The following is a 144,179-nucleotide window of genomic DNA, read 5'->3' as shown; positions in this document are numbered from 1 at the left end:
GTCTAGAGGAATTTGAAATCCCACAAGTAACGCCGGAAGAAGTAAAGAAAGCCTTGGGAGCTATACAAAGGGGGAAGGCAGCTGGGGAGGATCAGGTAACAGCAGATTTATTGAAGGATGGTGGGCAGATTGTTCTAGAATAACTGGCCACCCTGTATACGCAATGCCTCATATCTCGAGCGTACCTGAATCTTGGAAGAACGCTTACATAATCCTAATCCATAAGAAAGGGGACGCCAAAGATTTGAAAAATTATAGACCGATCAGCTTACTGTCCGTTGCCTACGAAGTATTTACTATGGTAATCACGAATAGAATCAGGAACACCTAAGACTTCCGTCAACCAAAGGACCAGGCAGGATTCCGTAAAGGCTACTCAACAATAGACCATATTCACACTATCAATCAGGTGATAGAAAAATGTGCGGAATATAACCAACCTTTATATATAGCTTTCAATGATTACGAGAAAGCGTTTGATTCAGTCGAGACCTCAGCAGTCATGGAGGCACTGCGGAATCAGGGTGTAGACGAGCCGTATGTAAAAATACTGAAAGATATCTATAGCGGCTGCACAGCCACCGTAGTCCTCCATAAAGAAAGCAACAAAATCCCTATAAAGAAAGGTGTCAGGCAGGGAGATATGATCTCTCCGATGCTATTCACAGCGTGTTTACAGGAGGTATTCAGAGACCTGGATTGGGAAGAATTGGGGATAAGAGTTAATGGAGAATACCTTAGTAACTTGCGATTCGCTGATGATATTGCCTTGCTTAGTAACTCCGGGGACCAACTGCAATGCATGCTCACTGACCTGGAGAGGCAAAGCCGAAGGGTGGGTCTAAAAATTAATCTGCAGAAAACTAAAGTAATGTTTAACAGTCTCGGAAGGGAACAGCAGTTTACAATAGGTAGTGAGGCACTGGAAGTGGTAAGGGAATACATCTACCTAGGATAGGTAGTGACTGCAGATCCGGATCATGAGACTGAAATAATCAGAAGAATAAGAATGGGCTGGGGTGCATTTGGCAGGCATTCTCAGATCATGAACAGCAGGTTGCCATTATCCCTCAAGAAAAAAGTGCATAACAGCTGTGTCTTACCAGTACTCACGTACGGGGCAGTAACCTAGAGGCTTACGAAGAGGGTTCTACTTAAATTGAGGACGATGCAACAAGCTATGGAAAGAAGAATGACAGGTATAACGTTAAGGGATAAGAAAAGAGCAGATGGGGCGAGGGAACAAACGCATCACATGTCCTGCCCATCCGCATGGGCAGGACATGTAATGAGGAGGGAAGATAATCGATGGTCATTAAGGGTTACAGACTGGATTCCAAGGGAAGGGAAGCGTAGCAGGGGGCGGATGAGATTAAGAAGTTTGCAGGGACAACATGGCCACAATTAGTACATGACCGGGGTAGTTGGAGAAGTATAGGAGAGGCCTTTGCCCTGCAGTGGGCGTAAGCAGGCTGATGATGATGATGATGATGATAATGATGACGTCTGCTGTTGACACATCAGCTGGTCTGCCGAAGATAATGCCTACCACATAACAGCGGTATCTGGTAAATAACATTTTGTGCACATTCCCAAAACTTGTTCCTGTTTTTTTTTGCACCGCACTAACGTTTAGTTGCTGACTCAAAGTCAGCCTTCCTGCACAGTCTGTCCAATTTGTTTGAGACCGACACAACAACTTTTACACTTGCAGCTTTCGCAACCTTCTCCTGATTATGTGAAATCTTATGCAAGTGCAGGATGACGGTTACGTTCCGTTTTTCCTGATGAGCCTTCAATTATGCTTCTGCAGAATCTTTTTAGCAACTTTTCAGCTACTCAAAATTGTCCTTACATTCGGTAGCCTGCTAAGGTCCGGTGCCCTCATTGCTGCCAGAAGCTATCCGTCATTTTGGGTTGTCAGGAATTCTTGAGTGCATCGTAGGATATATTCAAAATACATAGTCATCTGGCAACACCGGCCGCATCAGACATATCGCTGACGGCCTAGTTTCGAGGAGGCTGTATGTGGCATGGCTCGACCATCGTCGCCGCGCGGCCAATCGGGACTCTAAAATGCAGCAATCTTCTTAATCGCCCAATGATTAATGAACAACGAACTTTACTGTTGTAATGTTTGGAGTCGGGCATGAAATGGATGGTAGCTGGCCCATGCCGTCGTCCAACTTATACACGCTGAGGACGTTGTTGAAGGGAAGGACTGCTTCTCATCGAGAACGAGGAACATGGGTTTATTTACAGTATCTACGTAAGGACGTTGCAGTTCATCAGTCTAGCATGACTGCGAGAGAAAGCACCCTCAGCAGCCGCACAACAGCTGCTTATAAACACTCTGTCCTCCCTAGATCCCTAGGTGAGGGAAAAACGGCAGTTCATCGCCAATTCGTAGCGTCCAACGTCATCGTAGTCGACATGCCTTTTAGGGGGAGGGTTACACACACTTCCCCACAGGTTTTACTTACCACGCCGAGGTGAGTGGGTTCTTGAAGACATGGGGCTTGGCCCGGGCAGGTTTAGGTGACGTTAAAGAACCCCAGGTGGTCGAAATTTCCGGAGTCCTCCACTACGGCGTGCCTCATAATCAGAAAGTGGTTTTGGCACGTAAAACCCCATAATTTTTTTTGGCCCGGGCAGGCGCATCTTCATCCCAGTATTGACCCCGCAGACAATGGCCACCGCGTCCGTCCATGACTTCTAAGTCCTGTGAGACGGCCGCGCAAAATTATCTTCCAGGGGCTCCCCTGCTTCAAACAGCGGACAGAGCGAAACCACGAACAATGCTTGGTCCGCCGACCGCGTTTAGTCATAGCGGCGCCGAGGGGGTGTTGACGCGGCACATCGTCGTCCCTACGAAACGAGTCACCGCGGCAGCTGGTGAAGGCTTCCATGGTCGCTTCGGGGAAGCTCGCCATGCTCGCAGCTGCAGCTGGCTGAGAAAACATTGCATGTCGGCACCTCTGCAGGCCGTTCCTAACACTGTGTTGCCACGAATCAACGACGTCACGCCAGCGGGTTTTAATGCGATTAGCACTTTTTGCCTACTTCAGTCGCTTTAAGTACGTTTACCCGTCCGTCCATCTGTCCTTCCATCCATGCGTCCTTCCGCCCGTCCCTCCGTGCGTCCGTCCATCCATCCATCCATCCATCCATCCATCCGTCCATCCATCCATCCATCCATCCATCCATCCATCCATCCATCCATCCATCCATCCATCCGTCCGTCCGTCCGTCCGTCCGTCCATCCATCCATCCATCCATCCATCCATCCATCCATCCATCCATCCATCCATCCATTTCGGCGACGGCGGCCGCATTTCGATGGAGGCGAAATGCGAAAACACCCGTGTACTTAGATTTAGGTGCACGTTAAAGAACCCCAGGTCGTCGAAATTTCCGGAGTCCTCCACTACGGCGTGCCTCATAATCAGAAAGTGGTTTTGGCACGTAAAACCCCATAATTTAATTTTTTTAATCCATCCATCTTCTTACGCCGACCCTGTGGGCCAAGTTGTCTACCAGCTTGGACCACTAGGTATAAACTTGTCGTGAAGCCTTTGTGGTGGTTCCGTTGCCGTAATTTCAGCCTCGTAATCCGACTCTTGTCATGCCATCATGGTCATATGCTGCTGCAGCGACCCAGTGAACCAAGTAGTCTACCAGCATGGGACATTAGATATGTGTTCGTGGTCTTGATGCCATCGTGGTCGTTACATCACCGTCATTCTAGCTTCGACATCCGACTACCGTTATGACATTGCCGTCACACCACCGTCGTCATGCAGTCATTGTCACACCGCCTCCCTGATGCCGTCGTGGTCGGTCCATCATCGTCAACCTAGCTTCGTCATCCGACACTTGTCATGCTGTCGTCGTCACGCCGTTGTCGTCATACGCTCTTCGTCATCCCACTGTCCCCATATCGTTGTCAGGCCATCGTCGTCATTGTGCTGTAGTCACACAGTCACCATCATGCATACGTTGTCATAACGCGTCGTCGTGATGCTGTCGTGGACGTTCCATTGTCGTCATTTTAACTTGGTCATCCGATTCTCGTCACGCTGTCGCTGTCACACAGTCGTCGCCTTGTCTTCGTCGCCACGCTGTTGTTTTACGTTCGTCTTTAGTAATGTAATCACATTATCGTCGTGCTGGCGTCATCCTACCACCTTCGTCGATCCATCGACGTCATTCCTTCATCATTCTATCCTAATCATGCCGTCGTGATTGAATCGTGATTCCATCGTGATTGAATCTTGATCACCATCAGCTTCATTATCACCATAGGGCGAAGAAAAAGAACTTGGCCCTAACCAATACCACTGCAGCAATGTGCTTGTGGGAAACAAGGGTGCTATAACTGCGCTAGCGCGCAACTTTTCTTGTTTCATGATATTTGTTAAAACTAATAATACGCTCTATGTACAGGAACTATTTCCGGTAGTGTGAGCACCAGATGGTCATAACCAATGACAGGACAGCGGGCAGTACATACCAAGAAAATGGACGTCATACAAAGCAACTCCTTTCATCACACTAAACAGTGTAAAATAGAAGCTAAACACCTAATCAGAAGTGGATAACAATCTGGTTGACATTCATTTTGATTACAAATGTCCATCGATTGTATAATCTTTTGGTTGATATGTACTTTTAAGGAAACTATTATTTCTGCTTTTCGATCTTGCACACGGGTTTTCCATAACCTATACGGCTTTGTCAGTAAATGCATATAACATACTACGTCGACGCACGGTACAACATCTCGGATAATGTGAAAATTGCGTTGAAAGTCATTCTGCAAACTTCCGTGGAGAACGTCCCAGAACAAAATGGCATTATTACACTTAATAAAGCAGTGTTCAATAGCTTCAGAAACACTACAAAGCCGACAGTCAAAAGACAAAACGAAAATATCGTTTCTCCGTAACTATGTTCTAACTGGCAAGGATTGAGTTCGTAATATGTAAAATAAGGCTTTTGTGGAAGGGGAGAGTGACATTTTGCGAACTCTTCCAAGGTACATCATGTCCTCGTAATCCGGTGTATACTGACTGATAAAACGACGAAGGGAACGGCATCGATATTAACTCTTTGTAAAGATTTGCACGCGACGCTATGATTTTTCAAAAAAAAAAAACGAGCAGTGAGAAATGCGACCAATAAATAAACCTAACTCATGAACCCCATCACCAATGCCTAAAAAGAAATTTGCAAGACACCACCAAACCTGGCAAGGCATGGACTAAGTTAACCTGCAAGCAGGGTTGCTGGGTAAGCTACAAGGTTCGCAATATTAGATTAGAGCTATCCCGTAAAAAGAATGACGAAATTAACTGTCACACACACAAATGCACCAAACCTAGCGCTCCAGAAAAATCTGGTCGGAAAATGTTATCGTGTCGCATAGGTTCGTAAATAAAAGACGAAATATATGTTGAAGAGGTTCAGTGAAAACGTTGAATGTAAAGGTTTGGGCATAGAAATATGATCGAAATAGATATTTTAGTTACCAAAGAAGTCGAAGTTTCGCCCGAAGGGCGAGGCATCAAGTGCGATAGCAAATTATGAGACAGCCATACGAAGTAACTATACTAGTTTCATCTGCTGTATAAACTTTTAAACATTCGCTAACAAAATTAACAAGCATGGTGTCGCGCACACACAGGAAAACATAAACACATCGCACTCGATGACCACAGACACTCGCTGTCAAAACGCTGGCGTGAAGTAGAGTGGCAGAAGCAGCGAGCGAACGGGACTTCGTGCTGCCTCTCGATTCAACACGAACTAAGCGGCGAGAACACAGCGCACACGAAGGCTATGAGCCTTCGGTGCACATAGACTCGGCACTCATCGCAGATCACTTTCAAGATAGGGCCCGCGCGGCCGCGCCATACACAGCCGCCGCCGGATTAAAACCAGCCATGAAACCAGCCCTTCCCTCTCCCTCCTCCACCCCCGGGGGGCTGTGCGCGCGACGGCAGACGGCGCGCTTCAGCTCCGCCTTCCTGCCTTGCACCGACGAGATCGATCCACCACCCTCGGTTCACCGTCGTACGCATGCATTTACTCGCACCCACAGCATACGGCGTCTGGCTTGGACTTTATACGGAACACCACGGCAGCGCCGACGCTGGCGGAAATGCGGCTGAAGTGTCCATATGATTGCTATCACAATAAAACACGTGTAAGGCTTCTGCGCTGCAGGAAAAAGGTACGTGTGTAGCGCTCAAAGGCTGGAATGCGCTCTCCGCAGTATAGTGCGTACTTAACTTGTAGGCATGCAGTAGAACACCCAGATATTTAGGTGGTACACAAGGTCATTCAGTGCAACCATATTGTGATGCTGTAATAGCCCGCGATTCAAACCATATGCCCGAGATCTTAAAGTTATTTATTTGCACACGACAGACAACACAACACTCCTTTATGATAGAGTTTTATCGGTGCTCGGGTTGTCCGGCAGGTGAAGGCCAGATCAATGGTATTTCTCTAACAGTTTTACTTCTTTATTCAGAATATTGAAACTATGAACGTTGCTGCAAGAAGACAGACTGGTTCTAAGTATAGAGCGAAGAGGACGATATCCTTGCTTCAGGGAGAAGCGGGTGTAGATAGAAAACGCAGTATGTACACCTCGCAACAAAGAACGCTACACGCATTTTTTCCACCTAAAAGAGTGGCAACGACAGGCAACTGATTAAGACATTGTACTTGTCAGGTTGAAACGTTGTTAGTTCATACCTGTCCTTTAAGTGTAAAATGATTCGACTGTGTTTTTTGACTTTGAATGTGCGAATGATGTGCCTCAGGATCAGGTCATTATTTTGGCACGTGAAACCCCCAATTATTATTTGACTAAATTGAAATTTTGAAGAAACAATGGACTCGCATTGCAGCCCATGAAAAATGCGCATGCACTATCGCGCAACAACATCGCTGGGTTTGCAAGGTTTTGTGCTCTACACCGACTCTGAGACCGGTGGTGTCTGAACATTTATTTCGGACGCCAGAACGAGCAATACTGTTGAGATACGAGGATGACATTATGTGCATAGCATATAATTGTTCTTGGCAAGATGGCGGTGTGCTGACGTGAGATTTTTCGTCGCCATGCTCGTGAAAACAGCGTCGACGATACAAAGAAAGGTCAAATAAGCGCGATACAAATAAGCGCTCACAATGGAGGATCTGCCGAGTATCAAGTGGTTGATGGAAAATAATGTTGAGAGTATCGACGGCGTCAATGCCAACAACGACGTCACACCATTAACGCTGCATAAATTGTTTTGCATATCAGCTCGCAGGATTCTCAGCCGCCACGTGCCCGATATAGCAACATTGCAAATGTACTTGAAAAAAAAAAAAAAAAAAAACGTTCGCTCAGATAACGTATAGATGGCACTGCGTCATTCCGCTCTCGACATCAATTGTAGCAAAAGCTTTGACCTTGATTAATCCCCAGCCAGTACCTTCATAACGACTCACGGAGACTGAAAAGGAAAGAAATTCTTTAACGCTTTCTGGTCCAAATTTTTTAAATGAAGGGAAAATTTTATGTTGCATGAATCTGAACGACAAAGTCAATAATGAATAAAGAAAAAATCCACTGGAGTCCTTGGCAATGAGTCGAAGAATTTTCTCATAAAATACCAAAAATTTAATATGTTGTAAGCAGGATCTGGTTCTTTAAACTTTTTAATTCACAATTATAATGGTGTGACATGCGGCCACAGATTATCTGAAGACCACTTTTATACCACCCAAAGCAGGTTACATGCATCAGGCAGCAGGCTCCAGAATTGGAGCGCAGAGGCCTATCCTCAGGGTGATGCGATGCCTGAACATTTGTAAAATTACAAGGAGAGTCATATTGCTACGGTGAGAAGACAGGCTTAAAATATGTTTACAGGGTATTTACAACGTGTCTACTGGCATGCAAGGCATACAAGATGGAAGGCAGTCCGCGCGACATCAGCGAGCGTCCTCGTCTTCTGTACTGCCCAAAGCTTCGTCTCTGGCAGCGCTTGGTAACATGACCCCCGGCGGCGAAGGCGCCGTCCCGGTGCTTGCTAAGTCGTTCGAGAGGGATCGCTTGGGGCGGGTGACGCGGCCGACATCAGTGGACGGTAAAGACATGGTGGAATCGAGAGGTGTGATGTCATATGTGACATCGGTCACTCGACGCAAGACACGGTAAGGGCCAAAGCAAGGCGATATCAACTTTTCGCAAAGGCCAACTCACCGTGACGCTGTCCAACGAAGGACCTTATCACCAGGGTTGAAGCGACGGGCATCATAGAAGCGTCGTTGCTTTTCCTGCGAAGTGGTAAGGCGCCGGCCTGTCATCTGGCGCGCCTCTACAGCTCTGAAGATGGCGTCACGGGCGTATTCTGACGACGTGTCAAGAACGGTGGGAAAAAGTGTGCCAAATATCAGCATGGGATTTCTTCCGTAGACGAGATAAAACGAAGAAAAACACGCAGATCTTGTCGAGAGAAATTATAGGCAAACGTTACGAAGGACAAAGCAGTGTCCCAGTCGTAATGGTCGGCAGCAACATACATAGCAAGCATGTTTTTGATAGTTCTAATAAGACGCTTTGTGAGGCCGTTGGTCTGTGTGTGGTACGCCATTGTCAACTTTTGTTTTGTAGCGCAGAAGTGCAAGAGGTCTTGAACAACCTTCGATATGAAATAGCGGCCCTGGTCTGTGAGGAGCTGTCGAGGAGCGACGTGGTGAAGCATAACGTCTTCGAGGCGGAAGTGGGCGACGTCGGCTGCACAGCTTGTTGGGAGAGCCCGAGTGATCGCGTACCGAGTCGTGCAGTGAGTAGCGATCGCTGTCCACTTACTTCCGCAGGAAATTAGCAGGAAATGCCCAAGTACGTCAAGAAAACCCCTGAAGAATAGCTCCGATAGTACGCCAAGGGGTTGAAGGCGGGCAGCTGGGAGTACTGCTTTTTTTCTTGTGGCGCTAGCATTGCTCACAAGAAGCGAAGTAACGGCAGATGAAACGGTAAATACCGGGCCAAAAGAAGCGTCGCCGAACACGGTCATAGGTCCTGGAGACTCCAAAGTGATCCACGGTAGGAACATCGTGCAGCTGTGCGAGGACAGTTTGACGCATATGTGTGGCAATAACCAAGAGCAGTTCAGGACTGTCAGTGTGCACGTTGTAGCGGTAAAAGACGCCATCGTGCAGCACAAACATACGCAGAGAAAGGGAAGGTCTTTCAGAGGTTAGTCGGAGAAAGAGGTCTCGCAAGTAGGGGTCACGGCGTTGCTCATTTCCGATGTTCTGAAACGCAGTAAGCGACCGCACGCCGGTTGACTCGCAGCTATCGGGAAGCTCCAGTTGGTCTACTGGATGGCGCGACAAGCAATCAGCATCTGCAAGCGATCGGCCACTCTTATGCACAACTGTGTATGAGTACTTTTGCCGTCGTAGAGCCCACCGACCGCGACGTCCAGCAGAATTCTTTAGGGATGAAGGCCAGCAAAAGGCATGATCGTCGGTGATAAATGTGAATTGCCTGCCGTACAAGTAGGGGCGAAATTTGCCCACTGGCTGAACGATGGCAGGGCACTCGCGTTCAGTAATGGAGTAATTGCGCTTCGCTGGTGACAGAAGACGGCTAGCGTACGCACTAACTCGATCACAACCATGTTTGCGCTGAGCCAAAACAGCGCCGATTCCATGACCGCTGGCATCGGCGCGAACTTCCGTTGGAGCGGTCACGTCAAAATGAGCGAGAACTGGTGGTGAAGTGAGCCGCACAGTAAGCTCAGCGAACGCAATAGCTTGTTCCGGACCCCAGACAAAAATCCCGTCTTTCTTGAGAAGGTCTGTGAGAGGACGTGCAATGTTGGCGAAATTGCGTACGAACCGGCGGAAGTATGAGCAGAGGTCCACAAAGCTTCGAACAACGTTGGTACAAGTCGGCACGGGAAAATTCTTGACGGTGCGAACTTTCTCAGGATCGGGGTGGACGCCGGAAGAATCGACGCGGTGTCCGAGCACAGTAAGTTGCCGGCGGTCGAAGTGACATTTGGATGAATTGAGGTGAAGCCCAGCCTTGCAGAAAACAGAAATAATTGTCGAAAGGCGCTCGAGGTGCGTGGCAATAGTTGGGGAAAGGACAATAACCTCATCGAGGTAGCAAAGTCAGATAGACCACTTAAAGCCGTGAAGGAGAGCGCCCATCATACGTTCCAATGTAGCAGGGGCATTACATAACCAGAACGGCATCAATTTAAACTGATAGAGGCCATGAAGTGTAACAAAAGTGGTATTTTCATGATACGTGTCGTCAACTGCAATCTGCCAGTACCCGGAGCGAAGGTCTATCGAAGAAAAAATTGCTGGCTCTCATGTAATCGAAAGTAGATGTAAACATAAAATATCAACCGGGAAAGGAGACTGGTCGGAGATGATACTAGCCACAATCTTAAAACGGGTGTAGTGTAGGTTCGCAGTACACCCATTTTATACATATACGCTGCCCAGCTAGAAGAGCAAAAGCGGTTGAAGGCCGCACGACAGGCCGCGAAAGACGCCAGGGAGACAAAGCGCACTGCCCAACAAGAAGAATGAATTGAATCATGTGGTTTTACGTGCCGAAACCACGGTTTGATTTTGAGGCAGGGTGTAGTGGGGGACTCCGTATTAATTTTGATCACGAGGGGATCTTTAACATCCCTCCAATGCACGGGACACGGGTGTTTTTGCATTTCGCCTCCGCCGAAATGCAGCCGGCGCGGCCGGGATTTGATCCCGCGACATCTTGCTTGCAGCGCAACACCTGAACCGAAAGCCACCATGGCGGGTACAAGCGCCTGACGGAGGCGGCACGCAACGTGGCGTCATTTCTCGAGATGACGTCAAACCCGCGCAGCGAAACTCGCGGGCCGCTGGCGTTCAGCGCTCAGCGCCAAAAGATGACGACTAAGTGTATAGTGCCCTGTATCTGCCTTTTGAACGTCGCTATTGGAAATGACAAATAAACCTTTAGCGAACTAGAAATTACAGCTCGAGTGATATTGTGAACAAACATTATGAGGAACTCGGAAGTAATATTTTTTGTAACTTGTTTGGGCAGTAACTAGCCTATATAATGCGGTCCTGTACAAAGGGTTGGGGGCCAGAGACCGCATTATTTTATGTTTTGACCGGTTGCCCGGATGATCTCATTTTGTTCTCGCAGACTTGCCCGAATGTTCTCGTTGGAGTGGTCAGATAACGGCTCTGGCTTATGGCTCAAGGTCTCTTGAAGGTCGCCGACAATGGAGGCTAAAAGCATTTGATGCTTAAAAATATTTTGCACAATGTAAACAATCGAGGGCGCCATCCATCCGCTGTAGCGGATACACGCCTCTTTGGTTATTTTGTTGAGATGGCGATAGCCGACACAAAAGCGCGAGCTGTCACCCTTCTTTCTCACGAGCATGACCGGGGAAGCCCAAGGGCTACAAGATGGTTCAGTGATATCTCGGGGAAGCATCTTGTCGACTTCCTTCTCTATGACTTGGCACTCAGTAGGTGAGACACGGTAGGGCCGTCGGTGAATCGGACTGGCGTCGCCGGTATGGTATGAAGAACTTTATTTAGGTCCTGAGGGATTAGTCTGAGACTGATGCGGGCCGCTCCCACGTCGGTACAGAGAGGCCGAGCCCCTCTGCCATCACACGGGCCCTCTGGGCAGCCCTGAGTTGGTCCGCTAGCATTTCACTGTGCAGCATCCGCTACCACCACTGTTCACCTCGAGAACCATCACCGGCCAACGCCAAGCAGTGCCAAAGCATGTGTTCTAAATCGAGCAAACCCCCACGCTTACTACAATAAACTGAACCCCCGCAGTCCGGATTAATTTTATTCATGATGACCGGGTTAGGGTACGTTCGTGTCTGCAGAAGCCTTAATGTAACCGCCTGTGGCCTATTTAATTTAGAATGTGGCAGGGGGAATGCCCTGCGCCCTAAGTAATAATGCTTGGTGATTTCGTTGTAGGTTAACAGTTGGCCCCTGTACTCAGGAGCGGGAGATCCAGCCCCTTCAGGGAGTACACGGCACACTAATCCTCGTGCCTCCCTGTGCGCCACCTCGTTGAGGTTACGCGGGGCTCCCTCCACTGTCCCCATGTGCGCCGGGAACCAAGTACCTGTATGCGAAGTGATATCCCTACCCTGCAGCAGTCTGTCAGCCGGTTCCGCAACAAGTCCTCTCGAGAAGGCTTTAATCGCAGATCGCCAGTCACTAAGCGCCAAAACTCTTCTTGAATCAATTAGTGCTAGAGCAATAGCCACCTGTTCGGCAACCCCCGGATCTTTGGTATAAATGGAAGCGGCATTTCTAACGCTCCCTTTGCCATCTACCACCACCACCACCGAATAAGCATTTTTAGCATTAATCCATGCGGCGTCAACAAACGCAGAATCCTCTTCCTGATCTTTTACCTCTCGCAACAAAGCCCTAGCTCTCGCGACCCGCCTCCCTACATTGTGCACGGGGTGCACATTCCGCGGAAACGGACGAACCATGATATTTGCCCTAAGGTTCACGTTCAACTCGCGTAGGGGTGCCTTATCGTGCGACACAGCCACCGATTCTTCAATTGACTCTAAAATATACCTACCCGCTGGTGTACCTAGCAACCGCTCCCTCTGTGCAGTACGCTGAGCCTCGGCAATTTCATCTAAAGTATTATGCAAACCCAGTCGTAACAACATATCGTTTGACGTAGTCATAGGCAGACCAAGCGCAGCCTTGACGGCTTTTCTGATTAATGCTTCCAATTTATTTTTCTCCCCCTATTCCAATTTAGCATAGCTGCCACGTACAAGAAATGACACATAATAAATGCGTGAACTAAGCGCATCGCACCTTCTTCTCCTAAACCCCTATGCCTATTAGAGATCCTTCTTATAAGTCTTATGGCCTCCTCCGTCTTCTTGGTAATACGCTGAATGGTTCTAATGTTCGATCCGTTCGCTTCAAGTACAAAACCCAGGACCCTGATTGCTTCAGCTTTGGGTATCACCGACCCTTCCCTAGTTATGAATTCTAATGCAAGGCTCAACTTCCGGTACCCAACCCTTCGGCCTACGACCTAGCTTCTTAGATTTGAAGATCAACAACTTTGACTTTTTAGTGGAGCACTTGAGCCCCATGAGACCCAGATACTCCTCCGTAAGCGTTACCACTTTCTGCAGCCTAGCCTCAAGGTCTCCATCACTACCACCGACACTCCATATAGTAATGTCATCCGCGTAGATAGTATAGCCAATATCCTGGACAGTGTCCAGTGTATTAGCCAACTTCGACATCGCCAGATTGAATAACATAGGCGAGAGTACGGATCCCTGCGGTGTACCACAGCAACCCAATTTAAAGACTTCCGACTTTATCTCCCCAAACCTGAGACATGTCCTTCTATCCATAAGGAAAGCCTTGACAAAATGGAAAAGCCGCTGTCCCATATTCAAGTCCGATAGCACCCGTAGAATGAAAGAATGTCGGATTTTATCGAAAGCTTCTTCCCCATCAAGTCCAATTAGTGCCTTAGTATCCCTTGTCCATCGGTCAAGGAGCTGATGCTTAATCCTGATCCTAGCATCCTGAGTCGAGAGGCCGGGCCGAAATCCTATCATCGAGTGCGGAAAGACCCCATTGCCCTCGACATAACGCGTTAGCCTATTTAAAATGACACGTTCAGCGACTTTCCTCAAACACGATGTCAGGGAAATGGGTCTGAGATTTTCAAGCCCTATGGCCTTCCCCGGTTTGGGTATCAGAACAGTAGTTGCAAGTTTCCACTCTTCCGGGAAAGAGCCTTCCTTCCATCGGCAATTGATCTCCCGCGTAAGGAACTCAATTCACCCGTCGTCTAAATTCTGTAACATTTTATTCGCAATGCCATCCGGCCCTGATGCCGATCGACCATTAAGATTCTGCAGTGCCATCCTTATATCAATTTCAGTAAATTCCTCATCCATAGCTGTATTTTCGTCCCCACTATATTTCAAAATCACGTCAGGTGTATCGTGCCAGGTTTCCAACGGAAGGTATCTCTCAGCCAAATCCTTCAGCAACTACTACTCCGTGGAGTCCCGACACGCCTGATGGACCAGCTTACCTATCACAGTCCTCTGATTAGATTTAGTGTTTGTCTCATCTAGTAAATGTCTGAGCAAACTCCAGGCGCCTCCCCTCTTAATGCGACCATCAATAGAATTGGATACTTCATCCCATTGCTGCTTGCACAGTACCCGACAAAGGTCTTCAATTTCCTGATTAACCACTGCTATACGCTTTCTAAGCCTTCTATTCAATCTATGACCCTTCTATCTCACTAACATCGACTGCTTCGCTTCCAACAAATGCGCCAGGCGACTATCCATGTGTTCCGTGTCAATATCGGTCTGAGCCTCTTTAGTGGACGCCTCAACGTCACTTTTAAGCTAACTAGTCTACTGTTCCAAGGTCAACTCATTTCCCTCATCTTCGATTCTCTGCGCTCTTCGTTTCCTAAATGCATCCCAGTCAACCATCCTGAATGTGCGCTCCTTTTTATTAGCCACTACCAAAGTAATCATAAGTATGTAATGATCGCTACCAAAATCTATATTAGAATTGGACCAGGACGAATCCACCACCCCCCGAACAAAAGTGAGATCAGGTGTCGAATCTCTACATGTCGACGTGCCACATCTGGTGGGATACGAAGGGTCTGTAATCAGAGTTAAATTCAAGTCTAGTGCCTGCTGCCATAGTCTCTCCCCCTTAATAGTGCAATAAACATACTTCCACACATGATATGGTGCATTGAAGTCGCCTCCAATAAGCAACGGTGCATCCTTAGTCGGTTTGGTTGCCTTGGTCAAGAGAGATTTAAAACTCTCCTTCGTGTCCCAGGGGCTACTGTACAGGTTAAGCAGGTAAACACTCCTCTGACATGATCTTTGCCGACCTAAAATTACCTCCACCATAATATATTCAGTCTTGCAATCCGCCATGTGAAGATCATGTCTAATATACGCCAACCTCCTATTAATGAGAGTAGTGAGTCTTCTGCCCTGTTCATTATCCTTAACTTCCGATTTGAAATCCGTCCCCGATGTGTATCCTATGTTTCACAACGGACGTTTGAACCAACGGCTGGTCGCCGAGATCAAACATGTCCCTATACGAGGCGAGAAGACAATGAAGTGCGTCCGCATGGAGGGCTGGAAAGTTCAGGAGCGATCATTGTCGTGAAAGGTTCTAATACTCAGATTTTTGGGCGCGAACAAGCAGAGCTAGGCGATGCAGTATCACCAGTTAATGCGGAAATATGGTAGTCGGAAGCCGGGGCCATGGTTGCAAGAGATATGCCCTGAGGTAGCCCTTGAGGGCAGATGCCGAAATTCGCCACAGGAAGACAGGTGGCATTGTCTTTTACGCGAACGACCGTGTGGGGAAATGCGACATTCTGCGACAGGAGGACGGTGGCTTTGGTCGACACGACTTAATCATCATGCGCGACAGGTGGATCGGGTGAAACGGCAATATAGGTCATGGCTCGGTGAGGTAGGTGAACGCAATCGGTGGAACCTAGTCTACTCGGTATAGGGTCAGGAGGGTCAAAGGCATACGGCAGGAAGAGTTGAACAACACCCGCAGAGCAGTCAATAACGGCCGAATGTGCCGCCAGAAAACCAAGGCCCAAGATGATTTCGTGTGGTCACTGCTCCAAGACATAAAACAAAACAGAAGTATAATGTCCGGCTACAGTGACTCGGGCGGCATACATCCCAGTGACAGCTGGAGTTCCACCATCGGCAACACGGACGACAGCGAGCGGGGCAGGAGTTAGGACTTTCTTTAGGCGCTTGCGGAGGTTCCAGTTCATAACCTATATGTGTGCTCCTGTGTCAATCAGTGCTGTTACAGGTATACCGTCCACGTCCACGTTGACTACGTTGTGATGGCCAGGCAGTGTAAGCAGAGGAATTTCGGGTAGGGTCGTAATGGCAGGCTCACCTCTTGGAGCTGCGCCCGTTAGTTTTTCGACGAGTGGCGAGAGTAAGAAGGAGCCGGATAGTGACGAGGCAGAGGCGAGCGGGAAAAACGTGGGCGTGGCGAAGAGGCATGATTTGTTCGTGTGGACTGAGATATTGGAGTGGTGTCTTCTTCAATATGTGTCGGCGGGCGAGGACTACCAGGCAGACGCAGGGTATCTCGATAGCTCGGCCAAGGCTGCGAATTCCAAGAATTGTGACAAGGGCGAGAAATATATCCAACACGTCCGCAGCAGAAGCAGATAGGCCTGTCACCAGAAGTGCGCCATTCCTCCGGGTTTCGATGACGAGGACGAGCATACGAACTTCATGGTAGATCGAGTACACTGGGTGAGCGGTAGTCGGGTCTGTCGACTGGGCAAAGTGATTGGAGTCCGATGTTGGCTAATTCTTGGCGTGCAACAGTCTGGATGAGGGATATTGCTGCGTGGTAATAGTCTGGGGCACGAACGTGGGGAGGAACTGGAGAGAGAACTTCGATCTCCCGGCAGACGATGCGCAGGACACTGTCGGATGCAGCTGGCAAGGGTGGGAGACGGAGGTCCCCGCAGGTAGATGTGGCAGCCGTGTCATAAAGGCGAGAAAAGTGGTGGGCAAGGCGACGATGTTTGGTTTCTTCGACGCGGTGGCATTCATCAATGATGTCTTGCACTGTCGATGTGCTCTTAAGACGAGAAGCCAGGCACGTACCCAAGGGGGGGCCCAGCCCCCCCCCTCCGAAATTGAATGGCATATAGCCCCCCCCCCCCCCCCACTGCCCACCCCGTCACTCCACACACACATTCCTAAAGCACCGCCAAATCAAGCTTGAGACTTGACAGCTATTCGGCGGTCAACATTTTGTTGCCTCTTGCACTCCTTTTGGATAGCAGTAGTTATCGGCATCTCCTGGGGTGTGAAGGCCAGTTTTCTCACCGATTCAGTGCCCGCGCGATTAACTCGAGATGCGTTCAGTTGTCACCATCAATTGCAATGGTCACGCGCATCGCTGTTCCTTCGTTAGTTCAACCTTCTTTGTTTAGACCCATCCAGGGACCAGGAAAGGGATTCACTTCATAGTAAACTGGTCTGTATGCTCCTGAACGAGTTGCGGCCGGAGAAAACGCCAGCTGCGTTTAACTTTTACTTTTTCCTCATTACTTCCTTGAGTGACAGCTCGCCGCGACGCTGGCAGATGCTTGGAACCATATACCAATGATATGGATTAGAAAGGTGGAAAATAAGATCATGCGATGATGAATGTGTTGTTTAGTGGCGCAAGAGCCAGATATGGCCAAAGAGCGCCAAGACAGTGTTAGTGATTTCGCGGTGGAATGATGAGTTCTGTGAAGAAGATGTGACTTGGCTGTAAAGTGGCCTAAAAATAGTCGCTGTAAAGTGCGTAAAATCTACGTGCTATAATATTATGGCGATAACTAATGACGAATACTATGAACATTAAAATCCATCGTAGAAGAATGATGCAAAATAGAAAATATATAAATGTTAAAATTACTTGGAGCACTGCTGCCTCGCCAGAGCTCTTGAAACACAAGGGCCTAGAGGCGCGTGCTATACGAAAGAGCTATCACAGCGCCATCCTCTGAAGAGAGGACCCGCTACGAACATGTCTCTTTCAGAAAACTTAGGACTGCGTTGGTGTCAAATAAAGGTTCTGGGCCGAGTAGCATTACGGGATGTAGGGGGATGTGCTGCCGGTATGCTAGGGAAAAATGTTTCCTTCTTTCAGATTCGGCTGCCCGACACTCCAGGAGGACGTGGAGGACGGTCAGCCTCTCCCCGCATCTACCGCAGGTTGGAGGATCATTTTCAGTGAGTAGAAAGTTATGCGTGCCAAATGTGTGTCCTATTCTGAGGCGACAGAATAGGACATCTGTTCGCCGTGATTTTGTTACGGAGGGCCAAGAACCTAACTGTGGCTTTGTCACGTGCAGTTTGTTATTTACTTCTGCGTCCCACTTACGTTGCCAGTGGTTTCGCAGTTTCCTTCTTAAAAAAGGCTTCAGGTCTGTGACAGGGACCGAAGCAGTAGGATTAACTGTATGCAATGAAATTGATGTGGCCATCTGGTCTGCTAGAACGTTACCCTCGATGCCCCTATGTCCAGGCACCCAGCATATAATGACATGCTGGCTATACATATACGCTCTACAGAGAGTGGAATAGAGCTCAATAATTACGCGGTTTCTGTGTTTACAGTGTGACTTCAAGACTTTTACGACGCTTAAGGAGTCTGTAAATAAAATTGTTTTTTGAATATTTGATTTTCTGATATGTTTCACAGCCGACAATAGTGCATGGGCCTCAGCCGTAAATATACTTGTTTCAGGGTGCAGTACACCGGATTCCGAGAAGGATGGACCAATGGCTGCGTAGGACACCCCGGCATGCGACTTAGAAGCGTCTGTGTAAAACTCTGTGCACGAGTACTTGTACTGGAGCTCCAAGAAATGCATTTTGATATGTGTCTCTGGCGCATGTTTAGTGACCTCTACAAAGGATGTGTCACACTCTATCAGCTGCCACTCCCAGGGCGGTACTCGCTTAGCTGGAGGCATTAGGCGTTGTTCGAGAACTGGGACATCCATTTCCGTGCTAAGTTCTCTTGCACGCAGTGAGAAAGGAAGTCTCATAGAGGGTCTGTTATGAAAGAGTGTTTCACACGTCAAGTCGTTAGCGGTTGTGAAACACGGATGTTCCTTATTAGAGCGAACCTTGAGAAAATACGTTAAGCTGATGTTGGTTCTCTGAAGATGGAGTGGCCACTCATCCGACTCTACATATAGACTTTCAACAGGGCTTGTCCTAAATGCGCCAGTGGCCAGACGGATACCCAGATGGTGAACGGGGTCTAACATCTTAAGCGCGCTCGGTGCGGCAGAGTGATATACTACGGCACCATAATCTAACCGTGATCGAACTAGGCTCTTGTAAGTATTCAGTAAACACTGTCTGTCGCTACCCCACGTTGTGTGGGATAGGATTTTAAGTAAGTTCATTGTTCTGACTGAATAAACTTTATTGAAACCAGCAAGAGATGGTGGCTGGGCCTAGGCCTCCCACGTGGGGACGTCGAGGTGTTGCCTCTTCGCCGCCTCGCAGGCCTGCTGGGTCGCCCAGAGTTGGTCGTCAAGGTTGGGGCTACGCAGGGCAGCGTGCCATCTCGACGAGAGGGTCGTGGGGTTAGTGTCGGGGTATTGGTGTGTACAGTCCCAAAGCATGTGTGGAAGTGTGGCTGGCTGTGTCTTGCAGATATGGCACGTGGGATCGGGGTAAATGTCTGGGTAGATCTTGTTGTAAAGTTGTAACGAGGGGTAAGTATTGATTTGTAGCAGGCGGAAAGTTGTAGCCTGCGTTCGGGATAGTTTGTTGTGTGGGCCGGGGAAGGTTCTACGCTCTAAGTAGAAGGACTTCACAAGATCATTGTAGCGTGTCAGGCGATCCCTACCGGTGGGGCCAGCCTCCCCTTCTCCCGCGCGGTTAACTAGGCCTCGCGCTAGGGAGTGGGTAACCTCGTTGAGGTTGGGGAGGTGCGGGTGGACGGTGCCTACATGAGCCGGGAACCAGACGAGTGCAACCTGATGGTCGGTTGAGCGGGGCGCTTGTTGCAAGATGCGCAAGGCTTGGTGTGAAATACGACCGTTGATATAGTTGATAACGGCGGAGCGGGAGTCAGAGACGATGGTATGGCATGTTGGGTCTAGTGTGGCTAGCGCGATGGCCACTTCTTCAGCTTCCTCAGCGTGTGGGGTTACTAGGCTGATAGCATGGTGGAGAGAGCCTTCACGCGTGGTGACGGCTGCAAAGAGGGCACCGTGGGGATATTCGGCGGCGTCGACGAAACTCACACCGTCGTGGCGACTAAGGGATTTGGTGAGAACCGTGGCACGTGCTGTGCGACGTGCGTGGTTGTATTCGGGGTGCATGTTTCTGGGGATAGGATCGGCGTGAATCCAAGCTCGTATGGTGGAGGGGATCTGGTGCTTATGGCCGTGTTGATGGTGGTAGGTGATACCGTGCGAGGTGAGGATATGGCGACCCGTCGCTGTGAGAGTGAGTCTCTCCAGCTGAGAGCGACGTTGGGCCTCGATGAGTTCGTCCAGTGTGTTGTGGACGCCTAGTTGAAGGAGGAGGTCAGTGCTGGTGCAACCGGGGAGGCCGAGGGCTTGTTTATAGACACCGCGTATAAGTATGTTGATCTTGGTGTGTTCAGCCTTGTACCAGTTTAGATACGCAGCAACGTAGGTGATGTGGCAAATTACGAATGACTGGATTAATCAGAGCAGATTCTCCTCTTTCATACCCCCACGGCGGTTGGAGACCCGCTTCAAAAGTCTCATGGTGTTGGCTGTATTCATCTTGATTTTGGCGAGGGCCATGCCATTCGCTCCGTTCGCCTCTATGAGCAAGCCGAGCACACGGATATTGGTGACTAGGGGTATGGGGCTCCCATCCATGAGATGAAGCGCAATGTCTTCGTAATGGCGTTTAGCGGTGGAGTATTTTGGACGGCGGCCACGGAGAGTAGGCCTGTAGAGAAGGAGTTCGGACTTCGCAGGGGAACAGCGAAGCCCCGTGCCTTGGATATAGGTCTCGACTGTTTCAATGGCGGATTGTAGTGCCGTTTCTATTTCGCCGTCACTGCCTTTGTGGGCCCAGATGGTTATATCGTCAGCGTATATGGTGTGGGTGACACCGTCCACTTGCTGCAACTCCTTGGCAAGATCGATCATGACAAGATTAAAAAGCATTGGGGAGATAACGGAGCCCTGGGGAGTTCCCGCGCTGCCCAAAGTCTGGGCGTCGGAGCGGAGATCCCCCACCGAAAGGAAGGCCGTGCGATTAGACATAAAGTCTCTGACGTAATTATAAGCGCGCGCACCGAGATTAAGGCGTGAGATGCGGTCAAGAATGGTGGAATGGGCTATGCTGTCAAATGCTTTTTCGAGATCGAGGCCGAGTATAGCTTTAGTAGTACGTGTATCTTCTATCTTCTAGTATATGGTGCTTAAGTTGTAGCATGACGTCTTGGGTCGACAGGCGGGTCCGGAAGCCAATGACAGAGTGAGGATACGCTGCAGTGTCTTCCAGATGGGTGTTAATTCGCGTGAGGAAGGCATGCTCCATAACCTTTCCCACACATGAGGTTAGTGAGATGGGGCGAAGATGATCGAGGTTAGAAGGTTTGCCAGGTTTCGGAATAAGGATGACCTTTGCTGTTTTCCAGGCCGGCGGAATGGCACCATTACGCCAGCAGTCATTGATATAATCTGTCAGGTGGGTGACGGAGGCATCATCCAGATTACGGAGGGCTTTGTTAGTGACCCCATCGGGCCCAGGGGCAGAACGGCTGTTTAATTTATGCAGGGCTGCTTGGATCTCAGCGACACTAAAGTCTTCGTCCAGTGGGGGGTTGGGGGCCCCGGTGTAGGAGCCGTGAGATTGCACTGGGCCCACGGGGAGATACTTGTTGGTGAGGTAGTCTAATACTTGGGCGCGGCCCTGTTTCTTCCTTTCCGTATAGAGAAGTTTAGTGAGGCGATCTTGTTGGGAAGAGCGGGTGGCTTGACTATCGAGGAGGTGTTTGAGAAGCTTCCAAGAAGAGGGACAATGGATCTGTCCGTCAGCAGTATTGCACAGTTCAGTCCACTGCTGACGGCTCAGAGTGAGGCAATGGGCTTCGATTTCCTTATTAAGGAGGGCTATTTTAGCGCGGAGGCGCCTGTTGAGACGTTGCCCTTTCCAGCGGGATAGGATGGATGTTTTAGCCACGAGGAGGTGGGCCAGTCTACTGTCCATGCGCTCGACGGGGGCATCGGTGGTAATGGTGTGCGTGGCTGCATTGGTATCAGAGTGGAGATTTCGGGACCATGCATCAATGTCCGCTATGCGTTCCGCGTGCTGGTCAGCGGATCGATGCTTGCGAAATGCATCCCAGTCAACCCACGTGAACTCACGGGGTTTGGCAGTAACTGCAGCTATCCGAGGGAGAAGTATGGCAATGATGCAATGGTCACTACCGAGATCATGTTGTGTGTTGCTCCATTGGGCGTTGGTGACGTTCTTGGTAAATGTCAGGTCGGGGGTCGTGTCGCGGGAAGTGGAGCTACCGAGGCGTGTGGGGAACGTGGGGTCTGTAATGAAAGTGAGGCCGAGGTCTTGGGAGTCTTTCCAGAGGTTTTGAGCCGCCGTCGTCGAGTAGCCATATCCCCATACCGTGTGAGGGAGATTGAAGTCTCCACCGATAACGAGGGGGTTGGTGCCAGCTACGTTAAGGGCCTTCTTGAAGAGGGTGAGAAAACGGCTTCGAACTTTGGCAGAGGGATGGCTGTACACGTTAAGGAGAAAAATACTTTCCTTACGTCTCCTGGTGGGCATAAGTTCAACGAGAAGGTGTTCGATGTTTCGGTTGTGGAGATTGTGTTCGATGGCGGTGATTCTCTTGTGGACGAAAGTGCAGAGGCGGCGAGAAGCATGTGGCGGGATGAAAGGTTGGTAACCTGGGAGGGTGACCGAATCGATATGGGTTTCCTGAATCATGATGACGTCCGGTTGCCGGGTGACGGTACGAAGGTGTTGACGGATGACTGGCTGTTTGCGGAGATAGCCTCGGCAGTTCCACTGCCAGATAAGTGTATCTCCCTTATTGTGCGCCATGATGGGGATCGGGGAATGCCGTCAGGGGCAGTGCTGGGGTTTGGAGGGTTGGAGGAGCGGGCATGGGGAGAGCTTGTAGGTGGGTTTCAATGTTTGTGACGCGCTGTGCCAGTGCGAGAACGGCGTGTTGCATGGATTCGACTGCGTTCTGGAGTGTGGTCATCGTGCTTTGAAGTGAAAGTGAATGAAAGTGAGCCTGGAGTCAAGAATAACACCTAGGAATTTGTGTTCTTTATTGACAGGAATTTGTTGTCCGCCAAGTTCTACACAAGGATCTGGAACCAGGCCTCTCTTTCTTGTCAAGAGAACACAAGAACTTTTGTGGGGGTTGACCTTAAATCCGTTTTGGTCTGCCCATTTGGACACTTTGTTTAAGCCCTGCTGTACCTGTCTTTCGCATACTGTGAGGTTGCAGGATTTGAAGCCTATTTGCATATCGTCTACGTATACGGAATAGAAAATGGCAGGTGGTAGTGAAGCACGTAGTGTGTTCATCTTAACAATAAAGAGAGTGCAGCTGAGCACGCCTCCCTGAGGTACACCAGTTTCCTGCGTAAAGGGACGTGACAGTGCATTGCCGACTTTTACACGGAAGGTACGATTGGACAAATAGCTTTCAATTATTTTCAACATTTTTCCACACATGCCCATTCTCGACAAGTCTCGCAAGATCCCATAACGCCATGTTGTATCATATGCCTTCTCCATATCGAGGAATATCGAGAGGAAATACTGTTTGTGTACAAAGGCATCGCGAATATATCCTTCAATGCGCACAAGATGATCTGTTGTTGACCGCCCTTGTCTGAAGCCACACTGATAGGGATCGAGTATATTGTTGAATTCAAGGAAGTGTATGAGTCTGTGATCAATCATTTTTTCAAAGAGCTTACACAGACAATTCGGAAGAGATATCGGACGATAACTTGCTGCCAAGGAGGGGTCTTTTGCCAGCTTCAGGACAGGAACCACAATCACCTCTTTCCATGTAGATGGGAGGTATCCCGCAGCCCAAATAGTGTTGTAAAGTGTGAGTAGTGTAACTTGTGTGTCAGTATGTAAGTTTCTGATCATATTATACATGACTCTGTCAGGTCCCGGTGCAGTGCTTTTGCATGTGTTCATGGCAGCTCTCAATTCGGCAATACTGAAAGGCCGGTTATAGGGTTCATTCTGTCTGGATTTTCTAATTATTGGCTTACATTCTTCTATTTGTTTATATTTAAGAAAGGACTGAGAATAATAGGTTGAGCTCGACACGCTCTCAAAGTGCTCCCCAAGTGAGTCTGCCTGATCTTGCAGGGTATCGCCTTGTGTGTTTACCAGAGGGAGTGATTGTGCTGGTCGCCCTCTTATCCTAATAACCCTGTTCCAGACTTTGGCCTCATCTGTGTAGGAGTTGATGCCAGATAAAAACTTCTGCCAGCTTTCTCTTCTGGCCTGTCGGCGGGTTCGCCCGCCTTGGGACTTGATTTTTTCAAAGTTGATAAGATTCTCCTCAGTGGGACAAGCGCGTAGCAACCCCCACGCTCTGTTCTGTTTTTTACGAGCGATCCTACAATCGTCGTTCCACCACGGGACACGCCGTTTGCACGCCAAGCCATTTATTTCTGATATGCATTTAGATGCGACATCTATTATGAAGGCTGTAAAGAACTCAACAGCAGCATCAATTCCTAACGAAGACATGTCAGCCCATGAAATACTAGAAAGAGTTCGGAATTTCTCCCAGTCGGCTGTGTCAATCTTCCACCTAGGAGCCTGTGGTGGATATTCCTTTTCTTTAGGTGTTCTTAGCAGTATGGGGAAGTGGTCGCTTCCGTAAGGATTGTTGTTAACTTCCCATTCGAGTTCAGACAGTATTGACGGGGAAACTAGGCTAAGATCAACTGAAGAAAAGGTTCTGTTTGCGAGACAGTAATAAGTGGGTTCCTTCTTATTCAGCAGACACACACCGGACGAAAAAAGGAATTGTTCAACGAGACGACCTCGCGCATCGATACGAGAGTCTCCCCACAAGCTGCTGTGTGCATTGAAATCACCCAGAACAACATAAGGTTCTGGCAATTGATCTATAAAGGATTGGAAATCATGTTTAGTTAATTTGTAATGTGGGGGTATGTAAAGAGAGCTAATAGTGATGAGTTTGTTTAGGAGAGCAGCTCGAACCGCCACTGCTTCAAGAGGCGTTTGTAACTGTAAATGTTGACACGCAATGCTTTTATGGATGACAATGGCAACACCGCCCGATGATGCGACACCATCATCGCGATCTTTACGAAAGGTTATATACTGTCGGAGAAAGTTTGTGTGTTTTGATTTTAGGTGTGTTTCCTGTAAACACAGCACTTTTGGATTGTGTTGGTGGATGAGTTCTTGTACATCATCAAGGTTTCTCAGAAGACTTCTGACATTCCATTGTATGATTTGTGTATCCATATTTAATGTAAATTGGTGCTGTGTATACGGAAACAGAAATGATGAATTAGATTACAGAGCTCTTGCGAGGACCTGTAACCGGGGTTTTGCCTTTTTTGGAGCGTTCGAGGGAGCCTCGCCGCTCCTTAGGCGCTTGGTGCGCCGTGGGGATAGGTCTTGTGTCCATTGCCTCTTGTGAGGCGCCGGACACGCGCTCTTGAGAGCGAGAAGTTTTTCGAGAGAGTCTCACCTCGGAAGGCGAGACCCCTGTGCCCACCAGCCCGGAGGTGGATGGGGCTCCCTGAGGGATTTGGCTGCGCCGGCTGTTGCCAGCGCTGGAGGGGGCCGGGGAGGTTGAGGCAGCCTCGGCTGCGCCTACCTTCGTGGCCGCTATCAGTCCTGCGGGATCGCTGCGTGTAGCGCAGGATGCCGCAGATAACTCTTGTGGGGCCGGCAACCCAAGGGTAGCCTGGCCGCTTTGCTGGTTGAATGGAGTAGGCTTACCTACTTCCACCCTGGGGGCAGGAGGCAAAGGTACCTGCTCGCTGCACGCGGGCTCGGTACTTGGCATTGGCCGCTGCGACGCTGCCCCCCGACGCGCCGCATCAGCATAAGGTGTGCTGTGGAAAGGTGAGCACCTCTTACGGGCTTCCTTAAACGAAATGTTTTCTTTGACTTTGAGGGTAATTATTTCTTTTTCTTTCTTTCAGCTCGGACAGGAGCGTGAGTAGGCTGGATGGTCACCAGTGCAGTTCACACAGTGAGGTGTGCCACTGCAGTTGTCTGAGGGGTGGCCCTGGACTCCACACTTTGCACAAGTTATTTGACCACGGCAGGTCTACGAACCATGGCCGAACCTCTGACATTTGAAACATCGTCTAGGGTTGGGGATATATGGTCGAACATTTAACCTGATGTATCCTGTTTCGATGGTTTCTGGCAGTACGCTGGATGAAAATGTTAGGATAAGATGCTTAGTGGGGATTTCCTTGTTGTCTCGTCTAAGTATAATACGTTTTACGTCAGTGACATTTTCTTCTTTCCACCCTTCCAGGAGTTCAGCTTCTGTGAAGTCTAGGAGGTCTGCCTCTGACACGACTCCCCGTGAGCTATTCATTGTTCGGTGTTGTGTAACAGAAATTGGTATGTTACCAAATGTCACAAGACTGCCAAGCTTCTCGTACTGTTGTTTCTGAGGGATCTCAAAGAGAAGGTCCCCGCTAGCCATTTTCGTTACCTTATAACCTGACCCTAAGGCTTCGGTGCAAGATTTTGCTACTGTGAATGGCGAAATGAATCTGGCTTGCTTTTCAGGATTTTCACTATGTACAACATGGTATTTCGGGTAGTTCTCTTTTATGCGGGTCAAACATGTGCTGAAGTCTTCGGTGCGTCCCCTCTTCTGAGGGTGATGATCAAGTAGGCGGGGACATGCGGGTGTTCTCATGGCATTTCGGTTCGTTTTCGGCAGCAATGGCGGCCACCCACCACGGAGCCCAACATGGGGACGCTGCAGGCCTTAACGTGTAAGGCTGCAGGCGCCAACCGTACATTGCCACTATAACCTAATATATTATACCCAAGGGAGGGCAGATACACAAGGTTAACCCTTGCCGCCGGGGAGAAAGGAAGTAATAAGAAGTGAAGAGAAGACAGGAGAGATGTAAAAGTGGGAGAGAAAGACGAAGATCGGAGAGGAGGACAGGAAACGGCGACTGCCGATTTCCTCCAGGTAGGTCAGTCTGGAGGTTCCGTCTATGTGAAGCCGAGGCCGAAGAGGTGTGTTGACTCCGCCGGGGGGCCTTAAAGGTCCAAACACCCAGCTTCGGCTCAACCCCCAGGATCCCCTTTTCCCCAGACACGGCTAAGCCACGCACGGCTACACGCGGGAGGGTCCAACCCTCGTGTGCTCGGGTACGTGGTGTCGCAACACACCAAACGCCTGCTTGCGCAGACGCCCTGCGGGGGCTATTCACAGAGGTCAGCCTTAAAATATGCCCGAAGGCCTACATCCCACAAGAGCGGTACTATTTTTCGCGGCCGAAAACACGTTCGTAATTGGGGCAAGGCAAGTTTTAACTATGCGGTATGTAGAAACGATCCACATTTGCAGACATTTTTTGCACACATAAAGTAAGGAAAACGGTTTGTGGAGAAACCACGGATGCCGATTAGAATATTACAGGAGATTTATAAAGTTAGAAGACTCCGCTTTTAGCTCGTTTCAACACTGCCTCGCGAAACGGACAAGAAGTTATTAAAATTGCTGTTTTCATAGCACAGTGACAGAACCAAGAGAAAGAGGCCGAAGGCGAAGGAAATGTAGGAAAGTGAATTATACTTCATCCAGTCAGTTTGTGTACACATGGAGAAGGGGATGTGGGGTGAAAGAAACCGAGAAAGATGAGACAAGTGCTCACAGTAGTCACGTGTACTAGACAAGACACAGCCTGTCTATAGTTCAGCGTTCAAGTACGTTTCTTTCAGACACTGTAGATGCACTTGCGTGACTCTGGGCCAATGAAAAGTAAGACCGCCACACCTTCTCCTTGTACCTTTGCTTCGGTAAAAGGCCAATTGTTCATTCCGCCCAAGGCACACTGGATAATCTTCTTCGAAGCCATAACATTTTCAGGGGAGTTGCTCAATAGCCTTTTTAAAGGTGCAGATGGCACGTATGAAATGCCAGGCGTTTCATTGAGATGGCAGTATGATTTAGTGAAGGCTACTTTGATCAATTGCCCAGAGAACAGTGTTGGACCATAACATGCAATATTTTGCAGTAACTTCGTTCGTAAAGACGGATCGAGGCTGTGTAAGAGATGTTTGAAGCAAGTTCCCAGGAATATTTCAGCGATCCAACGTGCCCTTACGTATCAGATGGCGAAGCTCTCTTGCAGCGTCCACTTTTGACAACGTTGTAAAGTATGTTAGCGCTCCGGCATGAGCATATCGGACATCGAATAAGTCGTTACAAACGGCGCCGCAATGACGCCGCAGCCGTGCCATGTGTAATCTTTTATTTTGATCCGTCTTTGCCTGGAAACATCATAATGTACAACCAACTTGCTCAACAGTATATTCTTGATTAAATGGTTGCATATCTTCCCTGAAGTTATGCTGTCAATCGTGGTACCACCGCGAATTCTTTAGACAACAAGTTGAATGCATCACACTCAACATTTATTTCTGCTTAAACCTGACTCACATTTTGGTTTTAGGAATAACCTGTGAAATGTTTCATCCATTTACGTGAATGCATAGCATGATTTATTGTATGCAGGACACTGTCTTGGTGCGTGTACCCTGCCGCCTTGGCAACATCTTGGCCGTGCTGCTTCTTCATAATCTGATTTGCAGGTGTAGTCCACCTGCACGTCTGTGTTTGTCCAAGAGGCACTCTGTGGGTTGGAAATTTCTGTTTATCTGTAAATTGGTTCAGCTATCTTCAACGTGAGGCCGTTTTCTCTCAGTAGCGTGTGTGTGTGCATGCGTGTGTGTGTGTGTGTGTGTGTGTGTGTGTGTGTGTGTGTGTGTGTGTGTGTGTGTGTGTGTGTGTGTGTGTGTGTGTGTGTGCGTGTGCGTGTGTGTGCGTGTGTGTGTGTTGAGGCTTTACCCCTGGGGATCTTTAACGTACCCCTAATGCACAGGACACACGCCCCCATGGAAATGCGGCCGCCGACGCCGAAACTCGACCTGGCGCTTAGCAGTGCAATACCACAGCTGGTAAACCATGATGGCGGGTAATGTGTGCATGTGTGTATCTATTATCACTGATCAACTCCTCTTGGTCACCGAAAGTTCACTACTTGCTTCGTGAACTCCCGCAAAAAGCGATGAGATGTTCTGCTTCATATTTCGTCCCAAGGCAGAACCTGTGCCTTTAGTACTCACAATCTCCTTGGTCAATAAAAAATTTTCATATTTTCGCAGTACACTTTGCAAATCTTCAGTGTTTCCCCCATAGCAAAGAACAAGTTGTAAACGTGCAATGCCTCTTCATTTGTGATGCTGAGTAGGATCAGTGCTTCACTACTTCCGACCTGCGCTCTTTCAAATATGTGGTTGTAAGGAAAGGTTTAAACTTCTCCTTGAAGAGGCGGCTTTTTTTCGAATGCTGCCGTCCACTTTCAGGGGTCACGTGGTTTGACAGTGTCTATCATTGTGTCTGGGGACAACGTCTTCAGCGTAGTTTGGCAATTTGAAACATTCCTGAGATGTTTTACTCAGCTGTGTGGTTGCTCAAACTTTCTGGCGCTTGCTGAACTCCATATGTTTGGTATGGCATGAATAATCACAACAGGTCGCGAGATATGTTTGACTATTTACTCTTTTTTTGCATGCCTGTGAAGTGAAACCGTCAGAAGAGCTGGTTTCCTCCTACAATCGGAAATGTGATAGCAGGTTAGGTTTTACAAGGAGCACTTGAGTGTCTATTGACAGACAAAGCGAGACATTCGACCCCACAGTCGTGTTGTACACTGTTTGCTGCAGGACCACCACGTTCTTTCCTTGAAGAGACAAGTTGCGAGAGCTGCTACCTAGTAAGAGGTAAGAGGAAAGTCCTTCCTATGTCTTCGCCATCGAAAAACTTGCTACTTCTTGGTGACGCTGTCAAGGTATTTATTTTTATTTTTTATTTACTTATTTGTTAGTACCATCGATCCCACTGGGGATCATAACAGGAAGGGCATGTACATAAGTAATTATAACACATAACATGTAAATATGTAGAAATGTGATTACACAACATATATAGACAATAAGCATAGTTTAGGAGTACGGTAAGAAGAAATAACAGAAAATAATACATTGTAATAATGTTAAGGTCAAACAAAGTGGTAATAAACCATAGGGCCCACTTTAGGTATCGCTAGTACAAGTTAGGGTTATGTATACAATAAGTTGCGCAGGATAAATAATAACACTGGCAGGTCATAATTGTGAGACATGTAATTATTTTTCAGCAAATGATAAAATAATAGCAAATGTTTGGCTGTTTATAATGGAAGAATCCAGTTTCTTCTATCCACGAGCCATTGAGGGAAAATATGAACACTTAGGACTTTCTGTATGAAATGAGAGTTCGCTTAATGTTAAAGAATGTTTATGACGGGTAGGTCATGTCGGGGTTATAGATATTATTACGAGGAGTATTTCATCGGCAGTAGCTGGTTAGTTTTAAGCTACGCAGCACAAAAACAGGGTTCCGGCTAGCTCGAGCATTCAGTCATGCCTACATCGTTGTTGTCTTCATCGCCCAACCGTGACAACCCCCGGCGGACGAAGCATCGTCCCGGTGCTTGCTATGATGCTTGCAGTTGTAAAGCTTGTGGTTGTAAGCATGCATGATGTCGCTTGGTGGTGTGGCAGTCGATGATTTGGATGTCAGCGGAGATATTTCATAGGTGACCGACGTTAGTTGGCGCAGGACTCGATAGGGTGCTACATAGCGTGACAGCAGCTTCTCGCAAAGCTTAACACGACGAGGTGGGAGCCAGAGCAGGACGAGAGAACCTGGAGGGAAGTAGGCATCTATGTGTCGACGATCATAAAAGGCACTTTTGTGCGACCTGTGATAAAAAGAGTCGATAGCGAGCTACCGTGTGTGCGATAGCCTCACGGGCGATGGCGCCATGAGTATATGAAGTGGTTGACATCGAATCACACGGAAGCATAGTGTCGAAGTGCAAAAAGGGGTTACGGCCAGACAGAAAATGAAAGGGTGAGTAGCCGGCTGCTTCATGACGGGATGAATTGTAGGCGAAGGTGACAAGCGGCCCAGCAATGTACCAATCACTGTGATCGTCTGAAACATGCATGTAAAGCATGTCGGCCAGTGTACGGTTGAGACGTTCACCAAAGCCGTTAGTGTGGGTATAATACGAAGGGGCAAACTTATGATGAGTAGCACACGAGCAGAGAATGTCGTCAACCAAGCGAGACAAAACGCAGCGACCACGGCCTGTGAGTAGCTGACGAGTTGTGCCGTGCTGAAGGATGATGTCCTAGAGCAAGAAATCAGCGACATCAGTCGGCGCAGCTGGTCGGCACTGCTCGAGTGATTGCGTATCGCTTGGTACAATCTGTTGCAGCCGAAACCAATTTGTTCCCCGTGGTCGATGTGGGGAAGAGGCCTAGCAAGTCCAGCTCCACGTGATAAAAATTGGAGGACGCTTAAGCTTCGCCTTCAAGAGTGGAACGCGACAGCGTTCCCATCGACCCGCCAAGGGGTGTAAGAGAATGCGCTACGGCGCAGGGATCACTTACGAGGCGCCCCGCATCGGACTTTGCGCCCACCTATCACACGGAGAACGTCGAGCAACGCAGCGTTCGGCGCGGCAACGAAACGTGCGCCTGAGCAAACGGAACGAACCAAAGAACTCGGTGTCTCGGAGGGGGAAACGATCTACGCCAGCCAAACGTCGTGATCGGCACGGGCAGAGAGATAGATAGATAGTAATCTAAAGAAAGGAACGGCGCTTGATTCTGCAACCCGCGTGGGAGCACGGCGAAGCGTCGTCAGGGGAGAGGGAGTCGGGGCCGCCACGCGCCTGGCGCCGGTCCGCGCACAGCCCCAATACGCGCATGGCGCGCCACCTGTCGGGGCAGCGCCGTACATTGAGAGGAGGGGGTCTTCTGTGTTTGCCGCAAGATGGCTCTGCGTGTGCGGTAAGCGCAGAAGAAATGTAGCGGAAACGTACTTCGCTACTCGTGTAAATGCTACTTCTGTAAGTTACATGCTCATAATTACCGATATACACCGCAGTATAACTTTCTACGGCACGTTTTTAAGGCAACACCGCGTTCACTAGAAGCGCGTTTGTACCGCTTTCAAGCATCGAACTCGTGGCTCAGTGGTAGCGTCTCCGTCTCACACTCCGGAGACGCTGGTTCGATTCCCACCCAGCCCATCTTGGAAGTTCCTTTTTATTTATGAAGTGCCTGCCGTTATTTATCGCTCACGGCCAACGCCGCGGACGCCGACACCGAGACCGACGACACCGGCTTTTCTGCGACACGAGCTCCTTAACGCTATCGCGTTAAAACGGCTCGATAGGGATTTCAATTGTCTGAAGGCGACCAGCAGGGAGGGTCGTAAGTTGCCTCCGGCGCTGCCACCTGCCAAAACTTGTTACATATTGTCGAATGGAGCGATAAAGGCCGCGCCAGATGTTCTCGCCTAAATAAAGGCCTCGGCTAAATGTCCAGAGGTTGGAGCAATATGAAATTGCGTGAGGACATTCCTGCACAGATGATGTGAAACGACGAGGAGAACTTCCTCACCATCGTGCATGTTTGGCCGGTACAATACGTCTTGAAGCAAGAACATACTGACTGAAAGAACGGCATTGCCGGATCGAAGATGCTCAATGAGGGCGAGAAACAATGGATCATGGCGCTGTTCGTCAGCCTCATGAAGAAAGTCAGTGATGGCCAAGACGCAGGCGTCAGCTTGAGGTTTGGTGCATCTGGGTGGGCCAGTAGTCGGCATACTTGTGCAACTTTCAAGATTTGTAGACTACAGATAACGTTTACTCCTGTAGTCGTAATGCCCAACAGCCAAGCCTTGTCGTGAGATCTTTAAGGGTTGACAGCCAACAGAACGCATGATGATCTGTAATAACTGTGAAAGGGCGACTAGTATAGGCATGGGCACAATTTTGCGATAGCCCAAACGAGAGCTAGGCACTCCCGGTCAGTAATCGAGTAATTTTGTTTCGGTGGAGAAAGTGGACGGCTGGAGTACGCTTTGACACGACTTCGCCGCTCTGTATTTGAGCAAGGATAGCATTAATACCCTGGCCACTTGCGTCGGTGTGAAGCTCTGTTCTTGCGGCCGGGTCAAAATGAGCCAGCACTGGCGGTGATGTGAGGGCAGATATCAGCGCCACAAAGGCGTTCGCTCGTTTCGCACCCCAAGAAAAGGCAACATTCTTCCTGAAGAGGTCAGTGAGTGGTCGGGCAATGTCTGCGCAGTTATTGACAAATCTAGGGAAATAAAAGCAGAGCCCAAGAAAACTGCCGACCTCTTGAGAAGAAGGAGGAACCGGAATCTCGCGGACAGCATGAACTCTGGCAGGTTCTGGTTGGACACAAGTAGCGTCGACAAGGTGGCCAAGAAGAAACCAGCGCAGCGAAAAACCTCAAGAATGGCCGACAGACGAGGCAGGTGGCTTTCAAACATGGAGGACAAAACAATAACATCGTCCAGGTAGCAAAGCAAGTCGACCATTTAAAACCGCGTAAAAGCGAGCCCATTTGGCGCTCAAGAGTTGTGCAGGAGCAGTACACAACCCGAAAGGCATGACCCTAAATTGGTATAGGCCATCAGGGGTTATAAATGCGGTCTTCTCACGGTCGTGGCCATCGGCAGAAATTTGCCAATATCCAGACCATAGGTCGACTGATGAGAAATACTTGACACCATTAAGACAGTCGAGCGCATCATCAACTCGTAGTAGAGGATAAACGTCCTTCTTAGTGATTCGACTGTGATGGCGATAATCGATGCAAAATCACCAGCTATTGACCTTCATTTTAAGAAGCACGACAGGTGATGCCAAAAAGCCGGATGAAGGCTCTATAACGATTTTGGCAAGAATTTACTCTACCTCCATCTGCATGACTTGGCGTTCAGAATGAGACACACTGTAAGGACGTCGGTGAAGAAGAATGGTATCGCCAGTGTCAATACGGTGGGTTGCATCTATTCGGCCTAAAGGACGATCGTCGACGTCGAAGATATCGAGGCAGGACGTTAGAACAACGCGAGGTGCTTCTATTTGGGAAGTTCGAAGGCCCGGAGATATCATTTTGTCAGCAAATTCCTTAATTGGCGCGGTTGTGGAAGGTAGGGCTGCAGGATTAGTGTCAGGGGCGAAAGCAGAACTTGTGCAGTCGTCCAAGGGAGAAAGCTCCGCGAGTGAGAACCTTTGAGGAAGAACTTGGGTGGAAGTCGAGAAGTTGATGACAGAGAGGAATGTTCTCTCGTTGGCAACAGCTACAATAACGTGCGGAAGACTGAGGTTGCGGGCGAGGATTAGATCTGTAAGCGGAGCTACTGCATAATCGCCAACAGGGAGTGACGGGAACGGCGACATAAGTATGCAGGTGGCAGCTTGAGGTGGAAGCCGAAGAACATCTATGGAACGTAGTTGAGGGTGACCTACAAAGGCGACATCAGGGTACAAAGGCAATTCGAGCTGTAGAGCACCGGTAGAGCGATCAATGAGGGCTGAGTGAGCGGTCAAGTCGATGCCAAGAATTACATCGTTTGGACAATCACTGAGAACAGTGAAGATAAGTGTGGTGGCCGGAAACAGCAATACGAGCAGTGCACATACCAAGAAGGGCTGTTCGGATTCCTTCAGCTACCCGAACTTTAGGGGACACGGCTGGCGTAGGGACATTTTTTAGTCGGTAGCGGAGCGCAGCAATCATTGCAGAAATATGAGCCCCAGTGTCAATAAGAGCGGTAACGGTCAGCCCTTCAACAAAACACCAAGCAAGTTGCGGCTTGAATTAACCCTCGGCAGACGTACTTCGGTACGGCTCATCAATTCAGTTTCACCTCCGGAAGGTGCACTGTCTAGTTTCCCAACAGGTGTCCGGAGTAAGCAGTGGACGGAGAGCAGCACCTTTGTGGTGAGCGCGACTGACGACCCTGGTGTGACGGCAAGCGGCTTGGCCAGTCTCTTTGAACGGTGACTTCAGTGTACAGTGGGTCTGAGCGTGAAGACGAACGGCAAGGTCCAGAGTACTGACGGCGCTCATCATGAAAGCTGGGTTGGGAATACCGTCGGCTGCGACAATGGCAGGAAATATGGCCTACGCGAGAGCGAGAGAAGCAGATCGGTCTACCGTGGGGCGTGCACGATTCAGAAGGATTTCTGTGGTGTGGTGGGAAACGGGGAACCAAAGCAGCAGCAACGGCTGGGGCGTCGTGGTGCTGAGTATTATGACGAGTGGGACACATGGCGTGAGGGGTGTGACTGGCAGTACGTGGAAGTAGAACGCCCATATTGGCAACCTTTTGACGCAAGACGGCTTGAATAAGAGATATGGTTGCAAGATTATCGTGCACATGGGTCTGGTAAGTGGTGGTAGGCATAGCGGACAGTACTTCCGAGGTTGTCAGAAATCGAGAGCTCAAGTGTTGTCAGCGGATCGTCGCATGAGGAAGTTGCAGTGGTATTAGGGAGGCGGTCAAAGAGCTGAATAATCCGTCTGCTTTTAGCCTGTTTGAACCGCCGTCATTCAGTGACAATGGGCTCAACCGTGGAGCAGTTCTTACAGAGGAGCAAGTTGAAGGCATCGTCAGCTATGCATTTAAACACACGCCCGACCTTGTCTGCCTCCGGCATGTCTTTGTCAACTTTGCGGCGCAGGGTTAACACGTCTTCAATATACGTGACGTATAGGGTTCCGTGGACGACTGAGCTCTTGACGCGAGTTCTTGTCTCGCTGCAAGCTGTAGTCCAACTGATCAGCCAAACCAGTCGCGTATAGCTTTGCTTTCATACGTCCCAACTTGTCAGTTCTTCTTCGTGCGTGTTAAACCAGACGCTTGCTGTAGCCCATACATAAAAATATATGTTGGTATACACCATCGTTTCGTCCCACCTGCTGTGATCTCTGACGCGCTCGTATAACAGGAGCCTATCTTCCACGTCAGTTGTGTCCGTACCGCAGATTGTGCTGGGGTGGAGGAGATGCGAAAGAATGGTCATTGACGGAGCTGGCGTGTACTGCGTAGACTGCGCACTGTCTTCAGGCATCGTGACGGAACAAACGTGGCATCCGCTACGAAGATCCAGGACAGGGTTGCAATCGGGCGTACCCAGAACCTTACACCAAAAAATGTTACTAGGGGCGCTATAACATAAAGCTGTTCGAATCTGCTTTTATTCCAATCTCCTGACGTCATATTTGCGTAACCACGAACGCAAGCATCGGGCGGTAACCCACAGCATTGTTTGAAAAGTCCAGTCAAAGGCGCACCTCGTTTATAGGAGGTAACCTTTTTGCTTTCAAAGGGGATAGCATTGCCTACATTGAGCTGTTTTTCCTACCTAATTGGGTGACAAGAAGTGAGGAGCACGCTCAAGTGCAGATGGTTTCAGTGGGGCCGAGCTAGCACTGTGAAATTATATAACCGGCTTGGAAAGGTGGTGTCAACGTCTGCGATTGGTCCACTTCCCTGCACTTAGTTTGCGGTGGCTGGTCGAAAATCTCGGCGGTATGCCACGGAAGGTTCAAAATGCCACCAGAACGGACCATCAGCAGAGTTGGCAGAGGGATGTCGTATACGTGCCGAAAGGGCTCAATAACGTTATACTGCTACGAAAAATGTTGTTTCACGCAAACAAATCCAGGCAGCTACGAGTAGCCAGTGCCAGAGCGATCGGCGGGCAGCCATCTTCTATTCCTTCCGTAACGGGGCAGTCTCCGGCAATTCAGGAAAAATCAGTTTTGTTCGGCGTACACGTCACACTGACACGGCGAGTTGTCGCGGTTTTGTGACATCGCGTTACAGACAGGGGAAGTGGGTGCAGCCAGAAAACGTTTGACTAATAACCCAGGGCTAATGACGTAAAAAATAATTGAATCAGAAATAATAATTATTTTTTCGTTCGGTCTCATCATGCATGATCAGTGTGCACATATCATATCACATACAAATCAAATACATATCATATCATATGCACATATATCAGTTTTCGCGGTTTTCGTGACGTCGCGTGACAGACAGGAAAAGTGGGGGTGGCCCAAAGCAGTGGGAGATGGTGCTGATCAGCTCGGCATTAGAGGATTAGCGAAAGCTATCACCAGAGCCGAAAGAGCTGCCAGCGCCGCTGGGTCCTTGGACTGAAGGCTCCATCCACCACGGGGATCCAGCCCTCTCCGTATTCCATAAAATAAAGTTTTTTTCTCTCCCTCTTTCTCTCGTCAGTGTATTGTAATCATACTATTGTCATTCGATCGTGATTATGCCGCTCTTGTCATGCCTTCTTCGTCAGACAATCGCTATCATGCCACCATTGTCTGACCATCACCGTGCCATCATCATCACTTCAACTTCATCTTTCTACTCTCGTCATGCTGTCGTCGTCACCCATCGTCTTCATAAAGGTTTAGTATTATAGTCATCGTCACGCCATTGTCATCATGAAGTCGTCGTCATGCCATTGTCCTCACGCCGTTGTCATGCCATCGTCGTCTCTGCATCATCGTCATACAGTCTTCGTCATGCATTCGTCATCATACCCTCGTGATCATGTCATCGTCGTCATGCTGTCGTTTCACCATCCTCATCCCTTCAGTATCGTCGTCCCATTGTCGTCATGCCGTCATCGTTTACCACGTTCGTCGATATATCGACGTCCTTATTTGTTCGTCATTGTATCGTGATCATGCTGCCGTCATTTAATCGTGATTACGCCGCTGCAGTCATGCCACTGTCGTTATGGCGTTGTTGTCACAGGGACGGTATCATGCATCCGTTGTCATACTGTAATCTTCGATCATGCCGTCGTGGTTGTGCCAGCAAAGTCATTCCCGCATTCTCATATGGTTGTCATCATACTACCGTTGCCACGCCATTCTCTTCATACAGTTGTCGCCATCCCGTTGTCCTCGTGCCGGTGTCGTCGCCCTGTATTTCGCCCTTTGTCATACATTAAAGGCCGAATTATAGAAAAATGCCTACTTCATCCCGCGCGCGAGGGACCTCCCTTTTGATGCATAAACCCCATATATGGGTTAAGAAGTAGCTTGACAGAGACGTTATAATGCCTATAATTGCTTATTATTGCGTGTATGGACACTCACGGCGCATTTCTGCCGTCGACGTCGCCGTGCTCCGTATGCAGTATGCGCGAGTGAAAGCGTGTGAAGTTGAGCCGGTGATCGTAAGCGCGCCACCTTCCGTCACGCGCAAGGCTTCGGGGGGAGGGTATGTAGGGGGCACACGCTCTACTCCGGCCGGGCCGCTGTATCTTGAAAGCCCTCTGCGACGTGTACAGAGCCCGCGCTGCGCTGTGTTTTTGCGGTTTTGTTCGCGTTGATGCGAGCAGCAGCACGAAGGTTGATTCGCTCGCTGCTGCTGCCGCGTTTCCTCACTGCAGCGTTTTGACAGCGAGTTTCCGCGGTTATCGAGTGAGATGTATGTATGTATGTATGTATGTATGTATGTATGTATGTATGTATGTATGTATGTATGTATGTATGTATGTATGTATGTATGTATGTATGTATGTATGTATAGTGTGCTGAGGAAAGCATATGTCACCTTGAAATAGACAAATACACTTGTCGAAACGTTGGCCCCTGCTTTTATTTTGTTCTCGTTTTGCTCATCGTATTTTTGCTTTTACCACTTAAAATGCTTTTTGGTGCGCTTTTTATTGCAATAGTATTTATATAGATACTACAAGCGAACTTTCACCGTCAGCGACGATGTCGCCGTGAGGTTCCGCATAAAGTCCAGATGCCGTAAGATCGCGCCCCGGGAGCCATATGCTGCAGTTGCGAGAAAAAGCTTGCGAGGGTGAGCCGAGACGGATGTTGGCGTAATACACGCTGTCTACTCGCTCACGCAAGGGGGTTGGGAAGAGAGAGGAAGTGCGCCTTCGCCTCTTCTTCTGGCCCAGCCGTGATTAGACATGGGACGCATGAGAACACCATGTCTGGCTAGGCGAGCCGAGCTAGGACTAGGCGAGCCGAGATGGCTAGTAACTTCGTTTATGCTGTGTGCATGCGCACCTAGTCCGCGTTGAAATGAGGGGCAGGAAGCACGAAGGGGAATTTGTTCGTCGCTGCTGCCGCTCTTCATCACGCCAGCGTTATGAAAGTGAGCGTTTGGGGTCATCGAGACAGATCTGTTCACGTTTGCCTGGGCCTGCGTGACACCATACTTGGTAATTTAGTTAGTAAGCGAATGTTTTACACGGCCGATATGAAACTACGAAATTTACTTCAGATTGTATAATACTTCGCTTTTTGTATCAATGCTTCGTATTTCGTGCTAAACTGCAACTTTGTATTTTTATTGCCTCGAAAGCACATTTGCTCATTTATTTCCACAAGACCTGGCAACAACAACAGAGACTGCTGCTAATGGCAAACTCATCTGGCAATGTGACCTAGCAAATAAGCGCTTGCGCAGACAAAGCTTGCGAGGGCATTTTACCATCTGCCTAACACTGACTGGTTAGCATGGCCATGCAAAGAGAGCATCCAAAGTATCCATCTTCGGTAGTAGGCTCGCAACTCCATGTTATAGTGCAAGCGGGAATTTCAGCGAGAAAGGTGCAGCTTGGAGTAAGGTGTACTTCCGACTGCTGCTTGGAAAGACTATTGACTAGACTGCGCTGCACGTGCGTTCGGTCGAAGCGTGCAAGGTTCACTGGAAGCACTGTCGACTGTAGTGAAGTGGTCATCTTTCTCGGCTACTCAGCTTCTTTTGTGGTTGTGCAGATATATCCGCCAATGACGGCTCACCTGAGCTGTGCAGTAGACCAGCAACTAACTCAGCTCCCCTGCAATAATGTCTGCCTACACACACAGCCCTATCCTGCACTTCAGTCACTTTCCTGCCGTATTTTGTATTTTTCGCGTTTGTTGCACTTGATGCGCCAGTGTAAGCAATGAAGTTTGGCTATTGAATGTATACTATACCTGCTCATAGTGCCAAGATAAACGTATTAAGCGTATTTGGACGGGGTAAACAGCGCGTAAGACGAGGACAAGTGAAAGAACGACAACACCAGCACTGACTAACAACGTAGTCTTTATTGCAACAAGGCGATATATACATACCAGGTGCAGCTTCCCCGCATGCGCCTATAATATGGTCAAGGGTAAAAGGCATTGATTAAAGTTTTTGTGTAGGAAAGATGAATCATCTATTTATAAAGGTGACTGTTCCTCAGGAGCGGTCTAGGAATGTGATTTCTTTTTTGCTTAAAGCTATCGAAGCCATGCTCACACATACATTGCCTCCTTTGTGAACAGCGCGCACTTGGGCTATCGAACACGCGTAAGTCTGTCGGTATCTGCCGATAACCCTACACGCACAGAAGTTTGCTTTGCAGCCCCATTTGCCACAATGTAGCACCAAATTGCTCCCTTGCTTCTGGCGAAGGTTGTTTTTGTGTTCTCTGAGGCGATCATCGAGGTACAGCATGGGTCGCCCCATGTACGTTTTTTTTGCAGGACAGCGGAATCTCGTACACAACTCCAACGGTACATTTTACGGGCGTTTTTGTGTGCCCAGTATGCATATACTCTTTTTGGGTCCTTCGTGGTTAACACGTCTGTGTAGCCGGCCTAACCTGTTTTTGCGCTTGAAAAAACGACAGGACCTCCTACTTGCTGAGGGACTTTCTTGATGCCGTGAGAAACAATGTGTACGTAGGGGATTACGCTCGTTTTTGACCAGTCGCGGGAAATCCGCCCGTGTTGCGACCATTTTCAGATGGATTTCAGGATTGCCTACGCTAGGTCTTGTATTAGCGGGACAGGAAATTCCCCATCAGTCAGTCTTCCTATTTGAGTTCTGAAGCTTGAATCAATCATGCGGACGCACGACCTTGAAAGGCAGTTTTTTTAGTGCGGCGGTCCCTATTGCTTGTTTAACGAGTTTTGAATGGGCGCAGTTGAAAGGGAGCAGGCGTTTTGCTGAGCGTGGTGCGTAGTGCCAATAAATGTGGTCATCGAGAAAGGTTAGGTTAGTGTCTAGAAACCCCAACTCTAGATTCCTTGGGAGCTCACTGGTGAGGGGAAAATCGTACAGCACACGGGCAAAAACGCGAAGATAGTATTAATCTGGGAAGCAAGGTCAGACATCTGCCTTCTTCAGCACAATTAGAAAATCATCTACATACCGAAAAACAGAGTGCACGTTGGACCCGGATAGTTCAGCTTCAAGACACCTGTCCAAACTTGCCAAAAGGAGGTCACTAAGCACGGGCGCTGAACAAGAACCGATGCATATGCCCTTTTTCCGGACAAACGCTTCCTCGTTGAAAGTGACCACAGTGGACTGCACGTAGCACATCAACAATTCAATAAACTTATCGATGCTGATCCCGAACGAATTCTGGAAGTTCAGGCTTCCGGCCACGTCAATGGCTTCCCTTACAACAAGGCACAGCGGGGCGTGCGGCAGGGTGTAGTAAAGGTCTTTTATTTCGATGGAAATCGCCGAAAGGCTTCCTGCGTTTTTCTCCTTGAAGTGGTCAATCAACTCGGTCACCCTACGGGGCAAATAAGGGTCGTTGATGCAGAGCGTTCGGAGAGCCTTCATAAGGAAGGTTCCGAACACCAACTAGTCCAACGTCGATCCCTCATGTATTACTGAACAAATAACTTAGCGCAATAAAAACCACAGACACAACAGAGGTGGAAAAAACAAGCGTGTTGGCTCTAGTACGCGAATTGACAAAACAGCGGCCCTTCGTCTTCCCAGCAAATCCCTGTGAAGCGGTGGCTTGCACAGTAAGGCTGCAGCCTTTCAAATCTCACAAGTGAATGCTACGTCAGTATTCTTGCGTCGAAAATGGACTATACGCATTCAATACATGAAACAGGTCATTGTTTACGAGCAGGTTATATCCTAAAATGCGACTACAAGTGCTTGTTTTAGGCGCCTAAAACATAAATTTTTAGTGCCTAAAAATCTGGCCTCTAGTCATAACGTAGAAATCATCATCTCGCTGTTTTCACACCTTCCCCGTCATAGCACCTTTGCCGTTCCATCGACGTCATTTCGTTTTGATATTTCTATCGTCGTCACTGCGTCGTAGCCGTACAGTCGTAGTCACGCCGCCGTGCTCATTGCAACCTTGGCAAACGAGTGCCACTTCATAGTGGGCCGATACCGGTGTATGTGGCATAGAGCCGAAGCAACCAAAGTCAGAATTACCACTACACGTGTGAAATTAACGTGACTTCAGGAATATGATACATCGCTACACTGCTTTATTGCTATTACCGTCGCATTACCATCGCATTACCGTCGACAGTCATCGTGAGATGAGTTCTTCCAGAATTTTTTTCTTTTGTTTACATTCATGTTTTTTAGTTAGTATGTTTGTGTCTGTGGTGTGTGCGCGTTATATGGGGAAACGGGTTGCCTCAGTTGACTGTATTGAGATTGCTGGCTCTGTTATAGTCTACCTTCCCATTTATCTATAGTTAATAAATAACAACAGCAGAGCACCACTTCCAGAACTGCCGGGAACTTCTCGTTTCTTCTAAAAATTTCTTCTACCAACCTTCATTAACCCAAAGGTTATTCATAGACCGAAAGAGTTACACTGCCCCTGTGTCACGCCTATGCTGATTGACGCAATGCCCTTCGATGTACATTTTATTTGTTCGACGCCAAATGCCTATCTCTTGAGTGATGTGTGCCTTTTTATTCCCTTAAATATCTCTATTCTTTTGAAATTTGACGTTCAGCTGTTCAGTGTCGCATTAGCCAGCTATCGCCATTATCGCTTTGTTAGCGCTTCCAGTTGTCCTTGCGAAGTATTGTAGGTCACAGGGCTGTTCACTGTTTGTTGTTATATTCGCAGAAGCATTATCACGCCTAAAAGGTCGCAGGTGCGTTTTTTTATAATTTCAGCAACCATCCTCAACCTTTCCTTTTTATATTCAAGGTCTGTGAACATGTTCAGAGGTAAATATAGAAGATGTAAAGCATAGGAAATACAGCTCAGTCCAAGTGACAAATCCTCAGTGAAAGGGAAGGAAGGAAAATATTGCGGCGCAATTTCTTCGGGCATGCTCGCAAGATTCCGGGTGGCAGGTATGCATGTATTATGGAACCACCTTTAATAGCTGAAAATCATTTCAAATATATTCTGTAGCCACGGTGTGGCCGACAAATTCATGCTATATAACTTTTAGAAAATGCCTCTACAGCGGTAAGAGGTCACAACCCAGTTCTGTCATATAAGAAATAAGTGCTCCTTATATTTTTCTTAGATAATGGGGTGCAGGATGAGCTGCCGTGAATGCGTTCATGCGCGACAAAGCGCAGTGTAAAATGCGTCAACTCCCTAACACTGCTGCTTCGTTACAAAAATCTGCCCTTGCTCACCGTCCTGCAGCGCCTATCTTGCGCTCGTACGATCGCTTTGGCGTTCGCTGATTACGGGGCGCTCATGGTAAGTCATCACGTTTTGTTTGTACAAGGAAGGGCAGAAACCGACGCTGCCTTGATATTGTGCCAGTTAGGCATGTAACCTTATCGAGAACACGCCACGCTTCAACTCATGTAGTAGCGTGTCGTCTGACGCCCTGCAAGCACGTCAGGAAAGAAAAGATCGCATAGTTCCGTTCGCACGACTGATAATGAGCTAGCGAGAAACAGAGGAGTGCCCAGGTGAGATAAAGAAATCGTCCGTTATCAAGGGCTTTACATCTATTCCCAGAGAATTCCCCTCTCTCTTCATGGACGCAACCGGCTTTAAGGTCGGCCACGATACAAAAGCTGCCAGTAACGGACATCTGTTAGGCTCAGCCGACTCACAGTCCTGTCTCCGGGAAAGCCCGCAGCCGCTGGCAATGTTTCTAAAGCTCTGTCTCTGTGAGTAGATTGCGAACTATATATGCTACTTGTCATGCCAACTCTCTTGCACGCCTAGTACTGTTCGGTTCTGCCAATGTCAACTTGCACGATGTCCTGGCGCCCATTAGCACAATCGAACAGTACGGCGCATAAGGTCTCCTAACTTCCTCGACAAAGGCAAACTTATCTTTTTGAAACAAATGTTTTCATTGCTGTCTATTCTCTTGCTTATGCAAAGTTCTAAGGTGTACGCTTCAGCAGGATCAGGAGGATTCGTATCAAATATGAACTGACGTAATGTCTTCGGTGTACGGGGGCATGATTCGGTTTAAATAGCTGCTTTTTGTGTGGTTTTCTTCAGTGCACTTGCGTATAATTTTCGTAGTAGCACATTGACAGGTCAATGAGATTTCCTACAAAAAAAAAAAGAGAAACTAAGAGGCAAAAAAAACAAGATGTGGTAATGCTAAGCTAAAGTAGCCAATTTTAGTGCCTAATTTAACCGAATAGACAAGACGTCTCTTTTCATCAACGTTTTTTTATTCAGTGCGCCTAAAAAACTTGCGGCTCACTATTTATGAATTAATGAAAATATATCAGAGAAAAATCGACAACTATCTGCAGCAAACGTGAATTTAAGTTTACTTCCGAAATTTATAAATCCCTGAGCAAATTGGCACAAGTAGGAAGCTCTACGGTGACATCGGCGGCCACCAAAGAATGTATCAAAATTTCATAAACTGTTCTTTATTTAATGTAACTTCAAGTATTGGACAAGGTTAACAATTTCGTTGTCATGCTTTACATGCCTAATAATACTAGACTGCCAAAAACTCCATGCTAAGAAGCTTTACATATAGTATTCTGCAATATTTCAGCATTACCGTTTGTCTGTGTCATGCCAACTCGCATATAGAGATTTTGGTGCACATTGTAGAAGCGAGGCGGTCGAAACCATTCCGCAGGGCGTCATACCTGCCTATCTCACAGTCAAGCTTTGGCTTCTCAACGTTAAACTCTATCTAGATCAGTTTACGGAGCTTGTTTTGAGCAATATGTGCAAATACATTCCTCAGTACAAGCCGAACGCTATAAATATCCCCACTGGAGCTCGTCTGAACTTTTTGCTGCCCTGAAGCATAAATATGGTGCGCACTGAAAATCTAGGAGTCTTGTGCCTAATGAGTAGAGAGAAGAATTCTGCTTTTTTCGGGCTCTCTGCAAACGCCTCTATAAGCGGGACCTCGACTCCTATATTGTATTCTTGGAAAAGAGTGCCTCCGACCTGCTGGCGCAACGTTGGAAGTATATCCGCAAGCACTGTAGTAAACGTGTAGTGTTTTCGCCTGCTCGGCTCTAGTGGAGTAGAAGTCGAAGCAGTGTGGAATATTTTGCTGCCCATTTCTCACACTTACGTTTATTTATTTATTTTTTTATTTATCAATACTGTAGGCCTTCTGCAGACCCATACAGGGAGTGGGCTTACATCATCATAGGCATGTAATAAGATACAAGTTCCCAAAAAGACAACAGGAAAACATGAGGTAGATCAGAACACTTTTCAACAAGTGCATCAATATTATATTACCTACATGGTTAGCTTCGCGTACATGAGAAAAGAAAATCTAGCATTATATATCGATGCTATACATGAGAAAAATGTACGGACGAAAACAATACAACACTACAAGATACTTTCTGCCGTTTTACAACAGGAAAATTACTTATACAGGGTCCATTAGCTGCTCCACTAGAGAACAAAACTGATTTAAATTTGGATTATTTACAGCTTCGCTTGGTAGCTCATTCCAAGCGTTCACAGCGCGAGGGAAGTAGGAAAACTTAAACGTATTGCAATGCGTATTAAATGGCCGGATGCACTTATCGTGGTTTGTCCTACTAGACCGACGGCTAGGCTGATGAATATAGTCGTCTTTTCTGATTTTGATGTGTCCGTTAAAGAGGAGATAAAAAAACTTCATAGATGCAACATGACGCCGGCAGAAAAAAGTTGCCAAATGCGCTTGATTGCGCATGTCCAATACACTGTCGTGCCAAGAATACTTTGAATAGATAAACGTAAGAGCCCTATTCTGTAATCTTTCAAGTTTATCGCGAAGGTACTTCTGATGAGGGTCCCACACTATGCTTCCGTGTTCTAAAATAGGTCGGACCAGAGTTTTTTAGGCAGTTAATTTTACGGCCTGAGGTGCTTTACTCAGTCTTCTGCGTAGAAACCCTAATTGCTTGAATGCCTTGGCGCATGTATCGGTGATGTGCTTATCCCATTTTAAGTATTGCGAGAACGTGACACCCAAGTATTTTATTTTGTCGACTTGTGTAATATTCAAGCCTTTAAGATTGTACGTAAATGATAAAGGTCGTTTTTTCTTGGTTAGGCTGATGAACGCTGTTTTAGAGACATTTATTTCCATCCCCCACGTATTGCGCCATTGGGAAATGTTTTGTAAAGAAGAATTAAGCTTTATTTGGTCGTCAGTACTGCGAATTGCCGTATAAATGGCACAATCATCTGCGAAAAGTCGCAATGTTACACCTGGTTCTGCGTAAAGCAGCTTCAGGTTTCAACGATGGTGTCACTAGGTCGCACACGACGGTTCTTGCATCTAGTGCTGTGTTGCTTCAGGAAAAGCTCATCAACGTGTGCATTGAGCGCTTGAAACCTTCCTTATCATGCGGCCCTGATGGCAAACCCTTCGCAATTCTAAAAGCTTAGGGCATAAAATTTGCCCCAGTATTAACATCTATATTTAATAACTATTTGAATGCTTTCCCTTTCTCTCACATGTAGAAAACTGCTCGTCTTTTTCCTGCATTAAAGTCTGGCTGTAAAACCCACGTCTTTAATTATTGCCCGATTTCTCTTCTCTGTGCTACGTCTGAGATTTTTGAGCACGCTCTTCCCAATCTATTGTCCTTTAGTGTGAAAAATTCATTGATTCCGAATCAGCATTGACTTCTCAAAGGCCGCTCCACTATCTCAAATCTCGCCAGTTTATGACACAGATGCCCGCGCCGGTACTCCAAAGGGGGGCACGTTGGCACCATTTACTGTGACCTCAGCAAACTTTTGATGTAGTCAGCCACTCACTGTCTCTGATCATGCTTACACACTTTGGTATTGACTCGTCAGTTGTCAATCTCTTGTGCAGCTATGTTCTTTTTATTTCATGTTATGTTAACGTCAATGGCCATACGTCTTCATTTTGCATGGCGACTCGTGGCGTTCCTCAAGGATCAGCATTAGGGCGACTCATTTTTTCTAATGCGGAAGGATTATATACTCCATTACCTGAAAATTCGACGTTGTAGTCGGCGGCGTGACCAAATGGTACCAAAAATGGCCGACGGCAAAGAGTAACACCATATCAACAAGTACTCAAATTAACGTCAAATTTCTCAGGTAAATAAATTAAATCAATGCCCTTGAAAAAATTATGAGGTAACTTTAGATCTGGGTGGGAATCGAGCGCGGGCCTCCGAAGTGCGAGACGCTTCCCCGACATCATGGCGGCTCCACGGTTCTGGTTGACTAAACGAGCGTGCTTCGTTGGGCACATGACGGAGCAGCCAATGTTTAGGAGGTGGCGCCACGAGTGTATGAAAATAAAATCATGAATGTACAATTGACTGCCGCGGAGCGGTCCTTCGAATTATGAACTCCTCGTGGGCAAGCGAACGCGTCCAGAAGCTTGGCACGTTTTCACTTGGCCTTACTGGGCGCAGTTAGAATACAGGCGAGAGTTTGCGCGAACAAAGAACGCACAGAAAAAATAAAAAATTCGCGAAAGCATCTATAATGCTTTCGCATTCCCACACGTAAGTACCTCTGCAAAATTTTTAATATTTATTAATGAGGTTCTTTCCGCTATTTGGGATTCTTCATTCCTTTTTATATGCCGATGACATCAAATTTTTTAAAGCAAATTTACACTGTTGATGACTGTCGCATTCTGCAGCATGACCTGTTTCCTTTTTTTAAATGGTGCAATGATAATAACCTCACCTTGAATGCTGCTAAGACCAAAGTCATGACTTTCACATGCGAAACACCAAGCATTTCCTTTTCTTATTCTGTAGATTCTGTACAATTGTGTAAGGTTTGTGAGATCAACGATCTCGTTGTACTTTTTGATATCACGCTAAACTTTTCAGCTCACACAAAACGCGTTGCAATGCGGGGTATGGCGCTCTCTTGGCTCTGTTTGCAGACTATAGAGAGAATTAAATTCTCCTACATGGTTCCAATTCCGCTTTCGAGGACTGACGCTGCAAGGCAGCTTAGACACCTGGCAAGCAGTCTCACAGTGACCGAGTGGAACTCGCCAAACTTACGACTTACGCGACTGCATCGACTAAACCCCTCCCTGCAACTCCGACCTCCACTCGGACTTCCTCGAAGTGAAGCTGCGCTTCTCTGCCGCCTTTGGTTAGGAGTGGCCTTCACAAAGGCATACTCTACATTAATTGGAATGACTGACAGCGCAGCATGCGAGGTCTGTGGCACCGAAGAAAACATCGACCACCTGCTGTGCCACTGTCCAAGATATGCCCCAGAGAGACAAGAACTTGTTAAAGCTTTCCAAAAACTGGACAATCGGCCACTTTCTGTGCAAGTGCTGCTGGAACACCGCCCCCATCGCCCGTCGGCCCATAAAGCGGTGAAGGCGCTTTTGTGTTTCTTAAGGACGACGGGTTTGTGCGACCATCTGTGACTTTTAATGCAATTTCTGTAAGACCACACGCGTCAGCGAACTCGCCGCAATTTCCTTCTTTCCTTCCCTCCTCTCTCTCCCTGTGATCTTTGTTTTCCTCTTTCCCATTTCCCCAGTGTAGGGTAGCCAACCGGACGTTATTCTGGTTAACCTCCCTGCCTTCTACTTTTCTCTTCCCTCCTCCCCCTCCTACATGGTTCTGCTAGTTGTACGCAACCGTCTTCCTCAACTCGAATATGCGTAGGTCGTCTGGAGCGGCATTTCTAGATCCAACAGTGACATTGTAAATCGGGTCCAGAAAAAAGCTTATAAACATTCAACATCACCGCTTTGCTAACACGAATATTGAACCTTGTTCTAGCACTGCTGGATTGTTGTCATTGCCCTTACTTCGCTGCCGACATAATCGCGCTGACAGTTTGTTTCTTTTCAAACTCCTTCATGATATATTCACTTGCCCCGAACCTATTAGTTGCATCATGTTTCGTAGTCCGCGCAAGATCATTAGAGAACACAGACTTTCCACGTTCCTTCCTGTCATCAGCAACGTTCAACTGTGCCCAGAATGCCGAGTCTTTATAACGCCTATTTTCATTACCTCGATATTTTGCATAATAATAATAATAATAATAATAATAATAATAATAATAATAATAATAATAATAATAATAATAATAATAATAATAATAATAATAATAATAATAATAATAATAATAATAATTATTATTATTATTATTATTTGTATACCACATCGGCCCTCGAGACAGATATTTTCGGTTTCGACTAAATTTCGAAAAAGTTTTCAGCTGATTTGATGCTCTTGGACTTAAATACGAAGAGAGAAAAAAACAAAACAGAACCGCATGCATAGCTTAGCAACAACCCTTTCGGAAAAGCGAGCCAAATATTCAAAACTGAGTGGTACCACCCCATTAAGGATGGCACCGCAATAGCGTGCCGTGATGCATGGAAGTGGCGTGCCGTGTTGCAGTCAACGGCTTCGAATAATGCACTTGGGTGCGCAGGCATTCACTTCCTCGTTTAAGAAGCTTGAGCGTCGTGAGTATTATTTTACGCATACATATGTTGGAGAACGCAATCGTTGCGACCACGAGTGTCTCGAGAAAAAGGAGTGCCTTGACATGTAGACGCACTCCCTCTGAAGGAGCCGTGGAGTGCGGTTTGTATCGTTTGTAAGAAGGAATGAATACGTATCACAAGAGTAAACAGGCTGACAGAAAGTGAATCGATTAATCCATGCACCTTGCAACATGATATACCACTACAGAGCATAAAGCAATAAAGAGACACAGGGAGATAGTGACCTGCAGTCTTCTCAAAGTATGCATTGCTGCTTGAGTGCCTGGACAATCAGTTTAGTTTTTTTATTGCACGCAGAGGGAGGTAAAGTAGATTTACAGCAATGCCTAGTCAAAAACACGAAAAAAGAAGAAAAAAAAACTCTCGCGTACTGATATGATTACAAAGGATAGTTTACGTGTGACAGGTGGCGAGCAATAATGCACTTTCTTCAGAAGATCAGTAACCAGCGGCGCCAGCTACACATCTTATGACTCAGTTTATGACTTTAAGTCGTTCTCATGCATTCTTTACACATATGAGTTTACAGTGCCTAATACAGGGACCAGCAGTTGTGGAACTATTCTGGTGGCAGCAAAAAATAGCAACGAATGAATGAATTAAATTTCAGAAACGATGGCTGCGTGGCTTATGCTGGGTTGCGAGCAAAGTATTAAACGGTAGTAATGAATGTAACTTCCAATCGAATTTATTTTTAGTGCGAAGAATCGATTATCTGGCTCCTAAGGGACTCGAATTTTTCGAAACTTTTCTGAAGTTTATGCTACAAAAAGAAGATCGAGAGGGTCGAACACAACAAAGCGGAGCATTGTGTTAAAAGGACCAAGCAATAGACCATTGATGTCTTTTTTTTATCTTTCTTATTGCCCATAGCAACTATTGTCACTACTCCTGTCGCCATTTTCGTTGCATAGGGCGAGAACTTAAGAAGTGAAAAGCAGTAATTCATATTCTTTCGGCTTTTTTGTTTTGTTTCATTAGTTGCACTGCTAGCTACTTCGCTTGCTGCCACTCAAGAAGCCAGCAAGAAATTTCATCGCGAACAACAGAAGTCCGATGCGAAAGAGAAGAGAGAAGGTTGCTGCTCGGATATGGAAATGATTTCCACCGAAGAGCTGAAGTGGGGGAAAAGGATGCTTCGAAGCATTCACCTCGCCAACGAAGCAGTCAAGGTAAGAACGAAAGATGCCGTTTCGTTATGTTGCTTGAGCAAAGTAAAGTTGATCACAATGGCAGACTCACCCCTGCTGCAAATTAGTTCTAATCATGTCATGTTCAGCGGCCGTAGAGCGCGTCCAGAGAATAAATTCTAATAAATTTGCTACAAGGTGAAAAACTGCGCCTTTAAGTTAGCGAAACGAACTTTATTGTAAACGAGAGGGTCAGAGAATTCTTCTGCTTTGACGATGATAGCAAAGAACGGCTGACAGAGGGGTCATTATAGACAAACGATATATAATGCGGAAATGGCATGGTACCTTACCGTGCGTGACCGATCTCTGCGGGGTCACAGCATCACAGCCTTGGTCCGACACCATACGACTACTTTCGGGGGCTTTGGGAGGACTAGGGTTATCGGAGAACACCATAAATGAGCGGAAACTGTGAGCCCAAGATGTTATTATTAAGCATATTCCGTTGTAGTTTGTCGGAAAAATTTTCCGCAAAAAATTTTGAGAAATAAGATTGCAAAACAAATATAAGGTCATTCCATTTTCGAAGACGGTGTAAAAATCGCGAATGCTGTTGCGCAAAATAAACGTATACGACGTATACGTATTCGTATTAAATAGACGTATACGTATTAAATAGACGTATTCTTGTCCTTTTGCAAAGGACAAGAATACGTCCCAGAAATTCAGCGGACACGTACTTTGACAACGCGGAAGGAAAATGACACATTGCTGGAATGTGTCGTTTTCTCACCGTGTCGACAAAATAAGTTCCTGGTGAATTACTGGGACGTATGCGTCAACTAGATAAGCTGGGAAGCATCATACGAATATGGTCCTTTCTTTACAATAGAACTTTCCGGACGCTTCTAACGGGAGGAAAGAATGAGAGCTGGCCACCTTGTCATGCGATCACGTTGGGGAACTGCGGCAAAGGCGAGACACACAGTACAAGAGAAAAAGTTAGATGAGCCAGTTTGTGCGATACCTTTTCACGTCCTTTTTCAGCGGCGAATGCGAAAGCACGTATTTATTGCTATTTTTGTGCGCCAAATTACGCTACTCAATGTGACTGCAGTGGAAGCTGCTCGTGTACCTACCACGATGCATCTGACTACACAACGAGTGCCCTAAAGAAATGGCGTTCTTGTGTGCTGAGCGTGCCGAATTATGATGAGCTTATTGCCGTGACGAGGAGGGCCTGACAGTTTGGTTCTCAGCGCTATGTATCTCGAACGTTACTGCGTTTCGGTGAACTCGGTGCAGAAAGAACTACAAGAGCGCAAAACTCCTTTGTTTCTTTATACGCTGGAGATCATACGCGGGAGCTGACACTGGGTCGCAATAATCTACACCATCAAGTCTTTTAGGAGTCAATGCCACTTAAGGTCGCTTGCAATACTCATGTCACCTGATACGCATGAAAAAGAAAACGCTCCATAAATACAACAAGCACACTGCAGTTTCTGATAAAACGCAATAAGATATGGTGGATAAGAGGGCGATGCCTCGTGTCTTGCTTAAACTATATTATTATTTTTTTTTATTTACAAGTACTGCTGTATCCATACGAGAAATAGCAAGGGGCTGGGTCAGTACAAAACTTAGAAGATACAAGGACACGCTTGCACAATATAACAGGTTAAACGGTCGCATAAAAGAGGCAAAACAGGTTTACAGAATGTACATCAGAGGTAAGAATGCTAACAAATACTAACACGATATATATTTTATAACTTCTGCAGAAAATTGTTCCGTGGGTAGTCGTCTAACGGATCCATGAAGCTTGTTCCACAGTTCAATTGTTGGCAGAAGGAAAGCAAATTTAAAGCAGTTCAGTTGCGCACTAAGCGGGACAAATGTTCATCGAATCAGTGCGCCTGGTTCTACGCACAGAGCTGGTGACATAAGATGTAGGCATGCAGACGTGAACAGAACTGACAATTTTGTGAAGCATGATAAGACGATCACACGTGCGTATACGAGCCAGCGACTGTAAGGATAATAGCTGAGCATGCGAGGAGGGGGAGAAGTGGCGATCGAACCTGCCGTATATAAATCGTATCGCTTTTTTTGTACAGCTTCAAATTATAGAGGCGTATTCAAGGATGGGTTGAACTAGCGTTTTGTAGGCCGTGAGTTTGCACTCTTTAGTGGAATTGTTCAGCGTGCGTTTGACTTAACCAAGCCTCCGAAGCGCTTTTGAACAAATGAGGTCAACGTGCTTGTGCCAATTTAAGTTAGCCGTGAAAGTGACGCCAAGATACTTGTAGGTAGTTCGTGAACAAAAATGACTGAGTAAGACCGGACATCGAACAGCACAGCGTTAAATAGTGTGTGACACGGTAGTTGAACGTACTACATTGTTGAATGCTGTGATAGTTAAACAAAATGCGTCATAAAAAATGAAGGCTGCACAACTTCTGATTGCGTTTGGCATCGAGTAATCGAATTTTACGAACAATGCATGTGCAAATTATCCGCCTATGTGCTAACGCGCTCTATTTACGCCTTGCTTTAATAGATCATCGTAATAGATCTTTAATAGATCATCGTAACATTATTTTCACGTTGCGATTTTTGGAATGACACATTTATGCCTTATTTATATACTGCACTTACCTTTTGCCTTAGTAGAGTATTAATCTGCCTTATCAACTATTTCGGATATGTCTCTCGAATTTGTATTCTTGTATTCTTTATAGTTCATTTTACCTGCTTATTTTCAGCTACAGAGACTTCTTGTGCCATTAGAGTGCGTATATTAAAATGATCAATTTATTTATCGTATGTTAACATCTGGTGTGCTTCATATTCTAAATCTGTTACCTTAGTGAGCACCAACATTGATTGTACTTGCAACATGTTTCTTTTCATTTTCCCGGCTGTATAATTGTAGAATGAACGTCGCACACTGTAATGGTCTTTAGGGACCCAGTCAAGTTGCCTAGAGTGGCTTTTATCCATGAAGATCATCCAGATTTTCTGGATAAATAAAGATTGATTGATTGATTAAAGAACAAGTGCCGTTAAGACTGACATGTTACGTGTGGCTTATGCCGGCACCAGTGGGTGTACATACCATAAGTCATTGCAGCTCCAACTAAACTGTGTTATTAGTGTGAGAGCAGAGGGCATGGACGCAGTGAAGTCAATAGAAATTTTGGCAGCAACAGATTTTTCCTACTCTAGTGCACGTATAATTTACGGAAATTAAACTTACGATTAAATATAACAGCGCGTAGGAGAAACAAGGCCACCGGAGAAAAATCCAGCAATCAGTGGTTCTTTATCAGCAGAAAAATCACAGTTTACTTGAAAACAACTGCGCATAATTATGGGGCATAATGTGACGTCGTTGTCTGTATAGGGGTATATCCAGTAGGATATATCAAAGCTCTCAAAATGTTTTTACGTCGTCAATCTAGCAGTTACTCTACTTCTTGAAACTTGTTTATAGCAGCCTGAAAATTAGCGTTGATCATGCCTAGTAAGGAGCAACGGTACCGCGCCCACTACCGGCAGCATGAGTGTTTTCTGTTGTTTATGATTTCTTTCTCTCCGATAAGTTACCTTTGAAGTCCTGTAGCCGTGACGCAAAATACAAGTGTGATCATCCAAAAAAGAAACAAAAAAATATAAGTGTGATCATCCAGAACCTGGCTAAGAATATACTGAAAAAAAAATACTGTTAAAGGTATCATGGGAGGACTGACTGTTGGGCTAGTTGGTCTAGCATAATAATTATGGTAAATTAGCGCAAATTAATAAGGGACACAAAGAACAAAGTATACAAGGCCGGAAGCGCCCGTTCTTGTCCACTTTGTTCGTTGTGCCCGTTAATAATTTGCGCTAATTTACCATAATTATTAAAGAATCATAGGTTGTCGCTGCTCAGGCATCCAGTTGCAACTTGCATTACCGTGCATCGCGAATCCCTCTCTGTTCTTTGCTTCTTTTTTCTCCTTCACTTTTACTTTGTTTTTTTGTTTTATAATACGCCTTGTGCAATGTGGCGAACTGGGAGTGTTGGTACATATTTTAAAGGCGGTAGCGCAAGAAAGACACGGATTGAGACGAGACGACAAGGACGAGCGGTGAACTTCCAACAACATGACTGTGAGTGGTTCACCAATATATACGTGCTGTCCGAGCCAGGGGTTTTCATCTGCGCATGCGTAAATATGCCAGCTCTTCGTCTGCAAGCGTGATGGAGGCCATGCTGACACATCCCTCTGCAAGTCTAGAAATCCGTTCAGATTCTGCGATTTCACGTGTCACAGATGCTTTACTCTCCTTTATGCCTTGCACCCCACTTCTGAATGCCGCACGAGAACCCCCCTCCCCCCCCCCCCCCTGCACCCCCGTCCGTTTATATGGCAATGCATCAATAAATATTGAACATATTGTTGCTGATGACTACGTATGTGGGCGTGTCCGAAATCTGCTTTTTGACCTTGTACGTCAGGGATGCTAACGTAGGGTAGTTCCCTGGTCATGCTACCTAGTTTATTTGCCCGGTAAGGTCAGCCAGCCGCCAAAGTAACTACACATGTTGCATATTTTCAAATGTTGAATGCGCGAGATTACAACCCATTTCCTCTTTTATTGTTTCAATGCCCAGATAATCACTTGCAGAACTTCCCATAGAAATTGACAAAACGAAAAACAGACAACTCAGCACCGCATTTTTATTGCATACGAAAGGAAAATGTTCTTTGATAACTTTTCTACTCGATTCCTTGGGTATAGGCACTCTGCAGTCATATTACAATCATGTATCCGCCTCATCAAAACAAAGCTTTTCCGACAGCTTTTAAGCTGAAAGATATTTCACGCGAAACAAAAATGCTTTCAAACAATTCGACATCTTGTCGGTGGGAACAATGCAACAGTTACAAACGCTCTGCCTTTAATTTCCGCAGAAACTTCCAAAGAATGCCTTCTACAGCGATCACACGGTGTGCTTCGACAAGGTCGGCTGCTTCGATCGCCTAGGCGGAAAATATTCTCATTTTGTCTCTAGTCCGAAATCGCCGGAAGTCATTGGGACGAAATTCCTGCTCCACTCTCGACTTAACAAGGATATTCCGGTGCTGTTAGACTACACTGACAACGCCACGCTCGACGTCGCTCACTTCAACGAAACCAAGAAACTGGTCTTTGTGATCCACGGCTTCGGCGCCTCAGCGAAAAAGAATTGGGTGATCAACCTGAAGGAAGCCTTCTTGAATCTGGTGAGCTGCTCAAAACAACCACGCGATGCGACCGATCGTTCAACGTGCCCTAACTGTAGTGTTGACGCTTTTTCTTGGTTGAGTTAGTCTAAGATAAGGGTGTTCAATACTGAAGAGGCACCGCCGTTTTGCTTAGTGGCTATGGTGTTGGGCTGCTAAGCACGAGGTCGCGGGATCGAATCCCGGCCACGGCAGCCGCATTTCGACGGGGACGAAATGCGAAAACACCCCTGTACTTCGATTTAGGTGCCTGTTGAAGAACCCCAGGTGGTCCAAATTTCCGGAGTCCCCCACTACAGCGTGCCTCATAATCAGAAAGTGGTTTCGGCTCGTAAACCCGGTAAATGAATTATTTCTAATACTGAAGAGGCCTGCATAATTGCAGTACATGATTAATACAAACCGACGCATGTGGATAAAACCAAACCACTGGCTAAAAATGTAGGCGCACTTAAGTCTCTCAAAGCCTCTCTGTTGCTTTGGGAGGTTGAGTTCCATCTATAAGCGAAAGAAATATACTTATTGCTTTTAGTAGCACCATGACTGAACGCTTACGTAAAAATAAGTATCCCCGAGAAGGAGATTTCTATATTTAGCCTCACTCATGCCATACTGTTTGCTAATACTTGCAGGATGATGTGAACCTGGTACTGGTCGACTGGAGGAACGGCAGTAAGTCGCCAGACTACGTCTCCGCGGCAGCAAACTCTGCTTTGGTAGGCCGCCAGATGTCCTTGCTGATCCAAGAACTCATACGTTCTCATCCGGACACCATGAACGCCACACAAGTATATCTGGTCGGCTTCAGTCTTGGCGCACAGGTTGCCGGATTCTGCGGACGCCATTTCTTCAACGCGACGGGAACCAAAATTGGGCGCATCACCGGTATGCATACAATTCTCGTCCGTCCTCGATGTTTGAGCGCTCCAAGGAGCTACAAAATATGGAGGCTTCCTAAATCGTCATCTAGGAACTCTAAGAAATTTGCAGGTTTTAACAAGCGCACACATTAAGACAAGGACGAAAGCAAGAAAGATACAGGACAGGCGAGAACTCGTAACTATAGTTCATTCGGAGCAGACAACAAACATAAACAGAAGTATCTGAAAGTACACAGACCACAGTACGAAAAGCGGAAAAGAACTCCACAGTCATGTTGCAATCCAGAAATTATTTAGCATTTTTATAGGAAATATTGCGTTAATTCAACCTATGCGAAGTTCTCCTAAAGTAAAGCACCTACTTTTACAGTTTAAAAAAAGTAAGTTGGCACCCATAATTTCTCGCGCACGATGATTCAAATACGTTGCTAACAATTAAGCATATTATGTAGGACCACTTGCGTTCGCACTTGTAAAGGGACACATACGGCCAACACGAAATGAGGCTATGTTGGCAGCCTTCATAGTATGTCGGGATGAGTGTTCTTTTGTTGGATATGAAAATTGTAAGCGAAAGCCATAATTCAGTTTCGTAATTCCCTTCGTGACCAAATAATTACTATGCTTAATTATTTTGCTGGTGGTTACCACAGTATGTGACGACACAGTAAGCCGTTAATTCTGCGAGTGGTACGTCGTTTGCGAGCACATCAAAGGTCTGTTCTCAGTCTAAGTTATCTTTCTTTAATCTATGAAAGCACCACAAAAAATGACGAACTCGGCTGAGAGAAGTGGTTGTCAATAAAAAGGTGACTAGTTCCCTAATAGACTCTGTGCCACCTTACCAATGCCGGTATGTAGGCGTGCGAGCCTTGTCTCCAACGGGGCTTGGCTTAAAGCTTCATAATTTTCTCGCATATATTGCTTTCTTAGAACTAAATCATCATAAATCACCTATTTACTTTATAGCACACTTCGTTACTCTTTATGCTCATTAAATATAAAAAGCGAACGAACAAAAAAAAAAAAATTTAAACTGACGCATTGTGAGCGCTGACCTTGCAGTTTTTCTTCCAACCTTAGCGGTCGCCGGTATACAGCTCATGTTTGATAAATTGCACGACCAAGCAAGAATGGTCACGGTTGATAAAATTTTTTTTACATAATAGTATAGAGAAATTGTCATTCTACACGCGGTTTTAGTAAGAAACGAAGCGTTGTGACAGACGGAACGTTGCTAGCCAGACATGTCCTCACGGTGTCTCAGCTCTACGAGAAAATGCCAATCCAATGTCACCATGTCCCTCCATTCCTATGCATACAGAACTGTACGGCAGCGCTAGTTTTTATTATAGTGAATTAAAAAGAACTCTATAGGTTAACTGGTCCCAAACCAGCCAAAATATGAAAGAAATTAGCAGCAGCTCACTGAATATGTATAATGGGAAGCTGCTTAAACTCGAACATATATTCTCGAAATTGTCTAAGTCATGCAGAATATAACATTGTAAGGCGATTTTCCGCAGGAACGTGCCAAAATACAGGGATTTTTCTAACTGACGTCGGTCTCTTCCAGCGTTAGACGCAGCCGGACCACTTTTCGAGTCCTATGATTTCCAAGTGTGCAAGGAGGACGCATCATACGTAGACGCCATCCACACGACAGCCGGGAGCAACGTTCTTGCAGGACTGCTGGGCATAGAGAGCCCCTTCGGCCATGTTAACTTCTACCCAAACGGTGGAAAGTCGCAGCCCGGTTGCTGGTTTTTCGGTAAGCATACCTGTGCTTACATTAGCGATTTCGTGTTTTCACAGGGCCACCGTCATTTCAGAGTTGCGCAGGCATTAGGTCTCTTTGATTTGTCATCCCGGACTGTCCAGGACTGCCCGAGATGCTGCATACGCCAACGCTCGTGCGATCAAAGCCGCGTCTCGGTCAGTCCAGGGCAGTCCGGGAGGTATCCACAGCGACGCCGGCATTGTAACAGAGACGAAACAGGGGCCGGTCTCACAATGCTCTTACTCCGTAATACTGTAGCGCCATTTGTCGACGCCTGATTTGATTCATTGTCGGGTTTGGATTGCACTGGTACTTACTAAACCACAATTCGATGCGAAGCGCTTCGCGCATCCGGGGAAAAATCGTAAGCTACGTTCCACCTATAATCGAATAAATAAGAAAGAAAAACTATTTAGGAAATGTTTATTGCGTCGTTTCGGCAAGTAAATATGATTCAAGGAATTACTATACCAATAAAACTTACATAACAACAGCAATTTTATATGATTTCATAGAAAGTACGTGAGGTCGCGTATTTTTTGTATGAAATACGGCAGATCCCGTGGAAGACGACGTTCAGCCTGCGAGAGCTGTCCTATCTTATTTTATTATAGAAGAAAGCACGCAAGCCGAATATTTCAGCAGCTGTGCCTTACAATTTGGGGATGATGTAAAGCTAAAGGCACGATGAGTAAGTCTGAGGTGAGGCCGCCATTGCACATCAACCTCACGTGACCAGCAGCTTAACGTCATCAAACTCAGCGACGTGCAGAGGATACACTTAAAGTGATGTCATTGTGGGAGGCAGTTTTCACACATGTATGACAGAGTGTCTTATATTACTACCAAGTCTCGGTAGGAAAAGGCTCAAAATTACTATACAGGCAAATCAAAAGAAAGAAAGAAAAGAAGAAAACACGGACGATGGCGCACAGTAGGCACAGCAGGCTTGGGAGAAAAACTTGCTCAGAGAAAAACAGTGCATATTACAAGCAGCACAAGTCCGCTCGTACCCGCTGTGGTGGCGCAGTGGCTATGGCGTTGCAGTGCTATAAGCCCGAAGGCCCGGGATCAAATCTCGGCCGCGGCGGCGGCATTTCGATGGGAACGAAATGCAAAAAAAAAAAGCCCGTATACCGTGGATTGGGTGCACGTCAAATAGCCCCAGGTGGCCAAAATTATTCCGAAGTCCCCCATTAAGGCGTGCCTCATAATAAAATTGTGGTTTTGGCATACAAAAACCCACAACATCTTTTTTTTAAAGTCTGCTCCAATGCCAGCAACTACTGACGAAGCGCACTGTAAACTTTCTTTTTCAGATCTGTTCTGCCATCACCGCCGCTCAGTACAGTACTTCATGGAGTCCATGCATGAGAACCGACATTGCCTATTCAAGTCGAACCCTTGTGACAGCATTGACAGCTTTCTGGATTCGAAGTGCAATTCTACGGGACCTCATGGCGAAATGGGTTACTTCAGCGACAATGCCGAAGGCCGTGGAGCCCAGTTCCTGTGGACCAACGGAAACAACCCCTTCTGTAAGGCGTGAATCAACATTGCATGTTCTAAAGCAGCACGGTCTCATGCAGGGCGAAGCTATATATAGCCACTAAAGTGATACCACTAACCACCCCAGTGGCATAGTGCGGCAGAGATTGCAGATGCATGCACGCACCGCAGAAGCTGCGCATTGCATTTCTTCACCTTGTAATCATCTGTGAAATAAACATCGTCAACAACTGCAGTCGAGTCTATATATGAATATGCGCGGTAAAGTCTGCTGCTCGGGAAGCGTTGCGCTTATTCACTTAAAAAGGTGCTTTTGTTTTTTAATAACTCCTTTTCATGGCAGAATGTCTTTTACGTGCTGATCATTATATATATATATATATATATATATATACACACGCAGCTGTGGGCAGCTTGTGTGGGCAGATGCTGCACCAGCACAAATTGAACGCCGCACTGTTGGCCATTCCTATCAGGAATAAATAAAAATTTGTAAAAGGGAGACCCCATAAAATATTGCGTGCATAAGGGATTCCTAACTGTATGGCGGACTTGGGATGCTACAAGTGACATCGCCACACCAGAAGCCGCATCTCAACTTCCTTTGAGATTCATTGCGCTGTTCGGATAGCGAAGGCGCAGTCTCCTCTCTCAAACAGTTCACGCCTGAAAATGCCAGGATACGGGACGGTAAATGCTTCTGTCCATTTTTGCCGATGGAATGACTGCAGCGGAATCAAATGAACCCACAGACACCGATAGCTGAGGCAGACATTCAACCAAGCGCCCGTGACAACATCTAAGACGAGGTAGCCTAGTGGCCCTTTCAATGAAGATATTGGTATGCACAGCAAATACACAGAGCCCTTACAACCGTGATGAGGCGTCGCTTGCTGGGAAAGTTCGTGATACTTTGAAAGATAGCCAGTGCAAGAAATTAGGCATACACAAAGAGTAATAAAGTTCGCAGGAAAAACGCAATGCAAATTCAATGCAATGCAATGCAATAACACACTGACGCGCAGAATAAAAAAAATAGCTCGGGCGTGGGAGCGTGCGCTTTCTCTATGAGGCTTTTTCAATCAACAAACTTCAGTTCTCTCTTCTCCTTTCCCTCTTCTTTCGTGTGCGGGTTGTTTTTCACGTTGACTTATTTTTTAAGGCGTGAGGGTATAAAATTTGCATGTGCGTCTGAAGGGGTTGAATTCCTTGCATATCAAAGTTTTATCAGTTAAGTGGTGCTGTCCGCGCACGTGCGCGATTTCACCACGTGTTCCCCTCCCCCCTTTCTCATCTTCCTATTTCCCCATTTACTCAGCGTAGAGCACCCAACCAGGTGAGTTTTTGGTTAACATTCCTGTCTTCTCTCTTTCTTTTCTCCTTCCCCTGCTCCTCACTTGTCGATGAACTTGCTCAAATAAAGGTGACTCAGTAGTCAGCTCCAATAAAAAGTTGCACTGGGAAATATAAAAATTCACCCGACAGAACAAATCCCTTCAATATTGCAAGGCGGCGCCTGCAAAATATTAAACGAAGAACGACCACCTACATGCTCGTAAAAAAACTCAATAAGCGTTTGCTTCTTCCCCGCTTCAACTTTGCAATTACAGTACCAGGATATTAGAATAATGTATGCTAATGACTGCCGGAGTCTTAATTCCAATGGATCATGCCCGTTTCCCTGGAGGCAGTCTCCAAGAGCAACACATGCCACAAATTTTTCACAGTAGGCAGCCATTAAGGAAACAAGCATTAATTTTGACTTTGAACAACCTATAGGACGCTATTAGCGTTCACCGGGCAAGCTTTAATTGTATCAAGTGTAGACGCATGAAGAACCACACTAGACAAGAATTAATAGGCAACTTCATTTTGTTTTTACTTGTTACTTTCTTCGTTTACAGTACCTGTCTTTTGTTTCAGCTTTCCTTTTATTAGAAGAGACTGAAAAAGTTGTACGCATTACTACACAGGACTTTACGAAGCCTTTGCGGCAGCACGTTTCAAATAAATTGCATAGCTCAGCTTATTGTTCGAGTATGCTTTGTCACCAAGGGCTTCTTTTGATGACAGTCTAAACATGTCAGTGAATCAAGTCACAATATCAGCAGCTGCTCTGAGCAAAGTGAACAGGTCCGAAAAACAAGACATATGCGGGCAAAGCAACGCTGTAGTTATCTAGGTCACGGATAATAATAAAAAAAAAGAAACAAAGCTTGAACCTTGATGCAGAAGAGAGGTGTGCGTAGAGATCGAAGGCTGCGTTACGAAAAGTTCTCCGTGTTCACAGACACATGAGCACCAAGGCAAACAATACGTCTGCGTGAAGTACAGCCAGAGCACAAAACACGATGTGCCCTGTTCGGCGTGACCTCCGGGACATTGTAGCGCGCACTGATTGATTCTCTTATGCATGCAGCTCTAATCTCGATGTGGAAGATGCGGCAGAACATTGACATACACACGTGGTCGCCCGCATGGATTCATGTCAAGAGCAACATACGTTGGGCAGGAGAGATGCAGGCAGGCGGAGACGTGTATATATGAGCTTTCAGCGCTCGGGGATTCGGAACTCTTTTATCCTTGTCATGTCCAGTAAACACGAGCCATAAATCCGAACGGCAGAGTACGGGTCACCATCTGGTTTTAGCATTTGACAATCTCCTGTTCTTGCTCTCAGAGAAAAGCAGGCCTGCTTCTGCAAGAAGCGTGACACGCGCTCCACTTTTTTTTTTTACCACGGGATTCGCTCTTTGATACAGCAAGGAATTCACTGCAGTCATCGCTCAGAAGGCTGTGCTTGTCGCACGGAGAATTATACCAGGTAAGAGACTGCGTATATTCTATTTCCCGTCCTGAAACTTGATGAAATGACCGTGGAAACAAGGTCGTTTCTTTACTGAAGCTGTACGTAAAAAAAAAAATATCCCTGTTTTAGAAAATTATATCACGCAATAGTATAATTCAGCTGCCCTTAAAGAAATCTGTTATGTACAGTGAGTTGAAGCAAGTAAATGCTTTTGAACTGAAAAGAAAATAATTGGGCCTGATTGTTTTTTTTTTTGGGAAAGACATCAGTGCTGATGTTAGGTAGTCAGAGCGGATGCATTACTTTCTAGCATCAAGAGTTCTTGGATAGTGTGATATCATGGTATATCACACCATCAAACAGAACATAACGTAAGCATGACAACGAGTAACTGTGTAGAACCACTCATTGTTACAACCAGAAAGGTAAGCCTTCTAACTCCTTTGATTGAAGCTCTTGTACAATGCAACTCCTTACAAAAAAGTAATGAAAGTTGGAAGCTAGTATTTGAAAGCCCGGTGTTTTTCCGCTCTTGAAGTGGTACACGCACGTGATAAAGTATTGCAGCAATAAATGCGTTCCGCTTGCGCCGAAACTTTTTTTCTTTAGAATGCCGCACCTGTAATAAAGGTACAATTAACCTTAGTTTAATTGAAAAGCAAGCTGCCATGAAAGATATCTGGATTAATTTTGACCACCCGGCGTTGTTTACCGTGCACTGAAATATGACTAGAAAGTGAAAATGCGTTTCGCCCTTATCTGAATGCGGGTTTCCACAACTAGAAATCAGAACTCGCGACCTCTAGGTTGATGAGAGGATGACAGAAGAAACGAGCAGGGAGATTAACCAGAATTGCTCCTCTGCTGTAGAAAAGTGAAATAATTTAGCTAGAAATCAGGAAAACGAACATCTAAAATGCCAATGCGTGAAAACACACATGTGTGTTGACCAAGCAGTAAAAAGCAATCGAACAGCTCCAGATACATTTAGCGAACGTACCAGCGCATTTGTCATTTTGTGCGCACCTAATGACTGAAACTATCGTTCACTAACTTTTACTCCGTGACAACCCGACTGTCGAACCGACTTGTGCTAGCAGGCAGGTAATATATTTGGGAATGGAACGCAGGGCACTTGCTCCCAGAGCATATTTGCCAAACACACAGGGAATACGAGGCCTCAGGCGTTATCTTCCGCGCGTCAAGCGACGAAAGTGCCGCTACGCTTGCTAGAGGTGAGCAGACATTGCAGCCGCTTTTCGCGGCGTGGTAAACAATCACGTGTGCGCTTTTGTGCCGTCGCACATTGTCGGCGCAAGTGCAAATGCTGCACGCGGCGCTGTCAGTAGTTATGATTACAATTAGATAAGCACAAGGGATAGCGGCGCTAGAAACACGGAACCCAGCAATGTGGCGTCAGAGTGCGAGAGCGCCGGGCGGCCAGCCGAGATCAATGCCATTACTGTAATATTTACATATTTCTTTACTATTTCCGTCATTACCATAGAAAAATACTACCTTGTTTGTAGGCAGTGTCTAACATTGTGGCATGCCACAAATTAAAAAAGAGACATCAGAAGAAAAAAAAATGCAGCGGCTAGTGAGCAACTATATTCCAGCCAAATATCAAGCCTGGTGGTATACTTTTGGGTCGGCAACTACGAACATATCTAAGCAGTCTGTTCTATCTGGAACTGATACGAAGAAAAACGAGTTATTAAAGAAAGCAGTACCGGAACCGCACTTGTGCAATAACCAATAAACTTAACTTAATATCCAACTAGCTAGTAGTGCCACTGAGAGAGGTACTGTTTCATAAATAACCTCCGTGAAACCAGTGAGGCTGTTATAGAGCGTAATTTTGGAATCGAATTCCAGCGTTTAAAGAAAAGAATTTCCAATAATAAATCGACCTCTACGCGGTTCACTCGACGTGATACATTTAATGTATGTCGTGTGTCTCTCTGATGGCTGTCCCTGTTTATTAAAATCAGAGGATTCGAGAAAAAACGCCAATTTTTCCTTCACAAACATCACAGCAGTGGCGGGCATGTTTTCTTTGTAGCGCTTGGCATTAACAAAAAAAGTATTACCTATCTATGTCTAGGAACATGGCATTGTGTAAAAGTATTTTTTTGTATATCAGGTGTTTCAAGTAGCTTGAACAAACATTTAACATTAGGGTAGTACACCTTGACGTATGACACCAACAGATTATTGTTCGTAGCAATCTTCAGTTCCTCAGACCATTCTTTGAAGTGCGTTTAATTAGCTAATTAGTTACATTCAATTAGAAATATATATGTCTTAGGGCATAAGTGCTATTTTAAAAGTGGTAGAGCGCCCTAGAAATGCCTCTTAAATTTGTTTCCATGACGTTATAACGCGGCTCGTTTCCGTGGTTCTGAGGAAAGCCAATGGAATATGAAAAACAAACAATGTCGTCACTGCGCCCTTGCACGTATGAACTGTATTGCGCTGAATCACATCCCCCCTCACACTCCCCAAAAAAAGAAAGCGAAAGGATTTGTTCTGTCATATAGAAACGCGAAGAAGGGTAATAGGTACGTCAAAGGGCAACGTGTTTAATTAATCACAGAAACAATTTGTAGGATGGCAAGTGGACATTGAATATCAGACACCTCTTTGAGTGGCACATTCCGGGTCGAGAAGACTGTTCGTAATATTCAGAGCATGGCTGTTATTCTAAGTAATTACAAAGCACACTTATTTTCCCCATCACAAATTCATAGAAAGAGCTGATTAATTTAATTGTATATCGCATTGCTAAAAGGTGACGGTCCTTGTGTGATGAAGCTTGTGGTTCATTCTCAGAAAAGGAAATGGCTTACACTGAAGCTGAATCGGTCAGCAATAACCACGCGCCTGTTCTGCTTTATAGGTTGATTAAAAAAATTCGTAGCTTGTTTTGTAACCTTTCTGCTGAAGTCTGTCCGAATTATCAAGCTTATGTTTTAAGCTACAACAGTGTCGCTTCTTCGTATCTATGACGCCGTACTGCCTTTTCTGCACGTGAATTGACCCTATGTGTAATATAGCCATTTCGTTGTAATAAAATTTTCATTTAATAGAAAGCGCCGTTCTGTTCTAACCTCTTCCGTCCTATTCCTAATTTCGCGGTGTACCCTCGGATATAAAATACTATTTCTTATCATGAGTTTACACCTCTGCAGGACCGGCTTTTGAGTCACTAAGCTTTGACTCGAAGTACATGATTAAGGTTGCTTTGTCATCGAAAGTGAAATCTTCTACTGATGACAAAAGCTGGTACAATTTTGGCTGCAATAGAGGGGAATTTATGGAGCCATTTCTAGAACTGCACAGTGTTGCCACATTCTTTTGATATATGCCCTAGGGTAAGTGACACCTGATTTGAGGATGACTAATATTTTGTAAATAACCAGAATAAAAATTGTTACAAGTGGTTTCGATCACAAAGAAAGGGGGGGGGGGTTATCTGGAAACGATTGGGGAGGGGGCGCAAGAGAATGCGGAAATAATAATTCACGAGATCTGACGGCTATTGAAAAGCTGTTGTCTAGGCCTTCAAGAGGACGCGACTACATAGCATTGCGATGATGTCGAGTCAAAAGTTGAAAAACACGAAGCGATTTGTGGGGGAATGCATTTAGGTATTGAATTTATGCAGCCCTTTTAGCACTGCGATATATAAGCCAAGATGTGCTCAAGCATATGGGCCGCAACCGCACTTGTGATTTCCGATGTGCAGGAACGGCTCATGTTCGATAGCGCTGGCTCGCTATACCTTATATTACCCATAGAGAAAGCCTAGTAAAGTTGGAGCAGCGAATCACAGAACGTGGGAAAGGACACTGGTGGAAAGTAGCATTTACTGTGCGCTACTGCAATCGCGATTTGCGTAGTTTAGTAGTATGGTTGACAAAAATATAAATTTTAAAAAAGAAAAAAATTATGGGGTTTTAAGTGCCAAAACCACTTTCTGATTATGAGGCACGCCGTAGCGGAGGACTCCGGAAATTTCGACCACCTGGGGTTCTTTAACCTGCACCTAAATCTAAATACACGGGTGTTTTCGCATTTCGCCCCCATCGAAATGCGACCGCCGTGGCCGGGATTCGATCCCGCGACCTCGTGCTCAGCCGCCTAACACCATAGCCACTGAGCAACCACGGCGGGTAAATATAAATTTTGGTTCTCTACAAACAATCTAAACCACGCACTAAACATATTAGGAGACGCGGAAAGTAAGGACAATATCATACCTTACCACAAATATAAGACGCAATATTGAGTTCTCCAGAACAAAATATTGTTGCAAGTCTACGGGAATATCAAGTAGACAGATCGTCTTTTAAAACTAAATATTCATGCAAAACATACTAGATGCAATTTCAGAAGCTTGAGACTGAAGAATGATGTAAAAAAAACTATTCATAAAAATAAAAAATTACAAATTAAAAAGTCAAGTACACCGTCTCTCATATCATTACACCATCGTATAGATTAGTAGAAATTTCCACAGGACATGAAAAGAACTCCTACCTTGTAGAGATTTTATGCGAATTATTGCTACAAGCCTAGTACGTTCTTGTCAAATATTGTCAAATGCTCTGTATACTGCGTTAAAATGATGTTTTTGTGATTGGTACAGATGCTGTTTAAAGTGCTTTTGCCTGCTTCATCCCACAATGACAGCTGTAAGGGTACTCGACCTAATCAGATGATTGCAAGTGCCTAGCCTTGTACACTCAGGCAAATTTTCTAAGTCCGTCTTGAAGAAATGAGTAAAAAAGAAAGTAGTACAACAAAAGTAGTATGTGCCACCTGTGTTTCATAGGAGCTTTCCTATCAATAGAAGCGACTACACAAAATATTTTGGGAGTGTTTATTGATGAGCACTTCAAGTTTTCCCGGCCAGTTCATTTAGTAAGTGATAAAAAGCCTCATATATATGATTCACATGTTCTTTCGCGATGGTGTGGACTCAGTTCCAAAGCAAACATCTTTAGGAATTAAAAACAGGCATTTGCTGACTCATACAAATTACTGTACTACAGTTTGCGACTGCACGCATAAAACAATTCCGGCTTCCAGTTCTGAGTCACCAAAGGAAAGAACACTTCGTGGACTTGTACTCTTTTCACAAATATTGCAAAACTATTTAAGAGACAAAATGAGCCTATGGTCTTTGATTTGATAACACACAATGTCCTGCGAATAATGCTGCTAATCATCAATTGAAGAGCAGAGCTGGTAACATGCAGTGAGTCTTCCTCACTTCGCCAGTGTATGCAAACGTAATTACCTACCTTCTAACGCAAATACCTACAAATTAGAAACGGCACAGCCTGGAACATGTGCTAGAACAAACCAATTCGTCGATGTTAAATTTTCACGCCCTCGCGTTTGTTTAAGTATCGTTTAAAAATGTACTTAAATAATCCAGCAACATACTAGAAGTGCCAGCGGCATCGGCATCTGATGCTCCAGTTCATGCTTTTTACACTGGTTTGTTACATAAACCATTTTAATTTGGTTTAAAATAATTAAACAAGCTATCTGGACTCTGTGAAATCTGGTATGTATAAGGGCACTGCCCTCAGGTAGAAATTATCTTGAAACTTGAGACTCGTAGCCTTCACAGCACTCCTTCCGAGTTGTTGATAAGCTGCAACATCAAGCCACATGGTCGATAATGCATCTTTCCGTGGCTAAGTATAAGTTAATACTGAGAAAGTACTGGGGATCTGTTTGCTAATTCACAGCCTCCATCGAATGCAGCCGATGTTGCTGCTGCGTTCGAGTACGCACTCTCTAAAAAGTTAACACCCTTAATGGTGTAAATGACTTGTTCCATGGGTGACACCCTTTTTGGGTGTATTGCTATGTATTTTTGGGCTAAGTAACACACCGCAAAGCAAAAGGTGTTAAAATGACGACACCTTGCCTATGGGTGTTAAATAAGAAGCACCCTTTAAGACATGGGTGTAAAACAAACGACACCCTTCCTACATGGGTATAACACAGACACCACCCTTTCAATATGGGCGTAGCATGGATACCACCCTTCTAAAAAGGCGCTATCAATGCAAGTAAAAATTAAAAATTAAATCATGGGGTTTTACGTGCCAAAACCACTTTATGATTATGAGGCACGCCGTAGTGGGGACTCCAGAAATTTGGACAACCTGGGGCTCCTTAACGTGCACCTAAATCTAAGTATACGGGTGTTTTCGCCCCCTTCGAAATGTGGCCGCCGTGGCCGGGATTCGATCACGCGACCTCGTGCTTAGTAGCCCAACACCATAGCCACTAAGCAACCATGGCGGGTTCTTGCAAGTATTTGAGCGTTCACTACAAGCGTGTAGTCAATGGAGCGCCTAGGTACTGTAAATGCTGCCTAGCCTTAGCTATGTAACTATCTTGTTCAGTACATGAGCCAGAATGTGAAAGGTGTGGCGACATTACTCCCCTGGTTGAGCATGTGGTATTATATTTAATGTGAGGTCCTTTCAGGCAAAAAAAAATTAAGGTTTCGCCATAGCAGCAAGGCACACACCCCATGCTTTTCGTCCTCTTCCTCTGCAGTGATGGTTCACTGCCACCAGGCAGCACAGCGTAATAGCAAATCATGCTGCACTAAGGACACAGGATGTCCTACTGGTTGGCGCACCAGTATAATATAAATGCGTAACCTGCCCACATTCATTTATCATTCTATAGCCTTGCTAATTTACCCCCGTATAATTAGGATTAAATGAGAAGGACTGGGGTGTTCCAATAAAGTTTTCTTGTGGCACACTCTTTTTCAAAAAAAAAGGGCGTTTCAAGGATGTTTACAAGGGTGAAAAAAACCGAAACACCCCTATTACATCCATAAGGGTGTGCAAATTTTAAGAGGGCAATCTTGGCTGCCTGTTCTTGGTGACGGCTCCCACGTAGGCGGCGTTGCAGCACCACGACGTCCGCTTCCACCATCGCAGGCAACGTTTAACAAATATTGCGGGTTATTGGCTACAGAAATCCGCGCGTATGAGTTGTCTGTTTGAATGAGATGTACGGAAGGTACCTTTAATTTTATAATCATTGATGATTAAATTTCAAACCAATTTCGGGCCTCCGACACACGTTGCGTTGCATTTGCACTTGATATCGACCACACCGTCACACACCGCCTCACGAGAACCGTTGCGGAACTTGCCTTAGCAGCTTCGTTTTACAAGAGAACAGCAGACTCTATGCTAGCGTATGCTATTTGCAGGACAAGGTTACAGATACGAACGCGCCGACAGGCCGAATCGCTGCCTTATCGTTCTCTTGTCATGCCAACTCCACACGTGCAGATGTAAAGGTCATTATGATTGATATACACCTTCTATGTCTCTTTGCATCATAGGTCGAAATTCAAGGCTCGACAAAGAACATGCTTGTCCCTTCCTGGCAGTTCAAAATAATGAAAATACGCTGGATAATATGTAAGTTTTCAAGAGCCACTGGCAAGTAATGTGCCAGGAAGCGTCATTATAATCTGCTTTTGCTACTTGAGCGCTTACTCTAGGGTGATGATGGCGAACAAAAGAACGAAAAAAAAAACTCTAACGGGTAATTGTACGGAAGGCATGCAGTTAAAGTGAATTTCTCTCTATATATCATTTAATCTTTCAGCATCTTCCCTCATTTCTGCATAAAAGGAAATAAAATTTACAAGTTAGCTGTTAAGAAATGTGTTGTGAAGGGTAGTTAGAAAACTCGTGCTGCTAAGTTAAAAAACAGAAATCTTCTAAATTTTTGTTCATCTGGATTGAATAAACTGCAGATTATAATACCCAAACTAGAAATACGATATTGTTTTGATTTCCGCATTTTTCGAATTGAGTAAAAAAATGGTAACGTTTGCGCCGTCACATGAGTACTCACCCAATTACCCCCCAAAGCGAGAAACATATAGAATAAAAAAAGTGCAAATTTGTTAACTCCCTGTTTAGTAACCCGAGTGCTATAATGTTCGGTTTGTTAGAATAAACTGCACCTGACGCCCATTAAAGAAGTAAAGGCCACTCATGTGAACATATCTTTTAACCCAACCATCGCCATACAAGCGGGACCGAGTTTTTTGGTGACTGTGCTAGCAACCGCTGCGGTCTGCGCTTCTCACGAAGACTACATTGAATTTGGAGAAAGCAAGTCTGGGGATGTTGAAATAATCAAAGCCATCGACTACGACACTGAAATTGCAAAGGTGAGTTCACAACCAATGCTCACTACAAACAAGACACTTCCAGGCTACCGCCTCTGAAGAAAAAAAAAAATAGGCGAATGTGGGCCCCCGTATCCACAAAGTAGTGTGGACGCAAGGGAATTTAGTAAGAGCAGGCACTGACCAACCATGTGAGAGAACATTATGTTAGTGAAGGCAACCGACCAATCGCAAACCGTTCTTATACGGGACACAAGGCATAAAACAACGTGACTTCTTGGTTGAATTCCAATGGGGTCCAGGGGGGAGGGGGATACACTTGCATTATTTATTCAACTATGCGTCATATCGAGTCTTCTAACGCAGACGAGGTACTCTCCACTTTTTATTGCAAATATAAAACATTCCTTTGAAAGTGAGAACGTCACAATTTCTGCGGACCTCAATGTGCCATCCCACTTTGTTAAATGGCTGTCCAGGATTATATACGTATGTCCACTACTCGGGAAATGATTATGTTTACTAGATAAATTTATTAGACGTTGGTGCTTATGTATGTGGGGCCGAATTCACTAAGCATTTATTTCGTAAGTGCAGTTTGCCGTTGACCGCCCAGCGGCTGTAATAAGATGTCCTAATGAATATTGGCTTACGCCTGCTTTTTCGAGAGATTCTAGCGCAAAAACCTTTTTGTGAATATGGGTCCTGATCAGCAAACATTTGTAAAACGTTGTGAAAAGATATAACTATATTTTTATCCCTTTCTTTTTGATGGCATTATCTGTAGCGCTTCCTGGATATCTAAGGTACCATGGAAGGGCAGTACACCCAGTTCCTTCTACGGCCAACAACGTCAATCTAAATGTCTCTAATAATGATATTAATAATATAATAAAAGAACGTTTTCTACGAAAGTTTCCATTGGCACGAGCAATTTCCTAGTGATGAAGTCAGTGAAATAAACGACAACAAATTAAGCCATTTGAGAAATAAAAATAATTGTTATAATTTTGATGTCCCAAGCATATTGCAGAAAGTAAATTGAGGATATATATTTGTGCTTGTACTGTATTTATGACACTTTGCGCGGAAGCCTTCCACACTGACAGCAGCATCAGAACATGTCAGCCGTTGAAGCAAAATGGGAGGGACACGCTGCACATTTACGACACGACGCGCTATCGCTTATCAAGAGACAATTGTTTCTGTGTTCTAATAATGTACAGTATTGTTCGTTCACTCCTAGGGCAAACATGGAGTTAGCGCTCAAGCGCTTTAGAAGCTTAAATTTAGACTTATGTCCTTAAGAGTAACCTTGATTATATCTGCGTAGGGGGTCAGGCACGTACCCAAGGGGGAGGCCCGGGGGGCCCGCCCCCCCCCCCGAAATTAAGACGCATACCCCCCTCCCCTCCTCCCACGCCACCACTTCTCACACACATTCCTAAAGCGCCGCGAAATCAATTTTGAGACTTGACAGCTATTCGGCGATCAACATTTTGCTGCCTTTTTCACTCCTTTTTGGATGGCGGTAGTTATCGGCGTCTCCTGGGATGTGAAGGCCGCTTTCCACATCAATTCGGTGCCCGCGCGATGAACTCGAGATGCATTCAGTTGTCGCCGTCCATTCAACGGTCACGCGCATCGTTGTTGCTTCTTAGTTCAACCTTCTTCGTTTAGACTGATCCAGGAACCAGGAAAGGTATTCAGCTCGTGGTCAGCTGGTCTGTATGCACGTGGAACAAGTTGTGGCCAGAGAAAACACCCAATTGCGTTTAACTTTTCCTTTTGCTTCATTATTTCCTCGAGTAACGGCTTACCGCGACACTGACAGATCCTCGGAACCATATAACCGTGATATGGGTTAGATAAGGTGGAAAATAAAATAATGCGAGACAGTGTCCATCATCAAACCCTGCAATAACCCTTAAACGCATAGGCAATATGACTGTCACCCCTTAACTCGTCTGGTTTTTCCCTAATTGTAGAGCTCTTTTCGCTCAAAATTGCCAACTGGAAAGAAGAGTCGCAAGGAGCTGACAAATTAAGCGATCTACTAAAAGAGAGAGCCAAGGCAACAGCCAAACAGGAAAGAAAAGCGAAAGTTACCAAATTTAACCGTTGTTTGTGAAAACATTTATGAATAAACATCTTTTCTTTAAAGAGGAAGCAGTGATAACGTCGTCGGAAGTGGAGGACAATTCCGTGTGGTAATGACGCTTCTACAGTTATTATTCGAGCCGCCTAACGTAGCCGCTTTTCTGGTGTGCTTATGTATAGGTGTTTTTCTAACCTTCCGCGGTGGGCGCAGTGCGTGTAGAATCGCCGCTTCCTGCGCCATATGCGGTTGTACGGGACTGGCGGCCACGCATCGTTACGTAATTTCCCAAATAACAATACGAGTCGGTTGTGGCACTTCCGTCAGAGCAGTAAACGAGGGATCCAAAAGAACTGTGATTGTTCCACGAATATATGTTTCTGTATAATTCTTCCAGAGCTAATTCAAAAAACGCTACTATAGTCGGATACAACTTAAGTTTGCAATGAAGCCCCGCCCACGCCCTAATAACCGCCAGCCACTGTTCCTCCGCGAGGCCGCAAATAATTCGTACTTCAACCTTTTTCTGTTACCCAATTAGGGCGGTAACTACAACAATGAAATTATAAGCGCGTAATTTTATACCTTTCCCCTCCCCTATTATAGTGGAATGGCGAATGCCTAATTCTTTATTGAACTGAAATAACATGCTTGCTTCACTACAGCTATTTGTTGTGAAGTTTCACTTTAGTTGGAAGTGAAGTTTCATGAGTAAAACGGGTTCAGCAGTGAAATGCACCACAGACTTTTGAAGAGTGAAATTGTCAGACTCCTTACATTTTGTCCATGTCTGCTGCACAACTCATTGCTTCCGCCGATGAAAAGACTCTTCAAGAACAGCAGACACTCCGGAGGTATCAAATACGACGCCATTTTGAAAAGGCCGCATGACGACGATTTTGTTTGCTGCTGCGATTGGCTGGCGGAGTAACAGAACTCCGCGCAGTCCGTGTGCCTTTGTTGTCAACTGCTGCTTATTTAAGTTCTATTCTACTAAAGTTATCTTTATTTTACACTCTCGGGGCCTCTTTACTTGTTCTTGGCAGTGTTCTTCCTGCGCAAGTTCATTTGACGTGGTTCTTTGGTTGCCAAGTAAAGGAGAGGTGTATCGCACAGGCGTACCTTTAAAATACACCTTATTTCATTTCTCGTTTGTGGGTTTATGCGTTTTTATGGCGAAAGGGGGCGTTATTCACATTTGTACTAGTAAAGGTACCCCTCTCATTTGCATAGAATAGTTGCCTTGGGTTGCCCTCCCCCCCCCCCCCCCCCCCCGAAAGAAAATCCTGGGTACGGGTCTGTAGGGGGTCACAAGGTATTCCTCGCATAAAGTTGGAAAAAATTTGGAATTATGAGACTGAATTACAATGAGGTGCTTTCCCTAAGAGTGGACGACCTTGTACGATCTCTTTGCGCCTGCACAATTAACACGGCCGCATTTTAACGTAAAAGCACGAGCATTCCTACTTTCGCATATGTTGATAAGGCAAAACCACACATACTAACTTTCTCAGTACTTTCGCGCTATAAACCTGCTAAGATATCCCACCCAACCAGGATGAATCTCTAGCCTGAGCATTCGCACGTTCTAGCACTGCCATGGACAGGACAAGGCTTGGTGCATCCCCTTGGCATCATGCGGAAATGAGTGATGAAACAAGCCCGCTTCTCGATTCACTTATAACGCTGATTCATTTTCTTCGAATGTCATTCGACCGACATCGGGAATCTGGGATGATAAATGAAACACTCGTATGGCTTATGCTGCGTTTACTTATGATGTCTGGAAATACCGCTCTTTGTTGAAAGACACGTGTAGCTTGTAGTATCCACGAGCGGCCTTTTCTCATATGGTGAAGTGTTAGTATCCGAACCAATAAGCATGTCAGCAAGAAACTCCCGAGACATCGCACCTTTGCATTGCCTTTCAGCAGCAACGAAAGAAGATAGAGTTGCTGCACGAGAGCGTCTGTTACACCGGCGTGGGATGCTTCTCGAGGTGGGACCGCATGACTCACCCAATAGCACTGCCCCAAAATCCACGAGACGTGGGCACGCAGTTCCACGTGTACAGCCGGCAAAACGACGACAATCCGACAGTATTTACGGATCCGGGGCCTAGGTCCATCGCTTCCTATGCGCATTTATTCCGGGAACCCAGGAAGCTGGTGGTCCTCCTGCACGGATTCACGCAGTCCGTCGCTTCTCCGTGGCTTCATTACACCAAAACGTCTCTGCTCAAGAAGGTACAAATTTGCACTTTTCGAGGGAATTTTAATTCTTTTTCGCTGCAGCTTGGCTGCTAAACCAGGAGACCAATCGAGTCAGTGTTATGTCTCCGATTTGGTGGGGGGTACGCTGCACCAGTAATAGAGCACCCCTTCACGAGTGACTGGTGCTTTGTTCAAGCGCTATGGTGAAACACTGTTGCAGAACTTTCTTGAAAGGCCCCGCACCAGGCCCCATAGCAAATTTTGGTTATACGCTGAAAGTTGTCCCGTGTCCTCTAGGGAGCGTTCTGCCACAAAAATTTTTCAAATCGGCTCTTTAATAGCCGAAACAGAAATATTTCAGCGCCGCGAACGCATGATTTCAGCAGGCGGGTTCCACTGCCAAGCAAGACGCTCTGTCCACTCGCCCCGTTTAGCCTTCGCAACCGAAATTCCTTCCCTGCGTTCGCCCATACCAGACCTCGAGGATCGCGTGACGCATACGTCACAGGCCCCGCCTTCATTATTTTTCTCCTCGCTTTTCTTTCCTGCGCTACGCATTTCCGTTGACCGCGCCGCGCGCGAGCTGTTGTCTCGTTCACGCAGCGCATGATATCGCGCGCTGTGCACAAGGAAACATGACTAGCGGATAATTCAGTGCTACATGAATACTGAGGCAGCACAAGCGGATCGCAGAGCGTGATCACGCGCTGAAACACGGTAGAAAATGGCATAGTTTCGGTACCTGCGCACATGACTACACGACCGTGGGAACAAGCAGACGAAGCGGAAGTACATCTCCCGTGCTTCGGTGCGAAGTAAAAGAAAAATACGCAGACATTCCGTTTGTGTATTTTATTATTTCTCTAAGCTTCAGTTCGACAATTCAAGCAACGGATCGCACAGATAACAGATGTCTTGAATAATTCTCGAAGTAACGTGTCACCACGAGCGACCTCACATTGCGGACACAATTACGTAGGCGCAGGAGCACGACTACGTCACAGTCTCTCTCCGGGCAGATTCGCCGCGAGTGAAGAGGGAAACGACGTTCGGATTGAAATTTCAGGCCTTTCCGCGGCGCGTAGCGATGTAATTCTTCGCAAACACGATCATTGGCTCTGCTCTGCGCTTGTCAACTCAAAATGACCAGACCTGGTGAGGGGCCCCTTTAATGCAAGCCTAGATTTCCCTTTTCTCCTTGTTTACTTGCTCTTGCGTCGAATATCACAGGATATTGTTTCCATATGCCTTGTTGCTTCTCCCGTGACTGAGGTTCTCGGGTGCGTCAACGCGACACGCAGGAGGATGCCATAGTGATACTGGTGGACTGGGCCAACGGCTGCCGCTCCCCCAACTATTTCGCGGCTGCAGGCAACAGCGCTCTCATCGGGCGCCAGGTGTCGCTAGCGCTGCAATCATTGGTACGCCTCTTTCCTGACGCTGTGGATCCGGCCAACATCCATGTAGTCGGCTTCAGCCTGGGCGGTCAAGCGTCCGGCTTCTGCGGCCGCCACTTTCTCAACTCGACAGGACGCAGCTTGGGCAGGATCACTGGTGTGGCCATACATCCTCTATTGCGCTTGAAAAGCCGTCTTGAGCTCACGCAAAATGTAGGGCCGGTATAGTGCAACGATTCCTATATGGCTAGATTCTATTCCCTTCCTGTCATTCAACGATCACGACCGGGCAGTCCCTGCTTATAACGCAGGCGAAGTGCCACTCGGACCACTGATGAAGCACGAAAAGGAATTGCACTGGAACAGCATATTCGCATTAACGCGGCACAGTGCCCGAAAACAGCACAGGAATTAAATTATGGGCTTTTAAGCGCCAAAACCACTTTCTGATGATGAGGCACGCCGTAGTGGAGCACTCCGGAAATTTCGACCACCTGGGGCTCTTTAACGTGCACCTAAATCTAAGTACACGGGTGATTTCGCTCCCCCATCGAAATGCGGCCGCCGTGGCCAGGATTCGATCTCGCGACCTCGTGCTCAGCAGCCCAACACCATAGCCACAGAGCAACCACGGCGGGTGAAAACAGCACCAAGGAATACATACGTACACAACATAACAATGAATGGCAACGGAATGCTTTATTGGAAGGGAGACAGATTTTTCTTTTGTACATTAGCAATTGTAAGCAAGTTCATCCGAGCCTTTTTATCAGCCATTACGAAGCCGCGCATAAAAATTCCATTTATTTTTCAGGGAGACTTATCAAGAGGCTGCTGACACAATTGGGCTTTCTGCGTTCAATTTCGTAATCCTCTGTTTCTCATGTTAGCTTGTCTGGATGATTTCGCAGTAACGTCAATTTAAGGAAGGCGTGGAAGGCAGAGTACCGAATTCCCATTGGCGGTGATGAAGGGTACGATTAGCGGGCACAGCAGTGTTTCCAGCATTTTAGCTATGTTCTCTTAATCTGTCACACATCAACTGGAATGCACGGCCCGTATATCTTTTCACAGGATAATGGCAGCAAGTAGAGAGCCTGTTGCGTGCATGCCATAGCCTTCGGCACCTAATCTTCCGTTGTAATCTTCCGGCGTTGGTTCGGCGTTTCTGAGTTTATCTTGGAGAAGATAAGCAATTTGCGCAAAATTGCTTCGCAGAAAAAATGCATTGTCTAATGGTTGTTGCTCAAGCATTAAAAAAAGATAAAGGTAAAAGAAATAAAGGTAAAGGAAAAAGACGACTGGATGCGCATTGCACAATCACGCACACAAGCTGTCCAGGAAATATAAGGTTGGCAAATTGACTGCTAACAAAAATAATTCTGCCAGCAGCCTTCTCGGTGGGCCTCTAAAAATATTTTGAATTCGTTTGCGCAGCTGAGTAATGGGTGAAAAGGTAAGGCTCTTGTGCTTCGACTAAAGCACGTAGTTGCTATTCAGCGCTGTGTGTGCGCGTAGTTGTCTCCCTTTGTTGTTTCTAAAAAAATTAGATGATAATTAGAGCAATAAAATTATCTTTATCTGTGGCTTTCAGTTACGTTGGTGCGTAAGAGATAGAGAGACAGAGCGTAGGCGACACTTCTGCATATAATAAATAATTAAATTATGAAGTTTTACGCGCCAAAACCACGATCTGATTATAAGGCACGTCGTAGTGGGGGATTGAATTGGACAAACTTTAATAAAAGTCCTGCAGGACGCACGTCAGCGCGCAGTACCCCCCACGGGTGTTTTCGCATTTCGCCCCTATCGAAATGCGGGCTCAAGTTTTGCATATGCTCGTTTTCGATACCATTCCCGCTTTACTTTAAATGCACTTGCAGCTCCTACCAAAAAGACGCGCTGCGTAAATATTTACTATAACTTTCAGTTCATGATTTCAGTTACTATACATACATAGATACATACATACGTACTCTAAGAATAATTTATAACTTGAGAAATCAGCGGGTCTTGTTCGTTTGTTTGTCACGCTTTGGTTCAGGTACCGCACGACGCAACGTCAGAAAAGAAAAAAGATTGCCGAGCAGGGTACCTGGGATAGAATAAGCGGGGACATGGTTTAAGCCTGGCGTCCTAACTACCCCGCCGCGGCAACTTTGCGCAAGCGAAGAGATAATAGCTGCTTTGTTTATTCGTCGTTCCACATCGGAAGATATTTAAAATGAACAAATAAGTACTCTCGCGAAATTCGTTTTCTGCATATTTGTGTGAAGCGAAAAGTCTGTAAGGGATACAGTGAATTATTTTGCTGGGCTATAGCGAATAATTACATAATATATAATGTAGATTTGAAAGTTTATTCGACAAACGAAGGGAAAAGCGCGCCTAGGAAGGTCGCTTCATAGAATATTTGGCATAGCCGCGAGGTTCGAAAAGTGACGTACGTCAAGCGCCCTGCGCCGGGAGAATTTCTCAAGCATTCAGTTGAGTGCTGTTAGAGTGTACTTACATTCCAGGAGTTTTAAAGATTGCGAATATGCTTGTTAGAGTAGTCCAGGAGATTCCAGGAGTTCTTGAAGTGACACAGGAGCTTTCGCCATATATTAAGCATCGGTGGTTCTCAAGATCCCATGGTAGTCACTTCGAAGGCTCATAAAGCGAGAGAACGAGAAATGGGGTTGGAAAGGCAGGGAAATTAACCATAACAGCGTCTGGTTTGCTACCCTGCACTAGGGGAAGGGTAAGGGGAAAAGAAAGACGGAAAGAATAGCGAAGAGATCAAGCAAAGGCGCGAAAAAAAGATATACGGCAGGTGGCAAACGTCTGCGAGAACTACAGGGTGTTTCAGCAAAGTCAGGGTAAACTTTAAAAAATCCAAGTTTAAGTTACGTGAATAGACTCACTTAGTATTGTTCGCTGTCTTAAACAACTCACAGTATATTTCACTATGATCTTATGTAATTAATTGTAATTAATTAAGGAAATTTTAAACTATCAATTTAAACGCAGGAACATCAATGTAGAAGTTGTACAGCCCACTGAAAAATGTCCAACAACACTTTTCCGTGGCGATAGCTGCAGCTGTTCTAATTTTTTCCGGGCTGTAAAGAAAGCACGCAAGAGTTGAAAAACTACCGCGTGAATGCGCACTTATGCATGCAACATCAGCGCCCTCAAAGATGCCACGAACGAATAATCGATGATGCACGCAGACCAGACGCCCGAACAGACTTTGAGCAACTGAAGTAGATTACAATGGTCTTGGCTTCCACTTTTGACTTGACATCTTGTCGGTTGAAGCGATGGAATATGCGATAAATATCGCATGGTATTTCTTGAAGCTCTGCCAGTGTACTTGCTGTTGACAGGGTAAAGGGCGAGGAGGGCGGGGAGCAGGGTAAGGAAGTCGCACTCCTCATCAACGATGCATCGCCATCGTGGATGACGGGTGTGGCCATCACCTATAATTTTAGCAGCCTTTACATGCCTTCAGTCTGCGTGCAGCGCCGATCCTTCGATGGCAGAATGTTTGAGTATACACTAATGTCGCTGTACGCAAGCGCGTAGTCACGTGGTATTTTTTCAAATATCGCGCGCTTTGGTTGCAGGCCGGAAAAATTAAAACCACTGCAGTTATCAGCACAGAAAGAAAATATTTGGATCTTTTTCAATAGACTCTACAACTTCTACACAAGCTTTTGCATTTAAATCAACGCTTGAAAAGTTGGTTAAATAATTATTTTTTATTAATTACCTAAGCTCATAGTAAAATATACTTTTAGTTGGTCAAGAGGACTGCGAGGAATATCAACTTGGTTGCATTCTCGTAGCTCACACGATAATTTTTTAACGTTTGGCCCGGCTGAGCTGAAACACCCTGTATAGTCTCTCTAATAGGCCCTGAAGTTATTACGGAAGTTCAGAACTGCAGTTCGCAGTAATCGAGTCCAAGGAATTGAAGTGTCAATGAAGCCTATGGCTAATTTAAGGTTACGTGTGCAATTATATGTGGCCTGTCAGTATTTAAGATTTCTTAAATGCGGCTTTAACGATAGCACTACTCACGTACGGTCGACCAATAGTATGTTGAAAGGTGAGCAGGAGACAAGTACTATCTCCTTTTGAACGACCACAAAAGGTTAAGTAAGTTGCGCAAGTGCATCGTTCTTCGGAACGGGCTGATAGAAACCGTAGCTGCATTCTAGGGCGCAGCTTGCCTTAACAAAAGAGGCGATCCTTTTTATTCATAAGGGCGTTTTTAAGCACAAATATCATAAATAGAGGCCCTATCGTAAGATAAAGGCACAGAGAGGCATTAGCAGACTTCTTATTAACATTTGATAAGTTCATATATCAGGAGGCGGATGTTCATAAAAAGAAAGAGTTTAAAAAGATTGCTTCTAGTTATAATTAAGTAGCTCCGGAGTTCTTATGAAACATATAAATACATTAATGTGACAACTTAGTCTCTTCATCAGACTGGCACAGCGCAGACTCACTCCATGGTGTGTGTCAAATAAATTAATTCTTAGCACTTTCCCGGCTGGGGGGGGGGTATTGGAATGGCGTTGTCCGTCAACCAAATCCAAAGTATTTGATCAAGAGGAATTTGATCGACCAGAGGGGTGAGACTGCAACCGTAGCAGTATACTTCAAATGCGCTCTAATTTCATTAGCTGAACGACAAACATTGTACGAGAGCTAACAGTCTGTGCCTTTACTGCGCAGCCCTGGATCCAGCGGGTCCGCTCTTCGAGGAGAGCGACGTCCACGTGAGCAAGGCGGATGCGATTTTCGTGGACATTATCCACACCAGTTACGGCTGGAACGTGCTCAAGGGGGACCTTGGCATGCAAGCTGCCACCGGCCACGTGGACTTTTATCCCAATTTCCAGGAGAGGCAACCTGGTTGCGACACTTTTAGTGCGTATACGGAGATCTAGCGACAGCGTGCGCGCAAGAGCGGTTCTCTTATCGCTTATCATTTCTTCCGGTCAGATGAGTGAGGTCCCACGCAAGGCGATGAGTGGCGCAACAACGTTACCGCTGTGTTTGAGTCTTTTGAAGTAACTCTCTTCGCCTCAGCTTTTCGGCGGGGTACTCTTTAAATGGGCACTTGCAGAGAGACGAGTGACCTGTGCTCGTAGAAGCGATAGGAATTCTAGATGTTGCTGTATTTATTGTCGCTGTCTAAGCGATGAACGTCTGAAAAGATAAGCTGCTGGAAAGCCGGCACGCAATTCGCATTCTTTTCGTACTTTTTCCTGGTGCTCACATGCTGTGTGCTTTTGCACTGCCCTGAGCAAAAGTATATGGACCAGGGATTCCCTGATAAAGCCGATCTTTTTCTTCTCAGCATATGGACGTAACTTGAAATTCAGTACTGCAGTCCAAATTAGTCATTGAGAACTTTCCAATGCATTCATCAACTTCAGTTACTGCGCCTGGATTACGAATAAATAGTCTTTTTTTTTTTTTTCGATGAGCCAGCAGTCCGTATATTTTTGCTCATGGGTTACCAGTTGTTCAAACCGCGTTTTACTGAATGTCCAGCTGCAGTCAAACGGCAATGCGCACTCTCATTTCGCTCCAGGTCTTTCCTGCCGCCACAGGAGGGCGCACAAATACTTCGTCGAGTCCATTTTGTCTGATTCATGCAAGTTCGTGTCCACTGCATGTCGACCGGGCGTTACCGACCTGAAATGTGACCTGCTTCCTAGTGGCGAAATGGGCTACGGCAGCGAGAGGGCACCCGGACGTGGCGAACAATTCCTGAGAACAAACAACGAACCACCCTTTTGCCTGCCAGTCGAGTCTGGCAGTGCAATGTCGAGATACGCCGAACATCAGCCTGAATAACACAATAATAAAGGAATGTGGCGGGCTTAGCAGCAGTTTCGTGATTGCAGTTCACAAATTACATGGAGCAGTTACGGAATCCTGGTAGCACCTGCGGGTTTCGTTGGACAAACCACGTGTTCGTATTGCACTCGCTACCATTTTGCGAGATGACGGAGAATGAAACAGGGAGAAATTCAAAGAGAACTCACGAGGAAGACGCGACGTAGCGCACGATCTCGGACGTCTGCCAAGCAGCCGGCTACGAATACGGAACCAATAATCGTGCTAGTGGCACGGTGCAACTCACAGTCTCCGAGTCGGCTATGACGTATTCAGCGTAAGAAAGGACATGCCCCATGCTGGAGTTGCTGTACTGGATTTGGAATTTCAATGCTGCAAGAAAAACAAAGCAAACCAACTATACCATTATTTCGATAACTTTTCTAACTCCCCATATAGTCACCGTAGGTCACCGCGTTGCCTTTTAAATATATATCGTCGCTCTTGAAGTATGTTTTTGAAACTGCGACTACAGCGAAAAAATTCGGTGCAGGCGCAAGCGTCCAAGTGTGAATTGTGTCCAGTGCTTTCACGTGTGATGGCAAAAATGCAATTTTAGTATATATTTGTGACCTGTAAGCTCGACTGCAACTCGCAAGGGCTCGGGGAACAAAATCACAATTGTTTTTTTGTTCATAAGATCTGTTTCCTATTGGACAGCAGCCTTCTCTAATGATCTGCAATAGAGTGTAAAACTGGGTGAGTTGGCTGATCTCCGTAGTAACGGCAGCGCAAAAACAACTACAGCAAAAGACAGAATTACACAGGACAGACGCTGTGATATAATGATATGCCCAATGTCACGAATGGTTGGCAAGGTATATATATATATATATATATATATATATATAATGCTTCGAACAATAGAAGCTTATACGTTGCAAACATGGCGGTTTATCGGCGGTTCAGGGGACTTAGCGCCACCTGTGTGACGGGGCATAACGTACTTCCGGCGAAACTAAATACACTGACGCCATATCCGTTAAAAAAAGAAATGACGTCATTTTTGTTGTCAAAGGCGCGACATTTGTTTTTGTGGACTGCCCCTAGAGCTGCCTTTTCGAATGCCTCTCAATTCGACTCGATGGGCGTTTCGAACTTTTAGCACGGAAAGCGACGCAGCAAAACGTCACCCGTACGCGCGTCAAAATCGCACCCATGCAGAGAGCTCTTTTTTTCCCCAAAGCAGAAAACGCTTATTACGTTGAGCGCTGGTCGGCATCATCGGACCCCTAGCTCTTCAGCCAGCGTAGCCGCATGAAGACAGCCAAAGTAAACAATTATCTGGTGGGCGTAACTCCCTACTATTGAGTAACAGGTTGAACAACGATGAAACACAGCCTGGCGTTGGCAATCGTTGGCAACCCTTACAACACAACGTGTGAGGGGACCGTATAGTAGTAGGTGAACTTTACGAGCACGCCTTTCTGTACGCATGAACAGTGGGACCGTACTGCAATTGATAACGGCGTAAACGTCACGCCCCCTTTCACAGCGAGCGCTGAAAAAGATGTATCTCTGATAAATGATCAAGTAAAATAGATTTGTCTTTTTTATTTTCTCGCCACAAGTACATAACATTGAGTAGGAATTTTATTTTGTTGAATGAAATCACGCTTTCTTGTTCCATTCTGAAATAGTCGCGCTTTAATCGCTGCTCCCATAACCAAAATCACGAAACTAAACAAGAACATCGAAACACACTGCACCCAGTTATGCAATCAGGATTGGGATGACGTATGCGATGCCATGGACGGCAACATCAACACGGGCAAGACGTGGAAGATTCTCAAGCACCTGCTCGACCCGTCGGGCACGAAGATAACGGCGAAAGCGGAAATGACCCAGTTCAGACACGAGTACAACGGAAACATGCTTGAGATAGGCGATGAAATCGTCAAGCTGTACCTTGAGAGACCTCCAGCCGTTGAACAACGGAACTACTCGGGCTCTCCCAACGAGGACCTCGACAGAGATTTCTCCCAGCAAGAAATCAAGGCGGTCCTGCAGGTCATCAAGGCGAAGTCGGCTCCGGGGCCCGACAAAGTGACCAACAAGATGCTCCGGAATCTTGATGACCAGGCAACGAGCCGCTTGACAGACTACATCAACGAGTGCTGGCGGTACGGCGGGATTTCCGACGAATGGAATAGGTCCGACGTGATCCTAATCCCCAAGCTGGGTAAATCCTTAGAAATACAGAACATGCGGCCGATCTCCCTCACTTCCTGCGTTGGTAGAGTGATGGAGCATGCCTGCCTGAGTAGAGTCAACGGCTACCTGGAGTCAAACGACATGTACCGCAGCAAGACGATTGGCTTCAGAAGAGGGCTCTCTACCCAAGACGCCATGATACAACTCAAGGAGCAAGTCATAGACACCACGGAGCGGGGCTTGAGGGCAATACTTGTACTTGATCTAAAGAAGGCCTTCGACAGGGTCAAGCACGCGGTCATCGTCGACAGAATCGCGCAACTTGACCTCGCCGAACGAACGTATAATTATATCCGAAATTTCCTTACGGCAAGAACCGCCAGAATCAAACTGAACGAGGAGGAGAGCATCCAGGTGGACATGGGTAGCGCCGGCACACCGCAAGGGTCCCTCGTGCCACCGATGCTCTTGAACCTCGTCATGAGCGGACTATCGGAAAAACTAGGAGTGAATAGAAGGCATTAATCACACAGTACCTTGATTCGGGCTATTTGGTTCATCTTGACAATTTTCATAAAGAAGCGCTAAAGACGAAGTCGATGGAACACTACGACAGGACTGGCGCTACTTCGAACTGGCGTTTATTACAAACGGTCATCTATTTATGCTCTGCGCATCACGTACATCATGCACTCCAATTATCATACACACAAAGATTGAAATGAATCATATCATACATACGATTGTATGGTCAATCAGTTCAAGTGTCTAGATGTCTCGATAGAAAGGTCACTTCTTTTTCTTGCAAAATCAAAGATGTACAGCTGACGCACTTGCCGCCTGCTTTCCTTATAAAATATGCCTCAACTATTTGTCTTTCTGTTTTTGTGTTTCCTTTCCTCGGGAAGGTCGTGTTACCAAACATGGGTGTGCATGCGCACTTTTTGCAGTGCTCAGTCAAGTGACTATCGTATCCTTTTCTGACATCATTGTTGTGCTGTCTTGTCTGCAGCCTTGTCATTGAAGCACTGGCCGGTTTATCCGATATAAACGTGTCCACAATCTAAGGGTATTTGATACGCAACATCTGAAGTTCATTCGGTGTAATTGGTCCGGTGATTACTGTGACATTGCGTGCGTTTCTGGTGCTTCTTGTTTTGAATATTACACACTGCTGACAATTTGCAAGGCGCTGAAAAAAACTAGATTGACATTGTGTCGGTTTCCCACCTTTCTCAAATTATGTGAAACTTTATGGAGGTATGGAATCCCATGTACAGGTCTCTTGTCGTGATCTTTAGTTGGGCACTTTCTTCCCTGTTTTAATTTTTGAAGCAATGTTTCACAGACAGATGAAAGGACGGACACTGGAAATCCAGCATGTTTCAATCTGTCTACTTGGCTAGACATACTATGCTCAATTTGGTGAACACATGACTTTTGCAAAGCAGACTGAATGCATGTGGTGGCTATGCCCCTCTTTATCAATTTTGAATGCGCGCTATCGAAAGGGAAAACACTTTTCTTTGATCTTGGATTGTATCTCCAGCATACGTGGTCATCTGAGGAAAATAAAATTTTAAGATCTAGAAACTGAATACAGTTGTCATTTGGCAGTTGCATTCAGTCTGCTTTGCAAAAGTCATGCGTCCACTAAATTGAGCATAGTATGTGAAGCCAAGTAGACAGATTGAAACTTGCTGGATTTCCAGTGTCTGTCATTTAATCTGTCTGTGAAACATTGCTTCAAAAATTAAAACGGGGAAGGAAGTGTCCAACTAAAGATCACGACAAAGGACCTGTACATGTGAGTCCATACCTCCACAATGTTTCACATAATTTGAAAAATGTGGCAAACCGACAAAATGTCAATCTAGCTTTTTCAGCGCCTTGCAAATTATCAGCAGTGTGCAACCTTTCAAACGAGAAGCAGCAGAAACGCACGCAATGCAACACTAATCATCGGACCAATTACACCGAATGCATTTCAGATGTTGTGTATCAAATACCCTTAGATTGTGGACACGTTTATATCGGATAAACCGGCCAGTGCTTCAATGACAAGGCTAGACAGCGCAACAATGATGTCAGAAAAGGATACGGTAGGCACTTGGTTGAGCACTGCAAAAAGTGCGCATGCACACCCATGTTTGGTGACATGACCTTCCTGAGGAAAGGAAACACAAAAACAGAAAGAGAAATAGTTGAGGCATATTTGATAAGGAAAGCAGGCGACACGTGCGTCAGCTGTACATCTTTGATTTTGCAAGAAAAAGAAGTGACGTTTTTGTGGAGATATCTAGACACTTCAACTGATTGACCATACAACCGTATGTATGATATGATTCATTTCATTCTTTGTGTGTATGATAATGGGAGTGCATGATGTACGTGATACGCAGAGCATAAATAGATGACAGTTTGTAATAAACGCCATTTGGAAGTAGCGCCAGTCCTGTCGTATGTGTTCCTTCGACTTCGTCTTCATCTTTAGCGCTTTTTTATGAAACCTGTTAATCACACAGTTTATGCAGACGACATTACGATTTGGACCACGAAGGACGCAAGCGAGGGCGTTATGGAGAACAGACTTCAACGGGCGGTGGAGGCAATCGAAAATCATCTGGAGGGCACCGGACTAGAATGCTCGCCGGAGAAATCGGAATTGCTGCTCTACCGCCCCAGGAGGCTACGCAAACCGTCCAGAGACGTAGCAGCACTACACAATAGGGGAGTCAGATTATCAATGAGAAAAGGCATGGAGATACCCATGGTCCAAAAGATCAGAGTCCTGGGTCTCTTGATCGAAGCCAGAGGAACAAACGCGGAAACTATAACGCGCCTGGAAAAGAAAGTCACGGCGACCGTTCGGCTAATACAGAGCGTCTCCAACAACAGCAGGGACATTAAAGAAAGAAACGTGGTACGGTTCGTCCAGGCCTTCGCGATCAGCTACGTCGCGTACGTGGTGGCATTCGTCCACTGGAACAAGGCTGAGAAAGACAAGATTGACGCGCTCATTAGAAAAGCATATAGAACGGCACTTGGTCTCCCCCAATACACAAGAAAGGAAAGGTTACTACAACTCGGAGTACATAACACGATGGAGGAAATCGCGGAAGCACAGAGGATAGCGCCACTCGAAAGACTCTCCGGAACCAAGGCGGGCAGAGAAATCATGGAAAAGATCGGCATAAACTACCACGGAATGAAGGGCCCCAAGACGCAGATTCACCCGGACGTCCGGGCCGCAGTAAACACGGAAATATCCCGAAGAACATGCACCCCGTGCACAATGTCGAGAGAAGAAAATGCCGCACGATAACGATTCTCAAAAACCACGGAGCGCGGGAGGGAGTACTTTTCGTAGACCCCGCCCGGTACCCCCGTAACAGGGTCGACAATGGTGGTGTCGGCGGTGACGAGAGTACCTGCCTCTTCGCAATGGCAGTCGCAATCACGAAAGGAAAGACCGTGACTGCGGGGTCCGTAAGGGCTAGATCGTCGGAGGCAGCGGAAGAAATGGCAATCGCATTGGCTGTAATCAGCGGTCGGCAACAAGACAGAACAATAATCACTGACTCCAAGACGGCCATTAGAAACTTCACAAAGGGCTGTGTCTCCACCGAGGCGGCCAAAATCCTGAACCGCAGAGCAGAAGACTTCAAGAACGGCAGTCACAACCAAATACCTCAAATGGATGCTGGTACGTATAGGAGAGGTAATCACGTCTGCCCCTCCCAAACTCAGCGAGAATGCCCACCGGACCGCGCGAGAACTAACCCACCGCGGCTCGGACAGTGACGGCCCAACACCTCGCAACCCCCGGGGAAAGGGGGAGAACTGCGACGGAGGTGATGGAGAACACGGAGGAGGCGACGACGACAAAGTGGCGATACAAGAAGACAGGGACAGACTGGTCACGTACCACGACATACTGACCCACTATACAAAACAAAGAGAAGCATACCCACAACCCCACAAACAACTCGACAGGTCTCAAGAAACAGATTGAAGAAGGTTGCAAACCAGAACGTTCCCGAACCCAGCACATTTAAACAGAGTAAATTCAACACAATACCCAGGCGCGAGCTGCAAGCTCTGCAAGCACGAACACGCAGACATGGCACACATAGCAATGCACAAAGCTCCGATCAATATACGTAGAGGACAACATAGAACCAGACCTTCTCGAGGAGCGATGGCTAAGCGCTCTGACTATCTCGAAACTACACAACCAACAATGGGCAATCCAGCGGGCCCGGGCAGCTGTGGAAAGGCTATGCCTCACCGCACATAATGCCCGGGTGGCCTGAGCCCGGGGTGGCAACCTCGCAGGTCTTTTTCTCATTAAAGTTTTTTCGTCCGTCCGTCCCACAACCACCCTTGCTGATGTGGCTGACAATTGGTTCTAGACTGCCTTTCGCCCGAATCGTCGCAACCCATTTGGATCTACCTTGTGGTTGATACCTACTTTTGAAGAGCTCTAGCGTAAAAACGTTTGTCAACGCGGGCTAATGTCTTAAACCATTCTTTAAAACAAAAAGGCTCAGTATTTAATACCTCTGTTACTTTAAAAAGAAATGCATTGGATACTTGAAGAAAGCACTTGGGCAGACCCGTTAAGAGCACAGGCAATTAAGCGCGTGAAGTGTTGCGAAGAGAACACGGCGCACGTTTACGGCAGCAGATTTTTTTTCTGAATAAAGAACTTCGCAAGAACTGACGCTTCGCGGCATCTAATAACAGCGAAAATCCGGCAAAACCGATCTCACTATGAATGCCGACGTCAATGCGACAAGCATTGAAGCAATGTAGCAACACACAGTTTTGTCAACGCCGAAACGTTTATGCAGCCCAGCTTGTCTCTCGCGCTTCTTGGTGCACAAGCTGCTCCATCTAACGACGTCGCCATAAAGTCCGTGCATGGCGCGGGTTTGATTGTGCCATGCATCAGATAAATTTAAAAGATAATTTCTGTCATTGTGGAGTGCGGCATAACGAGTGACACATGCCTATTTATTGACATATACCCAAGTTAACGGAATGAAGGTTCAGTGAAGGCAGACAGACTCTTATTCGCACATGCCCAGCGATCCAAGTTGGTATCAAAGAGTTTCATTGAAGAGCCGCACAGACCGAGTGGCACCTGCTCAGTGCTTCAGGTCGGCATCAAAGAGGTATTGAAGAGCGTTACATACCCAGCACCGAATCCCTAGTGGCTGATGTCGGCGTCAATTCGTTGGAGATCGGCCCATAGGTACATAGGGCCTCATAGCCAGTGGCTCAAGTTGGTCCGACGGCTGGTTTCGAACCCTGTTCCCTCAGCACAGAATTATGACATAAAATTACTGGATATGGAGCTTGCGGGGCATCGGGATGTTGCGTGTTCTACTTGCAGCTTGATTTCATCCACCGTAGTGTGGATCTAGCTCAGCGCTCAGTTCTCGTCATGCCGAAGTGTTTCTATTTCCGTTTTCCCTTCTTCAGGAGGGGCAGACGAAAAATACACCACAGCCTCGAGTCAATGACTGAACAATGATACCGTCGTGAGCACTTAGAGCAAGCTAAATATACCTGGTAGCGAAGCTTCCATAGAAGCCCATACGTTCAAAACACGGAGGTTCATCGGCAGTTCATGGGGCTCAGAGCCATCTGTGTGAGGAGGGAACACTTCCGGAGGAAAAAAAAATGATGTTACGCCATATCCATTAAAAAACGAAGTGACGTAATTTTGTTCTCGAAGGCGCGAAATTTGTTTTGGGGGCCTGCCATTACAGCATTCAAATGCCCCGCCATTCGACTTGATGACCGTTTCGAGCTTTCAGCGCGGAAGGCAATGCAGGAAAAGGCCATCCGTACGGGTGTCGAAATCACACCCGTGCACAGAGCATACTTTCTTTGGAGACCGACGAAAGCTTTAAATGTGGAGTGCTCGTATCGTCGGACACCAAGACTGCCGGCTAGCGCAGTTGCGCGAAAACAACTAAACAACTGTCTGGCGGTCGTAACTCGCTACTTTTGTCTGAACAGGTTAAGAAACGATGAAGCTACCCGCGCCACCAAATACAGACAACCTTCGACAAACAACACAGCACAGCGTGCTGGGGGGCGTATTGTAACAGGTGAACTTTACGAATGTGCCTTTCTGCACACTTCAAGAGCTGCATTGCATTCCAAATGATAGCGGCGTCAAACCCCTCAGCCCCTTCTTTCGATGGGCGCTGAAAAAATATATTTATTGATAACAACAAAACAAAATAAAATTGCCCTTTCTTTACTCGTCACGCATATATAAAATTGACCAGGAATTTCATTTTAGTTTAATGAATCTAAATGTATCTCGTTTTAATTAAAAAAAGTTTTTCTTTCTTTCCCAATGTTTGTTCCCTCCAAAAATAGTCGCGCTTCAATCGCTGCTCCCATAAGCACCCTTGCTGGTGTCGGTGACAATTTGTTCTGAACCGCTTTTCGCCCGAAGCTTCGCCACCTATTTAGATTGACCTTGGTTAAAGTACCAAGCACCTGTTAGCATCAACTCCTAAATCTAGTAATACGATTGAACAAATGTTGACAAACATATACACGAGATGTTACATAAACTTCCTGAAGTGCAGAGCTCGAGTAGCCTACCGCTGAAATAGTCATTACTCGTCAATCTGCTGTTGACGACGAGATAGCAGGTTTGATTTCCGGCTGTGGCGGGCGCATTCCGATGGCAGCGGAATGAGAGAGTAGTCGTGTATTGTGCTTTGAACGCACGGTAATGAAACCCAGCTAAGCATCAGAACGCAACAGCCACAGCGCCAACACGCATGTTTCCAGTTTAAGCTGCTATGAGCGTGTATACCGACGAACCCATAAGAGTGAGCGGTCCAATACGCCAAGTATATGCAGTGTTCTCGGAGCCTGCATTTGCGCGTCTCTATTTGCGCAATGATGACATTGCACATTTTACTGTTAATGGCTAAAAGAAATACATTGGGTATTTGAAAAAAGCGCTTGCAGGCCCGTTAAGTGCGCAGGCAATTAAGTGTCTGAAATGTTGCGAAGAGAACACGGCGTTCCTCTCGCGAAACCGATTTATAGTACTGTAAATGACATTACTTTCCCTTGTACGGCAGAAACCGCAGCGTTTTGCCAGCGCACTATCGAGCGATAAACGGGAGTACCCAGCTCAGCTAACACCTTTTTTTTTATTGATATCATATAGGGAGATGTCGACGCACAATTTAAGGCGCCGGCTACTCCTTAGCTCTCGAAAGGGTCTAGGTTACAACATACAGGGTACAGGATTACATATCACATAACCTTTTCATAGAAGCACCAGGACACTAGTCGAACAACGTTTTTACAGTAACACTATGACGTAAGAAACACATAGTACATACAATATAGCAGTTAAATGACGCTACAGTTCTCTAGAAAAAAGCCTCAAAAATACAAATGATACTTTCGCCTAATAACGCAGTCTCTAGTCAGCGGGTGGTACATACATCGTGTAAAGGCATTATCACACATAGTCACAGCAGAACAGTCAACATAACTTAATCCACAAAAACATTGAAATGAAAGCGACATTGAAATGAAAGCAATAATAAAAGCGTTAATAACGGCCAACAATGCCGCTGTCTTCAAGAAAAGTCTTCAGTGCTTTTAAAGCACTCTTCTGCAAGGACGTTGTTGGCCAAGGACCCAAAAGTTTCTTTAAACTGAAAGGTCTGCGGTCTAATGTAATTAGGGTTGGTCTAAGTCGGCGTCTTGGTGTGTCATGATGTGGCCAATCTAGGAAGAGGTGATGTATATCTTCGTCTAAAAATTCACAGTCACATTCGGGGGTTTCCGTACGGCCAATTCTGTGTAAGAAATGTTTTGTGTCGCCAGTGCCTAGCCTTAATCGATGAATAACGGTTTCCATATTTCTGTCTAATGACAATGAAAATTTGAATTCAATAAACGGATCAATATGATACAAATATGAGCTCTTAGAATTTTGATCAAACCTCGTATTTCTACACATTCTGAAAGACGTTGTCCTTATAATACAGTGTAAATCATTCTTTGATATTGGGAGCGAAACCACATTATCTTTGAGGTGTGCTTGTCGTGCTGCGTCATCGGCTGCTGAGTTGCCAGGAATGTTACAATGCCCTGGTATCCACTGGAATGCTATTTCATGCTTTACTTGGCTAGCCTTCGTGAGGTCTTTAATTATTTCGTATATTATACTATCACTGATTGCCTTTCCTTTTGTGCTGCAGAGTGATGTTAGAGCCCCCTGTGAATCACTGAAAATTACACATTTTTGCGCATCTCTTACTGTCAATATAAATTTTATCGCGCATAGGATTGCGAACAGTTCAGCCGTAGTGGACGAAGTCGCACGAGATAGCTTAAACAATTTTTGTTTGTAGAAGTGCGGTATAATGAATGCTGAAGTTGAAGAGGTTGCTGTGCAGGAGCCATCTGTATAGGCGTGTCTGTATCCTCAATACCGCATATATATCTGGTAAAGGGCTAGTTGTTGAGCAGCTTGAATGAACATGTCTCTTTCTCTGAATATTTCGTCTACTGACAATTCGATGTTTGGAAGTGTAAGTAGCCATGGAGGATATTCGACGTCTGAGTTCCACAATTAATTTCGAGGAAATATATGAATATTTTCTCGAGTTTCTTTATGAACATAACTTCTATCTCGTTTCATTATGTCTAGAGCCAATGGGTGGCTTTTATGCTGTTTGAAGACGGAAATAATTTCGGCATGTTTATGTAGTTCCCATAACTGAAAACGGTGGTTGGCGAGCCTTAGCTATTGCAAGACAGCTAGAAGTTGCTCGTGCAACTCCTACACATATGCGTAGTGCTTTAGCTAAAAGTATTTGAAGTCACTCTTCTGACGTGTGGGAAAGGCCGTGTAAGATGGGCGCAGAATACACAATTTGTTGTCCTATATATAGTAATGCATTGTAAACAGTCAGCATGGACGATACTGATCCACCCCATGATGTGCCTGCAAGCCTGCGAAGTACAGTCAGTATCGCATTGACCTCGTTTTCGAGTTTTTTCATGTGGGGTGCCCAGGATAGCTGCCTATCAAGTATTATGCCAAGAAATCGATGCTGCGTGACAATCATTAGAGGGCGTCCTTCCAGATTAAGAGCGAAATTTGTAGCTGCCTCCGAGTGAAGGGCAATACAGCTGTCTTTGCGTGTGATAGTACCATTCCTCTCTCTCTCAAAAATTTGTTGATTATATTTATGCCGTCTTGCAATGCCATTTGAAGTAGTTGAGCATTAGACCCAGATGTCCAAATACACACATCATCTGCGTACAGTGAAAACTTTAACTGTGATGGCAGCCTTCTTGTTAAATCAGCAATGACGCAGTTAAAAAGGAAGGGGCTGAGTGCGCTTCCCTGTGGTACTCCCTGTTTGACAACATGTTCAGCACTCTTTCCTTCACCCGTCTGAACAAATATTTTGCGACCTGATAGAAATTCAGATATCCATCGCAAGGACCTGCCAGACAGACCAAGTTCCAACATACTTAGCAAAACATGAACGTGACTAACAGTGTCAAATGCCCTCTTGATGTCTAGGAATACTGCTATAGTCATGTTCCCACGTGCAAGCTCATGCTCCACACAGGTTACTATATCTAATATTGCATCCATTGTGCATCTCTGTTTTCTAAAACCTACTAAGTAGTTGGACAACACATCCGTTTCATTACAGCACCATTGAAGTCGAGCGTCAATCATTTTCTCCATTACTTTGCATAAACAACTTGTCAAACTAACTGGGCGGAAGGATTCAAGGCACAAGGGCGCCTTACTAGGTTTTAAAATTTGGATGATTCGAGCGACTTTCCAAGAGTCAGGTACAGTTTCTTCTATCCATTGGTAAGTATAGATGTCTAAGAGAGCATTTGTACCTGTCGGACCGAGGTTTCTTAGCATAGTGTACGTAATGCCGTCCGGCCCAGCAGCAGACTTTTGGCGACATGATGCAATTGCACACTGAAGCTCGCTTCATGTGAAAGCATGATCTAATTGAGGATGTTGTGCCCAATAGCAAGCAGTAATTTTCAGCTTAGCGAACACTACTGAATTATCGAATTCTGCACATTGTGATGAAAAAGCAGGTGTGGAAATAAGCTCGCAAAATTCATCTGCAACTGTTATCTCACACGTGTCCCGAGCTACAGCGAGAACACGAAATGGGAAGCTCTGTGTTACAAGTCCGCTTAAAGAACAAATTACTAGAAAAATTCGTTGGACAGACGTGTGAGGAGACAGCATGCCGCAGAAATAGCGCCAGCCCGTTTGCCTAAATTTTCCATGCGTCTGCGCATTACATTGTGAATTTTGCTTGTAATGCTTCTAAACTTCCGCTCCGTCGGTACGCTCTTTCGCATCGGCGTCTGATGGCTCTTAGGTGTTCATACTCTCCGTCAACTTAAGCATATAATCTTTTGGAATTGAGACCTTCTTTGTGCATACGGTCACATTATTCTGCAAAAATTCTGTAAATCTTTCCACCGTTGTATGTTAATTAATTTGATCCGTTAGGCGGTACCGAAAAGCTTTCCAGTTGGTTAGTCTGCTGCACCGCCTGATATCATAGTACAGGCTAGGGTGATTTTCAAGTATGAGAAGATGATCACTGCCGCGTGTTTCCATCTCTGCTGTCCATCCCACACCATTCACTAGATCATGCGAACACAGGGTAACATCTATGCAGCTTGAATAATTACATCCACGAAGAAATGTCTGTGACCCATCTTTTAAAACAGTCAAGTTGCATTTATCTATGGCGGACTCAAACTCAATAACGTTACCACTTGCATCACAATGATCACTGCCCCAAATAATGTTGTGTGCATTGAAGTCTCCACATATGAATACATTAGAATGAGCTATTTTGAAAATATCCACTAGCGCTTTTACTGAAATCCAGTTTGAAGGTTGTAGATATAGATTAATCACGGTTATGCAGTGCATACCAAAGGATACTTAACGTGCGATTAATTCTGGAAAGTCAGAATCACTGGATTGAATTTGATAAGATGGTAAGTCCTTTCTGACGCACAGGAGCACTCTGCTAACAGCACCTTGACGAGACATCTTGTATATCACATAATTCGAGAGGCGAAAATCGTCACTGATTCCCGCCTCTTGAATGCAAAGTATTGGAAAGTTGTATTGTACAAGCAGTTTACGAAAGTCAGCACACTTCTTTCAAAGACTGTACGCATTCCAGTGAAATATGGAAGCATTTCTGTAGCGGCTATTCATGTACTGCTTGCCGCAGTTTTGGCTCGGATTGTTGGTACAATAGTGCTTCTAGAGGCAACAAGGCTTTCACTTCTGGTAGGTTGTTTGCTTCCGGCAGGGCAGATGGGATTGTCTTAAGAGCTGCGAAAAGCATTGGCAAAATCAGTTGCGCCATCAATGCGGTGGCATTACTTCTGCAGTAGGTACGTAAGGCCGCTGAGAATAATGTGTGCGAATATTGGAGCTTTCTGGTGTATTACTTTCTGCCTGTTGTCGTTTGGGTTTCCGTAGTATTGACGCATAAGACTGGGCGCTCGACAGTGATCCTTTTGGTTGGTCTCTTGATTGCACGGTTGGTTGCTCTCTTGAGGAGGAATAGCTTTTTGGTTCTCTTGGCTGTTGGGGTTCCGGCGGTGCCCACTGAGGTGAGTGACTTTGCGCTGGATGGACAATCTCACGGTTTGCGGCAGGTTCATTGCATCACGGTTGTATTCCATGGATAAGTTCATGTCGACGCATTTTTGCCGCTGCCTTGTTCTGAGGGCAGCCTGAGTAGGAGGCAGCGTGGTTCCCCGCACAATTCGCACATTTAGGCTGAAGGAATCACTTGCACTCCTTGTTGTCATGATCTTCTGAGCAGATTTTGCATCGACGTGTGCTGCGGCAGTTTTTCGCCATGTGTCGAAATCGCTGGCAATTGTAGCAACGAAGTGCTGGTCCTAGATATTCCTCTACAGGATGACTGGTGAAACTTAAGTAAATTCTTCCTGGAATAGGGCGATCGTCCCTGAAAGTCAGAATTACTGTATGAAGTGGATGCAGCTTTACTGCTCCATCTTCCTGGCGGTAATACTTTATCTGTCTGTGTGCCGATATAGCTCCTGCGTCTTTCAAGAAGTCTAGGAGTTGTTCGTCTGTATACTGCAGAGGCACATGTCTTACTTTCCCAACGTTTCGCGTGTATGACTCTGGGATAAAGAGCTTGACTTCTAGGCCGCCTACACTTGAGAGCATCAAAAGGCGTTTTACGGATGCTAAGGAAGCAACGCTGACACTGAAGCTTCCATTTGTGGTCGTCCTGAAAGGCTGCACTTTTTCTTTGGCAACGGAAACTATTTCGGCAGACACTCGGTTTGGATTCACTTGCCAAAAAGTAGCACCTTCATTTGTTGGGCGAAAGGCAACCGGAATGCCTTCTGCTCGTTTTTTCTTTATACGTGACCAAAGTAAATGGTGCATATTCACCCATCTCTTCTTCATAACTTAGCTAACAATTAGATGTATCATCATACTTGCTGTCCTCTAGACGAGGTTTCTTGTTCTCGGCTTTACCGTCAGTCATTCCTGAAGTCGCCGAAGTTTGTTCCGAGTTTTGAAGAACCAAACTTGCCGGCTTTATGAAGCTTTGAAACGCCTGCAAGGCCCGTGGCTTTTCATTACCGCCTGTGCTATCATTCATATGGCTTGCTACACTTGGACGAGCATAAGGCTCGTGACGGTGTTCTCGGCTTCCGACCACCGTACTGGCAGGTGTTACGGCTGGCGTGTAGCACCCCGTGAAAAAGGGATGCTCGACCACCATGCCTCATCGAAACGAAGGGTGAATTCCTAATTCGCTGTGGTTATCTCGAGTGGAGACCGGTCTGGCGGACGCCCCGCAATGTTCACAGGCCCCTTTGTGTGTGTGCACCCTTTCCACGAACTAAAAAGGACCCCCGGGCTGCCGCCAGTGGAGACACGCTCGTGAAGACGTCAAATGGGAAAATGGACCAGACCCCTATCCACAACCAGATGCCCTTTCCACGAGCTCTCAAGCTCCAGAGGAGAACTTCCGTGAACCAACGTCGCCTAGAAGAAAGGATCAAGACGCCCCTCCCGGACCTACAGGCTCACTGAAAGTGAGAGCAGCTGCAAAGCCATGACAAGGGCTTACCACGTCAACTGGGAGAATGGACCAGGCGCCCTTTCCACGAACCAACGTCGCCTAGAAGAAAGGATAAGCGCTTCCGATCCCGGAGCTGCGGGTTGGTACCTGCAGAGGCGGGCCCGTACCGGCTCACTGAAAGTGGGAGACGCCCATCCACAAACCAGACTCGGTGCCTGTCACGTGACGTTGACGTGAGCAAGATCCCACCCACGATTTTAGAGAGCCTATTTAAAAGGCTCCACAATGTACTTTTGCCACTTCATTCTCTTCTTCTTATCTTTCACCAACCATTGAATAAACGAATCACTCGACGAAATATTCAACCGCGGATAATCTTACTGTTAGCGACAGTTTGTACTAAGGCTTTCTGTTTTGTCTTTAGGTCGCCAAGAACTTCTGTGACTTCAACGTGACAGTGGTAAACTTTTTCAGAAGGTGACAGCATAAAGTATTTATTTTTAAGCAGGACCACGGTTTATTTCAACGTCTCAGACACATAGTAAGGGCTATGCAACAAATGCGCATTCGCACAAGCACTCAAAGAGCACACAACTGAGCGCGGTAGGAGCAGCAGGTAGACGTTGCTAGGCCACTTACAGTAGACAGAGGGAGGTTTACTAACCTGCACAAAAAGCAATATCGGGTTTTTTGAGCGACTGCATGGCTGCCGATCCACCGTGTCCACTCAAATGACCAGCATCCGTTACTAATGCTGGAGCTAAGCACTTTGGACAGTGGATTTTGTCTTCATGTGGCTGACATCTGCTACAGGTGATGGCTGGTGTAAGGGCCACCACTTAAGGCGACTCTCAAAGGTTAACAAGTTTTCACGTGTTAATAACGCAGACCCCTGGGTGCAGGTTCATGGCGCAAGCTGTGGCGTTGTGGAAGGAAATGTTCACTCTTTCTCGCCGTCTGTAACCCTTCCTATTATTGTATATAGCATTCTTGGGAGTGTCAGGCCAGTTTTCTTTCCGGCTATCTGCTAACCGTTTGCACAGGCCCATCCCGACGACAGTGCAGTTTAAAAATGACGGCCCATTCTCCCTTTCTTTTTTAATGCGAATGGCATTCTTGGCATTGTCAGGCCAGTCTTCTTTCCGGCTATTTCGTGGGTCAATCCATTTTCCATCCATTTTCGTGGGTCAATCCCGACAGTCTAAAAATGTGAGCCTAACAGCGTTCACGGCACTCTTAAATAAATAAATAAAAAATATGCTTTCAAATGTCTCCGAATTGATCTTCGTCTTAGAAAAATGCTCTTTGAATACTTGAACAGTCATCATAGATGATGTCTGCCCCCCTTCGCTCTGACCCATTTCGCGTCCTCGTTGCCCCAAGATGTATCCTCCGGCGGGACACGCATTCCCTCATTCCTCGGCGTGCGTGCTTCCTTCCCCACAATCTTTCTCAGGTGGAGGAAGTCTCTCTCCGCAGACTTCAGGCACATAAGTCATATAAGGCATATAAGGCATAAGGCATATAAGTCTATGTCGGGTGACTAGAGACTTCAAACAACCTAGGCCATTTGTAACTTTAATAAGAGTGTATGACTTCCAGTTCTTGAGTACGCGTCCGTCGTTTGGGGCAGCACTAGTAGGTCAAATGGTGAACTCCTCAAAAGTGTGCAAAAAAAGTTCACATCTATATTTAAACATCAATTCTGTCAAATCCCTTCCAACTTACAGAGCTAACACAGACGCTCACGTTACCTAGCCTCCCCTGTAGACACAACAAACTGGATGTTATTTTTCTCAACAAATTAATACAAGGAAAAATCTGTTGCTCGCACTTGCTTTCTGATGTGCGCTTTTGCATTCCGCAAAACATCACAATGAAACAACGCGCCTTTCTGCCTTCCGATTTTTGTGGCCCTCTATCTAGAGTGCAGGCGACATATAACACCCATTCAGAGAGCCTGCACATCTTCATATCTAATTTTAATATTTTCTTGAAAGGAGTTGCCGAGGAATTTCACTAACTGAACAATAACTCTCATATCTATTGTGTGTTCTGTCATTCTATAATCCTTTTTCCTGTTTCTCCACTTTTGCTTTGTATTATCTTCGTGTACACATTTTATGCTCTGTTAAAATTTGTATTCGCCAAATTATTATTATTATTTGATGTGTGCGCGCGTGTGTATGTGTGTGTGGGCGTGAACTGTTTTTCCAGTGCATTGTTTTGCCGAGTGCACCAGCACAAAGACCCTCGAGGTTGTTCCTAGGCACATTAATAAACACCTTTGATTGATTGATTGATTGATTGATTGATTGATTGAGTAATTGATTATTATTATTCATCCACAAAATAGTAAGTCGTTAGACAACTCCAGACAAACACCTTCCCTAATCCATTCCGTCTGAAACGTATGTTCCCAGATAAGCATCAGGACGACACGTGGAAATTGTGCCAGGAAGGACCAGCAACACTCAAACACATGCTGTGGGAGTGCAATGTAGTTATAGCAATGATGGTAGTTACTCCGGAGACCCTGTCGTCGAGGTGGGCCGCCGCTGTGCGCAGCTCATACCTCAGAATCCAGACGTGGGCAGTCCAGAAAACCCGTGAGGCGGCGTTGAGGCACGGCCTTGACGTTCCCCCGTGGGAAACCTGAGCCCGGGTCGCGTTAAACCTTGCCGGACGTACAAGAAAGTTGCATCCATCCATCCATCCTATAACGCTTCTTTTCATGATCTCTATAGTTTTCAAAACTCGCCGTCATTGTTCTTTTCCGAGCTTTGCGTTGTTGTGTCATGTTGCACACATTCTTCAACTGCTTTTCTCCTTTGTCTTTTATATTCACCTTGCGCATTAATGCGTGTACACGCTTGTTTTCTTGATTGTTTTTTTATTCATTGTTGTTTGTTTTACTTTTACTCCCCTGCCGCTTTTTTTTTTATTGCTTTAATGTATGCATGCGCCAGAACATAGCCCTCAGGGTTGTTCCGGAAAACACGGTAAATAAGCGAATGATCAAGTAAGTGCATTATTATTATTATTATTATTATTATTATTATTATTATTATTATTATTATTATTATTATTATTATTATTGGAACAGAAATTGAAAATAAGCTCGCCGTCCCGGCCCTGCGCAAGTGGATGTCCAGCGAAGCTGTTGAAAACCACCACTACAACTGTTGAGGGGGATATGCAATGCTTTGTGGCTTTAGAGTAATGGTAGGAATTGGAATAATGACAATTTTGACAGTACGCCGCCACCCATAGCGGGGCTGCAACACTGAAATCAGTTGTTAGGCTGGTTACTACAACGAAGCTGTATATGGCTAGGTGATTGGTCCGTCAGTATGTAACCTGTACGCCGAAAAATCATCCGGCGCCACCCCATGCGCATGCGCGGAAAAATAAAGAGAGAGAGACGGGCGCGATTGGCTGCGCCAGTAGTGACGTCGTTGCTCTCCGTTACAGCCGAGAGCGCGCGCAGCAGTTTCTCTCCGGCACCGAAATGGGTAGGCCACGCGTCATACGTACTCCTGAGGAGCAGGCAGTTTTTGATCAGCAACGTCGCCAGCAGAACAGGGAACGACCTCGTCTACGCCATGCCTATGCTGCAGTCCGGGTACAAGAACAGGCTCGTGCAGCCGAGCGCAAGCAGCAACTGCGTACCGATGTTCCGGCAGCCTACCAAGCGGTCGTCTAATGAACCGTCGGGATTAACCCAGTGAGAAACATCGTGGCCGCACGATTCAGCTTCGCTGGTTAACCATCTGTACGAAGTGCTTGGGCGGTGATTTTGTTTATACATACGAAAGGCTAAGGACCTCACACCCCACGTCGCAAGCTAGCGCCGTCGCGGCAGCTTGCGTAAGAGTAATCTTTACCGGGAAATGTATGCGGGGAGCGCTACGAGCTTCGCATTGCTATCAAGAGCGCCTTATCATCAATTATGTGGTTCGGATGCTTGTTTTGAGCTTAGTCTTTATTAAAACGTATGCCGTTCCGTATGTTGCATACGTGATTCCAAAGAATGTGAGCACTGTTCGCTTCACTTTGCTGAGTGCTTGTAGCCTCTGCCTTATGGGGCTAGGAGCCATTGCATCTTTTGCTTGCTTACGGGGGTATTGATGATGATGTCCATTGATGATGATAGTTTTCAGTTGACGGACACGAAAGAATGACGGGATCCCAGCCATATACAGCTTCGCTGTAATAGAAGACCGGGAAGTAAATAGGAAAAATGCCCCGCAAACCGCACTAATTACAAAAACAATAACAAAGAAAGAATAGCTAAACAAACTAGGTATCTTCACTCACAAAAAAATTGCACTACAAAAGGCAAGCTACGTCGGTTTCTTATAGAAATGTTGCATTTTCAACACTCTGGTCGGGAAGCCGCTTAAGGAAACAGCAAAGGCTGAGCAGACTAGCATAATCAAGCTAATCAGGCTCTTCATTTGGGACCATACCTACGCGCGAAGGTATTGACTGGCCGACAAAGGATACCCCAGGAGATGTAATTTTGCCGGCAAACTGAATAACGCTACGCACAACTGGAACATCAGCCTCACTTCTCTGTAGTCTGCGAAGGGCAGCATGGGAGTCGGTAAGGAGTAATAAAAATTCCAAATATAAGTCTAATAAAGTTACATTTCACACATAATGTGGCCAAAGAGCCCGCGAAACTGAGACGTGGCGAACACGTTCCGTATACTAGAGAGAGAGAGAGAGAGCGAAGGGAAGAAGGAAAGGCAGGGAGGTTAACCAGACTGAGTCCAGTTTGCTACCCTACACGTGGGAGGGGAATGGGGAGTGAAAGAGAGAGAGAGAACTTAGGTGTAGGATGTCTATAGTCGGGCACTCAAGTCTGTTGCCTTCAGGTAGTGAAAAAGCGCTAGAACTGTTTTGTGCGCTAATGAACTGTGAGGCCAGGCTCCCAAGATCTTCGCTTCCGTAAATGGTCTGTCATCCAGTCTATTTAAGGCGCACTGGAGAGTCTCGCGTTGATAATCGAAGCGAGAACAGTGGCACAGAAGGTGACTGATGGTCTCTTCACACTTGCACTGAGCGCACATTGGTGAATCCGTCATTCCAATACGACAGCTGTAGGAGTTGGTGAATGCTACTCCTACCCACAGCCGACACAGCAGTGTTGCGTCACGTCGTGGAAGATTCGCTGGTAATTTGAGTTTCAGTGATGGGTCGAGGCTGTATAAACGACACTTAGAGTTCTGTGGTGTATGCCAGTAACTTAACGTGATGGTACGAGCGAGACTACGAAGCTCTCTTGCAGCGTCGACTTTTGTTAAAGGTATAAGGAGTGTCGGTGAGCCAGCCTGGGCACGTCGGGCAGCGTCATCGGCGAGGTGATTACCAACGATGCCACAATGTCCCGGCAGCCACTGAAGTATGATATCATGTCCTCGTTCAGAAGCGCAATGGCAGGTTTCGTTGATTTGTGACACCAGCTGTTCATAATTACCACGTCGTAAACTTCACAAGCTCTGGAGGGCTGCTTTCGAGTCACAAAATATTGCCCATTTGTTAGGCGGTTCTTTTTCAATATATTCGACAGCAGCGCGAAGAGCGGCCAGTTCGGAACCTGTAGATGTCGTTACGTGTGATGTCTTAAACTTGATGGCGACCGATTGAGATGATAGAACAACGGCGCCCGTAGAACTTTCCGAGACGGAACCATCCGTGTATACATGGATTCGGTTAGCGTATGAACGATGCAAAAGTTCCAATGTGATCTGCTTGAGAGCCGCGGTGGTCAGGCTAGCTTTCTTCACTATTCCTGGAAGAGCAAGGTACACAGGAGGCTTTTTCAAGCACCACATAGGGGATGGCGTTCTTGTTACGGGTGAGTGCCTCAAAGACAAAGAGTGCCGGTTAGCCGCAATTGATCTGGAGAACGCTGCCTTGGGTCTTTTCTCAGGCAAGCGATCGAGATGGTGGTCAGGAACTCTGGATATATGGCGAACATGCGCCCGGAGTGCGTCGATAGCTATATAGGTCAACATTGGGTGGTCTCCCGCGGTGGCAATTGTTGCCACAGTTGAAGCATTTCGAGGTAGCCCCAGACATGTTCGAAGGGCTCGGCCTTGAATGCTCTGTAGGACATGGATGTTAGTTTTGTTAGCATTGGACAGCACTGGTGTGCTGTATCGCAAGTATCCTAGGAAGAGCGTCCTGTATAGTTGAAACATAGATGCCACGGATGTGCCCCACGTTTTACCGGCAAGAAACCTTAGTATATGGGAGATAGAAGTAAGCCTCTTCTTCAAGTATGAGATGGGGGGGGCTCCAAGAAAGGTCTCTGTCTATAATAACGCCAAGGAATCGGTGAGTTTTTGCGTGGGAAATAGGTTGGTGGTCAGTAGAAATGGGGTACCAGGTCATGGGCTTGTTCGTAAAAGCGACTAAGGCGCACTTCTCGGTCGAAATGCTGAGGCCTTGAGCACGCAGGTACGATGACGTTAGGGTCACTGCTTTTTGGAGCCGTGCACGCACCTGGAGACGCGTAACTGCCGAGGCCCATATGCATATGTCGTCAGCATATATGGAACAGTTTACTGTATGTGGTAGAACGTCGGCAAGTCCGAGGATTGCAAGGTTGAACAAAGTGAGGCTAAGAACCCCACCCTGAGGGAGGCCATGGCAAGTGTAATGGTCAGCGGTTCGGCCATCTGCACTGTGCACAAAGAAGGATCTTTTGAATAGATAGCTCCGAATCCACCGAAACATGCGTCCACCAATTCCATTATTTTCCAGGGCATCTATGATGGCTTCATGCGTTACATTATCATAGGCGCTTTTCACGTCGAGGAATAGTGCAACCGGTATACGCTTGTGGTGTTTTGCTGGTTGTACTGACGTGACGAGGTCGATGACGTTGTCAATAGAGGAACGGCCTCTTCTAAAACCAGCCATGGCCTCGGGGTATACGTTGTGGCGCTCAAGATACGTACCACTCTAGGCGGGTGAGAATCATTCTTTCCATGACCTTCCCAACACAGCTGGACAGCGCAATGGGTCGGTAGGACGCTAGGTCAAGTGGCGACTTTCCCGACTCCAGGAGTGGTATCAAGCGGCTGGACTTCCACCGCTCAGGAACGACGCCATCATTCCTAGTCACTCATCAGAGTCATGATCCTGACTATTAGCAGCATCCATGCGGGCCATGCCAGTCCAGATGGATGAATTTCGAGAGGACCGTTACGTATTACTCCAGTAAAGGTGCTTGGGAGTTTTGTAAATCTTTGTTGTTATTCAACTTTGCACTAGCTATGTCAAGTTCTTGACCAGTATTATCATCATTAATAAAGAATTACGAGCGTGCATTCAAGGGTTTATGTGACGCTGCCCTTTCAGGGCGGTACACTTTATTCTTTAGATTGATTCCCTTAGTCCAATAGGTTCCGTTTTTAACTAGCTCACAGGTGAAGGTGAATTCGTTCTATCTTTCTCGAACAGTAAATACTGAACGGTGAATTCTGAAAGAGAGAATGACATTACGTCAAGTTAATGGAGACCGCTTTCTTTTGTAACGTCGTCGCCCATCTGTTTTAAAGTATTGCCATCGCTACTTCAGTAATGCGGCGATGCAAAGAGCGCGTGCAGAAAGCATCTCCTCCAGAAACAAACTCAAATCACAAGCTTGCTGAAAGGCCCAAGACATGCGCTCAACAATGCGCCTAATTTTAGGACAGGAAACAATCGCGGAGTAGCACATGTGCTTGAACGCTCCTAGGAAAGACAGATGTGCGCTGTGTGCGTAGAAGAAGGCAAAGCAGTGGTCCATCGCTGGCTTCTCTGTTCAGACCACAGGGTGAAGAGCTACTATCTACTGTTTTGTAGGCTAGAAGAATGTGATTTTATCTCACCCGAGAGTATACTACAGAAGTTACAGCCACTTAAGAGTTTTGCGTGGGAAGTGCATCCTAAAGAACTTTGCATTAATATTAGTAAGTAGCCGAAAATCTCTTATTGTATTCATGATCATACATGTAGGCTGTAAGCACGAAGTGATGCAAACCGAGGAGATAAGACTTTCAAATGAAACATAGAAGAAGCCTTGACAAGTCATTCACTTATTTATTCAATGTAGTGCTTTATTTTTAGATCTGCTATAGCTTTCTATGTAGCATGTTTTCCTGCCTGTTTTCTCTCGCCTGCGTACTCCTTTTATGAAACGTTTTGACTCACTTCACTGTTTTCTTTTTCTTGATTAGTTTACAATCGATTTCGCCTTACTTGGTTGATGCCAAGGCTGGATTCTTGATTGTTCCCATAATTTTTTTTTACTGCTTAAACACGTTATGCATATGTATGTGGCCTGTCAAACTCATTGTGATGTACGTTATATGTTTGAGTGCCCCAAACTTGCTGCAGTACGTATAGAGCTCTGGTTGAAGCACTTCAGCGTTGAGGAGCTCTACGCGCTAGTGTTGACGACATGGTGTTACCCTAGGACATTTTATATTCAGGAGGGACATGTCTCGGTTTTCCCTGAAGTTGGTCAGTAATGTGGACTTAGCCTACGAATGGTAACTCTCAGCAGGTTCCTTTCAGCGTGTTGGATAGCGAAGGTGGCTGGGCCGACGCAACATTGTGTGCTCGATGGCTTGCAAGCTGCGGAATTGTGCTCTGTACTGCCTTGCTGAGCTCGTTCTGCCTTGCTGAGCCTGTATCACGCCGCGCTTACAAATGACGATGCACTGAGTGATGTGCCTATGGATTTTAATTTCCTTAAACATAAAATAGTGCTTGCGCGAAGTACTCGATAAACCTCGCAAGGCTATAGGTCTATTTGCATTCAATGGCACATAAGCCGTCCTTCTCCTTACTGCTTTCTTCTGTGGCTATTGGTTCTTCCCAATTTTACATACCCAAATAATCACCGACTTGAAAATATCGTGATTGTTTCCTTAGTGTTTCTTTTCTTTTATTTCTCCTTGATTATTTCTGTCAATGTTTGCACGATTGATAGCTGGCATACCTGATTGTGTGCTGTATTTCCTGAAGTCATTTTCTACGTTTCGGCCTTCTTGCATGCGGGAGCACCTTCGGGTGTGCAAAGTAATTTTTGCACGCATGTCTATCCGTACGTGTTTTATTGTTTTTCTGCCATTTAAAATGGCTGTTCGTGACTGGATGCACCGGTTCTCTGTTTTCGCGGTAGCTATCTACTGAATATGAATTATACTTGCCCTTTTGCTAGATGTGTGTCTGCCTGTGTGCGTGCTTGAGTGTGTTCGTGCTCGGGCACTTGTGTGTTTTTGGCAAGGTGCTATTTTATAAAACATTCATCGAATTACACAGATGTTAAGCCGTGCGAATTAAAGGCATGCACGTCTTGGTTGCACCAACGGATCCTTGTTCACGTGACCGTGCGCACTCCCAAGGTGCGAGCGACAACGTCGAGGTCTCCAAACTCTGTCTTACGCGGAGTATCTTCTAGTGAGTGTTCGCCGTCACTACCGTGCCGTAATCTCTTATGACTTTAATTTGATTGAGAACCGGAAAGAGGTTTTCACTAGGTTTCACTGGGTTGAGTTATGGCTTGGCAATGTTAGTGAACAAAATACCGAAAGCTTTGATAAATATTTCCTGGAACTTCAAAGTTAGATGAGGGTTGGCATTGGCATGCTGAGTGAAAATTATGCAAGCATGGTGCACTGTCGTGTGATTTTTTTTTGTTTTTCGAATGGTGCAGCTCAAATTACTTTGTCCCCCACAGCCTGCATCGCATCTTGCAGTGCGCATTAGCATGCTGCAGGATGCGAGCAGTTGTTCTGCTTACGGAATGCCCCTAGAGCGGCTAATCCTTATTGCACCTGTCTGAGGATGAACGGGTTAGCCTCAGTGTGGAAAATGTGGCCCTACCTACTACCTTTCCAAGTCCCATGACAAGACACACACACACACAAAGGTGCCTGGAACAGTATCTCTAAAATACGCCAATCATCATCTGTCCACTCTTATTAAGTTTGTTACAAGACTAAAGAGAACTGTGACGCATCCACTTTACAGCGTAGCTGTATAGCTCTGCCTCCCAATGGGTCTGTTGGGAGCTCTAAGGAGCGGAGGCAAGCAATACACGGTTTGACAGGGTGACAACAGAGAGTCGGCTGACTTTATTCAGAAGTAAAAGCAGGTTTGCCTAGTCGCAGTGGTGGCGCCCCCTCGGGCGATCAGGGGGCAATGACCCCCACGTGGAGGCACGGCAAATGGGGAAAACTGGTTTCCCGAGGAAAGAGGAACGCGAATAGTGCACAGTCGCCACCCTCCCCCCTCCCTAGAATGCCGAAGGCTTAGGTGTGAATGGCGGAAGGAATGAAGAGTTAATGTTCAAGATAGGCTGGCTTCACGATATCGCACGACAATGTCTCTTCTTTGCCGCGTACGTCAATCTTCAAGATTTCCTCTGAACGCGAAACCACACGAGAGGGGCCTTCATAGGAAGGAATCAATGGTGGCTTGATAGAGTCGCGCCACAGAAAGACGCGCTGACCGTGTCCATTGACGGGAAACTAAGCACAGGCTGACCGCGGGTGATACGCCGGTGTGTAGGTCGAAGCTGGTCGAGCCAGGAATGTAGCCTAAGTGCTGTGCGGCCGCTGGCAGAGTGCCTTGTTGGGCGCGGAAAAACTGGCTTGGAGCACGGATTGCTGATCCATAAAGCATCTTGGCTGCGCTGACTCCCAGGTCATCCTTGAATAATTTTCGCAGCCCCAGTAGTACCTTTCTACCTAGTGCTGTCTGTCGGGCGTGGCGGTGAACGACGCCTTCAGTTGTCGATGAAGACGCTTGACCATGCCGTTGCTCTGTGGGTGGTAACGCGTGGTGTTATGCAGGCGCGTGCCGAGCAGTCTCGCCAGGACAGAAAAAAGCGAGCTTTGGAATTGTCGGCCTCGGTCAGTAGTTATTCGCAAAGTGCAACCGTACAGCGACGCCTGTTTCGACAGTAATGTTTTGTAGAGCCATCGTCTCAGGCCCCCTTGAGCACCGGTCGACACACGTGGGGAGGTACCTCAAACATTGGCAGGGCAGAAGAGGCCCACCAAGTCTAAATACACGTGATCTAAACGGCTCTTTCGTGGTCTAAACGGCTTCACCTCTGAATGCGTGCGCCGGGTCACTTTCACGGCTTGACAGGCTTGGCAGCTTCTTTGCCCAGCTTCGAACACCTTGGTTGATCCCTGGCCAGAAGAAGCGGTCTGTGATAAGCCTCTGTGCTCTCTGTCGCTCTGATGCTGAGATGGTCTAGCCAATGCAATGAATCGAATATTGGCCACCGAAACTGATGGGGCACGAGCGGGTGAGGAGCTGCCTGCGATGTGTCGCACGTGACCAATGTTGTTGTGTAGGGAAGCGGCACCTCCGCAAGCGGGAGAGACTAGCCTTTTTCCCGAAATTGGCACAGCTCGGGGTCGTTTTGTTGGGCGGAAGGTAGAGCTCGGAAATCCACAAGGCCAGCAGGCACAGCGTCGATCTGCGACAGTGCGTCAGCTGCCTGATATTCGGTCCTAGAGATAGCACGGATGTGCGTAGAAAAGCCGGAGATAAGGTTAACGGTTTGTGGTTGGTCAAAACGCAAAAGCTTTAGCCTTCAAGAAAAAAATGGAAATGCTTGACAGCGCAACAGATGGCCAACATCTCCCAACCGAAGGTGCTGTAGCGAGCTTCTGTAGGTTTGAGACGCTTTGAGAAGAAGCCCAGCGGCCTACAGTCTGCGCCATCGCGCTGCTGCAGTACTGCAACCACTGATGTGGTCGACGAGTCTACTATAAGGCGAGTTGGAGTGTCGGGAAACGGATGAATCAGCAACACTGCAGTTACCAACCGCGTTTCGGCTACCTGGAAGGAGTGTTCGTGCTCCGAGGAGCAGTGGAAGGTACGCAGTGTTTTCGAGTCACGACGCAGCAGGTCAATAAGTGGCTGTAGAACTTGCGCACAGGATGGTTTGAAGCGCCTGTGAAAATTTATGAGCCCCAGAAACTGTCGCAACTTTCGGAAGGAGGTTGGAGAAGGGAAGTTCTCGATTGCCTGCACCCAAGATTCCGATGGCTTGATGCCTCGGGATTAAATGCGATGGCCGAGAAAATCCATGGCTCCAACTCTGAAAATGCATTTCTGAGTCTTTAGGACGAGGCCGTGTTCATCCAGTCGCTCAAATAGAAGGCAAAGGTGCACCTTGTGCTCTTCCTCTGTGCGACTTGCAACGAGAATGTCGTTAAGGTAGACGAAATAACGGGAGTCCGCGCGTAACCTCGTCCATGAACCTTTGAAAACTTTGCGCCGGGCATTCTTCAAACCGTAAGGCATACGGACAAACTCAAGTAAGCCAAACCGAGTAGCGATTGCTCTGTTCGGAATGTCGCTGGGTTCGAAAGAAATTTGGTGGTATGCGCTTATCAAATTGATCTAGCTGTATATTTTGGTTCCTGCGAGACGAGTGCCGAAGTCATCTATGTGGGAAAAGGGATATTGATCCGGTGTGGTGACGGCATTCAAAGCTCGGTAATCACCACAAGGCCGCCAGTCGGCACTGTCGTACTTTCGAACCTAATGGAGAGGTGGACCAATTGCTGGAGAAAAGACGAATAACGCCGAGCTGAAGCATGTGTTCGAACACACGGCGGGCGACTTCCATCCTCCGTCCAGCGAGCCTACATAGCCGAGCGGCGACAAGTGGCCCGGTGGTGGTGAGTTGATGCGTCAACTTATGTTTCGCGGGCTGCGCATCGTTTCGTGGCTTCGTGAGTTGCGGATACTCAGCAAGTATTGTGTCATACGTTGAGACTGGCCGAAACGTACGGATGCCAGATAAGGTGAGGTTGGACTGGAGGCCAAGCACGTCGAGGTGTGTGACGTTATCCTTTAGGCGCCGGTCGCGAACGCTCACATCTTGGTTAAATGGCTGAGGAAGTCCGCTCCCAATATGGCAAGGCTGACGTCGGCGATCACAAACGCCCATCTGTGCAAGCGCCGGAGCCCAATGTCTAGCGTTATTGACCGCAGCCCATACTACGCAATGGCAGTGTTCACTGCGTTGAGCGTGGCTGTGGCTGGCGGCATTGGCGATCTGCGGCCATGGCGGGAACGATACACAACTCGGCTCCAGTGTCTACGAGGAGGCGGGTGCCGGTGATGCGGTCGACTAGGAAGGATAGGCGGCTTGCGCGAGAGCCGATGTCGCATGCCACCGTTAGCGGCTGGATGGTGCATTTACCGTCCACAAACAGGGCTGTGGGCAGCGACTTGCTTTTTCGCGAAAGCGATGGTGGTACCAGAACAACTGGCGTGGCGAGTTGTTAGGTGCGCTTCGAGACTGAAGGCGAATGGTTGCGCCGAGGATGGTCGCCAATGTTGCCACCCGACGTCAGTTTCTCCAGTGCACTGGTAAGGCGGTCGACTGATTCCTCCAGGAGCAAGAGTCGGTCTTCATGCTCTGAGACTCTCGCAGTGGTGATAGGTAGCTGTGCCGCAGACGAGCAGTCGCATATGCGGTCAGCGAGTGCAGCTAGCCGATCGAGACTCGTCTCGTCGGAACCCGCGAGCACCATGCATGCCGACAGCTCGGGCAAAATCGGAAACTAGCTCTTGTATGCGGAGTGGCTACCCAGCAACTCACGCAACCTGTGCAGGAGTTGTGACGTTCGTTGGTCGCCGAGTTCCTCGGAGAGGAGCTGTTGAAGCCTACTCTGTTGCGATGGCTCAAGGCGCTGTAGGACCATGCGTTTCAGGTCGTCGTATGCTGTGGCCGAAAGCGTACCCACTAGCAAGTTGTCTATGGCATCGGCGATGTCGGAGGGTAGCGCGGCGATGACGTGCAGGTACGCTGCTGTCTGTGAAGTGATGCGCCGGAGTTGAAAACGGGCCTCTGCTTGCATAGACCAAACTCGAGGATTCTTGTGCGAAAAACTGGGAAGCTGAAGCTCTGCGGCGATGACAGGATACGTAATCGTGACGTCTTCTCTGTCAGAAGGAGTAGCAGCAGCGTCATTCATAGCAGTGTTCGAAGGAAAAAAAAACGGAAATGTCCTGAGTCACCACTTGCTGGGAGCTCGGTTTAGCGGAGGCAAGTAATATACGTTTTGATAAGTTGCGAACGGAGAGTCGACTGGCTTTTTCAGAAGTAAACGCATGTTTGTCAAGTGGCTGTGGTGGCGCCTCCGTCGGGCGAGCAGGGGGCAATGACCCCAACGTGCAGGCACGGCAGACGGGGCAAACTGGTCTCCCGCGGAGCGGGGAACACGAATAGAGGACGGTCGCCGCAACTGTCGTCTCCGTAGGCAAACAGTCGGGAAGCGCGCACCGCGTGCACCGCTGGGTTCTTCGCAGCAGCAGCAGATAGCGCTCGCCTCCATGCATGCGCGGAGGTGATGTGGAAAGGTGTAATGGCTCCAGGACTTACATTTGGAAATGCGGTTGTTTGCTTGAAATCAGGGGTACAATCAGGACCACGATGGCAACCAAAGATCAGTGGGGTGCGTCGCATTGGGCGCTCACGTGAACACTACAATTGAACTGTGCAGGGTGATATGAACTGCACAAGTTTTGAAGCGAAAGAAGCTCAGGGTAAAATGAATTTTTAATAACGAATAAGAATATGGAAGGTAGTAAATGGGTTGCGAGAGTGCTCAGATATTCGTACAGGAAAAACATCGATTCCCAGTGGAGGAAAAGAACTAGGAAGCCTACCTGCAAATATGCGGCCGGTATAGTAACATGGCAACAAAGAACGTCAAACGCCAAGTCAGAGAAGCTCACACAGTCTAATGGATGGCGTCAATGGAAAAGAAGCCTACTTTGAGGAACTATCTAAGAGGAAAAAATGAAATCAGGAAAGAAACATTTCTTAATAATTCAAGAGGAAGCTCTACTTTTCGAAGCGAGATCAGGACCACCAAGGAAGAGTGGGCCCGAGCTCTACGCAGCTCGGACCTTGAAGCACAGCTCTGGGCTGTCCATCGGGCCCGCGACGCGGCGGAGGGGCATGGCCTCTCTGTCCCGACTTGGGAGCGGCCCGCTGCGCACTAATCGCGCGCACCGACGGACCTCGAGAAAGTTATCCATCCATCCATCCATCAGGATGTCTTAGAACGCGCACTTATAAAGCGAGGTGCAACATGGAAGAAGTAGTATGCGCATGCGGCGCTAAAACTACGGAAAAGACGGAACATGCTTAGAATATTAGAATAGGAAGATATCTACCCAGCGGTCAATTTAAGCTACCCTGGCCTCCTTGAAGTCCTTCCGTTCAGCGATAGCAGGAGGATGTAAACATGTTCGCTATGAAAATTAGTAAGAGTCGTTTGGAAGTTTGGTGGCAGAAAAGTAGGGAGATAACAAACAACGGAGGCGTGAAAAAACAAAGTTCCCAATAGCGGTTAAGAAAGCTTGATGCTGATAATTCTTTCTTTCTTCTTTTTTTGTTTTTTTTAATATATAGGTAGGACATTAGCCAAAATAATAAGAGCACGGCTGCGCAACCAACATCCTGTTTAAAGGAGGGCGCTCATAGCATCCATCCATCCATCCATCCATCCATCCATCCATCCATCCATCCATCCATCCATGCCTCCATCCATCCATCCATCCATCCATCCATCCATCCATCCATCCATCCATCCATCCATCCATCCATTCATGCCTCCATCCATCCATCCATCCATCCATCCATCCATCCATCCATCCATCCATCCATCCATGCCTCCATCCATCCATCCATCCATCCATCCATCCATCCATCCATCCATCCATCCATCCATCCATTCCTCCATCCATCCGTCCGTCCGTCCGTCCGTCCGTCCGTCCGTCCATCCGTCCGTCCGTCCATCCGTCCATCCGCGGCGGCAGCGCTACCGGTCGAGCGGCGGAAAGAGAAAAAAAGAACTAGAAAGCTCACCTTCGCGCATAGCGTTCGCCGCAAGCGTTTCCCGGTAAAGATTACGGTTGTATGCCTAAGCTGCAGTTGCCGGGAAGCGACAACGGTAGCATACGAAGCACGGAGTGACACATATCACTTTCGTGTGTTAAAGAAGAACCCGCCCAGCCACTGATTTGTGTTGTGACAGTGCTATGTGAAGGCCACGCAAAGTGAGGAATCCTGAAGAGCAGCGTGCATACGAGACGCGGCGAAAGTGTGGTTAAGTGCATTTCTCTTCTCTCTGGTTCGCTCTTTGTAGGTGCACGATGTAGTGCCGCAAGTCAAGTCGTAGGCCATTCTAGTTGCCGTTTACAGCCTCGCTGTCTACACACCTTCACAGGGTGAATTGGAGACCAATGTTTTAAACACTCGTCGTGCTTTTTTGACAAAGATATACCCTGCCATGGACTTGTCCCCAAAGCCCTAAATTCGTGCGCTTGTTTCGTCAATTCTACGAAGTTTTCTTTCCGAGTTCCAATCTTTTCATTGTTTGTTGTCGACGTCAAATTTTTTTGTCGTTTACCTGAATATCGTCCTGCTAATTAGCTATTGCTACTTTTGGTTATGTGTTGTAGAGTAATGGGGAGGTTGAGGAAACTAAGTTCAGGGATGTATTTGCAGTGCGAGCTGAAACTATAACACGATATACAGGCTGTCCCACATAACTTCAGACAAAGTTTTAAAATGAAAGGCACTCCAGACGCGAGTTGAACCGAATGCATAATGTTGCATAGGTGCATGTACATGTTAAAAACACCCAGGTGGTCAAAATTAATCCGGATCCCCCACTACGGCGTGCTTCACAATCATAATGTGTCTTTTACTCGTAAAATCCCAGAATTTATTGAATTTGCAACGCATAAATATGCATTACATCAGATCTTGATAGCCCAGCGATACGTCTTGTGAGCGGCGATTGTGCCTTGAATGGCTGTAAAACACACCTAGACTGATAAAGAAAGCTATCAGTCGGAGCCTTTACATGGTGTCGCACGTAATTTAGCCAAATTTTAAAAATATGCAAATGCCACGTAGCTGGACAGAACCAAGGTAATCTTGTTTGCCGTCACTTGGATATACTCAGATTATTTCTTGCATACCGCCTAATTACGTAATTAGTCTTAATTTATTAATCAACTTCTTAAGTCTTATAAGTTGATGAAAAGTGTCAACGAGAAAATTGTAGACCCACATGAAAAACTCCGGATGCAGCTTTCTATTGCTCAATACGTGCTACATAAAAGTCTTTTTTCGGGCGTAAAAGAAGCCCGCGAATTTATTCATTTATTTATTTCAGAATTACTGCCAGCCTTCACAGAAAGTCTTAGGCAGGAGTGGGAAGTACATAGCAAAAGAGCAAAAATATATAACGGGAAACATACGGGCCAGTCGGCAGAACGGCATAACGGCCAGTCGCACGCAAAATTGCCGCGCGACTGGCCGCTAGAGGCAATTTCGCGTGTATTCGCGGGTTTCTTTCACGCTCGGAACAACACTCTTATGTGGCACGTAGTGAGCAACAGAAAGCTGTATCAGGAGTTTGTCATGTTTATCCACAATTTTCTCATTGACACAGTCGTCCAATTATAATATTTGAGAAGTTGGTTAATTCGTTAAGACTGATTATGCAAAAATTAATATCAAAAATTATCAAAAATTAAAAAATCATTCAAAAAAATTCAAAAATTCAAAAATTCAATATCAAAAATTAATATTATAATTAATAATTAAATTAAATTAATATGATTTGCAAAAAATAATATCAATATCTCCAAGCGACGGCAAACAATAATATCTAGGTTCTGTCCAGCTACGCGGCATTGAAAAAATTAAATTATGGGGTTTTACGTGCCAAAACCACAATCTGATCATGAGACACGCCGTAGTGGGGGACTCCGGAAATTTGGACCACCTGGGGTTCTTTAACGTGCGCTTGAATCTCAGTACACGGGTGTTCTCACATTTTGCCCCCATCGAGACGCGGATTTGCATATTTCTAATGTTTGGCTAAAGTTACATGGGACCCTCTGTATATTTAATGCCCTCTGCAAGACGAATGCCTCTGGCATTGATAACTTACCCTTGTATTCCGTTAGCCGACAGAACTCATTGCGTGTGAATTTCCTAATCACAATCGACCACCTCATTTTTCACCATTCTTTACTGCGTTTCCTGCTCGTGGCACTCATTATACGGGTTATCGTCATTACACGTTACAAGGCCACCCAACTCTACTTTTGCTTCTTAATATCCACTGTAAACACATGTGCTTTCTGTTACGTTGCTGCTCTCGTCCTGTCTGTAAATGTTAGTTACACATATAATTTTCCGTTTCATGACTCGTTGCGCGATCCTTAGTTTACTATCATGTTTCCCTGTTAACCTCCAAGATTCATTCAAGGGTATTACAGACAGAACGCAATAATCTTAACATTTTTTGGGTGCCCTTGATGTCTTGAAATTGCTTGACGTATACGCTACAACTGTTTTATTTGTCTGGAGATTTCCTTCTTACGGTCTGGGCCCACTGCTTGACCTAGATAAACAGATAAACATAAGGCACTCTTGCACATTTTTAGAAGGCTGGCTATCAGCTACAAACTGGTTCCCTTGCCAGTCTTGTTGAACATTATCTTGCTTTTTACATATTAATCATGAAACCTTCACTTGATGTTGCTGGTTAGTGTCATGAATTATTTGTTACAAGTCATCTTCAACGTTGCTGAAGAGGACAATGTCATCTACAAACAGTAACTTTCAGAGATATACCCCATTTATCCCTACCCCTAATCCTTGAAATCTATAGCCTCTTGAATACGACTTGGAAGCATTCACTAAATAACGTTATAGATGTTGCGCCTCCTTGCATGGTAGCGTTATCACCGGTATTTTCCCGCTTTTATATGAAAAATTATATCCTTCTTGAATCTGTGAAGATACTTACTAAAATATTGCGTATGCTTCCTCTACTTCTTGAATGCGCAATGCCTCTAAGAGTGCTCGTATCTCTACTGAACTAATCATATTTTTGTCATTTGTAAAGGTCATTTGCAGGAGCTGTTAGATTTCACAGATTTCTCAATTACTTGGCTCTGGACCTGAATGTGACCCATTACTGTATATTCGTTTCTAAAGCCGGCTTAATATTATGGCTTACTGAAGACAAGTGCTGGCCTTATAATATTTGAGATTACCTTAGAAAATGCTTCATAATACCGAAACTAATGTCTAAGCGGCCTATTATTTTGATATTTCACGTCTTCTTTTTTAGGGTTAATATTTTATGACATTCTTCGAAGCTCCTGGTACACTTGAAGACATGGGGCATTGCGTAAAATATCCCCGCCATCTTTTCATCAACTCAACTTCTAACCTCATTACTAGTTATACACGGAACTTCGCATCAGTCTTTACAATGAAGTATTTAGAACGAGAACAGCGCAATTGTATGGGACATAAAAGGCAGAAAGACAAAGTACATCGTGGTTGTGAGAGCTTGCCAGTTTCCTGTCGTGGTAGGCTACCACCAGTCTGAACTTGGGCCTCTGAAATTATTTTCGTTAAGGTTTCATTTGTTTACTTGCATTCTCCCTTCATCCTTCTATGCTAAAGCATCGCATTTGTTGCTGTAGCCTTTGTTCCTCCGCTGTCACAATGTTGGCCTCACTTCGCTTCTGTTATGGATGAGCTGCTGTTAAGAAATTGAGGCATAGAGTACCTCATTTAATAAAGTTCTCATATTTTCCCCAATATTTCGTTAGTCTCGTCAAATCGAGGACAATCCTGGGGCACGATGCCCTTTACCCTGCCTAACATCTTACGTCCTGCAAAACACTAGTGTCGGTCTAAAGTAGGAAGCTAGTTCATTTTCAATGTGCATGCACTTCCTGTTTCTCTTTTAGAAAGGAGAAATTCATTACAAGGAACCGATTTCTTTCGTGGCTTCTGCCAGCATATGTCGTCACTTATTTTAAGAGTTCAAGAGTCGATGCCACTGTTTCCAACTTCCTCTTTTTCTGCCTGCATTTTCTCTACTATCGCAATGCAGTCGCCGATGGCTGCAGTATACTGAGATTTGACCGTAGTCAATGCCAATTAGATGTAGTCATAGAAATTTACTTCTTCATCTGTGCTTAATCTGGTACTATATTAATGCATGTGTATGGTTTAGCTTTATTACGATAACGCGTTTGCTTTTTCTTTTACATACTGTAGCATTAACCAATGTTCCCAGGTACGTCCATAAATATCAGAAGTCTCACCTCGTTTCCTCTTTGTCAAGAAGGCTTCTGAACCAGACAGCCTTCCCGTTTATCAGCATCGTATATGCATCTGCAGTTTTGATAGCTATGCCTTTCCATGTAATGTCTGATAATTCCTTGAAGAGTCACGTTATGATAGCTTCCCTCGAGAGGCCTTGCGGTTTGAACGTTGCCAGGTTGTGTCCAGTGGTGGCCTATCCAGATCCAGAGACTCTTAGCGTCCACGGCTGCAGAGCATGAGAGGGCGTAAAGAGAGTTATCCGTGTATTATATGAAGGATTAAAGGAACATTACCAAAACTCATATCAGACAACACTCATCGAATTACGCCTTCGCAAGCTCATGAGAAAGTATAACACTCCCGACAAACGCGCTCGAAAAAGGCCTTTGGACTAGGGGACATCTAGCGGAAAGGTGATCACGCGGTCTCACAAACGAGAAAGGAGTATCTTCTTTTTGGTAAGGTTCTTTTGGGGAAAAGGACATATGCGAACTCCTCTACGGACCTAAAGTGGTAACCTTACATGACCTTAACCTTTAACAACAGAAAACTCGACAAAACTCGATGGCGCACTAATTATAAATTTAGTACTTGCAAAAACACGTTTTGTACTTAGAAGTCATACAATTTGTCTCAGCGATACTCCAAAACAGCGATACTCCAAAAAACCATCGTAAACCTTGCCACAGCGTATGGTCGCCACCATCGTGTCATATTGACCTTTGGCAGCCTCGTCACTCGATGGCTTCGTCCACATCCGGCTTGCATGGGCCAACATGGTTCGCATGGTTTTAGTTTTGACAGAGTTTGGAAACACCGTGTACCTTTCAGCTGCACCGGTTAATGTCCGTTCAAACCGGCATCCCAACAACTTGCACACAGCTGCATAGCTTGACCCCTGCCCGTTGGCAGAGCACTTATTCTGGTTTTCGTCTTTCTTTTACCTTTCACCCAGTGCCGGGTTAGCAAACCAGCATTTCTTACGGTTAACCTGCCTGCCTTTCCCGCCCTATCTCTCAACCTCTCTGGCACCACAAGGCTGAACCAGCTGTGCTAGCTCTACTGCAGAACTGATTGAACCTTCGCACACAAGCTGACTGCGCGCTGTTGGCGTCTGAGGGACGCGTTTATACAAATGTGAACTCAATAGCGGCAATCCGCATTCCCTGAACATGTGAAATGTGAGCGGAACGGACCGCAAGTGACGCTTACCTTGAAACTTTCTCATCTTTCTTTTTAACTTTTACTTCGTATTAACCAGGTACATTATTTTTTTTGTCGTCATTTTGTCAGTTTCAGTTTGTCGAAAGAGCGCCGTATGCCTTTCCGTGTCGCTTACTGAACATTCGTAAAAAAGACCGTGTCGTTACGAGTGTCAGCGGTAAAACTCCTCCTTTTGCTAAGGGGTCCTCCAGCGTAAGAGAAAGACGCTCGTTTAAAAAGACTAGTTCACTCGTGCGTCAGGTGTATAAGTGAGATCATTATCATGACTTACTACGTAGATCTTTATTCATGGAAGTAGCCTAAGTTACTCGCTTCAGTTTGAAATTAATCTGACATGAATGCATAGTAACCTTAACCTTAGATTAAATTAGTATGTGCAACTGCCATAGGGAGCGGTACATGGTAACCTTAACTGTGGTTTTAATTTTAAGTATAAGAATGCGAATGTCCGTCGGCCTTCCATAATGTAGTCAGTAACGAATTCTTTCACATGTTCACAGGCCCGAAAGCTTGTTATAATGTCCGTGAAACTACCAAGACGTAAGTCATCCTTTTTTTTCCACAGTAACCCTTGGAGTCCTTGTTTATTTGGTTTTGCCTCTGCAGATGCTTTTGTTTAGACGTTTTAGATTCAAATTCAGAAAACAAACTACAAGCTGGTTTTGAAAACACAGTTAGCATAATGCGTCTACCCGAGCTAAGGTCTTTTTAGCTTCCATATCCACCACGCACACCTAGGGTGTTTTGTTTTTGCTGCAGGTACGTATCACCTTCTATACATCTTGAAGGAAGCGCACCGCGATTTCTGGACAAGTACGCACAGTGCTTTCAGCCCTATTTCCTTCGAAGTCATTCAATGCCGAAGCATCAGTGACCTCATTTTTCTTTAACATGACATCATAGACGGTAATAAGGCGCAGTAGCTACGTCTTTATTTTTATGCTGCAGAATGCAACAACACGAGCCATGTGCATTTTGATGACGAGCAGATAATTATGTTACGTTTTCAGACTGTTCATTTCGCAGACCAGGCGCTCTTAGAACCGGCGTTTTTATAATTACACTCATTTAGCGATGTGATTCTGTCACACAAGAGCAAACAACAGCGACTGCTTTAGCGTATGAGACGTCATTAGTTACGGACTGTAATCCGAGGGCACAAAACCCGTTTCGTTCAATCGCCCGTTGGCGGGGCCATTCAGATGGCCGTCGCCTGTTCTTGCCGGTGAGGAGCGCCTCGGGCTGTGTCTCTTCCCAGCAACAGTTGCGCAGTTAAGGCGGCGCATGTCTCCTTTTTGAGCTAGGAGACCTGATTGCAAGCGCGCCTTGCCGAAATGTGCTTCAGGCCCCCGATCTAGCAGCCGATTACAGAACCCGTGAAAGAGGCGTTACTTTTCCCCGACCCCTTGTGGATTACTTTAATTTGCGCGCTCTCTCCGGCAACGGCTACCGATCTACGCGAGTCACTGGCCGGCGAGACCCCACCTCAGTGCAATGAACGAGCAGTCGTCGCTGCAAAATGTGGCCGCAAGTCGTGCAGCGGCCAGATATATCGGTTAAAGGAAGTCAGCCCTGAAAGCTTATCAAGCCAGCTTATTTGTTGAACATAGGCGATGCGTTGGCGCCCTGGTAAACGTCCCGCTTCTTGAACGCTTGCAGTTCGCTCTCTTTAGCACACACATCGATTAGTTCATTTTCTTTCGCGCGATATTGCATAAGACGCGTGATAAGGAACGTTTCTGTCAGCATCTTTAAATAGCAGACAGTATGCTTCAGTCGGGTAATATATTATGAATTAAGTGCGCCGAAAAAGTGAGAGAGAGGAGGAGAGAAACAAGATTTTTTTTTTTAAGTCTGCCAATTCGACCTTGGCCGTGAAGGCCTGGCCAAGCCTGTCTGAGCGAGACATTTAGCATGAGCACATGACTAATACCGTTACGACAAAATGGGACTTTCACGACATTATGCTTTTAAAGTGAAGTGTTCTTTTCAAACCCTCCCGGACTTTCCTGACCATAGCTGTTGGGTGCTTTTAGGTACTGTTGCCGCCTTGCCGAATTGCTCAGAAATGGCTGAAAAAGGAAAGACGTGCCTCCGATGCTGGGATCGAACGGCATTACCCCAGCCAAGAGACAACATGCTCTAACCGTTAGGCTGCAACCTCACGTATTCTTCTATCGTGCCTACGCGAACTAGCTCTTTGAGTTGATTGACGCGTGTGTCGCATTACATATCACTGTTGCGCGAGCTCACATTCGCACACGCCCGTTTTCTTTACGCCCAAGACGCAGGAATGAAAGGGGGAAATTTATAGCATTCGGGTCGAACGCTTCGCGAAAGCTCGCTTCACATAAATTGCAATATATGCGCTGGATCTGTATACTTTTTCACCAACCTGTGAAGTATGCCAAGTTATTGTCAGAATGGCATGGTCAGAGTAGTTTTCACTTGGTTCACTACAATTGTATTTATGCGTCATCTTAGAGTAGTGCTCATGGCGAAATGCCACATCTTCTTTGCTTTTCTAGCGAACAGTGCTCATTCTATAGCCCTAAACGAATTAAATGTAAAGCTACGTGAAGAAATCAAGAACCCACTCGTGGGCTGCTGTTCATAGTTTCAGCATTGTACTGTTTGGATTGCAATTCTTTAATTGTGCCCGTTGTCGTTGTCAAGCACTTGCAGAAAAAACTGTACTAGTGAAATGTTCCGTACGTTAAATTGTCAATTAGGAGCGAGGGTGAAAGAACCGATGATAATTGGAACCAACACTGCCAAAACATAAACTGAGCCAACATAACATTTAGCATAACTCGCACTTGTTTTACAGGGAACTACTAAAGGCTGGATGGTATTAGCCTAAAACGATCGGCTTTTACGGCAAGCAGAATGCCTTTAGGCAGCGTAGTAGTTATCACAGCCGTTAGAAGCAAGAGTTATATTTCTATATTGTACCTGCTCCATGGAAATGGCAACTAAATATGTACATACAAATGCTTTACGAGCAGTTTTGTCGTAGAAAGCAGTGGATTCATAAGAAGCCCGCAAGGATAAATCCTACATAACATCGCCTTAAGATCAATGCGCGCGGCCAGATGAAGAAATTCCGAATAAATGAAATAATAAAACGTTCCGTTACAATTGCCACATCAACACTGTGACATGCACAGCACAGCCATATATATATATATATATATATATATATATATATATATATATATATATATATATATATATATGTACAAAGTCAGACTATAAATTGCGTATACAGAGGAACTATAACCATAGTATATTGTAAGCAATAAATTATTAGGGATATTCCAATAACGAAACAGCCGCCAGCCAGTTGCCCTCAATGCTTCGTTAGACAAGTTGGTGGCAAACCCCGACTCTCCGTCCCCGTAACTTGCCGGCCCATCTACACTGGCGCCAACCACAAAGGGGACGCCCGACGCAAATACAGATTGTTCAAATGTTCTGTGTTCACTATGACAGATATAGCGGCGGTTGTCGATTATCGAAAAAATATATATAAAGAAACGAAAGGCGCCCGATTCCGATGGTATACCCTACGAAGTGTATAAGGACTGCATCCACGACATTTTGACCAAGTTCTTGTTCTCCATAAACGAGGCCTGGCATACTGAATTCTTCCTACTTACAAGGGCCACATATTATTGCACTACCCATGCCTGGCAAACCTACGGACAACCTTCGGAAACCAAAGACCACTCGCGCTAACTTCAATGTTGAGCAAGTTAATGAAGCGAATGTTCGTATCCCAACTGATATGGAAGCTCGAAATCCTGGACTAGTACGATCCACGTCAAATGGGATTTCGTCAGAACTTAGAAACTGAAGATGGACTTGAGGCCATAATCGGCCCGATAATCTGAGGCGATCGCACAGCGCCGGTACGTTCCCTGTTGGTGCTCGACAGAAAATAGGCTTATGGAGCTTTACCTCGAAGATACCTATTTAAATACATGAAAACGGATAAATAATTTTGCTTTTCAATCACTGCGCATGTTTTTATGTAGATAACTGCACTTAAAAGAAAACGTTAAAATCCACCGACTGTAGGAAGCACAATTTTTTTTGTTAATGCAATCACAGTTTTAAAAGAATGTCGACAATAAATACAGTGAGAAACATTGAAATATCAAGTTTGCAACCCTGTAACTCAAGAATAAAAAACGATATCACAGTTCTGCAAACTTCAGACATCTAAAGCGGACAACATTTTGTGTTACTTACCACTCCGAGATATACAGCTCTCTAGGACTTTACAAAACGCTCGTAAAAACTGTAACAATTTAACATAATCTGCAAAGTCGTATGACGGGGTTGAGCATTTCGGTTTAAAAAACAAAAAAGAAAAGGTACGCCAATTCTTCCGCCCCCCCCCCCCCCGATTTTAGTTATAACTGAAAAGTGTCAATGAAAGCAAGTTTACCGGAGATCTAAGACGGCGATCGGCATGCAGTCGCAAGCCCATATTCACTCCGATGCAAGGAGCCTTGACGAGGTTATCTGCCACCCAAGAAAGCTTTACGCCTTTCTGATTTGCGTCCATTTTGTCTATCGCTGCAACGAAAAGCCAGAACCGGGGTGGGTGGCAGGAAGCGCGCAGAGGGGTTGAGGAAGTCCTGGCTTGGGTCCTGGCAGCCTTTGCGCCAGGACCCGGGCTTGGTGAAGAGGAAAGATCCGTTGTAGATAACGCGTGAGCGTATCTTTAGCTTGCCATTTTCTTTTTCAATATTATACGTTGGAGCTCTGTACCCGAATAATGTTAGACGTGATTTTTCCTTATGTTTGAGCTAGAATATCCAATGCATTCTCTTAATTACTTTATGGTATCATAACCATATGGGGCTGTGCCCTTGCTACAGACTCTGCTTTTCAAAAACATTGTCATTTTAGTATTCGATGCACTTAGAGTGTTCAAGAGAAAAATGTGCAGTCATACAGCGTCGTTTCAGCGTTGAAAAAAACTGCCGACCAGATATTTATAGAAGAAGAAGGGGAAACGGTACGCTCGACGCGAAATATTATCAACCGAAAGAAATCGGCAGTGAAAGTTCATCTAGAAAAATATATTAATCGAAAGAAACAGAATTTTTTGGTGGAAAGGAAAAACCAAGAAATGCATGCCGAATATTGGAAAAATAAAACCGAAAACGTGGGAGCCTGCTCAAATGTCAGATTTGTCGTCTTCAGACGCTCTAATAGATGCAGTTCACAGAAATGCGCTATCTGTTTTTGAGGCAGAGTTATGAACTTGTGAACATAGTGCATCAGTTTTATTATTTTTTTTCAGGCTTCCTATTCTCGACAATTTTTCTAAAAGATATCGGGCGTTAAATAAAACGTTTACTTGCTACCATTGTCAGAAATCAGCTTTTTTACTTAAATACAACAAAGCTTATTCGAATCAGCTCAGCGGTTGTCAAATGAGAGCATTTCTGCGCTTCGCATTTACTGTATTTTTTTTTGTTTGTTTTTTGAAGATCATACAGAATTTCTACAAATTGCCCGTTGCAGATAAAGTAATTGTAGTCCTTGAGCTGGATTACTCAAAGCGCCGGATATTATTCGCCCGAGAAATCGAAATGCATAATGGACATATTAGTAAAAAAAGAATGCAAATCCCACGCACTGTGGGAATCGATGTAAGCGAAGCTTTCTGTGCTGTTTGCTTTGATTGACGATAATTAGCGGTGATGTTGATGGCGAATGCTTAATTTCTTCAACGTTTTGTTCAACACGACGGTGGTGAGTTGATGTTAAACGTTGCCTTGTGTGCACCACTGCTGTTTGTCTGCGTAGTACACAAAACACAAAGGGAGAGGTGTTTGCTTGAGACGTTGTTGTGCGCCATATTTCATAACCTCTGAAAGGTTTGAGCATTGTCATTGCCTCACATGGCACATCGCATCGTGGCAAAAGCATTAAATTTGAATTGGAATATGGGGCTGTACGTGCCAAAACCACAATCAGATTATGAGGCAGGCCATAGTGGCGCACACCGGATCAATTTTGGCACCGTGCTGTTCTTTAACGTGTCCCCAAATCAAAGTGCATGACCGTTTCTTATTTCGCCCCCGTCAAAATTGGGCTACCTCGGTCAAATCCGCGACCTCGAGCAATGCCATAGCCGCAATGCTATTGCAAGTGCTCATGTGATGTACGACCGTTTCTGTTGTGTCGCCTAGACCATGCGGTGCGCTTTAATTAATGCGGCTCTGCTTCTGCACACCCTGCGTGAGTTGTCCGCTAAACATATTTGCATGGTTTTATTTTTCCGAAATAGCAGAAGCACCGTGCCGTACCTTGAACTTAAGTTTGTCCAACGTTTCCTTGCCTTCTCACGTCACCTTTTCCCTATCTCCTCCCCCCCCTCTCGTTGTATTTGTATGGGAACTGCGAGCGAAGAGTGGCAAGGCTGCTTCGCGACTGTTTCGCGACTACATCGGTTCTAGCCATTCTCTGCCTCCTCTACCTCTCCTCTGGACTTGCACGCTGGTAGAAAGGTAAGCGCTTGCGAGGTGTCACGGATAATTAAAGCTGTCAAGAGGCTAAGGTGGAGACGACCCGGGAGCTCCAGAGGGCATTGTGCACATTCGACGCGGTGCGCTCCAAGCGAGTTCCTCGCGTGTCTTTTCTTCTCTGCCGCGCTCCTTCAATGTATATACACGCTCTGAACCACCTCCCGACACGGTGTGCCAGACAGCAGCAGCCACAGCAGCAGCAGCGGGAAAGTCGAAGGAAAAGGCAAAGAAAGCTTCGCTTTAAAACATCAATAAACTTTTTAACTCATGACTTAACGGAACAGCTTAGAATTTACGAAGCGTAGCCGTTAAGTGCGGAATGTATTTCCACTTGGAACAATTTCTAAGTAAAACTTGCGGTAGAAATGCACTTTTGTTACACTTCGTTGTTTCACACACCGCCGTTTTATGCATTGAAACACAAAAGTAACTAGAACGCCCGTCTATTTCTTCGTACACTTTGCGAATGAATGTCTCAAAACTGGTGTTATCTTTAAAATTCGTTCCGCATGGATGCTGCTTGCGAACTCGCCGTCTACAATTCGTAAATTGTGATATGTGCCCTAAAGTAGTTAATATTTCTTCAGTTTTCTTTGTTTTATTTATTCGATTATGCATTTTACTTTCTCGTGCAAGTACTGACCACCTCTTGGAGTAATCCAGCTCAATAAATAGAATTACGCTGCCACTCCATAGGCGATTTCTTGTTATTTTTGTACGGCTTAAAAAAAGACCCCTCATATATTTGGCCACGAGGAAAACGTCCTCTTAAGATAATGCGATCTATCTATTCAATTCAGTACCCTGAGGAAGTGTGGAAATTGGTAGAAACCTTCCTTATTAACCGCACATCTGGCATCCGTGTGTCTGGCCAGGCAGTATGACCATATTTCGCAAAGGAGTTCCACAGGGCTTTGTGCTGGCTCAGTTAATATTGACGCTGCTTCCCCTACAGCCCGAACACGAGGTGCCCAAGCAGCGAAATACCTGCGCAAGGTCTCCAACGGATCGCTGTTCGCAGGCAAAGTGCATATCGTATTGTCGCCATTCCAGTGGACTATGCTTAGTGTATGGATACCCCGTTTGTATTCCTCAGGACACGTGCGGGCAGACGCAGTCATTCAGAAGCCTCTAGCCACATATCTGCTGTCGCTCTTCTCGCAACACCGAGCGTTCGCGTGGCTTTCAAAAAAAGGAATTCCTTCGTCTCTCTGCAAACGCATTGACAACTGCACGACGATCGATCTGACCGCCCAGGACTGTTCTAATCAAAGTGCCACAACTCGAAAGTGGAGAAACAACCGAGGCGCCCCCTGGGGCTACTATGGGTCGATGCACCGGGTGTACCATGTAACTTGATCCAAACATAAAAAATATGCAAATGCCATGTAGCTGGACAGGACCAAGGTAATGTTGTTTGCCATCGCTTGGAGATACTCCGATTATTTTTTGCATTCCGCCTAATTACATAATTAGTCTTAGCAACTAATCAACTTCTCAAATATTATAGTTAGATCAAACGTATCAATGAATAATTTGTACAACAACATGAAAAACTCCCGATACAGCTTTCGGTTGCTCGATACGTGCTACATAAAAGCAAGGCGTCAGAACGAAATGTCTTTCGTTCTGGTTTTAGGTTCATTCCACTGAAAAAAGTTATGTTGCGGTTCTGCTCCGGAAGAAAAAAATATCAGCAACAGTTCATAACGGTTTTGGTTAGCATGAAAAAATTTTAGAAGGAGAATAGCGATAAAAACATGCTATTTATTTTTCTCAGTAAGTGAATTATAAATGCTGAGATCATACTCAGTGCCTTGAGTCAAGGCACTGAGCATGATCTCAGAAGCAACGCGTTAGCCAGCGCACTCGCCGAAATGCGATACCGCTGTTCCGATAAAACGAACTGAAACGAACGATGAAACTCCGGTAACAAAGTGTTTTACCCGTAGAAAACTAAACTATAAGCTTTTAAGCGCGCAAGCCCTGGGTTTTGCAACGGTGCCGATCTGCTAGTGCACCGAGCAGCAGGATGGATGGATGAATGCTATGCGTGTCCCCTTTGGAACGAGGCGGTGGGTTGCGCCACCAAGCGGTTACTATACTGCCTAACGTCCTACCAATGTTTTAAAGAAAAAAGGAAAGAAAAAAAGAAAGCCCCACGAAAAATTCTCATCACCAAATTTGCTGAATTCCAACTGGGAACTTTGTTTTTGTACGCCTCCGTTGTTTGTCATTTCCCTACTTTTCTTCCGCTAATCTTCCAATCAACTCTTTCTAATCTCTACGGCGGACATGTTTACTTTCCCCCTGCTCTCGCTGATCCCAAGGGCTTCAAGGAGGCCAAAGGTGCCTGAATCGACTACTGGGCAGACATCCTTCTCCCTTGTTGTATCTCGCTTTATCAGTGCGTGTTCTAAGGCATCGTAATCTCGTTTCGAAAGTAATGAGCTTCCCTTTGAGTTACCATAAATTGTTTCTTTCCTTATTTCGGTTTTTCCTCTTAAGCAGTTACTCTTCGCAGGTTTCTTTTCCATTGCCGCCGCCCATGAGATTACCTCAGCCTCTCTGACTTTCCGCTTGACGTTTCTTGTTGCCATGCTGCTCACCATACCGGTCGCATACTGTCTGGTTAGCTTCCTAGTTTCTTTCCTCCACTGTGAACCAATGTTGTCACTGCACAAGTATCCCAACACTCTCCCAGCCTACTTCCTTACTTCCTCAGTCGTTCTTCACAATCAATTTTACTCTGAGCTTCCTTCACTTCAAAACTTGTCCAGCCCATATCAACCTGCACAGCTTTATTTGTAGTCTTCCCGTGAGCGCCCAATGCAAGGCGTCCCACTGACCTTTGGTTGCCATCGACTCCTGATTTTACCCCTGACTTCAAGCAAACAACCGCATTTACAAATGCAAGTCTTGGAACCATTACACCTTTCCACATACCCCGGAGCACCTCGTACCTATTGTGCAACCCTAGCGCTTTGAGTTCCATTATGGCCGCATTTCTCTTCCACTTCGCTGTTATTGCTTTTCCCTGTGTGTCCATACATATTTTGCCTTCGTTTATCCATGTACCAAGGTATTTGTATTCTTTAAACCCGAGGTATTTCCTTGCCCTGCATTGACACTCTCTGTTCACAGTTTTCATTGAATACCATAACGCCTGATTTACTAACACTAAATTTCAGACCTAAATCCTCGCCTTTCTGTCCACAAATATTAACCAGGCGTTGGATATCACTTTCCTTGTTAGCTAGCAACACAATTTCGTCCGTATAAAACAAACCTAGAAACTGCTGCTTTACTACTGTACCCGCCTGTTTGTATGAAAGATTAAACCCAATATTACTTCCCTCTAGCGCCCTTTCCACCCTTATCAAGTACACCATAAACAGTAGCGGAGATACAGAGCACCGCTGTCTCAGTCCCTCGTTCGCATAAACTTGCTTCTCAGTCAGTCGCAGAGGAATCTCCACTGTCACAGGCGTTTATACAATCCAGTGTCCTTCAAGAAGCCCAGAAGGCCTTTTGTTGCCTTTTGCATGCAAGAATTCATAGGCCTTGGTCCAAGCATCTTTTCTTCTGAGAGCACTCTATTATCTAGCAGGTTGAGTTTCGCTTGTAAAGTCCGTCGTTGAGTGTCGAAGATGAGTACTGACACAGGAGGTGCTCTAAGAATATCATCGCACTCGCACAAATTGCACGTCGCACTGTTGGCCATTCCTATCAGGAATGGACAGTAATTTGTAAATGCAATGCCCAACCACATGCGACACAGTAAAGTTGTTTCCTGAGGGGAGAGTCCAGGTCGCAGGCGAAGTCGTAAAATAGGGTCGAGAGAGTGCAAGCGTGAGTTGGTGAAACTCAATGAATTCCATCGTAGAAGGGTGATGTGGCGAGCAAGTGATTGAAGTCATGCAGCATCAGTTCTTGAAAGTGGTATAGGAACCCGCTGATGTTTTGGTGAGCCGAACGCGCAGCTTCATCTGCGCTGTCGTTACCAACAATTCCGCAGTGGCTTGGTAACCATTGAAATACAATGTCGTGGCCTTTCTCGAGCGCGTGATGGTGAGCGTGCAATACTTGGTACACTAACTGCTCGTGTAACCCATGACGTAGGGCAAATTGCAGAGTTTGTAGGACGGCTTTGTTCTCAGAAAATGGCCTATCGATTTGGTGGCTGCTGGAGCACTTACTTGAGTGCGCCTTGAAGAGCCGCAAGTTCGGCTGCTGTCGACGTAGTATTGTGCGAATATTTAAACTGCAAAGAGACGGCGTCCCATGGAACAACTACTACTCCGGTAGAGATGTTGAAATTGGTGGAACCGTCCGTGTAAATGTGTAAGCTGTCGAAATAAGATTCGTAGAGGAGAAGCAGAGACAACTGCGGTCAAGGCTAGTCGTGACAAGTCTGCCTTCTTAGCAATCCCAGGAATTAAGTGGCACACGTGAATTTGCCGGAGATACCACAATGCCGCTGTTGGGTGTTTCGCAGGCTTGAAGCCAGACGGTATTGAGTCACAATACCACAGAATGTAGCCTCTGGTCTTCGCACTGGAAAATCGGCTAAATGGTGGGATGGTAGCCGAGAAAGGCGTCGAATGTGCGCTCTTAACATCTCACCGACGATATGAGTGATGATTGGGTGTTGTGAAATCACAATCGTTGCAGCTGTCGAAGAACATCTGAGGAGGCCAAAACATACGCGCTATAACGTAAAACTATTCCGAGCTTTTCTATTCCAATTTTGCAATCAGCCCACCGCGATTGGTCAAAAACATTTTTGGACCACCCCCACTTCACCTGTCTGTCACGCGACATCACGAAAACCACGATAGCTCCCCATCTGATATGACGTGTACACACTGATTATGCATAACTTGAACGAATAAAACAAAAATAGTTCTGTCTGATTCTACGCCTTTTTGCCATTAGCCTTCGGCTATTGGTCAAAAGCTTTCGGGCTGCACCCACTTCACCTGCCTCTCACGCGACGTCACAAAACCGCAAACACTTACCGCGTCAAAGTGGCGCGTACGCGTTAAAGATGGATTAATATGCCGAACAATAGTGAATTTTCTTCTGAATAGCCGCAGGTTGCACCGTTCCGAAAGGAATAAAAGATGGCTGGCGCCGATCGCTCCGGCACTGGCTACTCGCCCCTGCCGGAAAGCATGAGTTTATTTGTGTGTAATAAAACTTTTTGCGTGGCCGTGTAAAGTTTTCGAGAACTCTCGGCACGTTTACGACCCCGTTCTGCCAACTCTCCTTTGCTGAGGATCCGTTTTAGCGTCATTCTTAAAGGGACACTAAAGCGAAACAATAAATCACTTTAGACTAATGAAGAATTGTTTCAGAACCCTGCAGGCAGTCATTTCAAAAAAATAGTTTGATTATTAGATGAGAAAATGAAGGTCCAAGTACCAGTATTTGACTTTCGCGCCGAAACCCCAGCGCCGGTACTTGAGCGTGACGTCAGGGATTCCAAAGTATGTTTTCGCATTTGGGCCGCGTTGGCTGAGTAAAGGTTTGCGAAACTTGCCACGTTTACTATATGGTTCTCTTAGAACACAATGTAGTCAATCTGTACCGCTATATATAGTTAGTAGACCCTAGAAGATGCCATAAAAAACCATGACGTCACAGCCACCAGGTGCGGGAACTTAACTAGGCGTCACCACCCGTATTCGTTCTTGCGCTTTTTCTGGATTACCAAACGTCTTATCGTTGTAAGAGTGGTGTTTTTGGTGTTGTAGAAAGGTAATTTACTGATGCAGAAGAAATCACTTTTCACTTTAGTGTCCCTTTAAGCTTCCGTTGCATGCCGCCGCGACTGTCGACAAGCCACCGCAAGCTAAGTAAGAGAAAGCGGACCAATCGTAGACGCCGGCACCACCCTCTTCATCTGGTTATCTATATTCAGTGCAGTGTCTCGGCCCCATCGAATCCCTTTCCAAGCATGCTCCTCGCCTCTTGTGAGCCAATCAGATAAAACCAGCCGCTCAGTGCAGGCTATGTTATTCGTTTTTCAAGCAAACAAAAGTGACCTCCTATTAACGAGGGGAGCATTTGATTGGTTTGCTCAGACAACCATGCGGGTGACCGCCCGATGCTTGCGTTGGCGGTTACGCAAATTTGACGTCAGGAGATAGGAATAGAAACATTTTGCAATAGTTTTACGTTATATGGCCCCATGTCCGAAGTGCTTCGGCTTGTACACTCTGAAGTGCAAGGAGATTAGTCTTGCATGTGTAGGACAAAACAGGAAGACTGTATCGCAAAAATCTGACAGAAAGTGCTGTGTATATGTGGAACATGGACCGCACGGACGGTCCCCACGATTTTCCAGCTACGAATATGAACATATTCGCAATTCAAATTAGCTTTTTCTTCATGCAGGAGATATGTGGACTCCAGGTGAGGTCACGACCCACAATAACGCCTAAGAACCTGTGAGCTTTCTTGTACGCGATGAACTGGCCCTCGATACACACCGGGTAGAAAGACATCGCTTTTCGTGTAAATGCCACTAGTGCACATTTTTCTGTAGGAATCGTCAGACCTTGTCGACGAAGGTATGCCGCTGTCAGAGTTGCCGTGTTCTGTATTCTGGCGTGCACTTGTGGCCTAGTCACGCCGGACGCCCAGAAGCAAATATTATCAGCGTAGAGCGAGACATTAGCAGTCTGTGATAGCGTTTCGGCAAGCCCCACTAGAACGAGATTGAAAAGAGTGGGTCTAAACACTTCGCCTTGTGAGACATCACAACTTGACTTATATCTACTTGCCGGGCCATCCTCTGTAAGGACAAACACAGATCTCCGAGAGATAGCTCCTAATCCACGTAAAGACGTGGCCTCCAAGTTCTGCAGCCTCAAGACCTTGGAGAATGGCTTCATGGTTTACGTTCTCGTATGCACCTTTTACATCTAAGAAGAGTGCCACACAGAGGTGCTTCACAGCTTTTTGTTGCTGCACGGATATCACGAGATTAATGACGCTGTCAAATGAAGACCGTCCACGTCGAAAACCAGCCATAACCTCAGGGTAGATGTTTAGTATTCGAGGTACCATTCCATACGTGTCAGCAGCATCCTCTCCATGACCTTACCGATGCAACTCGCAAGTGCAGTTAGCCCGTACGATGTAAGGTCCAGCGGAGACTTTCCAGGCTTCAGTAGAGGCACCAGTCGGCTACACTTCCAACCATCGGCAACTATGCCGTCACACCAAGATTGATTGAATATATTTAGAAGACAACGTTGTGATGTTGAACCTAGGTGCCTTAAGGGAGCGTAGGTCACCCCATTGGGGACGGGTTATGACGATCTCCTGCACGCAACCAAGGCCGCTTCCAATTCTTCCATAGAGGAAGGTACTTTCCTGCTTTGATCTCTCGCAATGAGAACATCATGTAGCGAGAAGTCAGCCAGCAGAACTAAGTCGTCAGTAACTTTCGCACAGAATTCTCCCACGACCTCAAGGTCTGGGTGTCTTTGATGAAGGGCGAGCGCTATGAAGGGACGAAGTTGTTGTGGCGATTCGGCAAAAGCTCTTCCATCGTTGGTGCTGAAGTTCCTTCATCTGACGTTGAACTTTCTTCTGAATGCGTCGGGCTTCCCTCAGGTCATAAATCGACTTAGTAAACCTATGTGTTTGCTGTGTTTTGTTTTTACAATTATAGGTTGATGTGTTATAAAGGTTTCGGTAAATTCGGTATTCATGATGCAGTTCACCTGGCATGAATACGAGTAAATGCAAGCGTTCGTCAGACCAGACATAAAGAGCTATGGTTTGTACCCCCCGATAGAACTTCCTATGACGAACAATCTTTGTCTTACACACTACCTTCGCTGCTAAACATATTAAACGGACAAGATTTTGATCTTTCGTGTAACCAAAACTGTGTTATCAAACGATTTCGTCAGCTTATTTATTTGAAGGACTAGTATATGCCTTCCATTTTTTTTCCTGTTCTTGTTCACCGCTGCTGTTCATGCTGTTGATAAATTGTACTACCATTTTGCTTGTGTTATCATTTGCTATTTACTTACTTTCATTCTGTATTACTTGTCACTCATAACGCTTGTCCACTTTGAAATTCTTATGTATGACTGGCTGTCATCTTGCTGTACTGCCAACTTGCAAGGAGTCGGGGCCTCGTCAAGCTGTTTGAGCTTTTAGTCCCGTACTCCTCCTTTTCAAAGGACATAAGTTCGACTAATTAATTAATTAATTAATTAATTACTAAATAATTGATTGATTGATTGATTGATTGATTGATTGATTGATTGATTGATTGATTGATTGATTGATTGATTGATTGATTGATTGATTGATTGATTGATTGATTGATTGATATCGTATCTCTGCCTGCCGGCGGATCACCCGTAGCTTCTACAATTCTTGGTCGAAATCTGTGCGTCTTGTAGATGTAAAAGTCCGCGTAGAAGACTGCAGAGCTTGTACGATCATGTCTTCGAGGGGCTCGGGAGGGTCATGTGCGATTTTCCTCGATCGAAATTCGGTACGCTTGCCAGTCTATCTGTCTTGAGAGAACAGGGTAGAGAGAACTGTCAAGGCCTCTGATAGTCATGTACGTAGGAATAGGGTCGCTGCCATGAGTTTCAATGTCTGTGAACCATTGAACTTTAGAACTTAAAATATGCGACACTAACATCAAGTCTAAGCAGCTACCGTAAGTCACACCTCGGAGATAAGTAGGGCTGCCATCGTCCAAACTCTTAGTTCATGCTCGGCAGCGAGATCAACAAGACTCGTGCCTCGTTGATTTGTCCTGAGCCTTCTCCAGGGTGGATGGTGGGCGTTAAAGTCACCCATGATTATACAAGGGCCTGGAGTTTTTGCGAGTGTGTCGTTCAGTCTCTGTCGATGAAGTCGACCTGATGGGGATATGTAGGTGCCTATCAGTGTGAATGAAACTTTCTTAACACGGAGACACACGTATTGATTATACTTGTGAGGCTGCACTATTTGGTGAACATATGGGAGCTCCTTGCGGATATACACAATAACTTGACGACGTTCAGCGCATGATTTAGAAACAAATGATTCGTAGCCCGACAGCCGAATTGTCTTTTAAAAATGAGGTTATAAACAAAGTGCCGAAATTCTGACATCCGTCACTGCAGACCTCTGGCGTTCCATTGAAGTATGGAAGCGCACTTGACTTGTTCCCGGAATGGCCGCCGTGGTTGTAGATGGCAAGCCATCTTGTCACTGTAGACCCGCAAGTACTGGTTTAAGAGAATCCAGGACTTGCAGTAAGCATTTAGCTGATTGCGTTTGCATATTATTGAGGAGTGCTCGGATTGATGGAGGGATGTTATGAGCGTCCCCTTTAGAACGGGGCGGTGGGTTGCGCCACCAAGCTCTTGCTATTATACTGCCTAATGTCCTACCTAGGTCGAAAAAATAACAAAAGAAAAAAAACACTATGAACTCCCACAACCAACATTTCTGATCCCCTATTGCGAAGTTTGCTTTTGCACGTCTCCGTTTTTTTGTCGTTTCCCTACTTTTCTTCCACCAATCTTCCTATCGCCTCTTACTAATCTCTACTGCGGACATGTTTACTTTTCCACTGCTCTCGCTGAACCCATGGGCTTCAAGGAGGCCAGTGGTGCCTAAATCGACTGCTGGGCAGACGTTTTCACATTCTAATAAAACATGTTCAGTCGTTTCCCTAGCTTTACGGCAGCACGCACATGATTCTTCTTCCTTCTTATATCTCGCTTTATAAGTAGGTGTTCTAAGGCACCCTGATCTCGCTTCGAAAAGTAATAGGCTTTCCTTTGAGTTATCATAAATTGTTTCTTTCCTGATTTCATTTTTTCCTCTTAAGTATAGTTACTCATAGCAGGTTTCTTTTCCACTGCCGCCACCCATGATATTATCTCAGCTGTTCTGATTTTCCGCTTGACGTTCTTTGTTCCCATGTTGCTCGCCATACAGGTCGCATACTCGCTGGTAAGCTTCCTAGTTCTTTTACTCCACTGTGAATCAATGTTTTTCCTGTACAAATACCTGAAAACTCTCCCAACCCATTTACTTTCTTCCGAATTCCTCAGTCTTTCTCCGTAATCAATTTTACTGTGAGCTTCCCTCACTTCAAAATTTGTCCAGCCCATATCACCTTGCACAGCTTCATTTGGAGTCTTCCCGTGAGCGTCCAATACGAGGCGTCCCACTGGCCTTTGGTTCCCGTGGAGTCCTGACTGTACCCCTGATTTAAAGCAAACAACCGCATTTCCAAACGTCGGTACTGGAACCATTACACCTCTCCGCATACCCCGGAGCACCTCGTACCTATTGTATCCCCATAGCGCTATGTGCTTCATTATGGCTAAATTTCTCAACCCTTCACAGTTATTGTTTTTTCCTGTATTTCCATATATCTATTGCCTTCGTTTATCCATATACCAAGGTATTTATATTCTCTTACCCGAGGTATTTCCTGGACCTGTATTGCCACTCGGATAGCACTCACCAGCAACCTCAGCATGGCAATGACCAGGACATCTTGCGCAGCTTGATTACCTGTTGCAGAAGTAGCGCCTTGCGGTAGCCGATTCTGTCGCTCGGCGGAGAAGGGTGTCTTTTGTATTGCAGGCCAAGCAGCGTCAGATTCTTTTTTCTGAGCCTCAGCATTCTTCTGACTACGATGCTGTAGGGTGCTTGGCGGTGGTGGCGGTGGAGGCAGTGTAAAGGAACGCTCTGGAGACAAAACAACACTTTTTTCTTTCTTGGAAGCGCGCCGTCGACGGGAAAGACGTCTTACAACAGTCGTTATCGCGTCCTTCCGTGACGAGGCACCCTTCACTATTTGTCTCAAGATTCTCTTGTCCTTCTTCATTAGTGGGCAGTTGATTCATGAGGCATCATGATTTTCATTGAAGTTCCTGCATTTCAGGGTAGCCGCTTTGCAAGGCTCTGGTGTGTGGGGTTCGGCGCCGCGCGGGCAAGCGGACTTGTTGTTACACGCGCCACACACGTGACCCATTCTCAGACACTTGTGGCATCGAAGGGGGCTCGGAATATAGGCTCGAACGGCATGACGGAAAAGGCCAACCTTCTCATGTGAAGGAAGACAGTCGCCTTTGAAGATCACGTTGACACAACGGAAGCTGCCTATTCGGCAAACTTGCAATATATCCGTAGCGTCAGTAGCCGGTTTGACCAGTACAGCAAGGCCACCATTCGGTATAGAGACGTTGACATCATGTATTAGGCCTGTTGTCGCGCCTCTTGCCTGCGGAGTGTAAGCACGGACTCTGATGTCGCCAAGCTGTGTAACAGTTCGCAATGTGCGTAAAGCGGCCGGGTGCTCGACGTGTATGGCCAGAACGTTCTTACGTGGGTTAAGCCAAATGTCTTTTATCGCCTGTCTTTTATCATCTCGGCTGTTCCACATCCTTGAGACTGACGTTGAAGGCAATGCCATGTCGGGACTACGTACAACGGGGTCAGGATCCACCGCCACACGCAAGAGAGCGATGATCCCCGGAATACACAAAAATCACAAAAAAATCAGGAGACAGAAAGAGCAGCGTTCCACTGGAGAAACAATTCGTCGCCTTCCCTTTCTTCTCGCGATATTTCAATACACTGACTAAGGACAAATAAGTTAACATCAAGACACCTGCCGATTCTGAAGCCATTCTGAAGTTCTCCCAATATGCCATTATTCTCCGCCCATGCTTGCAGTTTAAATTTAATCGCCTGCATTGCTAATCTGTATATTATCGATGCAATCGTCAATCGTCCGTATAAGTGACTTCTCTCTTTTTCTTCCTTCCCTTTATAAATTAATTTCATTTTACTTTGTCGCCAACTGTCTGGTATTCGTCAATCGTTTAAGGTTTATTCTACTGCTTTCAACAGAGCTTCCTTACTTTTTGGTCCTAGTTCAATAATCAGCCTAAGGGGAACCTAGTTGCTGTGCACTTAGGAATTTTCTCTTCTGCTTTCTTCCATTTGAAATTTGTGAGCCCGACCTCCTTTTTCCATTTGGTTCTATTTCACGCTTCTTTTTCCTCAAATACAACCTCATCATTTCCTTGGAAAGATTCGGCTGTTATTTTTGGGATGTTTTTTATTTTTAAAGTTTGGCTCAGGCTTTGATTAGTGGAGCGGTCTACCGGCTATCGCTCGCGTTATCCCTGCCTGAGATACACGCTTATGCGGACCCTTGAGATACGCGCTAATTCTGACGTTGCCTGACGTTGTTTCTGATTGCCGACTTTCCTCTTGAACCGAAAACCGATCAAAAATATTTCGGTTTCACCCCAAAACAAAATGATAAATACCGTTTCGGTTATGCTTCCGTTCCGGTCAAAAATATCATTTTTCTTTTTTTTTTTGTTCCATTTCGGCACACTGCACAAAAGTGATTTTCCAAGCATGAGAGAAGCCATCGAATACACGCAAAATGCCTCGAGCGGCCTGCCTCGCGAGTACTTTGCGTGCATTCGCGAGATTCTTTCATGCTTGGAAAAACGCCTTTATGTAGCACGTATTGCGCAACATGACCATAGGATGGTAAGATCTCGAATTAGCCTAGACTTGAGGAGGGAACGGAAGAAACTGGTACATAAGAAGCCGATCAATGAGTTAGCGGTAAGAGGGAAAATAGAGGAATTCCGGATCAAGCTACCGAACAGGTATACGGCATTAACTCAGGAAGAGGACCTTAGTGTTAAAGCAATGAACGACAATCTTATGGGCATCATTAAGGAGTGTGCAATAGAAGTCGGTGGTACCTTCGTTAGACAGGATACCGGTAAGCTATCGCAGGAGACGAAAGATCTGATTAAGAAACGCCAATGTATGAAAGCCTCTAACCCTACAGCAAGAATAAAACTGGCAGAACTATCAACAAGCGTAAGATAGCTGACATAAGGAAGTATAATATCGACAGAATTTTGCATGCTCTCAGGAACGGAGGAACCCTAAAAGCAGTGAACTAGGAATGGGCAAGAATCAGATGTATGCGTTAAGAGACAAAGCCGGCAACATCATTACTAATATGGATGAGATAGTTCAAGTGGCTGAGGAGTTCTATAGATATTTATACAGTACCAGTGGCACCCATGACGATAATGGAAGAGAGAATAGTCTAGAGGAATTTGACATCCCACAAGTAACGCCGGAAGAAGTGAAGAAAGGCTTGGGAGCTATGCAAAGGGCGAAGGCAGCCGGGGAGGATCAGGTGACAGCAGATTTGTTGAAGGATGGTGGGGAGATTGTTCTAGAAAAACTGGCCACCCTGTATACGCAATGCCTCATGACCTCAAGCGTACCGCAATCTTGGAAGAACGCTAACATAATCTTAATCCATAAGAAAGGGGACGCCAAACACTTGAAAAATGATAAACTGATCAGCTTGCCTAGAAAGTATTTACTAAGATAATCGCAAACAGAATCAGGAACACCTTACACTTCTGTCAACCAAAGGACCAGGCAGGATTTCCTAAAGGCTACTCAATAATAGACCATATTCACACTATCAACCAGGTGATACAGAAATGCGCGGAATATAACGAACCCTTATATATAGCTATCATTGATTACGACAACGCGTTTGATTCAGTGGAAACTTCAGCAGTCATGCAGGCATCACGGAAACAGGGTGTAGACGAGTCGTATGTAAAAATACTGAAAGATATATATAGCGACTCTACAGCCACCGTAGTCCTCCATAAAGAAAGCAACAAAATCCCAATAAAGAAGGGAGTCAAGCAGGGAGATACGATCTCTCCAATGCTATTCACAGCGTGTTTACAGGAGGTATTCAGAGACCTGGATTGGGAAGAATTGGGGATAAGAGTTAATGGAGAATACCTTAGTAACTTGCGATTCGCTGATGATATTGCCTTGTTTAGTAACTCAGGGGACCATTGCAATGCATGCTCACTTATCTGGAGAGGCAAAGCCGAAGGGTGGGTCTAAAAATTAATCTGCAGAAAACTAAAGTAATGTTTAACTGTCTCGGAAGAGAACAGCAGTTTACGAAGCTAGATGCTGCTAGAAGTGGTAAGGGAATACATCTACTTAGGGCAGATAGTGACCACGGATCCGGATCATGAGACTGAAATAATCAGAAGAATAAGAATGGGCTGGGGTGCGTTTGGCACGCATTCTCAGATCATGCACAGCAGGTTGTCATTATCCCTCAAGAGAAAAGTTTATAACAGCTGTGTCTTACCAGTGCTCACCTACGGGGCAGAAACCTGGAGGCTTACGAAAAGGGTTCTACTTAAATTGAGGACGACAGAACGAGCTATGGAAAGAAGAATGATGGGTGTAACTTTAAAGGGGGATAAGAAACGAGCAGATTGGGTGAGTGAACAAACGCGAGTTAATCACATCTTAGTTGAAATCACGAAAAATAAATGGGCATGGGCAGGGCATGTAATGAGGAGGGAAGATAACCGATGGTCATTAAGGGTTACAGACTGGATTCCAAAAGAAGGGAAGCGTAGCAGGGGGCGGCAGAAAGTTAGGTAGGCGGATGAGATCAAGAAGTTTGTAGTGACAATATGGCCATAATTAGCACATGACCGGGGTAGTTGGAGAAGTATGGGAGAGGCCTTTACCCTGCAGTGGGCGTACCCAGGCTGATGATGATGATGATTGACCAACAGAAAGCTGTATCGGGGCTTTTCATGTTACTCTACAATTTTCTCATTTAGACTTTTCATCTAATTACAGTATATTAGAAGGTGATTAATTAATTAAGACTAATTATGTAATTAGGCAAAATGTAAAAAAATAATCTGAGTATTTCCCAGTGACGGCAAATAACATTATTTTTGCCCTTTCCAGCTACGTGCCGTTTGCATAATTTTAAAGCTTGACTCAAATTACGTGGGGCATGTGTAGTCCAGTTATATATATATATATATATATATATATATATATATATATATATATATATATATATATATATATATATATATATATAATATGCACCATTCGTTTTATTTCACGGGTACACAAAGGTATTAAAATAAAATAACAAAGTTGCGCACGCCGATGATTGTTTCAATTAACGTCGGATATATAAAAATGAAGGTTTAGTCCGGGGCTCCTATCAATTTTCTCGGAAACCACTGTAGCATAATTTATGAGGGTTCTTGTAGTTAAAATACACAGTTACAATCTAATGACTTTTGGAAGCGGATTTTTGATTTAGGTCGTTCACTGATTTAAAAAAGAGTTTTGAAAATGGCAAGAGAGAGAGAGAGGAAAGGCAGGAAGGTAAACCAGAGGCGAGTTTCCAATTTGCTACCCTGCACTGGGGTTGGGAATATAGGGGTTGTAAAGACGACAAAGAGCAAGAGGAAAAAAAGACAAAATTTGGAAGAACGAAACAGTCAAGTTTACAACTCTGTAACTCAGCAATGAGAAGATATATCACAATGCTGTAAATTGCATATAATAGTACATCTAAAGCGTACAAAACTGAGGCGTTATATATATATGGATCTGAGCACACCAATTGTACGTGAGTAGGACTTTTGCAAGACCCTTGTAAACGTTGTAAAAAATTCATGGAAGCTGTAAATTCATATATCAAATTCGTGCGCTTTGTATTTTCTAACGGATGCATTTTACATAACCACGATGTTTTTTGATGCAGAGTTATACATCTATAAACTTCGTGATTCTATCTTTTCTTTAAAACCAACAAATGTTTTGGCAAACATTTCAAGCCCTAAATCAAAATTCCGTTGCCGACAATCACAATTTAACTTTTCCTCTCAAATGCAACAAATTTCTAAAAAATAGGAGGAGAGGTTATCTCAGAAAAGCATTGCTGCGTTTTACATGTATTCGGAACTTTGAATTTCCCAGACCCGTATAAATTATGCATAGGACGGAAGACATTCTAGCGTACATAATGCGCATCATTATGCTGCATGAGACACGTCCTGCAGCAATTCTTTTTTTTTTTTCGAATGCGGTTGCGTTTATTTACGGCATATGCACGTTTCTATGCAAAATATGCCCCGTGAAAAATAGTTTGCCGCGAATGCGAAGTACACCAATGCTACATGAACTACGATCACAGTATACAAGTTTATGGTAATACAGATAACCACACAGACTGTATAGTTCTGACTGCATTGGAAGATAGAAATAAGCTAGCATTTTTTTACAACCGACGTTATTGCCTTCGAGGAAGAAAAAAAAAAGGCGCTGTTCGGCGCATTGAAAGCGCGTCCGACGTACGCGAGCCAGCGGAGGAGGTGGGCAAGAAAGGGCGAGCATGCTTGAAGCGCCGGCCTCGACAACAGCTGCTCGATTTTAAATAGCCAGTTCTGCATCTCTCCCACAACATAGCAGGGCAGTATACGGTCGGCGCTCGTTTGTTTTGCTGCCAGAAGCTACTCGGTTCATGTGGCTGCTGTTCAGTTTCCAGCCGTTGCTTAAAAGAACATATGTCAAGATGCTGATGGGGAATTTTGTTACAGCGCTGACAAATGTAAGAAATGTAGCACGGTAATCATTTCGCAAAAAATAATAAAAAAAAGAAAATAATAAGTAAATAAATAAATAAATAAACGGATCTTATTACAAAGAAAGTATTCTTTGTCTTGCAACTGCAGCTAGAAGTCTACTAACTGTTGCTGTTGTCACTTTCTCCTCTTTCAAGCCTCCGTTGCAGTCATCGTTTTCGCAGTGTCCGCTAGCATGGTGCAGATGACAAGTACTAAAATCTTCAATTTAGGCAAAGGAGGTGACAAGGAGGATGTGAAGAAGGACAGCGTAAGCCGGTTACTCTTTCTTCCAAGCACGGGCACATGCCACTTCTCACAACGGCACTGACAGACAACACTAGCGTCAATTACGACAAAAGTATCTCTTAAGGAGACGATAACGACCGAAAGTAAATCGGCTTAGACTGGTAAAGTATTCTTTGAAATACTCCATGTTCATTTATTCGCTTGATAAAAGTTGATAATTACAAAATGAAGGTCAAAATTTCCTTTTTTTTTAAATTTCGCTATGCAATTTCACCACAGTACGTCGGTGTGACGTCGCCGATTTAAAGGTATTTCCTTTGTATTTGGGCAATTTTGGGGGGGAGGAGAAGTTCTGAAAACTTTCTAGATTCAGGCGTCGGTTGTTTTAGAATGCAATGTGGAGTTTCTTTACCGAAAAACAGTTAACCTGACGTGAGCAGACGTTGTCAAAAGCTTATAAAGTCATGGCAAGTTCTGCGGGAACGTCAGCCACCCGTGTTTTGTTTTTAACATTTTATCTGCCTCACCATTAAGCCTCCTCTCTTGGTAAGAGTGGCATTTTCGGTATTGCAGAAGCGTAATTTATTAGTACAGCTTTACTTACTGTTCCTCTTTAGTGTCCCTTTAATTGGGCCCATTTAGCCGAATCACCTAAGTATGTGAGGACTGGTGACACACACAGAATGTTCTTATCTGACCACTTTAGGGAACACTCTAGCAGTACAGCATACACTTCATTTTCCATGGACACCTGCTCACTGTCAAATATACAGCGACCAAACACCGAAACCACGAAACGGAGTGCAAAGGGACGGGTAAGGGGAGGGTAAGAGTAGTCCGCAGAACAGAGGCGAAGTACAGAGGCGTCTGTGCGAAGTAAACTGTTTTGTTGATGGAAGTTTCCATTTCGTAAAACTGTCCCCTCCATGCATATCAAAACAAAAACTGATTTCGCTTAACCGAGCTCAAAACAATGCGCTGCTTTAGCCGCGCGTATGCGTGAAACCATGCTGCATATCTGCAGTTATTTCTTACACTGCTGTTGAGTGGCCTGCCAAATACTGATTTCAAAATCGAATTGTAAGGCATTAAATTTCGAATATCAGTGCTAGTACACCTGCACAAAGCTGAACAGAATCAAATGGTAATCGAATATGTTTGGGAAATTTTTAAAATAATTTTTCAATTCGCGAGCTCGTTTTCAGTGTGCTTGTGATCTATGTAACCAATGAGCATTTTTTCTCTCGAGGCAAATACATATTAAGCGAGCGTTTTACTCCTTACATCCTTATTAGAAGACATGTGAAATTCAGAAATATTATATTGAAGTAACCGCTA

The 144,179-nt window shown here is 45.9% G+C and overlaps 3 protein-coding genes and 1 long non-coding RNA gene across 6 annotated transcripts in view; all 4 read left to right on the top strand.

Moving 5' to 3' along the window:
* The first annotated feature begins 43,646 nt into the window (after positions 1 to 43,646).
* On the top strand, positions 43,647 to 60,388 carry LOC126544347 (pancreatic lipase-related protein 2-like). 2 transcript variants are annotated; one of them, XM_050191636.3, is made up of 6 exons: positions 43,647 to 43,755; positions 50,556 to 50,746; positions 55,672 to 55,983; positions 56,616 to 56,868; positions 58,441 to 58,635; positions 59,964 to 60,388. In XM_050191636.3, exons 1-6 carry the CDS (start codon positions 43,734 to 43,736, stop codon positions 60,191 to 60,193), a joined length of 1,203 nt encoding a protein of 400 aa, XP_050047593.2. In that variant the 5' UTR covers positions 43,647 to 43,733; the 3' UTR covers positions 60,194 to 60,388. The 2 variants fall into 2 exon arrangements, with proteins under 2 accessions (XP_050047593.2, XP_054918063.1); XM_055062088.2 differs by lacking the exons at positions 43,647 to 43,755; positions 50,556 to 50,746 and adding an exon at positions 51,500 to 54,865.
* Positions 60,389 to 70,307: 9,919 nt separating this feature from the next.
* Positions 70,308 to 75,501, top strand: LOC140215256 (uncharacterized). Of its 2 annotated transcripts, none has more exons than XR_011892205.1 (3): positions 70,308 to 70,440; positions 71,065 to 71,204; positions 75,195 to 75,501. It is a non-coding gene; the product is annotated as an uncharacterized lncRNA (long non-coding RNA). The 2 variants fall into 2 exon arrangements; XR_011892204.1 differs by having other exon boundaries at positions 75,192 to 75,501.
* Positions 75,502 to 76,615: 1,114 nt separating this feature from the next.
* Positions 76,616 to 82,761, top strand: LOC126544356 (pancreatic triacylglycerol lipase-like). The gene is made up of 4 exons (XM_072287906.1): positions 76,616 to 76,628; positions 76,746 to 77,027; positions 81,602 to 81,796; positions 82,467 to 82,761. The coding sequence occupies exons 1-4, from the start codon at positions 76,616 to 76,618 to the stop codon at positions 82,730 to 82,732; spliced, it is 756 nt and encodes a 251-aa protein (XP_072144007.1). The 3' UTR covers positions 82,733 to 82,761.
* A 23,095-nt stretch (positions 82,762 to 105,856) lies between these two features.
* LOC126544353 (phospholipase A1-like) overlaps positions 105,857 to 144,179 on the top strand; it is a 60,394-nt gene continuing 22,071 nt past the window's right edge. Inside the window, exons 1-3 of the mRNA XM_055062087.1 lie at positions 105,857 to 105,922; positions 120,016 to 120,055; positions 142,751 to 142,863. Coding sequence (XP_054918062.1) covers positions 120,034 to 120,055; positions 142,751 to 142,863 — 135 coding nt within the window. The 5' untranslated portion in view covers positions 105,857 to 105,922; positions 120,016 to 120,033. The remainder of the gene's footprint in view (positions 105,923 to 120,015; positions 120,056 to 142,750; positions 142,864 to 144,179) is intronic.

The sequence above is a fragment of the Dermacentor andersoni genome, chromosome 1 (assembly GCF_023375885.2).
Source record: "Dermacentor andersoni chromosome 1, qqDerAnde1_hic_scaffold, whole genome shotgun sequence".
NCBI lineage: Eukaryota > Metazoa > Arthropoda > Arachnida > Ixodida > Ixodidae > Dermacentor > Dermacentor andersoni.
Note: the sequence above shows the minus strand (reverse complement) of the source record. Positions and strands in the feature narration are given on the sequence as shown.

Bases quoted from the DNA above. Each gene is read 5' to 3' on its own strand.
- LOC126544347 (XM_050191636.3), top strand. From the start codon at position 43,734: ATGTTTCTAAAGCTCTGTCTCT. The intron at 43,756-50,555 runs GTGAGTAGATTG...TTGTTTCATTAG, and splicing joins GTTTCTAAAGCTCTGTCTCT to TTGCACTGCTAGCTACTTCG. The intron at 56,869-58,440 runs GTATGCATACAA...GGTCTCTTCCAG, and splicing joins CAAAATTGGGCGCATCACCG to CGTTAGACGCAGCCGGACCA.
- LOC126544356 (XM_072287906.1), top strand. The intron at 77,028-81,601 runs GTGTGGCCATAC...TTTACTGCGCAG, and splicing joins CAGCTTGGGCAGGATCACTG to CCCTGGATCCAGCGGGTCCG. The intron at 81,797-82,466 runs GTGCGTATACGG...ATTTCGCTCCAG, and splicing joins ACCTGGTTGCGACACTTTTA to GTCTTTCCTGCCGCCACAGG.